At 36.5% G+C, this 141,359-nt stretch overlaps 10 protein-coding genes and 1 pseudogene across 14 annotated transcripts; 4 read left to right on the top strand and 7 right to left on the bottom strand.

The window, feature by feature from the left end:
- The first annotated feature begins 5,514 nt into the window (after window positions 1-5,514).
- Window positions 5,515-11,006, top strand: LOC122295628 (E3 ubiquitin ligase BIG BROTHER-related-like). The gene is made up of 6 exons (XM_043104698.1): window positions 5,515-5,762; window positions 8,032-9,018; window positions 9,278-9,451; window positions 10,184-10,326; window positions 10,604-10,714; window positions 10,824-11,006. Exons 1-6 carry the CDS (start codon window positions 5,643-5,645, stop codon window positions 10,900-10,902), a joined length of 1,614 nt encoding a protein of 537 aa, XP_042960632.1. The 5' UTR covers window positions 5,515-5,642; the 3' UTR covers window positions 10,903-11,006.
- Window positions 11,007-11,198: 192 nt separating this feature from the next.
- LOC122295629 lies at window positions 11,199-14,252 on the bottom strand. Its single transcript, XM_043104699.1, has 5 exons — window positions 13,719-14,252; window positions 12,350-13,165; window positions 12,164-12,243; window positions 11,970-12,041; window positions 11,199-11,663 (listed from the first exon to the last, which is right to left on the bottom strand). The coding sequence occupies exons 1-5, from the start codon at window positions 14,046-14,048 to the stop codon at window positions 11,369-11,371; spliced, it is 1,593 nt and encodes a 530-aa protein (XP_042960633.1). The 5' UTR covers window positions 14,049-14,252; the 3' UTR covers window positions 11,199-11,368.
- A 2,148-nt stretch (window positions 14,253-16,400) lies between these two features.
- Window positions 16,401-17,811, bottom strand: LOC122295626 (probable E3 ubiquitin-protein ligase RHY1A). Its single transcript, XM_043104695.1, has 3 exons — window positions 17,158-17,811; window positions 16,939-17,054; window positions 16,401-16,805 (listed from the first exon to the last, which is right to left on the bottom strand). Exons 1-3 carry the CDS (start codon window positions 17,326-17,328, stop codon window positions 16,517-16,519), a joined length of 576 nt encoding a protein of 191 aa, XP_042960629.1. The 5' UTR covers window positions 17,329-17,811; the 3' UTR covers window positions 16,401-16,516.
- Window positions 17,812-19,479: 1,668 nt separating this feature from the next.
- Window positions 19,480-20,555, bottom strand: LOC122295627. Of its 2 annotated transcripts, none has more exons than XM_043104697.1 (3): window positions 20,181-20,555; window positions 19,957-20,072; window positions 19,480-19,867 (listed from the first exon to the last, which is right to left on the bottom strand). In XM_043104697.1, exons 1-3 carry the CDS (start codon window positions 20,262-20,264, stop codon window positions 19,699-19,701), a joined length of 369 nt encoding a protein of 122 aa, XP_042960631.1. In that variant the 5' UTR covers window positions 20,265-20,555; the 3' UTR covers window positions 19,480-19,698. The 2 variants fall into 2 exon arrangements, with proteins under 2 accessions (XP_042960631.1, XP_042960630.1); XM_043104696.1 differs by having other exon boundaries at window positions 20,185-20,548.
- Window positions 20,556-27,801: 7,246 nt separating this feature from the next.
- LOC122297056 lies at window positions 27,802-28,284 on the top strand. Its single transcript, XM_043106846.1, has one exon. The coding sequence runs from the start codon at window positions 27,802-27,804 to the stop codon at window positions 28,282-28,284; it is 483 nt and encodes a 160-aa protein (XP_042962780.1).
- Window positions 28,285-31,526: 3,242 nt separating this feature from the next.
- Window positions 31,527-32,012, top strand: LOC122297055. The gene has a single exon (XM_043106845.1). It carries the CDS (start codon window positions 31,527-31,529, stop codon window positions 32,010-32,012), a length of 486 nt encoding a protein of 161 aa, XP_042962779.1.
- A 1,603-nt stretch (window positions 32,013-33,615) lies between these two features.
- On the bottom strand, window positions 33,616-37,186 carry LOC122297491. 2 transcript variants are annotated; one of them, XM_043107562.1, is made up of 8 exons: window positions 36,548-37,186; window positions 36,260-36,409; window positions 35,985-36,140; window positions 35,795-35,881; window positions 35,274-35,384; window positions 34,874-35,137; window positions 34,403-34,749; window positions 33,616-34,254 (listed from the first exon to the last, which is right to left on the bottom strand). In XM_043107562.1, exons 1-8 carry the CDS (start codon window positions 37,083-37,085, stop codon window positions 33,646-33,648), a joined length of 2,262 nt encoding a protein of 753 aa, XP_042963496.1. In that variant the 5' UTR covers window positions 37,086-37,186; the 3' UTR covers window positions 33,616-33,645. The 2 variants fall into 2 exon arrangements, with proteins under 2 accessions (XP_042963496.1, XP_042963495.1); XM_043107561.1 differs by having other exon boundaries at window positions 35,795-35,899; window positions 36,548-37,185.
- Window positions 37,187-42,707: 5,521 nt separating this feature from the next.
- On the bottom strand, window positions 42,708-88,664 carry LOC122297489. Of its 3 annotated transcripts, none has more exons than XM_043107559.1 (8): window positions 87,828-88,664; window positions 87,543-87,692; window positions 45,094-45,255; window positions 44,883-44,975; window positions 44,702-44,809; window positions 44,263-44,526; window positions 43,814-44,160; window positions 42,708-43,648 (listed from the first exon to the last, which is right to left on the bottom strand). In XM_043107559.1, the coding sequence occupies exons 1-8, from the start codon at window positions 88,501-88,503 to the stop codon at window positions 43,040-43,042; spliced, it is 2,409 nt and encodes an 802-aa protein (XP_042963493.1). In that variant the 5' UTR covers window positions 88,504-88,664; the 3' UTR covers window positions 42,708-43,039. The 3 variants fall into 3 exon arrangements, with proteins under 3 accessions (XP_042963493.1, XP_042963491.1, XP_042963492.1); XM_043107557.1 differs by lacking the exons at window positions 42,708-43,648; window positions 43,814-44,160; window positions 44,263-44,526; ... (1 more) ...; window positions 44,883-44,975; window positions 45,094-45,255 and adding exons at window positions 84,637-85,407; window positions 85,561-85,907; window positions 86,045-86,317; ... (1 more) ...; window positions 87,017-87,109; window positions 87,221-87,382 and having other exon boundaries at window positions 87,828-88,662; XM_043107558.1 differs by lacking the exons at window positions 42,708-43,648; window positions 43,814-44,160; window positions 44,263-44,526; ... (1 more) ...; window positions 44,883-44,975; window positions 45,094-45,255 and adding exons at window positions 84,637-85,407; window positions 85,561-85,907; window positions 86,045-86,317; ... (1 more) ...; window positions 87,017-87,109; window positions 87,221-87,382 and having other exon boundaries at window positions 87,828-88,661.
- LOC122297492 lies at window positions 63,991-64,395 on the top strand (annotated as a pseudogene).
- Window positions 88,665-92,825: 4,161 nt separating the features above from the next.
- LOC122297054 (ATP-dependent DNA helicase PIF1-like) lies at window positions 92,826-94,163 on the bottom strand. Its single transcript, XM_043106843.1, has one exon. The coding sequence runs from the start codon at window positions 94,161-94,163 to the stop codon at window positions 92,826-92,828; it is 1,338 nt and encodes a 445-aa protein (XP_042962777.1).
- A 24-nt stretch (window positions 94,164-94,187) lies between these two features.
- On the bottom strand, window positions 94,188-96,689 carry LOC122297053. Its single transcript, XM_043106842.1, has 2 exons — window positions 96,236-96,689; window positions 94,188-95,521 (listed from the first exon to the last, which is right to left on the bottom strand). The coding sequence occupies exons 1-2, from the start codon at window positions 96,687-96,689 to the stop codon at window positions 94,188-94,190; spliced, it is 1,788 nt and encodes a 595-aa protein (XP_042962776.1).
- Window positions 96,690-141,359: the final 44,670 nt, after the last annotated feature.

The following is a 141,359-nucleotide window of genomic DNA, read 5'->3' as shown; positions in this document are numbered from 1 at the left end:
GAAAAGAGTTTCAATCCCAAAAATAGCTGAAAGTGTGGCTCTGAATTCGGTCACACATTTTGGGAAGGTGGGAGATGTAAAAGGCATATGCGTGCTGCTGCACATAAGTTACATTCAACTTTGCAGTCTCACCATTTTGGTGGTCGTTATTACCGAAAAGGATCACCCTATCAGGCTATTTCAAAGCAATCTTTTCCCAGCTGTGGAAGACTGAATCGGATTCCTCTTTCTCACCTTTTCTAAGCTGATATTTCTCACAACTTGAGTCCTATAAAGGCAAAGATAAAGCCAGACGTGTGGATGGGAGAGCTTCCGACGCTCATTCCACAAGGTAATGGAAGTTGACCACTCATCTCTACGACAAATGTTTAAAAAAGAAAACAAAAAGTTGCTTATTCGTAACTAGATTTGATGGTTAGCATGCACCCCTATGCGTGTAGTTTCAAACAAAATGTAATCGTATCTCTTTTGCTTTGAATGCGATACTAAAAGGGTCCATCAAGACAACAATCTCGTCTTAAAGAATTTAACACGACTCCACAACTACACTTTCAAAACTTTTGTTCTGCAAGAGTTATGTTACAGTTACAAAAAGATTTTATAAAAGCAAAACTACAAATAAAAATAATTTTACAATCTGATATACCATATCAAGTCACGTCAATTTGTAAATTTATTTTTATAAAATCACTTTGTGGTTAAAATATTTTTCATTCTGCAAACTCTTCTCAAAGAAAAAAGATGGATATTCCTTTATTCATCTAAAATCTTTCTTTCTTTACCTCTCAAATTGATCCCTTGTACTCTCACTTTCATTCACAACAAGAACGTAGTTTAAGATTGACAAAATTTAGGATATCTCACAACTCTTGTCAAGAATAACAATGTTTTGATAACAATATGAATGAGTGTTCCTGTTTAATGAGATTAGACCTTCTCATTTCCTAACGATTAAAAATGTCCATTCTGCAAAGCAAACGGACTTTGAAAAAGATAAGAGAGCCGGGTCACATACAAAACAGAGGATGCATGACACTTCCTCATATGAGAATGAAAGCAACCCATTTAACCAAGTCGTGCACTACATGGGATTTGCTGTGCATTAGATGAATTTTAGAGACGAAACAACTTAGTGATGCGTTAATTAAACTGAGCATAAGAAAAATGTGAATGGAAAAGTTTCGACCCTCTATCAAGTAGCTTGAATTATGATATTGATCAGTAGTCTTTTCAAACTATAAAATCGGATGTATTGATTCCATAATATGCTTCATCATGGCGGATTACCGGTAGAATAACTATCTGTTAATTTTCCAGCAATTATTTTACTCCGATTGTTTATTCTCTAATCTTCTTTTGCTATTACTTGCTCATAAATCAAAATTCATGCCCTTTTCCACGATGGAGTTGATTGTTCTGGTTTAAGGGCCAAAATCACATTCAAAGATTTTACTTAAGCTAATATATATATATATATATATATATATTTTATGGATGCGTGGTTCAATCCTAAGCCTACTTGGGAACTGACATGAAGCGTATTTGGAGCTTTTGCCTGAAAACCTGCATTATATTTATGGCTGTGGATCTACTTTGTACACAAAAAGGACGGTCAGAAGAAGAAGCAATTACTGATACAAGGTTCGTGAACAGTGAAAGAAGAAGAAGAAGAGCAGCAATCAACACAAAGGGTACTTGATTTATTGCAATAGATACTACAGCATAGCGAAAAACACGATCCCTTCTCTTCTCCACCAAATTACAGTCCAGTTGTTCACTTAATACACATAATTATGAAAAGATTAAGATCTCTATTTAGCCATAGCATCACAAGAACATCCTTGCTAGCTTTGGTAAACTAAACTAGTTATTCCCATCAGGACTAACAAGCTGAAATAACAAAGCATAGGCATAACGTCTGGGCTATAATTCTAGTCACACGATTTTATAAGGTTACATACAAACTTCTAGCCTTTTTAATTAGTGGCGGTGGCGATGATCATGAGGAGGGTCATGTGGTTTGTGCGGGTCACGAGGACCTGGTGGAGGGGCGTGAGGACCAGGAGGAGGTGGTTCATGATGAGGCGGCCCTGGAGGTGGTGCAGGCTGATGCGGTGGTCCTTGGTGTGGCGGCCCGGGGTGTGGGTGATGAGGGTCGTGTGGTGGTGGAGGGTTGTGCATCTTCTTGCTTCTTCTTCTTCGAGGCTAGAATGCTTTTTTCTTGGTGCTCCAAAGTGAGTGAGAACTCCAGAAGGTGAGCGAGCTTATATAACAAGGGTTCTACCCAAATGTCGACACAATCTCTACATAGTAGGCTGAGGAGTAATACCAAATTGTGTGGTGGTGAATATCCTATCCATTTGAATACGGCCTTGAAATCCGTAACCGATGCAGATGAAAAGATAAATGAGAAAGTGACGTTTTTGCAGAGTCCCATTCCTCATTGGCTTGGTGGGGAAGCTCTTGTCTCGGCTCTATTATTGCTTCCAAGTTCCAAAGTGCTGCAGTCCTTCGGCTCTATACGTTCAATATGGCACGTTGCATTATAGAGTTGAACTGTCCAAGAAGATGGAGCAGGCTGGAGGAAGATGCTAACCAATTAATGGACCTCTTGTATTTAATCACACCCTGAGCTCAGCCCAATTAGAATTACTTCATCATTGTCTTCATTGCCCCTAAAGGCCCAAGCTAAAGCTCTAAAACCACTTTGGGAATACAATCTCCTTTAAGTTTTGCCAATTTAAGATGTAAATGCGTTTAACTCCTGACATGGTATATGTAAGTCACTAATGGAGCCATGCATCTAATGTGATGAACATATATATAAACAAGTAAAAACCCCTTGCTTTTTTCTTTTATCTTAACCGCGTACGAAGAGAGAAAGGACGCGGAGTCGTACGTGGCAGGATAACTTCCAACTTGAACATGACTACTTCAACAATTGCAAGTTAGGTATGATACTTTCACAGATGCAGGAGAAGTAACTTGGGACTAAGCTTGCCCCCCGCAGGAGGCAAATTGAGAGTGAAAGGAAGGAGGATAAGTGGCTCGGCGTATAGGAATGAAAACAGATCATGTCTAGTACAGTGATCAAGAATTGAAGTGCATGTAGTTTGTACATGCCTTGCCTCTGTAATCCCCCTTGAATTCTTGATATTCTTGCCATGATATTCCTTTGTAAGTAGGATGATTAAAGTCTCATGCTTTCTAGCTGGAAACTGGCTCTGATACCGTTTGTAATATGTTATAAAGAAAGTCCTGGCCGTGAGTACATATGAATTTACACTCTAAAATGACCATTTAATGATATGATTAGAATAACCTGAAATGATTATAAAGGCCAAAACTTCTTCCTTGGGAATATGTGATATTCAATATGGGATATAAAGAGCAAATCAAACATCTGTTAGGAATACATGTATTGTTGATCTTATTTCTCAGAGGTAAAGTTTGCTGTTAGACTTTGGAGACTATAGATTGAAGTAGCAAATAAGCAATAGGCCTCCAAGACCAAGGAAAAACTTACTGTGAAGTCTATCGATCAACTTTTGAGTACAAATACACACACATATTCACCACAAAGGTGAGACACAAGCTTGTTGTATGAAGGTACAAAGTGCATACTAGTAAAAACTATAACTATAGCTTATATTCCTGGCTAGCTAGCTAGCTCTTACACCATACAATATCAAACATGTATGCTTCCAGCCGACACGATCAAGGGTGGGGGTGATGAGGCGGATGTGGTTTGTGTGGCTCAGGAGGTCCTGGGGGAGGCGCATGAGGACCTGGAGGAGGAGGATGACCATGTGGAGGAGGAGGTTCAGGATGTGGTGGACCTGGGGGTGGTCCCGGGGGTGGTGGTGGGTGGTGGTGAGGGTCTGGTGGTGGAGGGTTATGCATAATGAGCTTATTTAGCTTCCTCTTGTGAAACTTGTAGATGTCAGTGTATAGGTAGCTTGTGGAATTTATATTTACAAAGTAAAGTGGCTTAATCTCACAACTACAAGTCAGACCCATGTTTGGTTTTGGTAGGTGTACATCATCCAGCTAGCTACCATGAATCCATGGACTTCTCTAGATGATGTTTTCACATTCACCAGAAATAAATCAATTACTGTCAATTTCAACTTCTAATTCTACATGAAAGGTGAATGGCTTGGACAGGTGTATACATATGGTTGATCGGTCTCAATCTGTATTTTGGTCTGCTATGGGTATTTTGAAAGCAATTTAATAGATGCATGACTTTTATTTGTCCACATAGTAAATGCTGCAATGCATTATCTCTGTACCAACAATTACAAAACCGGCTATTATCTTTTTGTGTTTTTACAGCTCAATCCTCTAGGGGCAAGCAACACAGAAAAAGATGTTTTAGTTCTTATTTCATTCACCTCACCACAAACAATCATTAAAATCACTAGTGATTTTTGGTTTCTTATTATCACCATTTCTTCAATTTATTTGTGGTGTGAAATCTCTCTTTTAATTGTAATAATGTTGCTGTAATATAATCTATAGTCATCGCTTATTAAAATTGAAAAATAGATTGTAAGTGTATCATTATTCTCTGTTCAATTTGAGTAGAACTAATTTATCAACCGACTTAATCTCTACTTGAAATATGATATAATAACATCTTATTCATTAAAACATTTTTGCGTGAAGATTTACGGCCAGTTTGGATGCCCAACTTATTTTAATTTATCTTATTTAATTATTACAACTTTTTTAAATTCTAACATAAAATATAATAAACAATTCAATTTTTTTAAATCTTAAAATAATATTAATATTAAAAAATAATATTTTAATAATACTTTATTCAACTTTCAACACCCACCCATGAGTGAGAGAGTCTCCCACAAAAACAAGATTGATAAACAATGAGAGAGTATCTAGAAAGTGAAATTCCAAAAAAGCATTATATGATAGAATAATGATGGTTAAAGTTTGAAGATTTGTAAGTATTCCTTTTTTATTAACAGTTTACTTGAAGTAGAGAATATTACCAGGAGAAAAAAAAATAATTAATTTATAAATTATTTATTGAAATTATAAATATATTATTAAATAATAAAAATTGTTTTTATTTAATTTTTCAATAATTATAATTGATCTGTTAAATATATAGAATAATTTATGGAGAAAAATTCATGATTCGTTCATTAAATTAAAACTATAAATGACATATATTTATCTAATTTTTTTATTTTTAATTTTTTTTATATATAGTCATGTTTGTGTATTTTTATACACTTGTAAAGATATAATTTACTAAAATAAATATTTTATTTAAAAAAATAACAAAATTAATTATATTTATAAAATATAGAAAAATGACTTAACTAATTTTTTAATTTTTAAAGGCGTTTTACGAAAATAAGCAAAAGATGAGAAAAGAATAAAGAAAACAAAAACAGGAAAAGTGAAAGGACAAAAAAGGAGGAGTGAGAAGAGTCTGTGTCTTCGCAAGTCGTGTCTTTATGTCTTAACCTTAATTAAAAATTTAAAATATTGAATTGGAATTTGAAAGCGAGGCTCTGAGTTGTTGTGCCTCTGTATGTGCTTCCTCTTTCCATTATCATCGTCCTTAATCGTCTTCCCCACCTCTCTCTCTCTCTCTCTCTCTCTCTCAAATGGGTTCTAGCAGTAGTCGACTGGGCTCACGCCCTTCTCGGGCCCGAGTAAATCGCACCAACCGCTCCAGGGTCTTCTCTCTCATCTGCGGTGGCTCCACTTCTCGCTCTACCCATCAGGTACCATTCACTCCCATCATTTTTAACAAAAGCTTTAATCTTCTACTTCTATTAACCAAACCCATTTCCTATTGATCCTTATTGATGATCAATTTTGAACCTGAGAATTCAAGTCTATGACTCTTGTATGATTTGGGATTGAGTTCCGTTCCCGTCATCATCAATATCAAGGAAAGGTGTTTTCGTTTCCTTGAAATTGATAGGCATACTACGGTTTTTTCCCCCTTTTCCATTCGAACTGTGAATTTTGCAATCCTAAGTGTTGACGTTTGGGGGATTTGGTCTTGACCCGTTGATGCGGAATATCGGTTCCTTTTCCAGTAATTATCGCTGCGGGGGTGGTTTGTTTTTGGGGGGGGGGGGGGGGGGGGGGGGGAGGGTGTTCGGTTTTTTATTATTTCCTTATTAAAATGAAAATGGGGTTATCTTGGAGTTATGTTCTGAGCTTTGTTTCTTACGTATCAAAAAATGTATTCATAAATGTGTTTTTTATTGGGTTTGCGGTGATGGTTGTGATAGATGTTAAATATGTGATGTTCTGATGATGATTCTTATAGTTGTTAATTATGTGATATTGGGGTCTTAAGCATCTGGAAAGTATTGGGTCATTCATTCGATGGCTTCTCTTGCATAAAGTTTGGTTCTTGCAATTTCTTAGTTTCACCATACGGTCATGCTATGTCCATATAAAGAAAAACCATTAAATGAAGGATTTAGGGTCTTGAATATAGAGTTAGTTTTACTGAATTGGACTAGATCACTTATTAAAAACAAGAACCAGCAGTTCAAGACCATCATTCTTGGGAATTCGGCATCTAGTAGTATCAAATGGTAATTGGTACATGTTTTTTGTAAACCACCCCAAAAATGAATCTCAGGATAGTTACTATTAAAACCTATTTGGAGAAAGGTTTTGAAGTTTGGATGGTAACTGAGGCATGTAATTATTAGGAAGAAGATTCGTTTCCTTGTAACCCTTCTTCAATATGCTTCTGAAGACTCTTTTCTTATAATTTGTCCTCTTATTTTTCTTTCTTCTATCAGGGAGGTGATGAAGCTTGTTAGTTGGATGTGGCCTTGAAGTAGTCAAGAGTGAGATGATTTACAGTGCATTAAGAGAGGGAATAATTAGAAAAGAAAAAAAAAATCTCATTCTCTTATATTTGAGTCTTTGACCCAAAAAACCAATATTTTTAGAAGAAGTGAAGTATCATGAGAAAATAATAAATACAAACCGAAGTTGTTGATTTAATTTTGGATTTCCTTTACCCATTTTTTTCTACCTTTTGTTTCATTAAATTTTCTTATATGGTAACTGATTACAGAATGCCCTTGCATAGAAGGAACCTGGTAGAGGACTTCTATAAAGTAAATATGAGAGTCTATTTTTTAAGTAATAAGAAACTTTCTTGCATCAAGTTTCCATTATTATCTTAATTTTCGTTTACCTATTCAAACAAAAAAAAATTCCATTATTATCTATAAGGAGTTTCCTTTATCATTTCCAAATGCTGCTGGGATACATATTTTCCATTTTATAGCTGAATAGTTTTGTAATTTGGAAGGAACCATCTGCGTGGGTAGAGCTGAAGTGCACCCATGAGGATGTAGTGGGGTGGCGGTGTTTTAGTACTTAAATGCAATATGCCATTTTGTCTAGATCACCTGCAATTTTCAGTATTTTAAACGTCTTCTTTTAGAGGCTCTGGCTGATATATCATTCTTGGATGTGGTTATCTTGTTGGTAATTTACATGTTTACTTATAATAATAAAAAATCTTGTTGGTAATTTTGTGTCCTCTTGCAGATTTATGTCCTTAAAATGTACCCATGGTTTTTTATTGAAGCTTTCCAACAGTTTTGCTTGTAGATGTAGTTTGGGACCATTGCCTCACCATTTTAATATAAACGTGAAATGGTTTTTGGTCTAGTTGGTGTTGATTAAAGTGTGATTTTCATATTATAATAGCGCAACTGAACCTCGCCAGTTTTTATACACAAGAGAGCTGGAAGAAAAGTGAAAGCAAACAGTTATCCCAGTCTTTGAGTTATCAAGGAAGTGATATGACAAATTTTATTTAGTCCCTATCTCACAAGAAGAATCAAGTGATAAAAAATTATTCTTAATTAAAAAAAATATTCGATGTATTATACAATTATTTTAACATTCAAACTACATTCATTCTGTTCAATTTTCTTGTGAATAAGTTTTGCTCTTCAAAAATTAAGATGATGAAGCAACTAATAGACAAGCATTTTTCTACTGCAGATGGAAGATTGCGCGGTTGAATCCCTTGTGAATTCTGCAGAACATTCAAATCCAGTCATCAATGTAGGTCAGAACATCATAGAGGAAACCTCTCTTGTTACTGGGGCAGGAAGGCTCTCCTACTCAATTACTGAAACTGGTGCCTTATCTGGAAGCAGCATTGAGAATCCTTCAGTTGAAGATGGTTCAATAAATGTTGAAACAAGTAACCATGGGAAGTGCTTGTCTGAAAGTAAGGAGCTAGTTCCTCCTCATCTGGTAAGTGCTGATCATAGTCATGATGAGTCTTGTAGGTATAGTAGTACTACAGCTAGTACGTCGTTTAAAGAGCAACAATCTTCAGATCCAGTTTCTGTTAATGTTTCCACTAACAAGGATGCAGACAATGGTATTGATAATTCAGTGGACAAGGAAGTACCTCAGATATGTCCCAAGGCTCATCCTAGCAGCTCAAGTCCTCAAGAGCTAGGAGATTCAAGCTTTAATGGAGTGTCTGTTGATAATCACATTAGTGAAGTAACTGCCTTCGAAAACTCCGACCCTGATTCTGTTCCTCATGATTCCAACTCACCTATGACATTTGGATCGCTGGGAGATGAATCTTTTCAGGAGGCAATACCTTCAGGTTTAGGATTTCTTGTTTCCAATAGGGAACAAGGCTGGGGAGACGGAGGTGTACTTCAAGTTGATGTGGTGACTATCTCTTCTAGTGTTGTTTCAAGTCGCAATGCTGATGAAAGTAACCGAGAGGTCAGAAGGAATAGTAGAAGACTGTTTTGGGATGCTTTTTCAAGACGTAGTTCTAGAAGGCATAGTGATTCTCCTTCTATTCTTCTTTCAACAGATGATTCTCATGATTTAGGATCTCATGATAGATGGCTCCTTGATTTGAGTAGTGACTTTTTTGATGGAGTTGGAGATGATCGTGGACATCTGGGCAGTAGAATTCACAGCTTGAATGAACAGCGACGGCATTCAAGATCTGAGGTGATTCTCAGAGTATCTTGATTATATTATACTTTGGTAACCTTTACATATCAAGCTGCATTTTTGACGTATATAAATAAAATTTCAACCTGCATTTGTGACTTTATTTGTGTCTTGTCTCCATATCTTTGAAAATCTGGCAAAGACTTTGTCTATGTGGTGGTTGCATTGGGGTGACTGAAGTGATGATATATAGTGCTTTTAAATTTTACTTTAAGCTCTATGGATAATCTTTATGAACTGCTCCTGCATGCTACAGATCTTGGAAAGAGTTCGTGGCAGCCTTGATGACAATGGGAGGCAAAATACAGCTTGTCCATCAGGTCTCCACCCTGATGGTATGTGCTCTTGTGAGTCATTTTTGATGAGCGAAGAATCTAGTACCCGTGCAAGTATATCACGCATAGTCATGCTTGCCGAGGCTTTATTTGAGGTAATTTTCTTTTCTGCTGGCATCTTTTGGTAGAGGGCTGTTTTGGGATTTCTTGTCGGTGTCTTTTGTTCTTTATTCCAATATATAAACTGGGGAAAGTTAAGGGTTCTATATTTCACAATGCTTCATATAGCTTTTTAAACACTTAAAAGCTAATTTTTGGAAAAACTTCTATCTTGATCCAATGTTTCTGTTGGGTAATGCTATGGCCATTATGTGGAGACGTTGGAAGATCTATCAAGTTAAAGGTGAGGTTTGATTCATTGATGGTCGAACTTAACGTTAGGTTTGATCCTTCCCCATTTTATTAACTTCCTATTAGTTTTTCTATTGTTTTTCATTTGATACCGATGTCATTCTGTTTTTTGTTTGATTATGGGTGGCTATACTCCTGTTTTAACCATAACTTATTTTTTGTTGGAATGCCAACCACAATTAACTTATCTTGTGATCCACAATTAACTTTTTCTTGTTACATGGCTATTCAATTAAAATCATTTCTATGTACTTGCCAATGATCCATCTGGCCTTGTGCCAAGCAGCATCTCTTTTCTCCATAATGGGTGAAGAGTGACGTCATGGGATCAATCCTGTGTGGGTGTGTGAGTTTTACATACCCATAAAAAAAATTATCTATTCGTTTTGCCATTGGAGCATTGGATGTTGATCACATCTGTAGAACTCTAGCAATTAACTTGGTAACTTAGTTTTATTTTAATGTATGATTTGCAGGTATTGGATGAAATCCATCGCCAACCTGTGTCACTTTCCCTATCTATGGTCTCACTCCCGGCACCTGAATCAGTCGTCAACTCTTTCCCTCTCAAGAGTCACAAAAAGGTTGAAGCCTCTGGGGCCAGTGAAGATGTAGAACAGTATGTCTCTTTTATCAGTTTTGGTTAGATATAAATGCTTAAGTAGAGTACTTATCAAAATAACTAAATAAATGCTTGTGTAGATAAATTAAATGAACCATCATGTGCATTGCTTGTGCACGCATGAGAGTGCTTGTGTCTTTGTGTGTCCATATGTTTGTAATGATTCATATAAAGCGTTTGCCCCTATTATACTGCTTTATCATAAGGGTGCTTATTTATTGTACGTGTTTGTGGTTGATATTTCAGTTATTAATGATACTAATTAAATTGGTAGGTGTTACATTTGCCTTGCTGAGTACGAGGAAGGGGACAAAATCCGAGTTCTTCCCTGTCATCATGAGTATCATATGTCTTGCGTTGATAAATGGCTAAAAGAGATACACGGGTATTGTAATTGATCATGTCTTATTGTCCTTTATTCGTATAATAATCACTTCTATTTTTTTTTTCCCTGATGCCCTTTCTTCCACCTTCTCCTTATTGTTGTTCTGCAGGGTATGTCCACTGTGTAGAGGAGATGTTCGTGAGGTCGCAGAAGCATCTGTATCTCATTCAGAAATCCCTTCCCTTTGATAGAATTGTACATATCTTGTAAATAGTGATGAACACTCCCCACTCATGAAATGTGTATTCACACGGTTCCTTATAAAATTGACATGTATCAGAATTTCCTGTTATTTTTCCATTTCTTGAGGCATCTTGTCCTCGTGATTTTTGGTTTTGTAGAACTTTATGAATCTATGATATATGTGATCAATGGGATCAATCCATTCTAAAACTCTAGTAGCTAGCTGTGGAGACCACCCACCGCCCACGGAAAAAGTAACCAAGTTGGTGACGTAACGTCTTCAAACAATATCCCTAAAGACTTACGGCACAAAGCATTTAAATTTCCTTGAAAAAATTTCATGGGGTTCATACACCAACAAATTCTTAGAAGACAAATATGCAAGTTAACGACGGAAAAGGGTACAAGTTTCCCTATAGCACGATGGAAACGGTACTCTCAAGAAAGAGAGAACTAATGTAAAGCTTTCATCTAATCCAGCAAAGAAGAGCCATGCCTTGGAGTCCAGAAGGGATTTTGGTCTTGAAAGAAGGGATTGGTTTGATGGAGGCCCTTGCTCCCATTTCTACCACTAGGGAATGAATTGTCATGAGGAGCAAAGAGATTTGGATGACAGTTCTCATCATCTTCAAATGTTGTCCATCGCATTGAGTTGCCATGTTTCTCTCTGGAGGCGTTTCTCATATTTTCCATCTCTCCAACATGATCTTTGAATTCTTTCTTCACCACATCCAATACTACATCACCGTAACGGTCACACCATGGTCTTCAGCAGACGAAACCATCCAAAACAGAAAGAAACAAGAAAGAATTTTAGAGAGTGAGATGGGGAGTATGTAACCCTATGATCTTATGCATGATAATTATCTGAGTTTGATTTAAGTCTTGCAGCTTCCACTTTTTATTAGAATAGGAAAATTAATACACTCTTTGTCCTCATTGGTCTTACAGTCCGATTAATTAATTTACTCTTGAGTTAGGTTTATAGCATCTTTGGTTAGCTGTCTTAGCAACATGAATAAGAACATTTTTCAGAGTCATATGGATGGTGAGAACAGAGAAGTTGCCTTACTTAGGAAAGAAACTTTTCAGTTCGGACTTGTCCACAGGAAGCTTGGTCGAAATTGCTTCAATTTGATCATTCCTGATAAAGTCACAAGAGATGAGAAAGTCAGCATATTTTTAAGACAAACTTTCATAAGTATCAACTTTGAAGTCAGCTTGCAAACGCAAGCACACAGAAACGGCCCCAAAAGAAATGCTTACGAGAATTGGAGGTTGGGGTTTGTGGTGCAAAGCTCTGTCTGGATTCTTGTTAGCTCCTTCTTTATCTTGTCTCCTAAAACCTTTACATAACAAAATGAACCAAATACAATGTCAGGAAAAAAACTTTTAATTTATTCCAACTACACAACACAAAAATAAATGGATCTTGAAACATTAACTTTTGACCTTATCTATGAAGAAATCAGACGGAGAACCATCCGAATGCAACTTCTTTTTTATCAGCTTGGTGTCCGGACCCTCCCCGATAGGGCTTGCAACAAGCCGGCCAGACTCCAAATAAGCCTCACTGTCTAATCTTCCATTGAGAGACAGAGGAGTTGTCTCTTCCTCTGAGTCACTTTTCTTCCATTTCTTGAACTTTTCAAACCCCCATTGTTTTTTTGCAGATTTTGTAGCTCTCTCCTCATAACCAGCATCATTATGATCACCACCACTCCCATGTCCTTCTATCTGCTCTCTCTGAAACAGAGTTTTAAAAGGTTTCCTCTTCGCGGACTCCACTGGCAAGCTTTCAGGCATTAGAATCGACCTTGTTTCGCTTTCTTTATGCTGAAAATGGCTATCCCCAAATGGGTTTTCTTTGGAATGCCGCATTTCATTCTTAGAAGAGGCAGGGGAAGAGAATTTTGAGTCCGCCGAGCCTAAATGTGCTGCTGTCAAGTCAAATACGCTCTTCTCTTCTTTGCTCTTTCCGGGTTTATAGAAGCTGAACACTGAGGCAACTCCTTTGATCTGCTTCACTGTTGACCCGTGCTTCAATTTATTCTTAGAATTCGAATTCTCTTTGTTTAGCAAGCATTTCTCATCCTTTAAGTCAATAACAGACCACTTTTCTTCTGAGCTCTCTTTTGGGTCCGTTGGTCCCGCAGCAATTACATCTCTAGCCTCGATTTCAGCTCCTTGAACTGCCAGTCTCTGCAACAACGGCCTCTTTGAAGCGTGATATTCCTCTGAGGAAATGCACTTCCCATAAAGAAGTTCCTGGAAGAAAAAAAATAAAGGACAGAGAAGTTTACATCTTCAATTTACTCTAGAAAACAAAATTTCAAGGCTAAACAACCCCTTTGGTTTCAGGGAAAACCCATGAAAAGAAAAACTACAACTCTTTGAAATCGTAGGCTGAATAGTAAAAGATGAAACACAATTTGGGAAATGTTCTGCATTCCGTAGCCTTGCAGTCTCCTTTCATTTATATAGACCAAGTGTACAACGTATATTACAGAGAGTATAAATGGACAGAATCAAAATTATACAAATATAAAAACAAGGATCATTGCATGACATGCTGCATAAATCACGAGTCAAGCTTCCATACATAGACAAGTTATCCGTTGGACATAATCTGTTCTTGTGAGGATTGATTGTCTTTGATTACAGTATCCTTAATAAATAGGAAGCCTGGTAGTTGAGTTATGCCCAGAAAGAGTATAAATAAGCCAACTAAGCTCCTAAAACATGCAATTCGAGATTAAAAAAAAAAAAAAATCGTTTTCCATTTATCTCAGTAATCGGAACTGATGGTTAACAAACTTACCTGCAAGAACAGCAATTTATCTCTTAATACGACCGGCTGCTCATGTTCCACGGGAGAAGCGATGAGGGTCTCGAGCAAGTGGGTCCGAAAAGCGGAAACCTCAGTCTCAGCCAAAATCCCTTCCCTGTGAAGACCCATCAGGTTCATCATCTGGTGGAAAGAATCTTGCTGCCACTTAAGATTATCCGACTGCAGCTTGGAGAGCTTGCGATCAGAAGCCGGCAAGCGCTGCAACCTCTTCTTGAGGCCGAGTGGCAAGATGGTCTTGCACAGAGAGGTGATTGAGTCATGGAGAGTGGAGTAGTACGTCGGCGTGTAGGAGTAAACCATTTTTGTGTGCGAGCTTTTTACTGTGTCAAACAAAGACTGGAGATTTTTAGCTGGGAATTGAATTCCTTTGTGATTTTCTTTTTCTTTTGGATTTTCTTTTTTGTGTGTCGATTTTGGGGTATTTGTATTTGGAAGAAGATGGAGGATTTTCTTCGTCTCTGTGTTGTTTAGTGTAAGTGTGTGCTTGGGGGGGTATCGGTTTCAGATTTTGAATTTGGGTTGGTCTTAACGGTCACAAGAAACTAGCCGTTGCGGGGGAGGATGAGCAAGTTCAACAGGCTCAAACAAGGTGGGGGGTGTGGTCACAATCATTGAAGGCTGCATATGATACGGCGTCGTTTTATGCCCATTCAATGAAATTGGGATTGCCACCCATATGTGGATTGAGAATTAGCTTCAGATGTTAGGCAAAGCCACTTTTAGCTAAGTTTTGGCCTAACTCCTCCACACTCGGTTACTTTTCTATAAGATCCCTTATAATTATTAGAAAAGTTAAAACATAGATGTAGGCCGGCTTTCACATCAGCAACATGTTTAGCGTGTTAGTTAGTTCGTTTGTAAATAGATTTTTTCTGTTTAAGATTAATAATGTTACGTATAATTGTGGAGTGTGTAAGTATTGTGCAGTCATTTTAAAAAAAAAATTAGATCCATTATTAAAAAAAAATTTCTTTTCATGTAGAACTCTTGTTTATTCACTTTTTTAAAGTGAATATACGTTATTTACACACTTACGATTGTAAATATTATTTCTCTTTTAAAATACCTTTGTGCTAAATTTGTTATTGTTACTGTAATTTTGCTGAAATTTTCTTGTACCTATCATGTTTTGGCAACCATACAATTAATTAAACATTAATTGACAAATAAAGGCAAATTGTCAAAGATGGTTTCAAACTTCCACTTCAATACCTATTACCCATAGACAAAAGACAAAACAATATGCGTGGAGGTCAAGCAGATCACCAATAATATTATGCCATTTTTTTTTTCCTTAACCTCTACTTTTTCTGTGCTTTCAAGGACAAACGCACAGATATTGGTAACCCCAGTTCCACTAATAATCATCTTTCCAATATTTTATATAGGGTTGTTCCATGTTAATTCTAAGTGCCAAAAAATGACATTCCACTGTCACATAAGTTATGTGAAATATTAATGCAGGTCGTAAAAAAAGATGTAGTCCTTGTAGATGCAGCAACCCTGCAGTTGCTGCAGTTGGATGACACTATCATCCTCATGCAAATTGATTAATGCATGACAAGATAATTTACTTAAATATTTCTTCAACATGCCACCAGAATAGCATTATGCATATTGGCCCACTTTACAGGCAAACGTGGTGCATTATTTGAGCTGCAACTTTTCAAGTGGGGTCAAAAGAATAATGGATGCTGACAGCGATCTCTGGTTCAGTCAGAATCACTTGCTTGCTCGATGCTTCTACAAGGAATGAATCAACTAATATTAGCCTTCCACAGCTATATATTATCTCTTTATCTCTTCTAACATTCATATATATTATTTGTCAGTTGTCCAGCATTAATCAATGATACAATGGACAGCATTCATATATACTTCGAATTTCACATTATCAAAACTATAATTTATTTATAATAAAGTTAAAATATTTTGTTGATGAATGATCTGAATTTGATCAGTACGGCCACTCGAGGCTTTCATATTCAATGAATTGAGACCTTTATATATATATTTTGTCCCTGGATATAATAACTTGAAGCTGCTGCATGCATGTGATGTCATTTTGGAGTCACTGCTTCTCAATTACTTGGCACTGAATATATATTTATGTGTCTATATATACATACATACATACATATATATATATATATATATATATGGTCGATGCAGACATATAAATCTCGAAGATCAGTCACATAAACTTACAAAACAAGACGAGCAAAGCAAGGCCATGCAATTTCTTGCGGTTAGCCCAAGTCTGTCACTTCTGTTCAGCAATCTGCATCCCTTTCTAGCTATTGTTTTTATCACAATCTTAAGAGATAATAATGACAACTTCTGGCTTTCCTTGCCAAGGAAGAACCAAATTTGTATCATGACAAAAACAACTTTGGTTGTTTCGTCCAAAAATTTCCTATATTCTGTCAATAAACAATTAACAAATTAGAGCCTAAAAAACCAGTAATTCAGGATAGTAGAAGCCTTGTTGGTTTTCTCATTAAAAATGCCAAAAGCATGATCGATCTAATCAAACTTCTGGTGCAAGAGAATGACCTTTAGGGATGTTGAAAGTACTTTAACAAATCCAAATTCATCTATTCAAACCCAACTCTAGGGATGTTTTGAAGATCAATTAATAGATGAGACGCATGATCATGAATCTTTAGGGATTGATGTTGAACATCAACAAATATACAAGCAATAATCACATAAATGTTCACACTCATGGGTTACAATCAAATGAAAAAGGTACTAATATTTACAAGTTACTGAGAGGAGGTTATCCCCATTCTGCAACATGGGCAATGGGCATTGTTCTCTAGCCATGGCACCAAACATTTCTCATGAAACCGATGAGCACAAGGCAGGTGCACCAGGTTCTCAACGCCTTTCAACTCTTCTAGGCAAACAGCACACTCGTCTTGGTCCGAAACCTTCCACCTCAACTTGGCCCAACTGAACCTCCTTGACCTACCCTTCTTGAACCCAAACATCTCTGTATTCAACTCCCCTAGTACTAAAGATCTGCCCTCAATACACCTTAAGCTCTCTGTGCTGTATCCCAAGATCGATCACAAAAAATAGAAAATGAAAATAAAACATTAACTTCGATTAAATATCGGGGTTGAGGATTCTGGAATCAAGAGCTAATTAATTAGTTTACAGAAAGACCATATATAAAAGCTACCTTTTGGTTTTTGATTTTCTTTGTGTTCTCAACCTTTCATCTAATCTTTCCTTGGCTTCTCTGGCTACTTCTGCTAGATTTTCATCCCGGTATACATGGTTCAATAAACTTCTGTTCTGTTTAAAAAAAAAAAAAAAAGAATTCCAAAACATGAGTAAATAAGAATTCTCACCTGAAAAAAAAGTGAAAGATTTGAGAGAGAAAGAGTGCTACATGTACCTGTGAAGAGGTAGAGGTATGCTGGGGTTCATGATTGCTTCTGTACAAGCAAAATGAGGACCTTCTTGTCCCGCAGAGTGCTGCCACAGTACTAGGTGAATCTGAGCAAGCTCCACTCTGATGGAACCGTCTCCTTCGAGCACATTCAACTCCAGGAAGCATTCCAGCCATTGAGAACAACCCCAAAGAATTCAAAAGATCAGGAAAACAGAAAGATGTTGTGCTAGTGAGAATTCATATGTTCTAATAATATTTGCCTGCCTCCACCCATATAAAAAGAAATCTTAAAGCACCTGTTTGATTGAAAACCGCCTGTTAATTCGATTGTCCCGGCAATATATCTAGCTAGGCGGAGGAAATTCTCAGTTACAGTGCAAAATCATTGAAAGATGATGGCAGACAAAAACGGGTCCATGCCATTGATAGCTATTACCTACACGGTTCCTCAATCTTTATCTCCTTCAAATTTCAATATATCTCTCTCTAAAATATATAGTTTCATGGGTTGGGTTCAAAGTGGGAAAAGGATTTAACAGGAATAGGAAGGAGAGGGTTTAGAGGGAAGCTGTAAAAGCAATTTCACCAGTCTGCCACCAACCTCTGTTATTCCCCAAATGACCACAGAACCTGCTAGCGCTTAGGAACAAGAGTGAGCCACGTGACCTGACTAACCTGTAACCCCTCGTCTTCATGCATATATGTTGTCGCCCTTTTTTTTTTTTCGTTTTTTCTTTTTTGTTTTTTTGCTGGTTTTGCAAACGAAAAACGAAACGACAAACGCTAAGATCTGTGGCTAGAGATCGATTGATCATCTGCTTCTTATATATATGTATATATGTATATATGTATATGTATATGTATTTATGTATGTATATGTTTACTGTGAGTAGTAAATTAGAAACAATAAAAATAAATAATATAATATAATATGAGAAAAAAAATGAATAAAATGGTGCAATTGGATCCCAAACCTATGAATTATTATACATAACCTTAAAGCTTTTAGCTTTTGGATTACAGAGTATAATTTGCAATATCATCTCAGCAGAAAATGACAATACTAATTAATGCTATACTACCGACTTAATTTATAGAACGGTAGTCCTTGCATCCTTTATTCGTTATGGTTGATCTTTCTAGTTGTTCATATATGTCCAGAAAGCCCCACCATGATAGAAATGTTTTGTTTTATTTCTGTATATATCTAGCTAATTAAGAAACTAAGGGTTGTGAAAATTAAGTACTGATGAGTTGGCAATGTCACAGTTCATTGCAGTATCTTACCTCATAAGAAGTGGAGTGGACATTGATGCTGAATGATGTGATGATCGGGTCGAGACAAAGGTTTTGGGAGGACTCAAATGGTTGAGTGCTGTGTATGATATCTATTTATTTATCGTTTTCTTTTCCTTGAGATTGACTGGCAAAATTATCTGTGTCTGGTAAAAGAGAAAGTGGACAAAACCTGAGTTGCTGGAGCTCAAGTCAGGTTTATGCAGGGTGGCTTGCGTATAATTATTTCCATGAATGAATTGGCTAAGCATTTCTAGAATCAAATGTGGTCTACTGAAATTTCAACCTACTGAGTTTGAATTTTGTGTCCCTCCCCACTGCTGGAGCTCACTTCACCTTTATGCAGAGAAGCTAGTTTTGCTTCATCACTGTTCACTGATTCAGAAAGTAACTGACAATATATAATATAACTCGGGCGATCGCCACCAGCTTCTGCTACAATTTCTGAGACAAATCACGTTAATCTTACATATGATACAACCCATTTTTTACCTCTTTCTTTCTAGTTTCTACACGTCCTGCTGCAAAGGACTGGACAATTTATATATAGGACTGGACAATTCAGAAAGTAACTGACAATATATAATACATGTTCTGCAACTTCCGAATCACGATTCCTTCTAGGCTCTTAAACCTTTTTAATTCTGAAATTGAATCTACCACAAGCTTGGTCCAGTTCAAGATCATTCCCAGAATTACTCTCTTCTAGTTCTTTACCAAATTCATGTTCAAGATTCCTAACCACCTTCACCCTCCAAAAAAGGGAAGGTGTTGAAACTCATCAGCATGTTTCTATTTGGCTTGGAGTAGAATCAATTTTTTTCTCAAAGAATTGCTCGTGGTTGATGATTATTGAAGATTGTGATCGATGTCTTATACAGCTACTAGTTGCAGAACTAAATATAAAAAACTGTAGGATTTCATTTGATATTTTGAGCTAAAGATCAGGGTTTCAAATTCCAATAAGATTCAACAATATATAGAATTAATTCATACAATAATAACAGAAGCTAAAGACCAATTTTCCCATTTTCAAATTCAAGCCCACAAGAGCACTGTGTATTATATTGGATCTTCAACAAAAATAGTTGGGTTTTCCGAGATCAAACATCACAACAATGTTGAGAGCAATAGTTCTCTGCTCTCTAGCCATATATATATACAAATTAAGAAGGAACAAAGGATTAATATGAGACTATATCTATTTCGGTATTTCCATTCCTTAACAAGCCCAATGAGCATAGCAATCTAGCCATGGCAAACAAGCATCTCACATGAGGCCCAAGGCTTCCAGCTCAGCTTAACCCAACTGAACCTCTCTGAGCCGCTCTGTTTTGACCTCAACGCCTCTATGTGCGACTTTCCAAGGACCATGGATCTGCCCTCCACATACCTCGTGCAGTCTTTGTTGTTACTCCTACATCCAATTATGGGAAACCCACATAAATAATCAAGAGAATTGAATCTGTAGATGGAGACTGGAACCACAGAGAGGGATATCCTTACCTTTTGGTTTCTGAGGATCTATTTACTCCCAACCTCTCATCCAACCTCTCTTTGGCTTCTCTTGCTGCTCCCCCCAAATCCTCATCCTTGTATGCTTGGTCAAATACACTTCTCCTCTGTTATTTTATTCAAATTTAAACAGTTTCAGCTACATAAAGAGAGGTAGAAAGAAAAATGAATTTTCTGTGGAAGATTTAAGAGTGAAAGAGAGATCAGAAGGGTACCCACCAAAGAAGGGGTAGTATAGGTTTGATGCTTTTCATGGCTGCTTGTGTATAAACTGAGAGGTGGCCGCCTTGTGCCTCCATGGACCCGTCTCCTTCGGGCGGATTCCACTCCGGGAAGCATTCCGGCCATATTGCTGTGCCTCCAAACGAGAAAGATGATAAATTGAAGGACAGTTGGGTTGAACACCAGCTATAGAAGAAGAAAACTGGTTGAACAATCTTTGAACATTGCAAGTTTCTTAAGGTTTTTATATTATATCATGTTTTCAAGGATCAAAAGTGAAAAGTCAGAAAAAACAAAAGAAGAAAAGAAAAGAAGAGGAAGGAGGCAAGGAAGCTTCAACGAAACTCACCAACGGCCAACCTATATTCCAATTGGCCAGACGCTTGCCTAACCCACATCATCGTCATTGACAATGTTCTTCCTCTCTTTTTATTTTTTATTTTTTTATTTTACTCCTTTTTGGAAAAGGTATATTATTATTATTTAGAAGGAAATAAAAAATTGTTTGAGTTAATCGAACTTAGGTGCAGCTTGGTATAAGAAGAATTGTATCTCTATCTTATCTTATTTTATTTTATTTTATCTTATCTCATTTTATTATTATAATATTTTAAAAATTTCATATAAAATATAATAAACAATTCAATTTTTTCAAATCTTAAAATAATAATAATATTAAAAAATAATATTTTAACAATATTTTATTAAACTTTCAACTCAACTAATCTCATTTCAACTCATTATCCAAACAATACCTAATTCATTGTTTGAACATTATGCTTTTCAATATCCATATACACTTAGTTTATATTATATAGAGAAGTCAACAAAAAATTTTTATAAAAATAAATTTACAAATTGATATGGTTTTATGTGATATAATAAATTTATTTTACAATAAAAATAATTTTTCAATCTGATATATCATATCAAAACAAGTCAGTTTATAAATTTATTTTTATAAAATCTTTTTATAATTAAAATATTTATTTTATATCTTAACACATATTTTTGTGACTTTGTCTATGGAATATAAGTATTAATAAATGTTTATTCTTCTTTTTCTCCTTGTCACATGAAACTTCTTTAAATCTTATAAGAAAGCTCACTAAATTGCTTGTCCTGTTAAAGATTTCTTCTATTCAGTAATCTTACACCACATATATATTAAAAAAAAAAAGATAAAAAAAAAATAAAAATAGGTGTGTAGTATAGTGTTGTATAAAATTTTTCATTATTAAAACTCAAAATTCTATATGTATATACTAATTTAGAAAATTTCTAAAAAAATACGGAAAATCAAGAATCGTGCAACAAAGAGCATGGGAGATCCACTTCTTTTGACGTTAAAATACCCATCTCAACCTTTGCTAATCATTCCATCTCAACTTGGATCTCAATCATCTTAAATTCAGAAAAGGGCCTTAAAATATCCCAAGAAGACATCCATTCCTTACAAATCTTTATTGTCCTATCCATGGACAATATCTGACTCTTTAGAAACTAAATCACTCATGGATCTCTTTGTCCCTCCATTATATGGTTTTTAGCATATGTCACTAAGAAATTCAAAGATCATCTTTTAGCCTGGACTACAAGATCCAAGTAACAGGAACTTGATTGCCAGCCCCCTCCAACAGGAGTGTTCTCACTCTCTTTTGATGTAGCTGTCAGATAACAGAAAAGTATCATCGTAGCACAATACAGATCAGATCAGGGCACCTCAATTTTCACACAAATAGAGTTTATCCAAAATACAAATTCCAATGTTAGTGAAGCATCAGTAGCTCTAATGGCCATAGAAGAGGGAGCAAATAGAAATTTAAAGAAAATCATCATTGAAGGCGACTCAGCACAAATAATTCTAGCCATAACTAGACCTAAAGCTGCAATAGACTGGGCTATGCAAACAACCGCCAGAGACATCCATTATCTACTAAACAATTTTGATAAGTGGACTACAAAAAAAATTCATCGATCTCAAAGTCGATGTGTGCATAATTTTGCGCAATGATTAGCTTCCAACCAAGTGTTTGGAAGCATTCCCTTTCACCATACTCTTTCATGTGTATTAGATTTTTCAAGTGGAAAAGACCCCCCTCTATTGTATAATCACTACTTCTATACTCTGGACTTTACGTTTTATCAAATTGCTTTAAAAAAAAAAAATAGATGGCTTGGAAGAGGAAGGTGGAAAAGGCGGTTGTGACATTTGAACACAATGGATCTAAGAGGCCCATTTATCACAGTAAAAGAGTTGAGCCTCAGTCCATTATAAAAAGTGGATCATCCTCTTTTTCCAAGAAAAGCCCAGTTAAATGTGACAGAGTTAAAATCCAAAAGAAGTTCTGGATACGATTCTCCCGCTAAATTAATGGATTGCCACCTTTCTTCCAAAATGAAGCCCTATTAAATCCAAATATATTCATCTCATTGGCATTTGGGTGGGGCTAAATATATAATTAGCTAAATATTTAACTAAAATCTCTTATTCCTAAGCGAAAATGAATATGAGCTACAATATTTATTTCTCTCAATTTAGCAATGCCTTATAGCAATGAGCTATAGCAAAATGACTCTCATTATTATTGTAAAAATTTTTATGTACAGTCACTTTTGTTTATTTTTTATGCATTCCATTAATGTAATTGGATGCGTCATATTTTTTAATATAAAATAACTGTTTTGACTAATCATATCAGTAAAATGTGCAAACAATATGTAAAAGTGACTGTATATAATATAACTACTTTTTATTTAAAAAAATAGCTAATTCAATGTGAGATCATGCAAAATAAAAAAGTGAACTCTTCAACTAAAGTTAGAGTAATGCCTACATGCAATATGTAAATTTCACACATTTGATTTGCAATTCACATAGCAAGACTTGATTTGTTAAAAAAATTAAAAAATTAAAATTAAAATCTCTAGCAAATCAAGTATTGCCATGTTAATGATTTGTGGGTAATTGTTTGGAAAAGAAAAAGAAAAAGAAAAAGATAAATCTAGGATCCACATGAAAAAATTATTTTTTGAATGATGGACTCTATTTTTTTTCAAAAGGAATGTGCAGGACTTGCAATTCCTAAAATTGTATCTAGCATTACTCATTTTATATAAATCTCATATTTGTCTTTTTTTTTTAAAGGGAAATAGTTTAACCACAAAAAAGATTCTATAAAAATAAACCTACAAATTGACATAGTTTGATGTAATATGTTAGATTATAAAATTTCTTTTATTATAAAATAGATGTAATATATCATATAAAATTGTGTCATATATATATATATTTATTTTTATAAATTTCTTTTATAGATATAACAGTTCTCTTCTTTTAAGAAGTGTGGAAACTTGCATAATCTTACTAAAGACTGTTTTGAGTCCTTTTCATATAAGTTAACCAATAGTCTATTTCTCATTTAAAAAAACCAATAACTATTTAAAGTATGCAACGGGAACTGAAGAAATTAAAATAAAAACAAACATTACAAAGATGTATAAAAGATGAAAATATCCCTCAAGATTAGGGCTGTACAGGAACCGATCCTGTCGACCACCACTGACGTCAACCGACTGCCACCGCACGGAACCGGTTGAAACCGATAGGGAACTGGTTGGCCGTCGGTATTATTTATGTAAAACCGTAGTCGGTTGGTTCAGAGGCGATTCACCCCTCCTAAAAACCGTTGAATCGGCCGATTACTTATATTTATATATTTTTTTAAATATACTTATCTAAAACGGCGTTGTTTTACTCATTTAAGTGAAACGTTGCCGTTTAAAGCCTGTGTATTAAAAACATCACTTAATGAAACGGCGCCGTTTGGTCTAAGCCAAGCCAAACGGCGCCGTTTCATTCTAGGGTTAAGGGGTCCCCTTTTGCTTTTAGACTCTCTCGACCCTCACTTTCAATTCTTCTTCCATTTCCAGGCTTCCAACCGCCTCACCCTCACCCTCACCCTCACAGTCATTGAACTGCCCGACTGACTCTCACGGTCTCACTCTCCAGCGACGAGCGGCGCACCTCATAGACAAATTTCGTTCCTCACAGAGTGCACTGCCGCACCTCACTGGCTCGCCGCTCACCCCCACGGCAAGATTACCTTTTATTGTCTATTTTAATTTCAGTTTTTCTATTTTATATTTTGTAGTCCAGTTTAACAGAGTATTTTAGTTTCTATTTATTATAACTACTCATTATAATTTGTGTTTATATAAAATTATAATTCTAACATTTTAATTTGCACTGGATAGTGGACGGTTTGACATTCTTTTTAATTTATTATCATATTATTTAACACATTTTTTGTCTAAATAATTAATTGTGTATTGTGTATGGACACTGGATAGGGATATTGAAGTTTTGAATCCACGTAGTAGCACTGTGAAGCCTAATCTGAGACTTATTGAATCTGAATTCACTGTGAGTATTCTGTATTCCCGTTAGATTAAAATCAAATGGTTTGGTTGTAAATTAAATTTTTAATATTGTGGAATGTGGCATTTGCTGAATTAATATAATGTGGATTGTGGAATGTGGTATTTGAAAATTTGTTGTTTTGAATCTGTGAGCCAGTGAGGTTGATGACTGATGAGTGATCCAAAATATAGATTAGAGTCTTAGACTTGTTATGTTTGCCATGTTGCAAACTAGCTGCTGTGTAATTGACAAATTGTGTTGATTTTTTTTTTTTTTTTTGGTTTGTTTTAATTGTTGTGTAATGAGTCATGACGTGATGTATATGATTTTTCACATGGTAGATGGATTCTTTGTTAAGTCCAATTGATCTTGATTCGAACTCCCAAACAATTAATTTGGAAGAGATCCAAATACCAAGACTCCCAAGTGGCCATAATAGTAGTAATTGTCCACTTCCTAAGAAACGGAAGGGAAAAGATTCGTCAATTGTTTGGGACCATTTTACAAAAGTTGAGGGTTGTGCGGTAGATGATCCTAAGGCCAAGTGTAATTATTGTGGCAAATTATATGCTTGCCACTCTAAGAGGAACGAAACTTCAATCATGCAAAACCATCTACCTTCATGTCCCAAGAATCCTTATAAACGTGGGCCATTGGATAAATACCAAAAAACATTGGTAGGTGAGGCAACTTCGGAGGGGGTTGGAGAGAGTGAGAGTGTCTTAAGGAATCTTGTTACCCACAAATATAGTGAAGAGGCTGTGAGGTTGGCACTTGCGGAGATAGTAATTATTGATGAATTACCATTTAGAATTGTTGAAGGGCAATGATATATTGAATCGAGGGGATACTATTGAAAAATATATTGAATCGTGTCTTCTTCATTGGGGTATTGATAAGATATTTACTGTTACTGTTGATAATACTAGCTCAAATGATACTGCAATTTCATATTTGAGGCATTTTTTGATGGGTAATGTGTTGGAGGAAAGTATATGCACATGAGATGTTGTGCTCATATTCTAAACCTTGTCGTGAATGAGGGTCTTAAGGAGTGTAATGACGCCATTACAATAGTTAGAAATGCAGTTAGATATGTGCGCTCCTCCCCTACAAGGTTAGAGAAGTTTAAGAGATGTGCAGAAAAGGAGAAAATTGATAGTAAAAAAATGTTGTCCCTTGATGTGCAAACCCGATGGAATTCAACTTACATAATGTTGGAGGCGATTGAAAAATTTGAGAAGGCTTTCAGGCGGATGGAGAGTGAGGATCACAATTTTCTCTCTTACTTTAAGGATGAAAACATTGGGCCTCCTAGAGCTGAGGAGTGGGAGACAGTGCGGGTATTTGTAAAATTTTTGAAGATGTTTTATGATGCCACTTGTAGATTTTCTGGGTCTTTGTATGTCACGGCAAACACCAATTTTTTGGAGATTTGTATACTTCAAAAAGAGTTGGTTAGGCTGAGTGAAAGTGATAATAATTGTTTGATGAATATGGCCGTGAGCATGAGAATTAAATATGATAAATATTGGGGTTCATTGGATAGGATGAACTTGATGTTGTTGATTGCAGTTGTGCTTGATCCACGTAGTAAGTTGGGGCTTCTTACTTTCCACCTGAAAAAAATTTATGATGAGTGTCGGGCTGAAGAGTTGGTGTTGAATGTGAGACAGTTATTATCAGATTTGTATGCAAAGTATAATGATGTTTTCGGTTCTAGCTCGGTTAACTTGACTGAACATGTTCCCCCTCTGCCATCTACATCCACCAAAGTTGGTGAAGACAATCATGAGTCACAATTTTTTTACGAGTGGTTGCTAGCATCGAGTGCCTCTGGATCTACATCTGCCAAAACAGAGATTGACCGGTATTTTTCAGATGGTTGTGAGGCATTCACCCAATCTTTTGACTTGTTGAACTTGTGGAAAGTTAATGAGCCTAATTATCCTATTCTTGCGAGGATTACACGAGACTTATTGCCCATGCATGTTTTCACGGTTGCATCAGAATCAGCATTTAATACGGGAGGTCGTGTACTTTGTACTTTTCGGAGTTCATTAGCTTCGAGAACTATTGAGTCACTTATTTGTACTCAAAATTGGTTGCGACATCCATCAACCCCAATTGATATTCGAGAGGCCATAGATAATGTTGAAAGCTTTGTGGTAGAATCTGGTAATGTTTTTCTCATTCAATTTAGTAGTTACATATTCATTTACTTTTATAATTTAATTTAAATTCTTTTTCATTATCCTAATTTATTAATATTGATTAATTGATGTTTTTCTATATAGAGTTAGGAGCATCGTGCATCACAACTATTGATGACTGAAGAATCGAATACTGCATTGGACATCTATTTGGAATCTTGAAGACTTGAAGAATGAAGATTTCTATCTTATTTTAAGACAATTTGGAATCTATATTTGGAACAATTGTTTCTTATTTGTTTAAGACAATTTGGTTTTTTTTTGTAATGTGTATTAAACATTTAGTGGAGTTTTTTATTTATTTGCTTTTAGTTAAGTAGTAATTAGTATATAAGTAGTATTAGTAGTTAGTTATTAGTTACTAGTAGTATAAATGACATTAAAATAAAAATGAAATTGAATATTTAAATTTAATTTTAAAATTTCAGCAAATAAAAGCCCACAAATGTTGATGATCTTAATTACTGAATTGAGCTCAAAAAGAGGATGACTTGGGCTTTAAAAAGGCCCAAAAGGAATGACCCAAACCGTATAGAACCGACCAAGCGACTGTGAACCGGCCGGCAAGCGGTCCGGCCGGTTTTACCCCCCTTACACGGTCAGTTTCTATGCCTTTACAAGGTTGGCCGGTCAGTTGCGGTTTCTCTACTAAACCGAACCGTATAGTCGGTTTTTCGCCCCTACTCAAGATATCGTGTGATCGATCAAAAGATTATATAAAATCCGAGAGGTATGAAAAGACGCTCCCATACACCACACGTCTCCTCTCCACAATCCTAGCCCTCTTTGAGTAACTGAAATCAAACACAAACACCTCCCGATCCCTCTCCGCTCCATCCGCGACTCCTTTTTCCTCATTGACACACACACTATCTCTCCCTAATTTCCTTCCTCTCTCTGTCTCTCTCTCTCTCTCTATATATACAAATTCAAACACAGCACAGACCTCCACAATACAAACCAACGTCTCGGCTAGCCATGGATCCTCCTCAGGACGATGATCACCACCAACACAACAATTCCTCACCGGCCTCTTTCAAACAAAAGTTCAAGTCCTCCCTCTTCTGCTTTCCCAAGAACCCCCACCACCAAGTTCACCATCGCGGCGAAACCGTCACGAGCAGCGTCGACAAGAAGCCGAGGCTCGTCCGGTGCAACTCATTGCGGACAAAGTCCAGGACGGAGGGATATTCATCTGATCATCACGACATAAACGAGCTCAAACACCGGTGCAAGAACTTCATATTGCGAATGGGCTCAGGTCGAAAACACGACAGGCGCCACTCCGCCGACTTCAAGTACGATGCCTTCAGCTACGCCCTAAACTTCGAGGAAGAAGACCCCCGTTCCGAAGACTTCCCGTACAGAGACTTCTCCGCCAGGTTGCCCCGCACTCCTCCTTCCACCGATGTATATAATATTGAATCTATCGATCATCAAGGACGGACGGCATGTAGTTAGTTAGTTAGTTAGTTAAAACTTAATAATATTTAGAAAAAAAAAGGTAATTAGTTTTGTTGTTTTGTTTAATTCATGAATTATTAATTCATTTGGTTAATGCATGTATGCATGCATGCATGGTGTTGTTTATATGAATCAAAGCGGCGGTTAGGGTTAGTTTTGGAGAAGATTGTAACTGTACATACGTACGTGGGGGGATTCAGAACATTATAATCATGTTTTAGTGTCGATTCAGAACAAGCCTACAACATTAACGTTATAATTATAATCACGTGTTAAGATACAAAATATATTTTATATCTTAACACATGCTTTTGTGACTTTGTCTATGGAATATAAGTATTAATAAATGTTTATTCTTCTTTTTCTCCTTGTCACATGAAACTTCTTTAAATCTTATAAGAAAGCTCACTAAATTACTTGTCTTGTTAAAGATTTCTTCTACTCAGTAACCTTACACCACATATATATTAAAAAAAAAGATAAAAAAATAAAAGTAAGTGTGTAGTATAGTGCTGTATAGAATTTTTCATTATTAAAACTCAAAATTCTATATGTATATACTAATTTAGAAAATTTCTGAAAAAATACAGAAAATCAGGAACTATGCAACAGATAGCATGGGAGATCCACTCCTTTTGACTTAAAATACCCATCTCAACCTTTGCCAACCATCACATCTCAAGCTGGATCTCAATCATCTTAAATCCAGAAAAGGACCTTAAAATATCCAAGGAAGACATCCACATCTTTCAAATCTTTGATATCCTAGCCATGGACAATATCTGGCTCTTTAGAAACCAATTCACTCATAGATCTCTCTGTCCCTCCATTACATAGTTTTTAGCAAATGTTGCTTAGAAATTCAAAGATCATCTTTTAGCCTGGAGTACAAGATCCAAGCAACAGGAACTTGATTGGCAGCCCCCTCTAATATGAATATTCTCACTCTCTTTTGATGTAGCTATCAGACAACAAAAAATAATCATTGCAGCAATATGCAAATCAGATTAGGGCACCCCAGTTTTCACACAAACAAAGTTTGTCCAAAATACAAATTCCAATATTCGTGAAGCATCAGCAACTCTACTAGCCATAGAAGATGGAGCAAATAGAAATCTAAAAAAAATCATCATTGAAGGCGACTCAACACAAGTAATTCTAGTCATAATCAGGTCAAAAGCTGCAATAGACTGGGCTATGCAGACAACCACCAGAGACATCAATTATCTACTAAGCGATTTTGATTAGTGGACTGCAAAAAAGATTCATCGATCCCAAAATTGGTGTGCGCATAATTTAGGGCAATGGGCAACTTTCAACAAGTGTTTACGTTTTATCAACATTGCAAAAAATACAAACAAAAAAAAAAAAAAAAGATGGCTTGGAAGAGGAAGGTGGAAGAGACGATTGTGACATTTAGTGTTTGGGTGTTGAAGTCTCTTCAACACTTCTCAACACTTCTCACTACTATTCATTACTTTATTATTACTTTTCACCTACTTTTTTTACTATTCATTACTTTTTACCTACTTTTTATTACTATTCATTACTTTATTATTACTTTTCACCTACTTTTTATTACTATTCACAACTCTCCTCAACACTTCTCAACACCCAAACCCACCAGTTCAAGGGATCTAAGAGGCCCATTTATCACGGTAAAAGAGCTGAGACTCAGCCCATTATAAAAAGTGGATCATCCTCTTTTTCCAAAAAAGCCCAGTTAAATGTGACGGATTTAAAATCCAAAAGAAGTTCTAGATACGATTCTCACACTAAATTAATGGATTACCACCTTTCTTCCAAAATGAAGCCCTATTAAATCCAAATGTATTCATCTCATTGGCATTTGGGTTGGGCTAAATATATAATTAGCTAAATGTTTAACTAAAGCTCTCTTATTCCTAAGCGAAAATGAATATGAGCTACACTTTATTTCTCTAAATTTAGCAATGCTTTATAGCTATAGCAAAATGACTCATTATTTTTGCAAAAATTTTATGTACAACCACTTTTATTTACTCTTTATGTATTCTATTAATGTAATAGACTTCGTCATTTTTTTTAATATAAAATAACTTTTTTGACTAGTCACATCAGTAAAATATATAAAGAGTATGCAAAAGTGACTGTATGTAGCACAACTATTTTTTTTTTTTAAAAAATAGCTAATTCAATGTCATGAGCTCATGCAAAATAAAAAAGTAAACTCTTCAACTAAAGTTAAAGTAATGCCTACATGCAATATGTAAATTTTGCGCACTTGATTTGCAATTCACATAGCAAGACTTGATTTGTTAAAAAAAAAAAAAAAAAAAAAACTTAAAATTAAAATCTCTAGCAAATCAAGTATTGCCATGTTAACCAAAGGGAGGATGTGCCTTGTGGGTAATTGTTTGGAAAAAAATAAAAAAGAAAAAAAAAAGATAAATATGAGATCTACATAAAAAAATTATTTTTTGAATGGTGGCCGGACCATATTTTTTTTCAAAAGGAATGTGCATGACTTGCAATTTCTAGAACTGTATTTAGTATTACTCATTTTATATAAGTCTCATATTCGTCTATTTTTTTAAAAAAGAGAAATAGCTTAACCACAAAAAAATTTCATAAAAATAAACCTACAAATTGACATATTTTAATATAATACATTATATTATAAAATTTCTTTTATTATAAAATTGATATAACATATAAAACCGTATCATTTATATATATATATATATTTACTTTTATGAATTTTTTTTTTATAAATATAATAGTTCTCTTTTTTAAAAGATCTTACCTAAAGGCTGTTTGAACTTTTTCATATTAGTTAACCAATAGTCTATTTTCTCAATAATAATAATAATAATAATAATAATAATAATAATAATTAGTTAACCAATAAGTATTTAAAGTACGCAACGGGAACTGAAGATAAAAAGACGGAAATATCCCTGAAGATACCGTGTGATCGATTAAAAGATTAAATAAAATCCGAGAGGCATGAAAACACGCTCCCATACACCACACGTCTCCTCTCCGCAATCCTAGCCCCCTTTGTAACTGAAATCAAACACAAACACCTCCTCCCTCTCCGCTCCATCCGCGACTCCTTTTTCCTCTTTGACACACACTCTATCTCTCTCTAATTTCCTTCCTCTCTCTGTCTCTCTGTCTCTCTCTCTCTCTCTATATATATACAAATTCAAACCCAGCACAGACCTCCACAATACAAACCAACGTCTCGGCTAGCCATGGATCCTCCTCAGGACGATGATCACCACCAACACAACAATTCCTCACCGGCCTCTTTCAAACAAAAGTTGATCAAGTCCTCCCTCTTCTGCGTTCCCAAGAACCCCCACCACCAAGTTCACCATCGCGGCGAAACCGTCACGAGCACCGTCGACAAGAAGCCGAGGCTCGTCCGGAGCAACTCATTGCGGACAAAGTCCAGGCCGGAGGGATATTCAGTTGATCATCACGACATAAACGAGCTCAAACACCGGTGCAAGAACTTCATCTCGCGAATGGGCTCAGGTCCAAAACACGACAGGCGCCACTCCGCCGACTTCAAGTACGATGCCTTCAGCTACGCCCTAAACTTCGAGGAAGAAGACCCCCGTTCCGAAGACTTCCCGTACAGAGACTTCTCCGCCAGGTTGCCCCGCACTCCTCCTTCCACCGATGTATATAATATTGAATCTATTGATCATCAAGGACGGACGGCATGTAGTTAGTTAGTTAAAACTTAATAATATTTAGAAAAAAAATGTAATTAGTTTCGTTGTTTTGTTTAATTCATGAATTATTAATTCATTTGGTTAATGGATGTATGCATGGTGTTGTTTATATGAATCAATGCGGCGGTTAGGGTTAGTTTTGGAGGAGATTGTAACTGTACATACGTACGTGGGGGGATTCAGAACATTATAATCATGTTTTAGTGTCGATTCAGAACAAGCCTACAACATTAACGTTATTGTTTTTTTAAGAAACTGAATATATGCGGTTCATAATGTTGTAGGCTTGTAGTATTGCAAAACCTTATATATATTGAGTGGCAACTTCATTTTATTAATTTTTTTTTAATTTAAATTTTAAATTTTTTTTATCATTTTTAATAGTTAACAGATCAGCACGTAATATAACTTGTCAGTATAATATAGCATTTTTCTAATATTAATGCATAAGAAATCTTAATGGGATACCTTATGCATGCATGCACGCGCAAATATATATATATATATATAGAGAGAGAGAGAGAGAGAGAGAGAGAGAGAGAGAGAGAGAGAGAGAGAGAGAGAGAGAGAGAGAGAGAGAGAGATGTTATGATCTGCTTAATTTTGAAAAGACGGGAAGATATTGCGGGATGTCCCACATTCGACTCCATATTTTTGTACTTCATGGCGAGTTTAAAGTTATTTGCTATATGTTCGATCGTTAGACTAATTCAAATATTCAAGTTAGCCTTACTACCTATCTTAATTACCTCGAAATCAACGATGGGAAAGAATATTGGAACTATATATATTTATAGCATTGATAAACAGTACAAACTTAATTCTTTGGTAACCATTCAAAAGTACTATATACACATGCGAATTAGTTTAAACAACAGTATCTCTGATTGCTTGATCGAATTAGATTGTATAGTTTTGAAGAGAGATAAACATGATATCATGTGAACCCTACGTTATTTCACATGCATCGTCCATATATATATATGATTTTCGGATAGCACGTAAACACCACACAAATATTTGGAGAAGGTTTTTTAGCTAGAAAAAGATCTCATAAAAATAAATTTATCAATTGACGTGATTTTATGTATATTGTAAATTTACTTTTATAGCAAAGTAGATATAATGTATTATATAAAATTATATCAGTTTGTGAGTTTATTTTATGTAATATCTTTATGTAGGTACCACTTGTCGAATATTTAATGATGTTTATCTCATTTTGCATCGATTCAATATGGTAATTAAGTTATTGTGTATCATGATGCCCAATGATGAAATTCCCAAAACTGATCATCAAAGATATGGAATTTACTTAAAGAAAAAAAAAAAAACATACAAGAAGAATATAAAATAGGAACTTGATGATGAGAACCGGCAAGATCACCATCTTTCATCGATGGTAAAAACCGTCTAGGTTACATTGCATGAAACAGGAAGAGAAAGAGAATTACAATACAACATAAATTAATCATTCCTAATTCATACGGACATTAATATATATGGCAAACAAATTATATATATATTTTTTTCAAACACGTACACAACAACAGGATAACTTAATTCGATAAAAAAAAAAAAAATCGAAAAAGAGGAAAGATATGGAAGATCAAGTCGATATAATTATAATTTAGAGAACCACCTTGTAGCTACGTTGTGGCACTTTCTTAAAGGTGGTCCATATAAGATCAAAATAGAGTGGAAACTGTGCTACGGCAAAAAAAGTTATAGGCAGGCATGTCACTGTATACACTGGAAATGCCGCATATTTTAACTTATCCTTTAGCACAAAGAAATGTCCAGCGCAGAATGAAAGCAATATTGATGCTATGGAGACGAACAGCGATGTTAAACCCACCAAGAGCTTCCTCGGCAAGTCTCTCCCAAAGTCTCTCTCTTGGTACCTTGATGTTAAAATGGAAAGGAACATTATCAACGAAGTGACAGAGAAGGAGAGCGCAACGAGTGATGAGATGGCGAATACGTCAAATGCCGGTTGGTTTTCGAGCGTCGGGGTGCCACTATCCTGCTTGATGCCTCCGGGGAATGTGGAAGCCGTCGAGAAGGCAACAGTTGCAATGAGTGCAGCAACGACAGAGCAGGATTCAGAGGTGTTGGTTAGCCACTCACCACCGTTGTTTACTAGTTCCTGATGGGTTTCGGTGAACATGTCCTTCGCTGTTTTGCCCGCCTTGTTGCAACGGGGGAAGAAATGGGGTGGCATGGAATCCTTGACAAACTGCTTCAACCCAAGCATTCAGTATATATAAGCATATATCAATATAAATATGTCTAAAAAGAAAAGAAAAAAAAAATAGTACTAAATGACGATTAATACGGCATGCAGGTAATTCTTTCAAAGCTGATCTCTCGTAGTACGTACGTACCTCATACCACTTGATTTCCCATTGCATTTGTAAGGCAGCCCCGGGAATGAGCCAAGGCTTATAGTCTCCAAGCTTTGCCGCGAGATGCAAGGCACTGTTCCCGTCTTTATCCACTTTCCGGAACACGCTGTCAACCAGGATATTTCTTTTATGCAAGTATCTATACACATGTGGTTGCCTGTTCTCCACTGCCAACAGCACTATATTCTTCTTGTCCACATTCATGTCGTGTATGGCAACTGGAAAGAGTTCTAGAATTTTATCCACGATTTCAGTGACACCATTTTTAGCTGCAATTAATATGGCAGACTCCTTCTTTGGCGGCTCATGAATTTTTTTGTCCGTCACTGCATATATGCCATGCACCAACGTCATACGCACATATATACCAAGTCATGAGTGCTTCACGTAATTAATCTGAAAGAACTAGGAATTAATTAGGATCGATAAGCTGGGATTATAGATATATACTTTCTCCACCCATATTGTCAAAGACGACTTGGCCCCCAGCTTCTTGATCAACATTATAAGGCTTTGTATCCTGTTGATAATCATCTTCATGTTTGGTCGATGTCGTATAACTTAGCTTTGCTGCAGCAAATACATTCGGGTCCGCCCCGCCGGCTGGGTAACTATCCTCGTATGTTTTGGTGTGTATTAGAATTTCGTTCATGACTTGAACGGACCATGTGTGCTTTTGTTTCTTATCATGCATCTTTCTTATCGTGTTAGATCCTAATTACCATTAACATACAAAATAAACAAATGTCATATATATATATATATTAGAAACAAATGCCAACAGGGTAATTAATTAATTTGCGAATTAAACTAATTATATATATTAACTATCGGCTGCTAGCATACATACCTAGTCCAAGGATGATCAGCATTGCCTTGGATGCAAACTTGACAAATTCAAAACAGGTGTCATAATTAGCTGGAAATAACCGATCTCGTTCCCGAGTTCCATGATGATGATCTGTAGCTTAAGCAATATTTATGCACCAATACTTAGGAATATATAAGACTAGGGCTTGGGATCAAGCTCTCCGAACCCGGCCGGGACAAAATAAGCACATCAAGTACTCAGCTCTATAGTATTTATTGTTGTCCGTATAAATATTTTAAAAATCATCAAATGAGTAACAAAATGTGTCGGATAACAACTTAATATATATGAGTTATCTTTTATGAAAAATAATCTTTACAAACTCTAAATAGATAAGTCTCGTAAAAATCTTTATAAAAAAAGGGCTCTACTTGAAAAAAAAAAAAAAAAAGTGAAAAAAAGGCTTTAAAGGTTTTATTGGTCAATTGATCAGCTTAATCATAAATTGCTTTCAAACACATATATAATTTGATAGATAGTATATATCCAATGTTGCTTACTTGCATTACTACCATGGGCTATAATTGACTGATTTGTTGCGTTCTCTGGATCTGATGGCTTTGATCTATCCTTTGTTCTAGGAACAACTGGGGAGAGGGAGAGAGCTGGGATCATTCAGACATGATATTCTCGTCACAATATTGCGATGTTTGAATGCAAAGTAAAAATTAAAATACTCGTTTAACATACCAACATGAGCCATATTCCAGAACAATCGAAAGAAGTTGATGCACGTCCTGTAGTTCTCTGGATAATTCGGATTCTTTTCCTCTTTACGACTCTTTATTATTGCCGGTGGCCTCTGATCATCTTCATGTTCATGCGTCAGCTCATCAACAAATATGCCTTCAAATTAAACAATAATAGGATTACACGCATGCACATATATCAGAAGATCAGTACGTGACGTTTATTTATAATAATAATGATGGAGGGATATTAGATATGTATGGATAGATAATTACTGTGATAGATGAGTTTGTAAAATCGTCCAAGGTGGCTACCGCTTCTGAAAGCAGAAGGCTTGGTGGCTAGCAGATGGAGAGGGAAGAATCCTTGCTCGTTCACACTGTCAACCAGCTTCGGATACAAGTGAACTATTTGAAATGCCAAATCTGTACGTACGTACATGATCACATAATATATATATATATATGTGTGTGTGTGTGTGCGTGTGTAGTTCAAAATGATCAAACATATATACATGTTAGTTACTATATAATAGATATAGTAATTAATTCGTATTCACTCACCAAAATACTCGCCATTAATGGCACAGTGAAGAATGGTGTCACCATCCTCCCTCTTGGCATATTTGTAGCCAATTTTGGCGCCCTGCTTGTTATCCTGATGAATGGTGTCACCATCCTCTGGCCTCTTGGCCTGCTTCCTATCCTGATCAACGCAGATTTTGTGGAGACAAAGGAAGGCTTCCTTTTTACCGTAGAGGGCAGCCAAGAAAAAAGGAGTCTCTCCTTCACAATTACGCTCACCCACCAATAACGGATCAACTTGTGCTATGAGCTTACACATGGGCAGGTTCCCCATTGCTGCAGCAGTATGCAGAGGGGTATTATCTCGCTCGTTTTTAGTTTTAACAGCCTCCTTGGCATGATTTATACGAGTAGACTGCATTAAATGTATAAGATCTGCGACTATTTCTTCTTGGCCATCGGAGACAGCTATGTGTAATGCTGTGTCCCCTGACCTCGTGATCTTGAGGTTGTGAGCATACTGTAATTCTTTCCGATACTTCTCCACAACTTTTTTCCATTCGGACTTCATCGCCATTCTGAACAACTCGCTCTTGAGATGCTCCAAATGCTCAGATTTATGTGATTCGTCCGGAGTACTAGCAGTAGTACTACTACTCTTTTGATCACTCGTTTCATGCTGATAAATTTTCTTGGAATCCATTAATTTTCTAGATAGTAATCAGCTCCTCATTATAGTCTATATATAATGATATGTATATATATATACATGACATCCTGATGATCATCTGGGATAGGCCCCAAAAGATCGATCACAGCTTGGACCTCAAGCGAAGAATATTGTTCCATGCACGGCACAGCTTGCAGTATGAATCATACCACTATTCAAGATTTTATTCTTTTAACAGTAGAAGTACTATGGTACGTTGTCAATCTCGATCAGTAGTTCAGAAGCTAGGATCGAACAAAATGATCGAGAAGAAGATCATGTAATAAATATTCTAAAAGAGAAAGCTCTACAACATTAAAGCCGAAGGTACTACGTACTACTGCCAGTGGTTTTTTTTATTAATCAAGTTTGTATATATATATTATATATATATAATATATATATATAAGGAGTAGTTCAAGTTATATCAGAAGTTCCTTTCCACTATCAATGAGAACAGTAGTAGAAGGTAAAATAGCTATGGAATGCGACCAATCACACTATTGGTTGCTGCATGCCCATTGCGCTATAGAATTAATAAATTGATTTTGAGACTGATTAATTTTTTTAAATCACCATCCTTTATGAGAATTTAGGATAAGTGCTATGTCGTAAGAGATGTGAGAGATTTGCCCGTCTAAGGATGATCATTGAATGGCTGAAATTACAATAAGATCAGAATCACCTTCAATTGTGACATCTGAAAACTGTAAGTGCTTTGTCATATTAATAGCAAGTTTAGCTGGGAGTGCTTCTGCTACTAATGGGATTGTTGAGCCAATTTTCTCTACCCATATTTCTATTGCATTCCCTTTTGAGTTGCGACTTACCGCAGAAGTCCATGAAGATGAATTCGTGATTGCTCCATCGAAGGAAATGCTAGTGGTTATTTATATTTATTGTTTCTTTAACCTACTTTACATGTTCTTAATTAACCGGCCTTTCTTTGGGGGCCGGGTGGGAGTCCTTATAATCGTTTTTTTTTTTCCTGGTATATAATATTATATGTTCCTGAAAAGGAATTGAATATTCTACCCGAATTTGGTAGTACTACATTAATTCTGATCAACAATGTGTATTTATAATGACCTGTACTCATGCACGCATAAGATTGGTTAGGAAATCTGAAGTACTATAGATCATTGACTAGATAAAAATATATATGAATATATATTGGTACTATATATAGGTTCTGCATAGGCAAGCAGGCTATAATCTATATATATACTTTGAAAAAACCTCCAGAATGTTTGGCCGCTAGTGGTACTGTGTTCTTTAATTGTAACACGTAATCTGTAAAGCAAAAGTGAGATAAAGCTAATCAGATCAAAGCAAAAGTAAAATGAAAAGAGTGTAATTAAAGAGATGCTCTCGGCAATATGTAAGCGTACAAATCTTGATCATGTTAATCTGGTGAAAAAAGATGACAGAAAAATAAAATAAAATAAGAAATTTAATCACACGATATCGAAATTTACTTGATTAAGCAATAATGTACCTATATCAATGGAGCTCATGTAAATGATTTTATTATCTGGAAAAATGACAAAACATACTTTAGGGGCGAAATATACTATTGTAGATGATCATACTGTTCATAACAAACACATATAGGATTGTAATGTAGAAATCCCAATTTCATAATTAATAGGTTATTCGCTCGAGTAAACTCTCTGCCTAAACTTTTCTTGAGTCACAGACAGGGTCAAAAAGTTTTTCCGGGATTGTTGCCCCCATATACATCCACGTATCAGCCTAAGCGTAATTGAAACTCCACAAAAAATCTTGATGAAACCTTTTCAGGTCAAGTCATCAAATTAGGCCATCATAAGAATAAATCAAGCTCAATAAACCCAATAGTTAAAACCCCAAAATGTAATATTGTTATGTTCTGATAAAGTAATATATACACTACAAGAAAAAAATTATTTGTGACAAGTTATTTGATTATTTGATGTGAGAATGTACTGATTTTGATAAAAAGTTGTTATTTTCAGCATAAAATATAGATAGCTAAATATAAGTATTTTTCTTGCAGTGATAGTCATGTACTTAAGACTAGAAGTCTGCAAGTTAATCCATATTGCCATGATCTGCCACACATTTTTTTTTTCCCAAATAAAAAGGATAGGAGTGGTTAATTGGAGTTGGCTTTCTTATTTGGGTACGATTATAGTAACACTCTATCAAGCAAACACGAGGGCTTATGATTTTTATGGGCCTAGACAATAGAGAGCCGCACACACTCCCTCAAGCCAAGTTTGGGCCATAGTTTATACCTTAATCTTATTAGAAATTTCAATAAACCTTTAGGCGGTTTTAAAACCAATTATCTAAGATAAATCTATATTCAAATTTGATGCAGGGGATCCAAGTCAGATAATGCTGAACTATTAGATTGCACATTAATGGCGTTGAACTACCTCAGAAGGCATATCAGCACAAGTACAGTAGGAAATAGTAATTTTTCATTAATTTGGGATTGTTTTGAGTATGTATCGATATTTGGGCCATAACTTTGGCTATGTGTATCAGATTCGCATATATAACTCCAATTCGAAAAACTCTTTTTGGTGTGCATGCCATGGCTACTAAGTTACTTTGGTATCCATCATTTTCGAGTCCAAAATCAGTTGCTTTCCCCTTCAAACCTCCAATTTTAAATATTTTTCACCTTTTATGGTAACATTTTGTTTCAAATTTCCTCTTTATTTATGTATTTATTGAGAATTTTCTATTTTTGGTAAAATTTTGATATTTTTGAATTTACAGCCATTCCAATCTGGCTTGTGGGTTTGGTTAGAGAATTCTTGAGTTTTGATAATTTTCAATTGCGTACAGATTTCTTTTTTCTATATTTTGGGCGAATCTCTTGTCTTATTTGCTTTGATTATCTTTTGAAACTAGCTGTTAGGATGAATTTTAATTCTATCCAGCATCAAAATTCGAATCTAAAACTCAATAAAAACCACTTCAAATACTTAATCCAAAAACATTAAAGGACCAATACGGGTCCATGAGATGGTAATATGTCACATGAAATCTAGGAAGCCTAATGTCTGTTTGTGGGCTTGATTCATATTGGTTCAAGGCTTGTTTGCACTAACATTAAGTCTCTTTCCTCTCCTGAGCTCATCTCAATTTATCTCAAACTAATCATTAATAGAACTTACTACTTTTTTAATTTTTTATAAAAAAATTAAAACATATATTTACCTATTTTATATCATACATTCAAACACAACTCAATAGATTCGTAAAATCTACTCAAACATCTTAACTCACTATTATTTATAGATCAACTTAGATCATCTGAAATTACCTCAGCACCCAAACGCAACCAATATTATTAAGTCTCTTTCGTTTGTTGTGCCAATATTGTTACCAAGCCTTGTAATCCATCATTGAAAAGTTTGATCTATAAGCAATTTTTTCTTTCCTTCTCGATCTTGGAGGTATGCCATCTAAGAAAATAACCAATGCCTTTCTCTCATTTCCCATGTATCGATCATGTCTCACCTGTAATCACAATTATATATAATTTTAAAATGTACAAGTTTTGCATACTCTCTAATTTGATAAAAAGAGACATTAAAAAATGATAGCATAGCCACGGGCCCAAAACGATAAAGAACTACACATGAGAGAGTCCAAGAGTTGAGTTTTCTTAAAGGAAAAATATAGTTGCAAGCACAATTATGCACTAATCTGTGTATCAATATAATGTGATCGGTTAAAAAATAGATCTTACTGAAAACAATGTTAATTTAAATTTTAAGTATGAATAAATCAGTATTGGTATACAGATTAATACGCAACTGTACTTATATGTAACAAAACTCTTAATTGAACAAAAATTTTATATATAGTCATTTTTATATATTCCTTTATACATTCGTGATATTATTGAGAAATGGCATAGTCCCACTGCCACATGCATGTTTTTGAACGCCACATCTAGCCAATTTGAGCCTAGGGTTAATTGGGCAGAAGGGCACCGCCACCTGCTACCTCGTTTTGCCCAAACCCATATATATATACATATTACAAAATAATTTTTTAATAAAAAGATGTCATTTTATCTTACCCTTTGTTTTTAAATAAAATTGTCATTTTATCTTACATTTTGTTTTTAAATAAAATGAGGCGGTTTCTTACTAGATTTTATTTAAAGGGTAATGATACACTTATCACCCTTTTACCATTATTTTATCACTTATATATAGTGTATTTATTTTTTTATCATTTTCTTTTAAGTATTTTTTTAACATCCTTAGCCATTAAGAAAAAATTTTAAAAATATATAATTTTAGTGATAGTCACTTGCTTAATCATTAAGTAAAAAAAATTTTTAAAAAATAAAAAATAAAAAAAAGTGGTAAAAAAGTGGTAAGGCTATCATTATTCTTATTTAAAACCTCTCCCCCTCCTCACCACAACACCCCCCCCGCCCACTTTCTCTTCCGGCGGGGGGCATCGTTCTCTTTCTTTCCCTCTCTCTTTTCTCTCTGTCACCAATGCCATCGCTGGTCACTCACCTCATCCCTAGTCTCTCCTACTCTATCCTTGTTATTGTAGTAACTTGCCCCCACTCAATCCAGATATCTCTCTATTTCTCAATGAGTGATCAGTGCGTTGGTGGGCTGCTAGACGTGGCAATATCGTTGGTGGTGGGTGTTAAATCTTTAATCAAGAAGATGAAAAACTTTGTGTGTATTGAATTATCTAAAAACAGAGTACAATATAATATGTGCTCTTATATACAAGCCAATTGAGCAGGAAAAAATAATTTTAAAACTAAGTGAACTAACAAAACTTAGTCCGTAAGTGGACTAACCAGATTTAACTAATGCCACTTCTAATAGTGGGAGAACGCGGGCCGGGGGGGGGGGGGGGGGGGGGGGGGGGGGATTAAGAGACCGAGGGCCAAACTTTCCTATGGGCGGGAGCAACGATGCTCGTTAGACTTTCAAATATTCAAGCCTTACTAGTTATCTTAATTACCTTGAAATCAACGATGGTAAAGAATGGAATTATATATATAGCATTGATAAATACCAGCTTCTTTGGTAACTTTTCAAAAGTACTATATATATACATGCGAATTAGTCTTAAACGGCAGTATCTCCAATTGCTTGATCGAATTAGATCGTATATATAGTTTTGAAGATCAGAGATAAACGTGATATCATGTGAACCCTACGTTAATATAATTCACATTGTCCATATACGTTAAGATTTTCGGATAGCACATAAACCCCAAACAAATATTTAGAAAAATGTTTTAGCTAGAAAAAGATCTCACAAGAATAAAGTTATAAACTCACGTTACTTTTATAGCAAAGTAAATCTAATGTATTATACGAAATCACGTCAATTCAATTCGTATAGGTAGCACTTGTCAAATATTAAATGATGTTTATCTCTTTTTGCATTGATACAATATGGTAATTAAGTTATCATGTATCATGATGCAGCCCAATGATGAAATTCCCAAAACTGATCATCAAAGATATGAAATTAATTACTTAAAGAAGAAAAAATAAAATACAAGAAGAATATATAGGAACTTGATGATGATGAGAACTGGCTAGATCACCATCTTAATTTCATGAATGGTAAAAACCGTCTAGGCCGGATACATTGCATGAAACAGGAACAGACACAGAATTAAAATACAACATAAATATTTAATCATTCCTTCATACGGATAATATGCATGGCAAACAAATTATTTAGTTGTCAAACACGTACACAACAAGAGGATAACTAAATTAGATACAAAAGAAAAAGAAAAAGGAAGATCAAGTCGATATAATTATTTAGAGAACCACCTTGTAGCTACGTTGCGGAACTTTCTTAAAGGTGGCCCATAAAAGATCAAAATAGAGTGGAAACTGTGCTACGGCAAAAAACGTTACAGGCAGGCACGTCACTGCATACACTGGAAATGCCGCATATTTTAAATTATCCTTTAGCACAAAGAAATGTCCAGCACAGAATGAAGCCAACATTGAAGCTATGGAGACGAACAGCGATGTCAAACCCACCAAGAGCTTCCTCGGCAAGTCACTCCCAAAATCTATCTCTTGGTACCTTGATGTTAAAATGGAAAGGAACATTATCACGGAAGTGACTGAGAAGCAAAGCGCAACGAGTGATGAGATAGCGAATACGTCAAATGCAGGTTGGTTTTCGAGCGTCGGGGTGCCAGTATCCTGCTTGACGCCTCCGGGGACTGTGGAAGCAGTGGCAAAGGCAACAGTGGCAATGAGTGCAGCAACGACAGAGCAGGATTCAGACGTGTTGGTTAGCCACTCACCACCGTTTTTTACTAGTTCCTGATGGGTTTCGGTGAACATGTCCTTTGCTGTCTTGCCCGCCTTGTTGCAACGGGGGAAGAAATGGGTTGGCATGGATTCCTTGACAAACTGCATTAACCCAAGCATCCAGTATATATAAGCATATATCAATATTATATATCTAAAAGGAAAAGAAATAGAAAAATAGTAAATACTAAATATTGAAGATGAATTAATAGGGTATGCATGCAGGTATACGTAATTCTTTCAGCTGATGATCTCTCTCGTACGTACCTCATACCACTTGATTTCCCATTGCATTTGTAAGGCAGCCCCGGGAATGAGCCAAGGCTTATAGTCTCCAAGCTTTGCCGCAAGATGCAAGGCACTGTTCCCGTCTTTATCCACTTTCCGGAACACGCTATCAACCAGGATATTTCTTTTATGCAAGTATCTATACACATGTGGTTGCCTGTTCTCCACTGCCAACAGCACTATATTCTTCTTGTCCACATTCATGTCGTGTATGGCAACAGGAAAGAGTTCTAGGATTTTATCCACGATTTCAGTGACACCATTTTTAGCTGCAATTAATATGGGAGACTCCATCTTCGGCGGCTCATGAATTTTTTTGTCCTTCACTGCATGCCATGCACTAACGTCATTATACGCACGTATATACCAAGTACTCATGAGTGCAGCATGTAATTAATTATAAGCTGGGATTATATATAGATATATACTTTCTCCACCCATATTGTCAAAGCCGACTTGGCCGCCAGCTTCTTGATCAACATTGTAAGGCTTTGTATCCTGTTGATCATCATCTTCATGTTTGGTCGATGTCGATGTCGTTGGCTTTGCTGCAGCAAATACATTCGGGTCCGCCCCGCCGGCTGTGTAACAATCCTCGTATGTTTTGGTATGTTTTAGAAGTTCGTTCATGACTTGAACGGCCCATGTGTGCTTTTCTTTCTTATCACGTATCTTTCTTATCATGTTAGATCCTAATTATCATAAACATACAAAATAAACAAATGCCAAAAATATATTAGAAACAAATGCCATATCTATATATATAATTAATAATGCGGCAGAGCCAACAGGGTACGTAATTAATTAATTTCCGAATTAAACTAATTATATATATTAATTATAACTGCCAGCTACTAGCATACATACCTAGTCCAAGGATGACCATCATTGCCTTGGATGCAAACTTGACAAATTCAAAGCAGGTGTCATAATTAGCTGGAAATAACCGATGTCCTTCCCGAGTTCCACGATGATCTGTACGTAGCTTAAGCATTTATGCCCCAGTACTTAGGCATTTATGCACCAGTTCTCGTACAAAGTTGCTTACCTGCATTATTACTACCATGGGCTATAGTTGACTGATAATTTGTTCCGTTCTCTGCATCTGATGGCTTTGATCCATCCTTTGTTCTGGGAACAACTGGGGGGAGGGGGAGGGGGAGAGGGATCATCATTCAGACAATATGATATTCTTGTCACAATATTGTGATGTTTAATTTGAAGGCAAAATAAAAAATAAAAATACTCGTTTCACATACCAACATGAGCCATTTTCCAGAACAATCGAAAGAAGTTGATGCATGTCCTGTAGTTCTCTGGATAATTCGGATTCTTTTCCTCTTTACGACTCTTTATGATTGCCGGTGGCGTCTGATCATCATCGTATTCATGTTCATGCGTCAGCTCATCAACAAATATGCCTTCAAATTTAACAACAATAGTATTACACGCATGCACGGTAATTGTTATGCTCTATAGACGTACGTACGTACGGTTACCGATAAAGAATATCTACTAATTAATATATATCAGAAGATCAGTACGTAACGTTTATTTATAATAATAATGATGGAGGGATATTGGATATGTATGGATAGATGCTTACTGTGATAGATGAGTTTGTAAAATCGTCCAAGGTGGCTACCGCTTCTGAAAGCGGAAGGCTTGGTGGCTAGCAGATGGAGAGGGAAGAATCCTTGCTCGTTCACCATGTCAACCAGCCCCGGATACAAGTGAACTATTTGAAATGCCAAATCTGTACGTACGTACATGATCACATAAAATACATACATACATACATACATACATACATACATATATATATATATATGTAGTTCAAAATGATCAAACATATATACATGTTAATTTAATTACTATATAATAGATATAGTAATTAATTAATTAGTATTCACTCACCAAAATACTCGCCATTAATTGCACAGTGAAGAATGTTGTCACCATCCTCCCTCTTGGCATATTTGTAGCCAATTTTGGCGCCCTGCTTGCTATCTTGATGAATGGTGTCACCATCCTCCCTCCTGACCTGCTTCCTATCCTGATCAACGCAGATTTTGTGGAGATAAAGGAAGGCTTCCTTTTTACCGTGGAAGGCAGCCAAGAAAAAAGGAGTCTCTCCTTCACAATTACGTTCACCCACCAATGATGGATCAACTTGTGCTATGAGCTTACACATGTGCAGGTTCCCCATTGCTGCAGCAGTATGGAGAGGGGTATTATCTCGCTCGTTTTTTGTTTTAACAGCCTCCTTGGCATGATTTTTAGGAGTAGACTGCATTACATCTATAAGATCTGCGACTATTTCTTCTTGGCCATCGGAGACAGCTATGTGTAATGCTGTGTCCCCTGACCTCGTGATCTTGAGATTGTGGGCAGACTCTAATTCTTTCGTATACTTCTCCACAACTTTTTTCCATTCGGACCTCATCGCCATTCTGAACAACTCGCTCTTGATCTGCTCCAAATGCTCAGATTTATTTGATTCGTCCGGAGTAGCAGTACTACTGCTACTCTTTTGATCACTCGTTTCAAGCTGATCAATTTTTTTGGAATCCATTAATTTTCTAGATAGTGATCAGTTCCTCATTATAATCTATATATAATGATATGTATATATATATATATACAGATCCTGATGATCATCTGGCCTGGATAGGCCCCAAAAGATCACTTGGACCTCAAGCGAAGAATATTTTTCCATGCACGTCACAGCTTGCAGTATTATGAATCATACCCCATATATATTATATATAATATGCTTGCTTTTTACACCACTATTCAAGATTTTATTCTAATTTTAACAGTAGAAGTACCATGGTGGTCGATCTCGATCAGTAGTTCAGAAGCTAGGATCGAACGAAACGATCGAGAAGAAGATCATGTAATAAATATTCTAAAAGTGAAAGCTCTACAACATTAAAGCCAAAGGTACTACTACTGCTAGTGGTAATTTATATTTATTCTTTCTTTAACCTACTTTACATGCTCTTAATTAACCCTTTCTTGCCGTGAAGCTTTAATGTGATGAATTGAATTTCAGGAATGTACAACTGGAGGGTGATGCTTTATCTGTTGTGAAAGCTGTTAATAGTCCAGAAGTGAGTTGGGAGTGGCATGGTCAATTGATTGAAGATTTTAAAGATGTCTTGAAGAACAGAAGGAGCTGGACAGTTTTGCATGTTAATAGAATTTTAAATAGTGTTGCACATAGCCTTGCAAAAATTGCTTTAATTGTAAATGAAGAGAGAGTAGTCTGCATGGAGGACCATCCTCAGGAGATTCTTAATTAGTGTGTAAACTTTGTTAAGCTGTGTAAATCAGTTAATACATGAACACAACATACAGGTTTTACTTCAAAAAAAAATTAACCCTTCCTTTGGGGGGTGGGGGTCCTTATAATAATATTTTCTTTTCTGGTATATATATAATATATATGTTCCTGAAAAGGAATTGAATATTCTATACCAATTTGGCAGTACATTAATTCTGATCAACAATATATAATTTTGATCAACAAATAAACTTTTAAAAATACAACATCTTAATATATATTTCAGATTTTTAACGATAATGTTTCATGAAATAATATTCATCTATTATTATTTTTATAATTAAATATTTAGAATTTATTTGCTTCATATAAACTATCAAGTGATCTTTGAGATCTTTCATTCTAGTATGTAAGCTAGTTTACTAAGTTTCATATAAACTCTAGATATTTTCGTGTGACACCCTGACTCCCACATATGGAAGTGTGGAAATCATGACGTCGGGATGATGACAATACGGGTCACGCATCCCAACGATAAGTGCCAAGTGTGTGTATATACAAAAAGTGTACAGCAAAATATTAATGCAGCGGATAAATTAAATAAGTCAACTAAGTACCAGAATTTTAAATATAAGTTTACCAAAATAAAAGTAGTACAGAAAAGAATTATATAATTATCCTGCAAAATATAACATAAAGGGGAAAATACAAAAATGAGTGGGAAAATAAATCTGAATACACGAGTGCAATCTCAGGTCACTCCTCTAGCGGAGCCAGAGCCAAAGCCTCAGGCTCGACGTCCTCATCTGCATCAAAGTCTATGGTTCCATAAAACAAAACTGCAGGGTATCGAATATCGTGAGATTGTGAATATCAGTAAGTAATCACCTAAACAAACCAAGAGATAAAAATATATTAATACATCCAACAAACATGTGTGCACATGACGAAACACGTATGTGACCCAAAACTCTCATTTGACCCAAAACATGCCATGAATAATATTTACAATTTTTTCAAAAAATGACCCAAACATAAACCAACCATTTTCCCAAAAAATAGTGCTCGTATCTATTAAATCATAAACCGCTATTTTCTCAAAAAATGGTCCAACATAATCATTTATTGGACATTGTAGGGGAGAATTGCAGGCGTGACTCTACCACCATCCCTACTGCGTGCACCGTAGGCGAGAATCACAGTCGGGACTCTATCACCGTCCCTGCTTACCACCATCCCTACACCTCATTTTTCTTCTCTTTCATTCATTTTCAAACATACCCAAAAATCCTCTCTCACATGAAAACCCATTTTTCATTTACAACACATGAATATGCATGCAATAATGCAATGAAAATCATGACACCAAACACAACATAAAATCACCCAAGCGTAATTCATTTCAATAAATAATCCCATCCACCAATCCAACCCGACCCCCATACTCCTCGGATTCAAAGTTCGGCACAACCAACTAGACTGCAAAAAATATGTTAGTACAAACATATATTCAAATCTCATAAAGTTCTTTAAAAAATTACTTACAGTGATGAATATAATTTTTGAAGGATCAAGGAGGCGCAAAAGGTGGCGGCACAACAACATAATAGTATTTTTCAAACTTTGCTTGTGAGTCTCAAAATGCTAAATTTTGAACGGGGACAAACAAAAACTTAGGCTGGCTAGGGAAGGGTTTAAAGATCTTGGTGAAGCTAGTGGTGGTGGTCGTTGGCCGTGGGTGGCAGCATGAGCGGCAGTTGAAGGCCAAAAAGTTCAAATCGAAAATGGAGTTAGAGAGGTTTCAACGATGGCAAATTAGAACGGAGGAATGGTGGGCTAGGTAGATGGGAGGTCGCTGGTGATGTGGTGAGAAAATGGTGGCCAATGGTGGCGGCACGACGGTGCGCGAGCTCAAGGAAGCTGCGTCTTCCAGCCGTGCTTGAAGGAAATTGGCGGCGCAGGAGGGGCTGAAACTGGAGGGGTGAGGTTGCCAGTTGGTGGGAAAGGAGATGAGAGTGACAGCGAAGGCAATGGGCGACGCAAAAACACCCAACCCGAATGGGTTTCACACGGCCAACAGAGAGAGAGAGAGAGAGAGAGAGAGAGAGAGAGAGAGAGAGAGAGAGAGAGAGAGAGAGAGAGAGAGAGAGAGAGAGAGAGAGAGAGAGAGAGTGGGGAAGGAAGGCAGGGGTGGGGGAGGTCACAGAAGAGTGGTGGAGCTGGTGGGCTGGGTGGTGACGCCTGACGGTGGCGCACGGCAGGGCTGGGTGGAGGAGAAGAAAATGCACGGTGAGGGAAAGAGAAAGATGCTGCATGGGAGGGCAAGGGGGGAGAAAAAGAAAGAAGAAAAGAAAAAAGAAGAAAAAGAGAAAATAGAAAAAGAAAAAGGAAATGAAAGGAAGGAGATCCAGTCTTTTCAACTCGGGGTCTCAAAACTGATCATACAAAAAGGATTTCAAAATAGTAATTTAAATAAAATAATTTAAACGCAGTAACTGAATGTAACTAAATAAAATAAAATAAAAAAATCCAACAATAAAAAAAAATAATTTAGAATAAATAGCAATTTAAATAATGAACAATATTTAATAATAAGAAACACATTAAATTCAATTTCACTGCTGGAAGTTGTAAAATAATACCACATAAATAATCTAAAATTTAAAATAAGAAAGTCCATAATCTTAATAAATGAAATGATTATTTAAGTAAAATTACACGTAAATACAAGGTATCACATTTCGTTTCATATTAAGCATATAATACTATAATACAGACTTTAAATAAGTTTTTTTCATGCTCAATGAAGTCTAGATGATAAAACCTATCAACTATTTTCCATATAGATCACCAACCTTAAATTATTTTTGTTGTATTTTTACTTTAGATTCTATATTAAGAAACCTAATATTGTATAATAAAAAATTTTAAAATTCATATTAATAAGTTTATTATTTCTCATAAACTTAGTTTTAATTTAATTTTGGTGAGACCGCACTCTGAAAATAAATAATATATAGAAATTATACAAAATTATGAGATTATAGTTAGGAAAAAAATTGGAGAGACATTTTTAAGTGAATTGAAATTTTATAAAATTTTGTAAAGTATATAGAGATTATAAATTTTTTTGGGGGTTATTTTCTATATTCATAAAATTAGGATTAAAAATTATAGTATATTTTGATTTTTCAAAAAAAAAATTTGGGTTTTTTTTTTTTTTGGGGGCCTCTCTTGGATACATGTAGGTCCCACTGCCTCTACTCATCACGCATACGATAATTGGTTAGGAAATCTGAAGTACTAGATCATGACTAGTTAAAAGCTGAAGTAGGAATATATAATGGAACTATATACAGGTTCTGCATGGGCCAGCAGGCTATATATATTATATACTTTGAAAAAGTCTTCAGAATTGTAACACGCAATCTGTAAAGAAAAAGTGAGATAAACCTAATCAGATCAAAGCAAAAGTAAAATGAAAACAGTGTAATTAAAGAGATGCTCTCGGCAACATGTATACATACAAATATTGATGAAAGTTAATCTTGTGAAAACGATGACAAAAAAATAAAATACATAAGAAATTTAATCACACGATATCAAAATTTGCTTGATTAAGCAATAATGTACCTATATCAATAGAGCTCGTATATGTAAATGATTTTATTATCTTGAAAAATGATAAAATACACTTTAGAGGCGAAATACATGACTGTTCTAGACAATCATACATATCATAACAAACACATATATAGGATTGTAATGTAGAAATCCTAATTTCATAATTATTAGGTTATTCGCTCGAGTAAACTCTCTGCCTGAGCTTTTCTCTAGTTACAGACCTGTGAAAAAGTTTTTCTGGGGTCGTTGGCCCCATACATCCACGCATCAGCCTAAGCATAATTGAAACTCCATAAAAGAATCATGACGAAACCTTTTTGGGTCGGGTCATCAAATCAGGCCATCATAAGATTAAATCAAACTCCATAAACCCAACAGTTAAAACCCCAAAAGGTAATAATGTTATGTTCTGATAAACTAATATATACACTACAAGAAAATAAATTATTTGTGATGAGTTATTTGTAATAAAAACGATTATTTGCGGCGAGAATGTACTCATTTTGATAGAAAGTTGTCATTTTTGGCATAAAATATAACTAGCTAAATATAAGTGTTGTTCTTGTAGTGATAGTCATGTACTTAAAACTAGAAGTTTGTAAGTTAATCCATATTGCCATGATCTGTCACACATCCTTTTTTTTTTTTTTCAAATAAAAAGCGTAGGAGTGGTTAATTGGAGTTAGCTTTCTTATTTGGGTATGATTATAGTAGCACTCTATCAAGCGAACATGAAGGCTTGTGACTTTTATGGGGCCTAGACAATAAAAAGCTGCAACGCTCCCTCAGATCAAGTTTGAGTCATAATTTAGACCTTAATCTTATTATAAATTTCAATAAATATTTAGGTGGTTAAAACCAATTATCTAAGATAAATCTATATTAAAGTCTCCTCTCTAGACTAGTTTTTCTAACTTGACCAGAGGTGGTGTTGTTGGGGCTTTTCTGTGAGTGGTTTTGTTTGAGTCCTCGTCTTTGGGAGGGGGGGGGGGAGTAAAGAAATAATGGATGGGTTGAAGGATCTTTAGGGTCAACTTCGGTTGATGGAGGAAGAGGAAGTCATTATTGATATTCCTGCAGGGAAGAATGTTGAAATTCAACAGAAAGGTGATAAGAGTTTGATTGGTACAGTTTGTTTGGATAGATATGTGGGTAAGGAAGTTATCTCAAACACAATGACAAAGATCTGGAGGGTTAGTAGCTAGGAGGGTAGTGTTTAAGGAGGTGAGTCAAAATGTTTTCATTATCACTTTTGCAATGCAGGCTGATAAGCAACGGATTATTGAGGGCAAGCCATGGCTGTTTGATAACAGTTTGTTTGTTATCCTCCCTTACGATGGATCTTTACAGTTTGAGAAGATCAAGTTTGAATATGAAGTTTTTTGGATCCAAATCCATAATTTGCCATTAGATTATATGAATAGGGAGTGTGCCATGCATATTAGAGGTACGATGGGTCGAGTTTTAGAAGTGGATGTAGCGAAAGATGGTATTAGATGGGGGAAGTCCCTGATAGTGAAGGTGGAAGTTCCATTATAGAAAGCAATTGGAGGGAGATCTCTTAATGTGAAGGGGAAGCAATTATGGGTGTATGTCAAATATGAAAAGCCCTCAAAAATCTGTTTTAACTATGGGTGGTTAGTTCATAGGGAGAGTGGCTATGAAAAAGAACATGAAGTGAAGGACAATGTTGCAAACCAGCAAAATCAGTTTGGCTCTTGACTACGTGCTAACAAGGTTTATAGACAAATATCTAATGTTTTTCCCATGGCAGAGGAAAAAGGCTCTGTTGGGTCTGATAAACATGGTGAGGAGGAAGGATTGGTGGGAAGTATTGATTACGGTGGGCCGGTGAAGGAAGTTGATCAGTGGCAGCGGAGAAACAGGGAAGAGGAAAGAGCTATTTGCATGGCAGAAATTTCAGGTCTATTAGTTTCGATAAGGAACTAACAGATTTTAAGCAGGGGATGAGGGGAACTTTTACAAATGGAGGGATAAAAGGGATACCAGATACATTCACTACAAAAAAAGGCTAAATTGGCGGCGTTTATAAGCACGGCGTTTGTTTATGCGCCAGTAGATATATAAATTTTCCGGCGAAGAATTTTTCCGCCAGTAAATTATTGAACTTCCTGGTGTTTAAATTTTTACGTCGGTAATAATTTATGGCGTTGGCGGCGTATATAACAACGCCGCTAATATAGTAATGATGTGCCGGGACATTAATGGCGTTGGCGGCGTTTATATTGTTACACTGGTAATAATATTTTTTTTTGTTGGCGTTTAAACAAATGCCAATAATTTATTAATTATACACCGTTATATTAACCGTGTTTGTCAGCGTTTCTAATATACCGGCGGTAATAACATATAAAATCAGCGGCGTTTCACAAAATGCCGACAATTGATAGAGTTTACGCCGACAAAGTATTGAGTTTTTCAACGTTTATATCGTTTAAATAAATGCTGGCCATTGGTTAATTTTACGCCGGCGTTTATATTGTTACGCCGGAAATAATTATATACATTGGCGGCGCTTATAAAATGTCAAAATTTGATCAATGAAACGCCGGTAAAACTATTATAGATTTATTGGTAATAAAATAAATAAAATAAAATAAAATAACTTATTTAAATGATACGAAAATACACCCAAAAATTGTGCAAGTCTCGTACAATATTTCTTTTGAAAACAATAGAGTCTATTATTTAAAATTTAATCTTTTAATATGGATCTTATATTTATTCTTTTTTTAAAAAAAGTGTGTGGTGCTTACAAACTTTATGATAAGATATGTTAAACATCATACTAAGATTCACAACTTCCAACAAGAGTAGTAAAAATAATGCATAATCCAACACTTCTCCTTTAATTTCATAATTCATCCTAATTCCAACTTAACAAAACATAGCAAACGTCGATATATGGCATAACCATAAATATAGTCTCAATTAAGGAAAGTTCTGAATACCACCAAAACAAAGCAAATGTCGATATATTGCAAATACCATAAATATAGTCTCAATTATAGTCTCACTTATAATCCCGACCCTCAATCATCGTCCTCTTCATTCTCTTCCTCTTCTTTATCTTCCTCTTGATCTTCTTCCTCTTTAGAATTTTCCTCTTCTTCATCTTTCTCTTCCTCTTCATTCTCTTTTCGATTTTGTCCTGAAGCCTGAATATAAATTCAAATGAGGGTCCAAAAATTTCAATAGAAGGTTGATTTATATCAACTAAACATATGTGGGGTGCTCACCTGTGCATGCACGAATGTGTTTACTAAGTTCCGTAATTCAGCTAATTCGTTACGCATTTTCTCAAACTCTTCCTTTGATACACCATCTTCTTGGTTTGAAGTCGGTAGTGAATGTTGACAAGTTTGCTTTGTAGGGGTTGGCCCAAAATCCAAACCACGCACACGTCCAGGCCGTTCTGGTCCCATGACTTTTGAATAAACATCATCTGATGCCCAAGTCATGGTTCCTCCAGACCCCATGTCTATAGAATTCGTGTCCTGTGTTAACAGTTCCTCCATCTCAACCTGTAATAGATAATAAAAAATACACATTATTCTTCATTTATAAATCCTTTAAAATTAAAAAAGTTATAAATTTGAAAATAAACATACCACTTTCTTCCTCGTGTCATCATTGTAGTGTGTGCCATCCTTTTTCTTATGGGTCTTGACAAACAACTGGGCTCGACTTGGCATTGCCCCAGTTGATTTTTTCTACGTCCAATATTTTAGATTAAACACATATATCGAAAACAAAGAACTAACAAATATTCAACAATAAATAAATATTAAATAAATAAATACCATATCATGGGCATATCTTACTAAACTTTTTGATCCTCTGCTATGAACAACCACTTGCTTCTTACGACACTCCTTGTTTTTATTACATTTGGACTGCAACATGTAAAATATTATGAGAATTATAATTAAAATAACTAGTTGGTTGACTTTATAAATCTATAATAGAAATACACGCATTGTTACCATATATTCTGGATCAAACCAGAGATTGGCCAACTCTGCTAGTTGCTTTAAGTCCACCATATCGGGACTTGCCCTTGCCACAACTTGTGCTGCAGATGTGTCTTTTTCATTAAGTAGCTTTTTCTTCAATTCATGCTTATAGTCTTTCCATTTCTTTCCCAAGTCCTTTAGTATCCATTTTTTGAATACATCCAATTTGTCATCAGGAACTTTAAACTTGCCCTATAGTCAAAATAAATTTACACAAGTGAGTAACTAGCTTTCTAACAAAATTTTCAAAATATACCTATTTAAATAATAATATTTAAATATGAAAAATCATATATACCTTTATAAGACCCCACGCTTCCTCCTTTATGGTTTTAGGTACTGACCTCCAATCTTTGTAAATTATCGGAACCAACTTATTACTTCTCGCTCTCAGACCACCAAACCTTACCACCTTTGAGTCTTGCTTTTTGATGGGCTGACCAAGATTGTTGAGCTCCATTTCAATTCTCTCCCCTTCTGGAAGATGCCAAATGTCATGAATAGAGTGCAATAATCTCTTTACTCGATCTCCATTACTATCTGCAAAAATAGATTTAGTTACAGTGTTAGTATTTCGTAAATCTGCAGTCATTGTGAAATAAATAATAAGTAAGAAAAACAAAAACATACCGACGATGATGAGAAAGCGATCTCCATTGTCAGAACACATCGACATTTTCTGCTTCCGAACTAGGTGCTATTGGTACAGATGTGCATGGCTCGGTCTCTCTGCTCATCTCCATGTGTGTGGATAGTTGGCCTCCCATTTGGCTCGATGTAGAAGGTTGGGTCCCTTGCTGGTAAGATGGTGATGGTTGGGAAGGACAATCTATAGAAGGTTGGGTCCCTTGCTGTGAAGATAATGATGGTTCTATAGGAGGTTGGGTCCCTTGCTGTGAAGATAATGATGGTTGGGAAGGACACTCTATAGAAGGTGGTGACTCCACCATCCTATCAACGGAAAGGGGTGGCCCATCGACAGAGGGTAATGAATGGGCTGCCCTATCAGATTGTGGCTCACTATGGACAGCTTGTAGTCTTGTAGATTGTCTTCGCAACTGTGGTATGGACATCTTTGCCTTCTTTTTTGGACCCATTGTACCTATACAAAAACAAATTTACATATATGCAAATCAATAGAAATAATAATATTTAGAGCATGATATGAGAGACTTATGTGATAAGAGATATCATGTTAAATAGTCTAAAATTATATATTTCTTACTCAACACTATTGGGGAGTTTCGATCGTCATTCCATCTATATCATTTCGTGTCCACACAACATCGTCAATACCGGGTTCAATAGCTTCATGGTTGGAAGTGTTAATACAATATTCGTTGACTAAATATTCATCCTCATCATCGTCAGTCACTTCCTCTTCACCAGTGTCATACACGTCTCTTGGTTTTGTCTTAACAACCACAACCCAATTTGGGCATCTTTCATCTGCCACATAAAATACTTGAGATACTTGGGAAGATAAAACAAACGGATCATCAGTTATCCGACTACCAGTGTGTACTAAATGAGAAAAATTTACAAGAGTAAAGCCAAACTCGTCCACCTTCAAACCTCTACCCCAAGCAAAGTCTGCCCAATCACATTTGAATAACACATATCGGGACCCATCATAATACATAACCTCAATTATGCGTGTTAATTGGCCATACCAAGCAGGGCCATCTTGATCAGTACATACACTAACACCACAATTCTGAGTTTTCTTCCCATTTTCATAATTCCTAGTGCGAAATTTTGTGCCATTAATGACAAATCGCTTAAATTCTTTGGCAACTTGCATGGGACCTTTAGAATGCATTACGACTTTATGGCCCAATTCACTTCTTCCATTGTCATCCATTTTCATTACCTGAAAGGTTGGATTATTAGCATTGATTAAAATGATGAAAAAAAGCTACAGAGGCATAATAAAATTGGTCTTAGGTGTAATCCTTACATAGTCTTGGAACCAATTACAAAATTGGTCTTCGTGCCTCTTCTGTAATTCATCATTCGATAAATGATTCCCATCAACTGTATTCCGTATTATTTCTAAGTGCATCCTATATATGTTCACGACATCACAAATGTATGTTATAATTACACAAATATAAATGAAACATAATTTGATTCGTACGTATTAAGCATTGCAACTTACATGCGGAATGGAGTGAAATCATCAGAGTTGAAGAGAATATAGCGATGTGCTTGGGTCCACGATGTAAAATCGAGTCGAACGTCAATTACTTTCCCTTTAGAATCATCTAGGTTTCTAGACGGTCTATTGAAAACCGTTTGAGCGGATTCTAAATAACGAGAACAAAATGTCAATAATTCCTCCAACAAATACCCTTCAGCAATGGAACCTTCTGGTGCAGCTTTATTACGCACATGAAACTTAAGTCGGTGTAGGTACCTGCCACATAAATCATTAGATGACTTTTACTATTTTTTTTTTTAAATCTCATTCAACTGATATTTATGTGTTTTTAATTCAATAACTATAGCATACCTTTCAACGGGATACATCCATCGATAATGAACAGGTCCTCCAAGCTTACATTCTGCAACTAAATGTACGGTTAAGTGCACCATAACCGTGAAAAATGATGGCAGAAATATCATTTCTAATTGGCACAATATGTAAGGTATTCTAGATTCCAATCGGTCCAAATCTTCAAGCCGCAATGTTTTGGAACAAATTCCCCTGAAGAATCCAGATAGCTCGATTAATGGTTCTATTACCTTCTTAGGTAATGACCCACGTAATGCAATTGGCAGGAGTTGTTGCATCAGTATGTGGCAATCATGACTCTTCATGCCCACTATAGTACGGTGTTGAAGCTTGACACAACGTGAAACATTTGAAGAATAACCGTCTGGTACTTTTACATTTTGTATAACCTTCAACAAGCCTTCTTTCTCTTTGTTACTCATTGTGAAAATAGCTGGAGGCAAATATGTCTTCTCTGCAGCTGTTATAACCGGTTGAAGTTGTGATCTCAAACCCATCTCTTGTAAGTCAAGGCGTGCCTTTATGCCATCATTTGATTTTGTATCAATATTCAACAGTGTGCCGACAATGTTATCCACCACATTTTTTTCTATGTGCATCACATCAAGATTATGACGTAATAAATTATCTTTCTAGTAAGGCAAACTAAAGAAAATACTACGTTTCTTCCATGAGTGTTCCTTAACATTAGTCGACCCCACAACTCTTTTTCTTTTACGATCTGTTCTATCATTGCAATTTAAATCATCTAACTGTTCTAAAATTTCATCAGGTGTTGGCATAGTAGTTGAAGGATCAATTTCTCGTGTCCCATCAAATGTTTTTGCCATCATTCTCCACCTATGATCACTTGGCAAGAATCGTCTATGCCCCATATAGGAAAACTTTTTTCCATGTTTCAGCCATCTAGATCGTGTGTTACCCATACAACAAGGACATGCTAAACGACCTTTCGTACTCCACCCAGACAAATCACCATACGCAGGAAAATCATTTATCGTCCACATTAAAACCGCCCGCATTGTGAAGATCTCTTTGGAGCAAACATCATAGGTTGGTGCTCCAACCTCCCATAATTCCTTTAATTCTGATATTAGAGGCTCTAAGTATACATCTATATTCATTGAAGGTGATGATGGTCCCGGTATAATCAACGATAGCATGAAACTTGATCGTTTCATGCACATCCAAGGAGGTAAATTGTAAGGTACCAACATAACCGGCCAAGTACTATAGGAAATGCTCATGTTTCCAAAAGGATTAAAGCCATCTGCAGATAAACCAAGCCTAACATTGCGGGGGTCAAAGGCAAAATCATCATGTTGTGAATCAAACGTCTTCCAAGCCATTGCATCTGCTAGATGCCTTAGTACCCCATCATTACTGCGGCCTATAGCATGCCATTTCATTTGTGAAGAAGTCTTCGATGACATAAAAAGCCTTTGCAACCTTGTCTTTAACGGAAACCACCGTAATATTTTGGCTGGACTTCTTTTACCTTTTCTAGACCTATCATCCATAGACTTTTTTTGCTTCCATTTTGACGCTCTGCATACCACGCATGTTTCCAGATTCTCATTGTCCTTCCAAAATAACATACAACCATTGGGACATACTAAGATCTTCTCGTATCCAAGACCTAACTCATTCATGTACTTCTTCACCTCGTACGTATTTTTAGGAAATGATGCTCCTGGTGGGAGCAACTCATTCACAAATTCAAGTAGTTCTGTGAATATGCTATTACTCAATCCACCCAAACACTTCATATTCCAGAGACGTACAATAGCACTAAACTTAGTATGTTTTGTGCACCCTTCATATAATGGTTCATCAGCATCTTTCAACATATTGTAAAATTTATTAACTCTTTCGCTAGAACCTTGTCAATTTTCATTTTGCACTCCAGCCTCTCCAGCATCCACACCTATTTCAGGCCCACCCTTCACTATTTCAAGATCAAACATGGGGAAAACATCATGTAACATGGTTGTCATCCCACTAGAGCCTTCATTTATTTGCTCATTATTATTTTGGGCATCAGTAGCATGGTAAGATGCCTCCCCTATTCTCTCCCCATGAGCATGCCAAATGGTGTAACCTTGAGAAATTCCATAGCTAATCAAATGATCATATACCATGTTGGGCATGAACATCTTATGTAATCCACATTTTCTACATGGGCAACAAATCGGCGAATCTGTATCACAATTCTCGCATGCAAACTTCAAAAAGTCATTGACACCATCGACATACTCTTGTGTATGTCGAGGTTTTTTCATCCAACTTCTATCCATAGCTTAACTATATAATAAATATGAAAACAAAATAGAATCAAAATGCAAGATCATCAATAATTTTAAACTTCGATTATAAATAGAATAAATTATAATACATGTTGAGATACGGATTGGGAGATGGTTTAATTAAACGATGGTGATGGTTTAAAGGCCTATAATAATTTCCTTCTAGAAGTAAGGTGTACTACATGGAGCCGACAACAAACAAATTAACAAGCACCAAAAGTTAACAATTTGAGAGACAAAGATTTCTCCCTCAACATGTATTAATGTTCTACTGTATTAAGACAAGAATATTATAAACATAATTTCTTTGGATTTTTCAGTTGCTTTCTTTGGATTTGGAGTCTCTAATTAATCAAGGCATGGTGGGCTTATCACATAAGCAGAAATTAATAGAGGAAGCTCTTATTCACTCATATGAAATTGCACTTGGTGGTGGGCGTTTTATATCTATGGTATTGCAAATGATGTTAAATCTATAAATCTCATTAAAGTGACAAACTTTCATCTTTACAATTCCAACATGAGCAAATGTTATTCATGTTGAAATTCGAATAAATTTAAAAAAAAAATCAACATTTTATTAAAAAATTGTGTAAAAAGTTGTATATATTTGTGACATTGTGTATCAGTAACTAATACAGTAGAGAATGTAATCCCAGTAAGATGCTTTCTCTCCTCTGCTCCCCAAACCCTCACATAAATAACCTTATAAGATGGTTAATCTTATGGTTGGCACTGGAGCAGTGTCTGTATGTAAACTCTGTTATTACCATTAGCAATGAAATAAGTCCCATTTTACAAAGTGCCTTGTGGAACCCCCCATCTCCAGAAATCAGACATTTTTTACAACTACACAACAAAGACAACAACTCATGTCCCAAAGAAAGCAGATTCATGAAACAAATACGAAAATCTAAAACTTAGAATATAGACATTATTGCTTTGTGCCCAATTGTGCTACGTCCTTGATCTAATCGCCAAAGCTAAAAAAAAGCCATTAAAGATTAAACCATTAGCATTAACACAGGAAGACAGGCCGCCCCGACAACCATTAGCTCTTACTCATTCTATTCCTCTGTTTTCATGGAAACCAAACAAAAGAAAATCTACCAAACATACTTAAATAACTATATCAGTGATAATAGTTTGTAGCTAGGGAACTTGTAAATAAAATGGGAAACCATCAACTGTGTTGAGAAACCATCAACTTCTAAATAAAATGGGACTAAATTTGGTACTGACCTGTACGTATATGGCGCCCTCTGCTACAGCCTTTGTATTACCGTGTACCGTGGCTTTCGATATTACTAATATGGAGTGCTCTGTTTTGAGCCTACAAAACAGAGCCTGTCTTCTATCAATCGATGGACACTGTGACAGAGAAATTGCACTTGGTTTGAGCGGGTTTCCGTGTGGGGATGTTGTTCTGTGGAGGATAAGATGTGATCAGGCCGGGCGATGTGAAGGGACGCTCTGTTGAGCCGTTGCTCTGTCAGAACGTAATGCACGAGAGAATTGTACGTGTGGCGGCAACCCTAGCCATGTTAATTATGGGGAAGATCAAACGGCAAGATATTCCAGCGCTAGTGGTGGAAAAAAATAATAATAATACATGCAATAAATTAAATACCCGACATGGCTATAAATAATTATTGAGAAAATACTTTGATCATTGGAATGTGACGTTTATGGGTGCAGATCCTTGAAGATTTAAGTATGCGTGAGATAATTAACTATGGAATGTTAAATCTATTTAAGAATCTCTTTATTTTCTATAAGTAGAGCTTAGTTGACTTTATTATAAGGATTTATTTCCTGTCATTAGTTATTGGCTTAATTTAGTTTTAGACAAATAAATGGTTCTAGTAAATTTGAGTGAATTATATTTCATATATTAAGGTTTAGTGGTCAAGTTGTTTCAAGGTCTGTTTCAATCGAACTACATTTTATTATTTAAAACTAGGAGTTAAGAGTTTCTTTAAGGTCTAGTGATCAAGTTCTATATATTTGTTGTCGAAGATCTTAAGCAATTTCTTAATCATTCGATTTTCAAGCATTAGCCTTGTACAAGCATTTTCATAAGTGATATAGTATTAGTATAGTGATTTATATAATAATTTATATATAGACTTAAATTATATTACTAATAGTATTAGAGTACGTATTAGTATAAGACCATAAAGTATAAATTGTAATTAATATACATTATATACTAATGTATATTAGTATTACTAATGTACTAATATAGTCATTAAAATGAATATATTGAGAATTTATTAATTAAGCAATAAAATGTTATTAATATATATATTATATTTGCTGTCGAAGATCTTAAGAAATTTCTTGATCATTCGATCTACAAGCGTTAGCCTTGTACTCTGGCTAGGCTGCCACAATTTGATTGGCATTATAGTATCGTGTTGAAAAGTTTGTGTTGGTAGTATGTTTATATCATTAATAGTTTAGTATTACTATATCACTATAATTAATAGTATCATAGTGATATAGTATTAGCACTACAAAGAATATGGCTTTTTGTATCGATTTTTTATATGTGGCAAAGAATTGGATGCAAATGTGTAGTAATTGCTTCGAGTTCTGGATGGATGCACATTAACAGCATGAGATTTCTAAAACCACATGAGATGTTTTCGCTCGACCCTCGCTCAACAGGGCGCTCGAGCGAACTCAAACAGAATTGAATGCTCGACCCTCGCTCGACATGGCGCTCGAGCGAACTCAGACAGAGTTGAACGCTCGACACTCGCTCGACACTGCACTCGAGCGAACTCAGACAGAGTTGAACGTTCAACACTGCGCTCGAGCTAACTTAGGCAGATTGGAATGCTCGACTTTCGCTCGAGCGAACTCAAGCAGAATGTCTAATATAAGCATAAAGTATATTACTTATAATGGTATTAGATTGTTAGTATAAGGCCATAAAGTATAAATTGTAATTAATATACATTATATACTAATTAATATACATTAGTAACTAATATAATTATCAAGAAGAATATATTGAAAATTTATTAAACGATAAAATGTTATTAATATATATGTTATATTTAAAGCATATGATTAAATAAATATTCATGTTTAAGATTATAATAAATTAATAATTGTCTTATATATATTTTTTATATTAACATAAAATTATAATAACATTATCTTTTATATAACATAATTATATATATTATATAATATAATTTATAAAAAATATTATATTAACATTTCAATTATACATAAGATTGGAATATTTAGATCAAAGAGTAATAAGCAAGCATAATATTATAAGTTGGCGCCTTCAGCCCACCTCAAATATTCGTACATACCCACACATATAATTTCCCTCAAAATATGGTCAAAACAAAAACTAAGTTGGCGCCCTAAACGTTCCTCCCACGGCTTACACACTGCAGACGTTCCTCTTTCCAGCTTATAAGTACATCTTATTCCTTCTTTTTGCTTCTAGGGCTTCAGAGTATCAACCAACAATTTTACCATCACCACACACACGCCGTCAACCAAGGAGATGCAGCCCAATGTAGCCGAGTCCTCTCCTGCACAACGGAAGTCCCTCCAACCAACGCCACCACCTTCCGCACTTGGAAAGATGCATCGGAAGCCACAGAGATGCCAATTCAAGAACCAGCAACCACCTGCATATAAGTACCGAACCAGCCTCTGTTTTAAGCAAGAAGAACAGAGCATTATTCTCCAAACCGAGGGCCATGTCTTGCTGCAGTTGGGCCATGTGTTTCTGCATATAAGCATAAAAAATCTTCTTTGTTATTCTCATGGCATTGTTTCTGTGTATGCTTTCTCTATTTCAAAAGCTATGGAACATTTTTTAAAAATTTAACCGTTTTAACTTACAGAGAGCAATGAGTATTACTCCATCCATGGCACATCAAGTGATACAGGTACCAGGTTGCCATATTTCTATTAGTCTATGCATCTTGATCTAGTTCTAGATAGCGAGTTCATTTCCATCAACACTTTTTTTTTTTTAAAAGATATATTTTTTTTTTCCCGTTTGGACCTAGATTCACTGCTAACAAATGTCTCCGTAGTGACTTTTCAGGTTCTTAGATCTGGGATATATTACAAATATGTGGTGGCTCCATATAAGGCTGGTGCATGGTTGGCATATCTGTGCAGACTTGAAGCTGAAAAGGGTGGTATCATTTCTGTGATTACAAAATATAGTGATCTAATAGCATATGGTTTCCAAGCTGTAAGAACTACCCATAACTTTTTTGACATTATGCAGATGGAGGTCTACTGCGCGCTTCCTGAAAACATTAGTGAATATGGTGTTTTAAGCAATGTGCACAGATTGGTAAGGGTTTGAAGAAGTAGTTTACACAGAAGCCAAGATGTAGAATGAAGAGGGGCTTATTACCGAGCTTTACATTCCTAGGAAATGCATATTTACAAACAGGTTGATTACTTCAAAGGACCATGCTTCCGTTCAGATCAACGTCGGGCATTTGGATGAGAATGGCGTGTACAATGGCCATTTCTCCACCTTTGTTCTCTGTGGATTTGTTCGAGCTCAGGGAGATGTTGACAGTGGGCTTGATCGCCTTTGGCAGAAAAAGAAAGTTGAAGTTCGTCAACAGTAGAGTAATGGAGAGAGAATCTAGTTCATTATCGTGTTTGAAATTCTATTCTTAGGTCGATGCAATGTGGTCTAAGGATTTTGACTCCTTTCATTAGTTTTATGAATATTGAAATTACTTTATGATCTTTCACGTGTGGCTGTTTGAATTGTGGATATGGCATAAAATCTAATATACCTTTTACAAAAAAAAAAAAAAAAGCAATGTGCACATTGTACTAATTTTTAAATACCGTTAATTAATGCAATGCGGCTGTAACGTATTCGTAATGGCGTTTATATTGATGTCGTTAATTTAAAAAATATGTCGGCAATGAATTAGTGGCAGCGTTTAAAAACTTCATGGTGGCGTTTAGATAAACGTCGTTAATAAATTCAATATGCTGCCAATGTACTATTAGTGACATTTAAATAAATGCCACTAATTTATATGATGCATTGGCAACGTAATGGGGCGGCGTTTAAATAAATGCCGTTAATAAATTTGCCAAATTACTAGTAGCGGCATTTATCGTAACGCTGCTATTTTAAAAAAGTGGTGGTGATCATATAAACGCCGTTAACAAATTTAATGTGCCACCGCCAATGTACTATTAGTGGCATTTAAATAAATGCCAGTAATTTATATGATGCGTTGGCAACGTAATAGGGCGGCGTTTAAATAAATGCCGTTAATAAATTCGCCAAATTACTAGTAGCGGCATTTATCGTAACGCTACTATTTTAAAAAGTGGTGGCAGTCATATAAACGCTGTTAACAAATTCAATGTGCCGCCGCTAATGTACTATTAGTGGCATTTAAATAAATGCCACCAAAGTTGCATGCTGCGTCGGTAATGTAGTAGCAGCGGCGTTTAAGGTAACGCCGCTAGTATATGCTAGGGATGGCAACGATAAATTGGCGGCGTTTCCAGAAACGCTGTTAATGTGGGTATTGTGGTGGCGTTTCAAAAAATGACGCTAAATTGATACAAACGCCACTAATGGGATTTACAAATACTGGTGTTTGCGCAAACGCCGAAACAATGAAAATAGCGACCCTCCAGTACCGGCGAACGGTTATGCCGTTAGAAAAACACATCGAATTAAGTAGCGGCGTTTTTTGGGATAGTTGCCGGCATATAACCAACGTTGCCAATTTAGCCTTTTTTTGTAGTGATTAGCTCAATCTCCGGGATCAAAATTTCAAAATCCTTTCTTTTTAAATAAGGAGGAAGGGGAGAGTATGAGGGTTCTTGATTCTTTTAGTTTGGGCCAAGATGGGCCCTGTGTTGAGATGAGGCCTTTTAAAGATTATGGGGCTGTCAAGAGGTCCAGTGAGGGTTTAAATTTTGTCGAAGGATACCCTTAAGGAGAACCTACCAAAATGCTTAAAGGGCTTAGAAAACTTACCTGAAACAGAAACTTTGAAGAAGATGTCTCATGTGCAGGGGAGTGGAAAGTGGAAGAAATGTGCTCGAAATCAAGGCACGTCAACTTCTTTGCATGGCAGTGTTTTGGGTGGTAAAATACTCTTAGATGATATTGGAGAGCCTGGGTCTGTTCTTGTTAGTGTGAAGAAAGCTTGTGTGGCTACTCATGAGGGAGGTGATGATGTACAAATGGGATTGGCGGTGGCTGATATTCAACCTTGCTAGGAATTATGAAAATCTTAAGTTAGAATTGTCGTGGATTTGGGAACTCTTGAACAGTTCAAAGCCTTTGCTTATTAGTGAAGGAAAAGATGCCCAATGTAGTGTTTTTAATGGAAACTAAACCATTTGGTAATCGTGCTAGGAATTTTAAGAAGAATTAAGTTGGAGAGTGTTTAGTGGTGGATGTTGTGGGTAGGAGTGGGGGGTTGATGATGCTCTGGAAGTAGGATTTACAAGTTGAGCTTGTAAACTATTCTCATACACACATTAATGTCTTAGTTAATGATGCTGGTCGTGGCTTCATGTGGCTACTAATTGGGCTTTATAGGCATCCAGATGTAAATCAGAGGAAAGATGCATGGGCCCTTCTCAAGTCTTTTAAACCTGTTGATATGAGGTGGTGTATTTTAGGAGATTTTAATGAAGTACAAGCGAATGATGGGAAAGTGGGTGGCAGGCCTAGGAGTGAAAAACAGATGGAGATGTTTGGAGGGGTTATGGAAGAAGGGTATCTATTTGATTTGAGATGGAATGGTGATAAATTCACATCGTGTAATCAGCATGGATATGACTCTTTCATGAAGGAGGGATTGGACAGAGCTGTGGCCAATGCTGAGTGGATGAGTATCTATCTTGAATATCGTGTGGATTCTTTAATAGCTATATGTTTTGATCACAGACCAATTCTGGTTTTTTGTAAAGTTGAAAGGAGGAGTGGAAATTTTTGACAGGATAAATTTAAATATGAGGCAAACTGGTCAGAGGAGGGATATGGTTCAGTGATAGAAGTTGAGTGGAATAAGGAAGCTGCGGTTATGACTGATTTGGTAAGGATTCAAAAGCAGTTGGAACTATGCAGAAAGGGCTTTAAAAAATGGAGTAAGAACTTTGTGAATGACAAGACTCTGGCTATAAGAGAAAAGACAAAGATCTTAAATAAACTACAACATGATGATGATCCAAAGAAGATGGATGAGCTGAAGCAAATAGATTGTGATCTCAAATTTTTGTTGGAACAAGAGGATATCTGATTGAAACAAAGAGTTAAACGTCATTGGCTAGAAAAGGGAGACCGTAATACTAAGTTTTATCATGCTTGTGTAAATCATAGAAGGAAGAAGAACTTTATAAAAAAAAAACATTGTTTTTTTTCGATGGAAACAGACTTCATTGAATTCATTCAACAAACCGAAGTTACAAATGTGACTTATCAATACAGGAAAATCCAGACTATAAGCCAACCTACGCATCTGCTCTGGAGTATCCCCGCACACATAGTGGCGGACATTGTCTTAACTTCTAAATCTCTCCTACGCGAGAGAGAGAAAGAGCGCGCTCTGTATAAACAAAGCGGAAAGGCCCCATCCATCCTCTCAAAGAGGTGGAATACGGGACACTGCTGCTATGGACACCAAGTCCAATAGCCTATTTCTATATTACTAATAACTGAAGAGCAAAGACTACAATACAACATACACAAAAACAAAAACAAAACAAACCACAAGCACCGACGTGAGCCCCGACAGCACACCTACTGCAAGCATCGGCGGTACGAGCCCAGAAAAACAGTGCGAGCACCCAGCTCACGCACGGACAGCAACCTCCACCATGGAGGCTGGCCGTACGATCACCAGCCGTAACATCGCCCGCCACTCTCGACCAAACTCTTGCTTCAGGTTGGGTCCGATGTAGCAGCTCATCACCGGTCAAAATATAAAGAGAAAATTACTAAAAAAAGACGCTTCCAAGGCACGGAACAAAATACATGCTAATGGCCTACGATCTGCAGTTGTCAGTCATGATGGGCATTTCCCAAACAATTGGCTGTTTGTCTAGCCCATGCCGCAGCTGTCACTATCTGCCTGTCCGGCTCATTTCCTGCACATAATCCGATAGCGTGTTCGCCTCAATCCTCCATGGCCCCACTATCTGCCCGTCAAAGCCTGTTTGAGCTCAGAAAAGCCACGTGAAGTTTCGCCATGGACTATAACTTGTTGACCCGTCGTTGTCCACCTGTTTGAGCTCTCCCTCAGTCTGTGTTTTTGAAGATGAAACCAGAGCTCGGCCATGAAGCATGACCCCGTTCTTGTTAGTCAGCAAGTTTTCTAAGAGACCGACCATGACAACGAACACCAGTAGCCCGTTACGTCCCCATAACCGCAACCCCTAAGCCTTATTGACAAACGGCAAAACCAAACACAACAACATAAAACTAGAACAGACCAACAGAAGGACTAGAAAAAACCAAAACAAACCAAATAAAAACCGACGTACACAAACAACCTAAAAACACTAATAACCAGTAAAATGCATTGAAAAGAAAGTGGGTCTTGATCGGCTGTCTTCATGTTGTCCAGCCCACGCCTCAAAATAATTACGCCCATCCCTATCTGTCCCCCGAAAACGCCGTGAGAAGCTTCACCCCATGACAGAACCCCATCCATGCATACCTCTGTTTTCTTGGCCAACAAACAGAGCATTCCCAAAAACACTCCTTCTTGGCCAACACAGAGCCGTCCATGCACGTCTGTGTGCATCCACCTCCTCCGTTTTGGGATCTCGTCCGCTGAAAGCGTTTCCGCAGGAACGCTACCATGCATTCCGTCCAGATTGGACCCACCATAGTTTGAGCATTTCAAGCATGCATCTGAGAGCGCCACCACCACATCAAGACCGACTCTGAGACCCTCCACCTCCATCGTGTAGGACCACCACACCCAGCTGCTTGTTTTTGTTTGGTGCAAGACTCAGAATCAGCCAACTAAGCCATGACCCTCCACCTCCATCGTGCAAGACCACCTCCCCCAACTGTGTGTTTATGTTTGGTGAAAGACTCGAAATCCAACGAATCCAAGACTCCCCTCCTCCATCGTGCAGGACCACCACGTCCAGTTGAGTTGTTTATAAGGTGAAAGGCTCGGATCAGTACATGGTGATCGGGCTGTTAAGCCTCCATACCCACAGCCAACGAACCCTTATTTACACACACAGCAAAAATAAACAACCCAAGTAGGAAGCTTGGGAAAATAGGAAAAAAGCAAAAGAGGAGGGAGGGAGGAAGGAGCTGAGGCTCCCGCCTCCCTCAGTTTGGTTGCTCTGTTGTGTGTTCTAGAGAGAAGTTGGAGCTTCTCTCTCTTCGAGTTTTGAATTTACTAAATCCTGCTATCTCACCCTTGCATTAAAAAAAAAAAAAAAAAAAACATTGTTGATGCTAAAGGTAATATGTTGTCTGAGAAGGATGAAATCATGGGAGGATTCTGGAACCATTTCTTAGATGTTTATCAGTCTTCATATCCAACGGCAGATAGTATTGAGATGTGCTTAAAGGGCGTTGAAAGAAAGGTGATTGAAGATATGAGGAAGGGTTCGGATAAGGAATTCTCAAAAGAGGAAGTGGATGCAGCTTTGCAAGAAATGTCACCATTTAAATCACCTGGGCTTGATGGTTTTGGTGCAAGCTTCTACCAAGATCATTAGGAAACTGTTGGGGAGGCTGATGTTGGTCAAGCAGTGTTGAATTTTTTGAGGGAGGGTGTAAAGCCACAGTTTTTAAATCACACAAACATTGCTCTTATTCCCAAGGTAGAATCTCCTCAGTCTATTCATAATTTCAGGCCAACTAGCTTGTATAATGTTTTATACAAACTGATTTACAAAGTATTGGCTAATAGAATGAAGCAAGTTTTAGAAAAGGTTATTTCTTGGAATCAAAGTATCTTTATTCCTGGTAGGTTGATTACAAATAACATTATGATTGCGTATGAATTACTCCATAACATGAAATCGAGGCAAAGGGGCAGAGAGGGTAACAATGTGATTAAGTTGGATATGTCAAAGGCTTATAATAGAGTCTAATGAGACTTTTTGGAAGCTATGCTGGTGAAGCTTGGCTTTGGTATGAGATGGACAAAATTTAATTATGAAGTGTGTTCGATCTGTAAGTTACTTAGTTATAGTGAATAAGAGTCCAGGTGATACTATTCTGCCTTTTAGGGGTTTGAGGCAAGGTGATCCATAATCACTTTATTTGTTCCTAATATGTGTTGAGAGTCTTAGTTCTTTATTGAAACAAGTAGAGATAAATGGAGACATAAGAGGGGTAGCAGTGACAAGGGGAGGAATGAGGACCAGTCACCTATTTTTTGCCGACGATTGTGTTATTTTTTGCATAGCAAAGATGGAAGAATGATACAATGTTAACAATATTCTCTTTAATTATGAAAGGGCATCAGGTCAGACTCTTAATATGCAGAAGACATCCCTTTCTTTCAGTTCTAATACAAAGGCAGCAACTAGGGCCTTCATTTCTCAACAACTTGATGGTGTGCAATGCAACATATATGATAAATATTTAGGCTTACCCACGGTGCTAGGAAAGTGAAAGTTTAATACTTTTAGAGGTTTAAAGAAGAAGATATGGAAAAGAGTCAATTGTTGGAAGACTGCTCTTATCTCAACGGCAGGTAAGGAAATCCTTATTAAGAGTGTTTACAAGCCATTCAGGTCTATACTATGAGTGTGTTTAAGCTACCTAAAAAATTATACAAGTAGATTGAAGCCATGTTGGCTCGGTATTGGTAGAGTCATAAAAAGTCATATAGAGGAATTCATTGGAAAAGTTGGGCTAAGCTGGGTATGGTAAAGTCTAAGGGTGGATTGGAGTTTAGGGATCTTGAGAGTTTCAATAGAGCTTTGGATCCTGGTTCCTTGGTGGCTCAATTTTTTAAGAAAACGTATTTCAAGTAGACACAATCTTTAGAAGCAAAGTTGGGAAACTGTCCTTCTCTTATATGGAGAAGTTTATGGTCAATGTTGGACTTGTTGAAGGAGGGGCTTGTGTACAGAGTGGGGAATGAGAAAAGCATATAGATTTGGAAGGATAAATGGATTCCATGTCCTCTTACCTATACAATTCATTCTTTAATTAACATGTTGGATGTTGAAGCAAGAGTGGCTGAGTTAATTGATGATGATAGAAGGATATGGTAGAGTGAGGTGGTAGAAGTTGCTTTAATAAAGAGGAAGCTCATAGAATTTGCAATATCTCCATTAGTTCTAGACATGTTGAAGATAAGTTGATATGGTGCAAATCTGATAAGGGAGTTTATTCTGTGAAGAGTGCTTACTTTGTGAATTTGTTGTAAAAAAAGGCAAACAATGGGGAATCCTCGAGTCTGGATAGGGAGGATGAACAATGGAAGGTAATGTGGCAAATGGAAGTCCCGGGGAAGTGAAACGTACAGTTAACATAGAAAGCTCTCAATAGTATTCTGCCTACTAGAGTCCATTTATACCAGAGGAGGATTGTTGAAAATAGCACGTGTCCAATCTATTGCACTGAGGAAGAGACCATTGTTCATGCTCTTTGGAGCTTCCCTGCTTCTTCAGATTTTTGGATTGAAGAGGTGAGTCTTGTTAAGAAATGGTAGGTGGGGTTATGGACTTTGTGCAGCTATGGTCTGATCTGTCATTTAGGTTGCCAACAGATAAGTTGGAATTGGTTGCTTTTGTTTTTCACAAGATCTAGATCAAGTGAAATGCTTTTGTTTTTTATGATAAATTTAAAAGTCCATTTGCAATTATGAAGTTAGCAGTTGATGATGTTGATGAATTCAAATTAGTTCAAAGGAAGAGACATATATGTGTTGAGAGGGAAGCTACTGCAGTGGCGAGTCACAGTTGGAAGAAACCAAAAAGTCCTTATTTCAAAGCAAACTTTGATACTGCTTTTGATAAGGATAGTGAGAGGATGGTTATTGGTATTGTAATAAGGGATAGTAATGGAGATGTGTTGGCTACTTTAACTGCACCTAGAGACAAGGTTGGTTCAGTCTATCTTGTTGAATGCTATACTTTGAATAGAGCCTTAAGGCTGTGTGAGGAGCTGAGATTGCATCAGGTTATTTTTTAAGGGGATGCTAAGTCTGTAGTGGATGCTACTAATTCTGTGATTGAAGATAATTCATGGAGGGACCAAGTGAATGAAGACATAAAGTTTATGTTATCTGCTCATAGTTCATGGACCACTGCTTTTACTTATCGAGGTAGTAATGGAGTTGCTCATGCTCTAGCCAAAGTTGCTGTAAAGACTGATGTAGAAGCTGTTTGGTTAGAGGAGGGGCCTAGGAGATTGAATCACTTATTGTGAAAGAAAAATTTTGTATTGGTTGATTTTGTAATGAAGATGTTATCATTTTCCTTTTAAAAAAGAAGAAGATAAATCTATATTCAAATTCGCATCTAAAAGTTATTAAAAACCACTTCAAAGACGTAATCCAACAAACATTAAAGGACCAATACAGGTCTGGGATGGTGATATGTCACATGACATGTGATATCCTTCATTTCCTTGTGTTTTTAGGTATTTATTTTATTAATTATTCTTATTGGTTCTTTTATTTTAAATTGGTTATTATTATTATTACTATTATTATAGTATTTTATCGTTATCACTGCTTAAGTTGTGTAATTTATTTTTTCTTCTTATTAATTATTTCTTATTATTTATTGGTTCTTTATTTCAAATTATTTTTATTGTTGGTTTTACTATTTTATTTTACTAAGTTGCTGTGTTTTTAAGTTAAATAATTGTTTTAATCCTCACAGTTAGATCAGATTGAAGACCTCAAGATGAAGGGCCTGAATTAAAACCGAAGTCCCTTTCTCTTTTTCCCTATTTCCTTTCTTTCTCTCTCTCCTTCCTCTCCTTCAGCTCGCTCAACCCCCCTCACCGATTCTCTTCTCCTCCAGCCTAGCCACTGTGCACCACTGGCAGGGCCACCAACCACCACCTCACGCCTGCGACCTTCCCCACGCCAGTCTCCTCCCCTCGCGAGCCTCCCTATTTCTCTATAGCCCAGCCCAAAACCCACGGGTTCTTCAACACAGTGCCACCGTCCGCCATCCCCTGGCCACTGTACCACCACCAACAACATCCCTTTCCACTAGCAACGTCCCCTAGCTACCCTTATGTCCCATTGTATCACCTAGCCACCGCACGCCCTCTCACTCTCCCACAGTCTCTCTCCGTTTGTTTGGCCCCCATCCTCCACCCACATCCGCTGTCACAAGCTTCCCCTAACCACCATCGGCCTCACCTAGCCACCCATAGCCTTGATCTACCCTCACACACGCCCATCTCTCTCGGGCTCTCTCTCATGCATGGCTTTGATCTCCACCGTGTGCTGCCGTTGCCAGCCTCCAGTCCCACCGAGCACCACCACAACGTCACCATGACCACCTCCTTCCTCCTCCCCTTGACCCGAAGCCCCTAGCTTCCCCCTCCATTTTTCTAGCTTTGAGACCCACGACTAGCCCATTGGAAAGCACTACTCCGCCACTTTTGGCGTCACCCATGGCCTTGCACACACTTGATCTTCTAGATTTTCCTTTTTGTTGTTTTTAGTAATTTTTCAAAGAATTTTCTTAAGATTTAAATATATTTTTACACTAACATGTTTCTGCAGTCTGATTAGTTGTGATGGGCTTTGGGTCCATGAAATGTTGGAATTGTTAATTAGGATTGTTGTCGGATGTGAACCTTGGGTCGAATTGGAGGATGAGATTACGATTGTAGTGGTTTGTGAATTGTGCACTTAGGATTGTTATCGATGTATTTTTATTTGATGTGTGTTATGTCATGTCATTCAATATACTAATTTCATGCATTTCCATGTGTCATGATTGAAAACTGGGTTTTCGTGTTAAGAAAGAATTTTTGGATGCATGCGTATTTCAACCTCAAGTCGAGATGGGCATTATCTTGGTGGAGCTCCTCTGGTAACTCGGGAGCGTATAAAACTGAGTGACGTCCATTGGGTTGTCACCGGGCGACAACGGGATCGGACAAGATGATAACGCTCTCGTATCGACTCTGTGACCCCTCTGCTGGTGGGGGGCTAAAGGATGCTTGGTCACGAATCCGCTGGGCGCAAAGTTGGGCATCGCTTGTTATAAGGTACACGCACAGTTGTTACCCTTGGTGTGACGAAGGGAGTCAGGGTGTGTGGATGGTCCATAAGGGAGACCATAGTGCATGAGTAAGAAATGTTCATGTTTAGGCCATTTTTTGAGAAAATTTGAGATTTTAAGAACATAAGGGCTTAGGAACAACCCACCTATTTATAGGAGATAAACAACCCGCTAATAACCATTAGACAAGTTAGAAAGTAGGGATATTGCACAATACACAAACACACAGTTGATTAAAATTGAAAAAAGAAAAAGACGTCCCCACCATCTACCCACGAACCCGTACCCCTTCGGGCCTTCCCCACTAAAACCCCTTCCCTTTCCCCACTTCACAGCTCCGTGAACAACGACATAGAAAGGTTTGGTTGCCGAGCAAAATGAGAAATGCGAATTACGTTCTTCTGAATATTCAATATTTGACCATCTCCCATTTCTTTTCGTATTTCTCATCTACCAAACAGAAAATAAATATTTAAATATTTTCATTTACAGTGGTTATGGATCACTGTTGAAGCATAGTGCTTTAAGGCAGTCATAGATCTTGTTTAGTTTATCTCACTTTGGTTTGGATGAGGAAGGGGACATCAGAGGCTGTGAGTTTTCCTTTGGGGGTCGAGCTCCGTCTGTGGCTGCTTGGGGCCTTGAGCTCTGTCCTACACTTGGCTGAGTTGCTGTCGGGGATGAGTGTGGGGTTGAGATCTCAGTTACGAGTTGGGATGGAGTGAAAGATGAATACTGTGACGAATTAATCAGGCGTAGGCAAGTCTACAATATGAAAAATAGAAAGCTAACTTGGAGGCCCGCTATTGGAAGGCTGTTTATTTAGTAATAACAGCTCGACCGGCTTCCAGGTTTTCTCTTTTAAGAAATGGATGTGATTTGGGCCAAAATGGGTTTTGGCGTGTGTTGGAAACGTGTCATTTTTTAGGAAAATGATGGTTTTGTTTTGCATGTTTCATCATGTGGATGCATAGACGTTAGTTACATTAACATGTTTTTATCTCTTGGATTGTTTGGTTGATTACTTACTGAGATTTATAATCCCATTGTAGTATTCCAACCCCACAGTTCCGTTTTATGGAATCGTAAATTTTGATGTAGAGGATGACGTTGAGCTTGAGGGATCGGCTCCGCCGAAGGAGTGACTTGTGGTCGCTTGTTGATCATGGGATTTGTTTCTCCTTTTTGGTTATGTAGTTTGGGCTTTTTACTTTATTTTGCTGGATAACTGTGTAACTTTTTTAAGGATATTTTACTGTCGTGGTTCTGTTTTTAAGATTATGGTGTTTAGTTGACTATTTTATTTCTCCGCAACGATTATTACTGTACACTTAATTGCATGTTCACACACTAAGCACTTGTCGATTGGGGTGCGTGAGCCGTGTTGTTATCATCTCGGTGTGATGATTCTCGTTAAATCACATGCGGGAGTCAGGGGTGCCACAGGTGGTATCAGAGCAAAGTCAGGGATGGTGGTAAGTAGAGATGGTGGTAGAATCCTATCTGATGATTCTTGAGAACTCTCACGTGTGAGCAGTGGCGAAATGTGGCTCTCCGTCCAGGAACTGTAGGGATGGTGGTAGAGTTCTGCCTATGATTCCTGCCTACAGTGCTCTGATAAATACCTCATGTTGCCACCAAAGGCTATGGCAAGTCACAGATGGTATCAAAGAGGTTTGGCTTTGGGAAAAATCACATGTCCCGTAGGTGCAATGCCATAAAATTTTAAAGCTTTCATTTGAATTTATTATAGTTTGTTCTATTTCGTTCTATTTCATTCTATTTTGTTTTGTTCTGAATAGTGTTGTGTTGTGCCATGCCGTTCCGTGTTGTGTTGTTGCATATCACTGATATGATCTCCAATACCAGTACTTTGCAAGTCTGCAATCTGTTTGATAAACAGGAGAGTGGTCTGACTTTAGTGCTAGAAGTACATAACAAAAGGTGCTTGGGAAAATAGACATCCATTCTGGTGTGGCCATAGCTCTATCAAGCTTTTCCTTTGTGAATTGTAAATCTGGCCCGTTATTAGACCAGGTAAATTGTGGACCTTTTGTGACTAATTCATGTAGAGAGTAGTGATTAATTACCTCACGAAAATTCTCCATTTGCTTGTAAGGCCTTAAGGCAGCTCCCATTTTTTCACTTTGACATGTTATTTCATTAAAATCTCCTATGCATATCCATGGAATGGAAGTAGCTTCTTTGATTGCCTTCAATAAATTCCAACTGCTATCTCTTTTTGAGGTTTCAGGATGGCCATAAAATCATCTCATCATCCATTGTTGTTGACTTCTTTTTTCCTTCACCACAACACTAATATGGCATCTTGTAAAATTATGTACCTACACATCAAATTCCGGGTTCCATAATAAAGCAAGTCCACCATTACTTCCTTAATTGACTCTCCACTATTAAACATCCTTCAAACTTTAGTTTCACTCTTATTGCCTCCATCTTCTTTTTATTGCATTTGGTTTCCATTAAGAAAACCATATTTGGGCACTTGTCCTTAATCAACATGTTAATGACCCTAATTGTTCAAGGGTTCTCAAGCCCTCGACAGCTCCAACTAAGTAGACTCATTTGGATTAGCAGGGCTGGTTTCCAGCCTCTACCATTTCAATTAAATCCTCATCTACCAACACCAAATTGGTCTTCCCTTTCTTCCTCGCTGATAGCTTGTGTACTGCCTTTCTCTTTGTAACACTAACAAGCAAGTTCTCAAGGTCACCAGTCTCATGTATATCTGTGAAGCTCCCAATTTCCGTTTGGGATTGGACGGACATTTGAAGCGTCGAGACATGCAACACAAGGTTACCTGCCTCCGTTCATGACATATAAGATGCAATGTTCCTAACATGCATCTAACATTATACAATATTCGCAGCGGATAAATTATTTCTTTAGCAATACTATGCATCAAATTGAAAATATCTCAAATGCTTAAAACATACTTGATATATAAAGACCCATTGAACAACTAAGATCATAACACTAATTCAAAATGATTATGATCCAAAAAGTACTGGAGATTCAACTCCATCGTACAAGTAGTAATTTACGTTAACTACTATATTAGCATTGACGTCGCATCGTCGCTCAGTCAACTGTGTCTAGTTGGTCAGCTCCTGATTCTCCTTCAGGTCCTGTAACAAGATCTACCATTTGGGGGGAATGATAGTTGGGACTACCACAGTGAGATTTGATTACAAATCTCAGCAAGTTAACAAAAAACTTCCACACAGGCTAATGATGCACGGATGACAGTAAAAGCATAAAAGCATAATCAAATTCATAAGTAATTAAAGCATAACTTGGCATACAACATAGCATAATTGACATAACTTAAATTGAAACATGAACTGAACTTGACTTGACATGAACTTGATCTGAAACTTGACTTATCATGAACTTGTTTTGAAACTTGACTTAACATGAAAAATACATACTCCACAGTTGTTGTGGCCCCATGTATTCTACGTGTAAATACATACTCCACAGTTATTGTGGCCCCTGTATTTTACACAAACTTGACTTAACATGAAAAATACATATTCTACAGTTGTTGTGGCCCCATGTATTTTACGTGTAAATGCATACTCCACAGTTGTTATGGCCCCATGTATTATACGGAAACTTATTCTTTAACTGCTTAAATACATACTCCACAGTTGTTGTGGCCCCATGTATTCTACGTGTTACAATTGCTGTGTCTCACGTAGTGTATGCGTCACAATTGCTGTGACCCCATACATAAGTAATCAAGATGAAACGTGACTGGAATATGAAAGGACTGAAGCCCTGACGTAACATAACGTGACTTGAACATAACTTGAAATACATGATCAACTTGAGATAGAAACATTTCGTAACATGGCATAACATATAATAGACAATATATTTAACATGACATACTTGCAACAGTGAATATTACATGACTTGACATACATGTAATAGATGGCATACTTAGCATGACGTACATATAATGTATAGTAATACATAACAGAATATATTATGTAACAGATAAAAATTGATGACAGAATAAATTCTATATAATAGACAATTACGTGATAACTTGGCATGGCATGACATATATGATAACACACATACATACACTGTAGTTCCTTTACTTAGCACACATACACAGTAGACTGCTAGTAAGTTAAAAGCTAACTTACCTCGATCTCCGCGTTTCTTATAAAACCTCAAGCGCGATCACGAGGAACTGTAATTAGTGATTCTAAAAGTTAGCACTAAATCACTAATAACTTGAAATATGAAAAATACTAACTTAAAGAGCAAAATTTCTATTTTACTCTCTACATGTAGGAAAATGACCGTTTTACCCATAACTTAAGGATTTTGCATACTAACTCCATAAGTCACCAAAATTTACATGCTTCATGTAAATTTTATCCTCAACTCAAATATCAATTTATAGAATTTAAAACTAATCACAACTATTAAAACTCCATAGGGCCGAAATTCCCATATGCTATTTCCATTGATTTTTGTTTCCAACTTGTTTTGATCAACCTTTTGATCTATGACTTATAAATATGTGATCTTTAAACCAAACCATCACATGGTTTAAAAAGATGACCTAAAACATATAAAAGCTTCTAATTCAAGATCACATGGTTAAAAATTAACCAAAACATAAATTTAGCCAAAAACATCCACACTTTGGCTTATTTGAATATCTCTTTGCATAAAATTTCATATCTTTGAAACTAACATCAAATATCTTCAAAATAATAATATAACATGTATATAAGATGTTTATGATCCTCCAATAAAATTATCAAAGTCATTGGAATAGGTTTAGACCACCAAAGAGTTAAACTTTCTCAAAACAGAAACTGTTTTTCCTCTTCCAGTTTCTAAGTTTCTAAATCTGAGAAAATCTTTCATCAAAACCTTAAATCATGCCAAAATCCTCAACCAATAATCATATACACATGTTAACAATACTCCATAAAAATTTCGGACCAATATCTATCCATTAGCTTGGTCAAAAACTCTAAACTATAACATATTCTCCAGTTTATCTCCCAGAATGACCTTTCTATAGTTTACATAATATTTGACTGACCAAATGATCTTCAAATGGAGCAAATAAGATATCCACATAAACTAGACTAAAAAAGGAACAACTTATATGAAGGAGACTTTATGATAAAACATTTACAAAAGCTTCAAAATGGGCGTGAAAAATAACTCCTAAAAGCTGTCCGAGAGAGAGTGTTTGATATTCTTTTAATAGAAAGTGTAAATGAAGATATTTTCGTGGGTGATGGCTGGAGATACTTATGGATGAGATATGGAAGAGATGAGACTAAAGTGAGAGTTAAGTGTAGGACTCTCTTACCCGAAGTGAGAGTTAAGTATAGAACTCTCTTACCCGAAGTGAGAGTGGAGTGTAGGACTCTCTTACCTAATAATATCTACAAAAATCAACTCAAGATATTTTTACCCAATAATATCCACGAAATTAGCTTAAAATATTTTTATCTAATAATATCCACAAAATTGAACAAACATTTCGTCCGAAAATATGAAAAAGTGTTATTGCGCCATAAGACCTTAAATAACCCTTCGAGTCTAATGGCACAAACCATAATACATTTAGACACTTCTAACTATCTCCAATAATCAAAAACACACTTCTGATACTATAATGAGTAATAACACTAACTATGTAGTTAGACTAAAACCTATATGATTAATGGATTCGTGAAGGCTTATAGAGTCTTCACGAGATTCCTAAAGTCAATAGAAATTTCACAATTGAATTTCTAGCGGGCTGTTACAATCTCCCCTCCTAAAAAAAAGATTTCGTCCTCGAAATCGAAGCAAGTAAGAAATAACAATTTAATGAAAAGGTGTTGCTTACCAACCTGCTGTCTATCCCATATATATTTGCCTTTGAGATTATGTCATTCCTTAACTCTCTTACTTTAATCAATAATTATATTATACTTCTTTCCACAAGGTTGGCCAAGTTATATCGACATACTCTCCAAACCTAAAACTTCAAGTAAATAATCTTCCGAAACTCTTTTTTAGAAAAACATAGGCGATATACTTTAAGTGTTCTTGTAAATACCAAAGTTAGTAGAGAATTCATCAAAATTAAGCCGTTAACCTCTCTCTCTCTCTCTCTCTCTCTCTCTCTCTCTCTCTCTTTAACAAAATTGGTGGCACTCTGTTTTAGACCAGACAACTCTGATCCGCATGATTTTTATAGGTCTTCTGTAGTTGTCAGGCGCCGCATAGCTATGACACTACTTTGCTCTTCTGTAGTTGTCAGGTGCCGCAGCTATGATACTACATTACTCTCCTGTAGTTGTTAGGCGCTGCATAGCTATGACACTACTTTGTTCTTCTGTAGTTGTCAGGCACCACAGCTATGATACTACATTGCTCTTGTCTCTTGTACAGAAATGCTTCACGAGAGATGATTCGTCATAATTTTCTCTATAAAAAAATTATTCAGTTCATCTTCTTTCGCATCTCATCTTCTTCACTTTTCTGAAATTAGTCTGCATTCTTACTCTGCAATCTCTTTCTGCTTACTCACTTTGCAATGGCTCAGCAATCTTCTCATTACCAAAACATGAGGTATTCTGTACCTCGTTCACCAGTTGTTTATGCTTCTTCCGTAGGTGCTATAATGCAATTCAATAATGATCTGACTAATAAGTCAGATAATGAACTTATCTATGAGCTTGTGAGTCTCGGTACCCGATACTCATCAGCCATTGTCGCATATTCTCAGCGACTGCAATCCAGGACTGGTGGGGTCGACAAACTCCACGAGAATATTGCTATCCTTCAAAGGCTTCTTATAGAATCTAACATAAAGATAGAAACACTAAAGCGAGAGAACAGAGATTTAAAATCTTTGCTTTACTCTTCTTTTCGAGTGGCTACTCCTTTAGATAGAAAAGGCATGCAGATTTTTGAAGAGTAAGAGCGTTTAAAGATTGAGGCAAAGAGTCTCAAATTTCTGTAATTTTGCTTTATGATAATAAAATAATACTTCATAAATATTCATATTTGTGTTTCTCTCTTCCAGTTTATCTCCCAGAATGACTTTTTTATAGTTTACATAATATTTGACTGATCAAATGATCTTCAAATGGGGCAAATAAGATATCCACGTAAACTAGACTAAAAAAGAAACAACTTATATGAAGGAGACTTTATGATAAAACACTTACAAAAACTTCAAAATGGGCGTGAAAAATAACTCCTAAAAGCTGTCCGAGAGAGAGTGTTTGATATTCTTTTAATAGAAAGTGTAAATGAAGATATTTTCGTGGGTGATGGCTGGATATACTTATGGATGAGATATGGAAGAGATGAGGCTGAAGTGAGAGTTAAGTGTAGGACTCTCTTACCCGAAGTGAGAGTTAAGTATAAAACTCTCTTACCCGAAGTGAGAGTGGAGTGTAGGACTCTCTTACCTAATAATATCTACAAAAATCAACTCAAGATATTTTTACCCAATAATATCCATGAAATTAGCTTAAAATATTTTTATCCAATAATATCCACAAAATTGAACAGACGTTTCGTCCGAAAATATGAAAAAGTGTTATTGCGCCATAAGACCTTAAATAACCCTTCGAGTCTAATGGCACAAACCATAATACATTTAGACACTTCTAACTATCTCCAATAATCAAAAACACACTTCTGATACTATAATGAGTAATAACACTAACTATGTAGTTAGACTAAAACCTATATGATTAATAGATTCGTGAAAGCTTATAGAATCTTCACGAGATTCCTAAAATCAATAGAAATTCCACAATTGAATTTCTAGTGGGCTGTTACAATATCCTTCTTCATGATAGAAGGTTTTTCATGATCTAATAGTCTATCCTTACATGCCCTTCTCTTCCAAGTTCTAGCCTAATTTTGCATACGGACATTCATATCAATCTCCTGCAGAACATTGGCCTCCCCTCTGTCATGGTTTCGTGACTTTGGTGCCTATGTTCTTGTGACCCCATCTACTTTAGTAGGCACTTGATTTGCTTTCAATCCTCCAATGGTATCTGATTTCCCTCCTAGATAATTAATTTCCACATACTTATCTACAGGCTCAAAGATATGGTCTCCTAGTCTTTGTCCTTTGTGCCTACTAGGTGTCCCCACTACTTTTGAAAAAGCCTCAAAACAAGTATTTAAATCAATACCTGTTGGTTGGTCCGAGAGTCTTGCTCCTCTCAAAAGTGGGGTCTCCCCATGAGGAGCTGCTTGATGTGTTGTCATTCCCTGGTTTTCCGCTATCTCTTCAAGGCTATTTGTCTTCTTGTCCTTTTGATTCTTTGACTTGTCCACGTCATCATCTTCTTCCTGATCATGTGCTGAACTATTTTCTGGTATGTCCTCAGTCTAACCTCTACCTCCCTTCAGGTCCTTTGTTGTCTCCTTTTGATTTGGAACTCGTAGCCATACCCCATATTAAGCCTCTTCCTTCCCATGCATAGATCTCATAGGCATTGGTTTCTTATACCCATCAACTCCATGTTTAATGATTCCACAATTGAAGCATAAAGAAGGCAATTTTCTTACACCCATCAACTCCATGTTTAATGATTCCACAATTGAAGCATAAAGAAGGCAATCTTTCATATTGAAAGGGTAACCACACTCTGTTGCCATTAAATGAACTCATGACTCCACGCATTAGAGGTTAGTGATGTTGATAGAAATTTTAATGTGAAGATAAGGCCCCCATCCAATCCCTTCTTCATCTACATTAACTTCCAGAACTTCACCCACCAGTTTCCCTGTCTATTCACCAACTTTTCTAGTCATACCACCCAGAGGAATATTGTGGACCTGAACCCATATTGGTTCATGTTCAAATGCTATTTCCTTAGGTGTTACTAAACCATTGTAATCCTTTAAGCATAGCATGTGACGGTCTTGCTTAACCCTCTCCATGTCAGTTGCATTTTTGAACTCAATGAGGAAAAGATTTTCTCCTACTCCTTTGAATTGTATTTGTCCTCGCAACTTCCATATATTTCCCATAGATGCTTTGAAAGCTTCACTGTTGATCACTTTGTCTGCCACTATGAACCCAAGCAGGCACATGCTACCTCGTCTGAAAGCCACTTCTTTCGTAGAGATATCAAATTGAATATCCGTTTGTTCAAGCTGAGTCAACTTGAGTGTGCCCCATTTCTCTAATATTGAATCTTCCATTTCCATCCAACCTAGTTTACCAGTGTGAGAACCTTCCAATTTGCCTTGCTTCTCGTAACCACCTTTCGACTCAAACACTTCAATATTGCAGTAAATTACACAAACAGAAAGAAGTAACAAGGAAGAAGAAAACTATACTAACGCCCATCAATTCCAAGAACTAGGAGACTAGCCTTGCCGAGAGCAAGATGGACCTCCTCAGTTCCAAGAACCAGGAGACTTTTTTCTCATTGCTTTAAATCACCATATACAGTACAAAAGTTGATGCATACTAATTGTTGTGGAAATGGCATATATAGTTCCACATGCATGTTTTTGAATGCCACATCCAGCCAACGTGAGACTAGGGTTAATTGGGCGGTGGGGCACCACCACCCACCACCTCTTTTTGCCCAAACCCATATATATGCATAATAAAAAAATAATTTTTTAATAAAAAAGATGTCATTTTATCTTACCTTTTTTTAAAAAAAATAAAATTGTCATTTTATCTTACTTTTTGTTTTTAAATGGAATGACACGGTTTCTTACTAGATTTTATTTAAAACCTCTCCCCCTCCCCCCCCCCCACCGGCGCGGGGGGCACCGTTCTCTTTCTTTCCCTCTCTATTTTCTCTTTATCACCATTTGCCATCGCTGGTCTCTCACCTCATCCCCAGTCTGTCAGACTCTCTCCTTATTATCATCGCAACTTGCCCCCACTCAATCCAGATATCTCTTATCTATTTCTCAATGAGTTAATGCGTTGGTGGGCTGCTAGACGTGGCATCGTGGGTGGTGGGAGAATGACCTCAGAGTCCAATTCGGCCCCACAGGGCAAGGGCCAAACTTTCCCATGGGCAAGGCCAACGATGCTCGTTAGACTTTCAAATATTCAAGCCTTACTAGCAATCATAATTACCTCGAATCAACGATGGAAAGAATGGAACTATATATATAGCATTGATAAACATCAACTACTTTGGTAGCCTTTCAAAAGTACTATATATACATGCAAATTAGTCTTACAAAGCAGTATCTCTGATTGCTTGATCGAATGAGATTGTATAGTTTTGAAGATCAGAGATAAACACAATATCATGTGAACCCTGTGTTATAATTCACATTGTCGATATATAAGATTTTTGGATAGCACATAGACCTCACACAAATATTTTGAGATCGAAATGTTTTAGATAGAAAAAGATTTTACAAAAATAAACTTACAAACTAACGTGATTTTATGTAAATTGTAAAGTTATTTTTATAGTAAAGTAGATATAATGAATCATATAAAATCAAGTCAATTTGTGTAGGTAGCACCTGTCAAATATTTAATGATGTTAATTTATCCCTTTTTGCATTGATACAATATGGTAATTAAGTTATCAGGTATCATGATGCCCGATGATGAAATTCCCAAAACTGATCATCAAAGATATGGAATTAATTACTTAAAGAAGACAAAATACAAGAAGACAATATAGGAACTTGATGATCGATGATCATGAGAACTGGCTAGATCACCATCTTTCATCAATGGTAAAAACCGTACATTGCATGAAACAGGAACAGAAAGAGAATTACTACAATACAACATAAATTAATTTTTCCTTCATACGGATAATATGGCAAACATATTATATTTTTGTCAAACACGTACACAACAAGAGGATAAGTTAATTCGAAAAAAAAATCGAAAAAAAAGGGAAAATATGGAAGATCAAGTCGATCGATATAATTATTTAGAGAACCACCTTGTAGCTACGTTGTGGCACATTCTTAAAGGTGGCCCATATAAGATCAAAATAGAGTGGAAACTGTGCTACGGCAAAAAACGTTACAGGCAGGCATGTCACTGCATACACTGGAAACGCCGCATATTTTAACTTATCCTTTAGCACAAAGAAGTGTCCAGCGCAGAATGAAACCAACATTGAAGCTATGGAGACGAACAGCGATGTTAAACCCACCAAGAGCTTCCTCGGCAAGTCTCTTCCAAAATCTCTCTCTTGGTACCTTGATGTTAAAATGGAAAGGAACATTATCACCGAAGTGACAGAGAAGCAAAGCGCAACAAGTGATGAGATAGCGAATATGTCAAATGCCGGTTGGTTTTCGAGCGTCGGGGTGCCACTATCCTGCTTGACGCCTCCGGGGACTGTGGAAGCCGTCGCAAAGGCAACGGTGGCAATGAGTGCAGCAACGACAGAGCAGGATTCAGACGTGTTGGTTAGCCACTCACCACCGGTTTTAACTAGGTTCTGATGGGTTTCGGTGAATATGTCCTTTGCTGTCTTGCCCGCCTTGTTGCAACGGGGGAAGAAATGGATTGGCATGGAATCCTTGACAAACTGCATCAACCCAAGCAACCGGTATATAATCGCATATCAATATATATCTAAAAAGAAGAGAAAAAGAAAATTAGTAAATATTGAAGATTAATTAATAGGGCATCCATGCAGGTATACGTAATTATTTCAGCTGTTGATCTCTCTCGTACGTACCTCATACCACTTGATTTCCCATTGCATTTGTAAGGCAGCCCCGGGAATGAGCCAAGGCTTATAGTCTCCAAGCTTTGCCGCAAGATGCAAGGCACTGTTCCCATCTTTATCCACTTTCCGGAACACGCTGTCAACCAGGATATTTCTTTTATGCAAGTATCTATACACATGCGGTTGCCTGTTCTGCACTGCCAACAGCACTATATTCTTCTTGTCCACATTCATGTCGTGTATGGCAACTGGAAAGAGTTCTAGGATTTTATCCACGATTTCAGTGACACCATTTTTAGCTGCAATTAATATGGGAGACTCCTTCTTTGGCGGCTCATGAATGTTTTTGTCCTTCACTGCATGCAGCCATGCACCAACGTCATACGCACGTATATACCAAGTACTCATGAGTGCATCATGATGTAATTAATTAATCTGAAAGAACTAGGAATTAATTAGGATCGATAAGCTGCATGGGATTATAGATATATACTTTGATCTCCACCCATATTGTCAAAGACGACTTGGCCGCCTGCTTCTTGGTCAACATTATAAGGCTTTGTATCCTGTTGATCATCATCTTCATGTTTGGTCGATGTCGATGTCGATGTCGTTGGCTTTGCTGCAGCAAATACATTCGGATCTGCCCCGCCGGCTGTGTAACAATCCTCGTATGTTTTGGTATGTTTTAGAAGTTCGTTCATGACTTGAACGGCCCATATGTGCTTTTCTTTCTTATCACGTATCTTTCTTATCGAGTTAGATCCTAATTATCATTAACATACAAAATAAACAAATGCCATATATATATTAGAAACAAATGCCAGCAGGGTACGTAATTAATTAATCTGCGAATTAAACTAATTATATATATTAACTACCAGCTGCTAGCTGCATACATACCTAGTCCAAGGATGACCATCATTGCCTTGGATGCAAACTTGACAAATTCAAAGCAGGTGTCATAATTAGCTGGAAATAACCGATACCGCCGTTCCCGAGTTCCATGCAGATGATCTGTAGCTTAACCATCATGCACCAGTACTTAGGAATATATAAGACTAGGGCTTGGGATCAAGCTCTCCGAACCCGGCCGGAACAAAATAGGCACATCAATTACTTACTATTTATTGTTTTCCGTACAAATATTTTGAAAATCTTAAAATCTTTAAATGAGTAATATACTAATATATACTAGCTGTCTGTTATGACAAATGAATGGTATAACTCTAAATAGACAAGTCTCGTATAAGTTTTTATAAAAAAAAATTCTCCGCTTTAAAAAAGTATAAAAAAGTATTCTTTATTAGTAGGACCTATTTTTTTAACAAAGGATTTAGACTAGATTTGTTTACTTAGAACCTTTTATTATATAAAAAGTACTGTCATAGTAGTGCTTTAAATGTTTTATTGGTCAATTGATTAGCTTATGATAAATTGCTTTCAAACACATATGTTTAATTACCTGCATTATTACTACCACGGGCTATATTTGACTGATAATTTGTTCCGTTCTCTGCATCTGGTGGCTTTGATCCATCCTTTGTTCTAGGAACAACTGGGGGGAGGGGGAGAGGGATCATCATTCAGACAAAATGATATTCTTGTCACAATATTGTGATGTTTAATTTGAATGCAAAATAAAAATAAAAATACTCGTTTCACATACCAACATGAGCCATTTTCCAGAACAATCGAAAGAAGTTGATGCATGTTCTGTAGTTCTCTGGATAATTCGGATTCTTTTCCTCTTTACGACTCTTTATTATTGCCGATGGCCTCTGATCATCATCGTATTCATATTCATGCGACAGCTCATCAACAAATATGCCTTCAAATTAAACAACAATAGTATTACACGCATGCACGTTATGATCTATAGACGTACGTACGTACGGTTACCGATAAAGAATATCTACTAATTAATATATATCAGAAGATCAGTAACGTTTATTTATAATAATAATGATGGAGGGATATTGGATACTTACTGTGATAGATGAGTTTGTCGCATCGTCCAAAGTGGCTACCGCTTCTGAAAGCAGAAGGCTTGGTGGCTAGCAGATGGAGAGGGAAGAATCCTTGCTCGTTCACACTGTCAACCAGCTCCGGATACAAGTGAACTATTTGAAATGCCAAATCTGTACGTACGTACATGATCACATAAAATATATATTTATATATATGTAGTTCAAAATGATCAAACATATATATATACATGTTAATTTAATTACTATATAATAGATATAGTAATTAATTAATTAGTATTCACTCACCAAAATACTCGCCATTAATGGCACAGTGAAGAATGGTGTCACCATCCTCCCTCTTGGCATATTTGTAGCCAATTTTGGCTTCCTGCTTGCTATCCTGATGACTGGTGTCAACATCCTCCCTCTTGGCCTGCTTGCTATCCTGATCATCGCAGATCATTTTGTGGAGATAAAGGAAGGCTTCCTTTTTACCGTGGAGGGCAGCCAAGAAAAAGGGAGTCTCTCCTTCACAATTACGTTCACCCACCAATGATGGATCAACTTGTGCTATGCGCTTACACATAGGCAGGCTCCCCATTGCTGCAGCAGTATGGAGAGGGGTATTATCTCGCTCGTTTTTAGTTTTAACAGCCTCCTGGGCATGATTTTTACCAGGAGACTGCAGTACATACATAAGATCTTCGACTATTTCTTCTTGGCCATCGGAGACAGCTATGTGTAATGCTGTGTCCCCTGACCTCGTGATCTTGAGATTGTGAGCAGACTCTAATTCGTTCCTATACTTCTCCACAACTTTTTTCCATTCGGCCTTCATCGCCATTCTGAACAACTCGCTCTTGATCTGCTCCAAATCATGCCTAGATTTATTTGATTCGTCCGGAGTAGGAGTAATAGTAGTAGTACTACTACTACTGTCTTGGTCACTCGTTTCATGCTGATCAACTATTTTGGAATCCATCAATTTTCAAGATAATGATCAGCTCCTCCTACTACGTACGTGCAATTAACGCTTATAATCTATATATAATGATATGTATCAATATATACATACATACATCCTGATGATCATCTGGGATAGGCATCAAAAGATCACTTGGGCCTCAAGCGAAGAATGTTCCATGCACGTCACTGCTTGCAGTATATATGAATCAATACCCATATATATATATATATATATATATTATATATAATATGCTTGCTTTTTACAGCACTATTCAAGATTTTATTCTTTTAAGAGTAGAAATACTACGGTGGTCGATCTCGTTCAGTATTTCAGAAGCTAGGATCGAACGGAACGATCGAGAAGAAGATCATGTAATAAATATTCTAAAAGAGAAAGCTCTACAACATTAAAGCCAAAGGTACTACTACTGCATGTGGTTAATTATTCTTTCAGCTTTAACCTACTTTACGTGCACTTAATTAAACCTTTTTTTTGGGGTGTGGGGGTCCTTATAATCGTTTCTTTTCTGGTATATATGTTCCTGAAAAGGAAATATTCTACTTTGGTAGTACATTAACTCTGATCAACAACATATAATTATGACCTGTAGTACTCATGCACACATAAGATTGGTTAGGGAATCTGAAGTACTAGATCATTGACTAGATAAAAGTATGAATATATATTGGTACTATAGGTTCTGGGCCAGCAGGTTATATATATATATATACACACTTTGAAAAAAGCTTCAGAATGTTCGGCTGCTAGCGGTACTGTGTTCTTTAATTGTAACACGCAACCTGTAAAGCAAAAGTGAGATAAAGCTAACCAGACAAAAGCAAAAGTAAAATGAAAACAGTATCATTATTAAAGAGGTCGATGCTATCGGTAATATACGTATATATATATACTAGGTGGGAAAACACGTTTATCTAATTTTATAAAATGATTATTTGTAAAAAATAATATATATTTTATAAAAATTATTGATGTCACTTAATAATTTAAGGCATATTGGAGAAAATAAAAAAATTAGTTCAAAGTATCATATAATCCAATACATGTTTATAACATCTATAATTTTAGCAAATATATATACGAAAAATTTAATAAAAGTCTAACACAAACGGTAGTTCAAAATATGTGTCGTTTGATATTTATATTATAATTCATCAATTTATGTAATCCTATAGACAATCAATAGAGATAACATTGAAATTCTTATTTTGCTGTTGGTTGAGTCGATCAGGGACAACATAAAGTTAAAACATAATCTTTTTATAAAATTTGTGGTATAATATTTTCTATATATAGCATATATATAAATCATAAAATATATTTTGAAATTGTTGGCCGAATTTACTCTTTCTTGATTAGTTCAAGGATCACGGCCTTTGTCACGTGCCTATCATAGCAAGCCCACGTATGGAATATGACTTAGCGGAAGTTACGTCCTACTATCATGGAAAAAAAACACTTTGATTAAACACACTTATATTATATATTATATGAGATTTTTAAATTTGAAATACTCAATAATCTAAATTAATGGAACGTATAATACACGTATATTATACTTAGGGATTCACGTCTTATGCACCTAATACACGTGTATATATTAAGGAGAAAGAGAAAAATATAATAGCTAATCTTTAATTACTTATTATTATATAAACTATTAAGTATTATAATTATTGAGATTAATAAATCATATAACAACATTGAATGCTATCTCTCTCAATATTTATGTCTTCATTTTATGTGCCAAACCGTTAAAATAAACGGTGTTAACTTTAACGGAAAAACAAGAAAAAACCGTTAAAACAAGATTTTTCCGTTTCATACACACTTTTTATATATAGAAGATATACTACTTGAGGACTAACGTGCGATGCATTTTTCCTTCGTTATAGTACTGTTAACTATTTAGTTAAGTTCTAAAAATTTGTCAACAAAAATATTACACAGATATAAACAGCAAAATGAGTTATGGATTTATTTATTTATTTTATCTAGGTGTCATTCAAGCTCAGGTCCATATTGGACAGGACTGATAGAGATAACATTAAAGTTTTTGTATCTTTGTTAGTTGAATATTTCTGGGTCTAGAGCAAGTTGAATCATCTATTAATTTTCTGAAGCTTCTGATGCCATTTTTTGTATAAATGGTAAATGTTCCTGTGTAGTAAATATTTAGTGAGATTAGATAATTAATAAATGTAAAAATAATTTATATATAATTTTATTTGAAAATTTTGTGAAAAAAGAATAAAGTTACCTATCCAGTATGATTCATGAAATCAATGGCTGAATGACTCAATGCTTGTTCTGCAAGTTCACCGAACATAACAGCTGCTAATTTTCCTGTCCCGTCGTCAACTTCAACATATGCTCGACAACTATAAATAATAAAAGTATTATTTTTTGTTAGTATTGGTAAAATTAATATGTGAATAATTTTGAAATGAATTGTTAATTATTGAAGTTAAAAAAATGTGTACCGTGGTTCAGCAACACTTTGATGTTTGCAGTGATAACAGAGAAAGCTTTCATTATGGTCATGCCCAGTTCCTTTGTTACAATTGATGCATGACATATAGAAGAAGATTTGGCGCAAATTTATGATATTTATCTTTGCCTTGATCCAGAATTTTGCTTTCTATATTATATTAAGAATAATATTTTGTTTAATGAGAAGGAATATAAATATAAATATGATGTTAAGAAAAATAATTTACCTCTATTGGTTGTAAACATTTTAGTAATGCAGCAACTTCATAATTTTTTGTTATTTGTCGAATACCAACTGACGATAAAGATGTAGATGGGTATTTTAATGATTTTGCAATTATGACTTCAAGTCTTGAATCATTGATTGCAATCCTTAAAAAAGAAAAAAAGAAATTATAATTGGAACATTTTTAATAGATATGTTAATAAAAAATATTGTAATTAATATGAATTACCATCTTTGCAGCAGTTTTGCGTCAGGGATAAGAGGATTGATTGTAAATGCACTTGTTGGTCGAGATGAAAGAGATAGTCCTGTTTCATCAATATAAATAATTGTTAGTTAAAAAATGTAAGATTTAAAATAAGAATTAAGAATTTGAATTATTAGAATTACCATTATAAGAACGAACTTTGAGCTTTGTTGCAAGTAGAATTGGTTTTGTTTCGATTATTTCAGAAATTTTTTTGCATTCATCTTGAACAAAACGACCCCACATAGTCAACAAGATAGGATTGAAGTTACATGATATGAAAGGAGAAAATTAAAAAGAATTTAAAAAATAAAGATTATAAAAAAATTTTAAAAAATTAAAAAGGGGAAAAAAAATTTACCTTTGATCTATAACATAGATTTCTTGAAGAGTAGCTGGTCCATTTGTTAATGTTATTTCTTTTGCAGGTTTGATGTGAAAAGCAACTGCTAAGAGATCTGATTAAAAATATTGAAATTATTAGCTGTTTAGGAAAAAAAATTAAAAAATGATAATAATTGACTTATTTCTGCAATTGAATCCTTATAAGCATCCAACTCGTTAATGGGAATGAGGTTGTACTTTGGTAGTTCTACTTGTTGTTCATTTTCTGGAATGTCTTCGATGATTGTTTTTGCATTTATAATTCATTGGTATTGATGCGACTCAGTTTTATATTTAGGATCCAGTGGTTTGACATATGCGTTTATAATATAGTAGGATCGAAACATCTGGAGAGAGTCTTCTCTTGAATCAACATCATTTCCGAACATTGTTGCTTGCAGACGATTTCCCTATATTATATAAGAAAGTATAGGTTGTTAGTTTTTATAATAAGTAAGGAATTTGTTTTTAAAAAAAAGTAAAAAAATTTTACAAGTAAATATAATTACATAGAATATATAAGATATGTTATATAAAGTATATATATGAGTATATTTGTAGAATAAATTGTAAGTAGAGAAAAAAATATTGTACCTGTTCATCTACCAACATTAAATTTTAGTATTTTACTCATGAGTGTTGCCCAATTCATTTGGGGGATTTTTCAACCACGAGCATTTTAATTTTTCAGTTCCTTGTCTTTGGAGTAATATCTTTAATTGATGTGTAAGTAATCCGCATTTTGAAAACTGATAAGCCAAAAAGAAATGAAGTCTATAAACATAAAAGGAAAGAAATGAAATTAATTAAACTGTAAAATAAAAACTAATAGAAACTTATATGTATTAATTAGTTAACAAGAATAAATTAATAGAATATTGAAAATATAAAAAAAAATTATAGGAAATTTTTAATTTATTTATAGCAGTTAAAATTAAATATAAAAAAAAAAAATTTACCTGTATAACATCAGTCAGAGGAGGCCAATGTTAATAAGTCTGTGTAGACAATATTTTTTGTGCAGTTTTTTTCTGGTTCATCAGTTGAGATTGGTCGAATTAGAATCTTGATTGCAGAAATAGTCTTAGCTCTTGATAAAGCTACATATAATTGTCCATGTGAGAAAACTGGATGCGGCAAGTATATCCCAACAAAATCTAATGTCTGTCCTTCTGACTTGTTTATACTCATTGCAAAGCTTAGTTTAACAGGGAATTGAGTTCGTTTGAATGGGAAACCACTGTTTTCATCAGGATTTGGTAAAAATAGAATTCTCGGAATAAAAACATTTTTGCCACTGTGATGACCAACTGCAATTTCTGCATGAATAACTTTACGATCAAAATTGCGACAGATTAGTCGTGTTCCATTACATAGTTCTTCTGAAGGATTGATGTTTCTCAATAACATGATTGGACAGTTTTGTTTCAACAATAATTCATGTGGAGGAAGTCCATTTGGTGTTAAAGCATGTAAGAAATCTTCCATGACTGCTTGTTCAGATGCGTCGATTGTTTCATCAAAACTGTAATATTGTTTTAACTCTCCAGGAAATCTCTGAATTAGCAAAGTGTTTATTTCATCAACATAACTGTTTTTTGGTGTCAATATAGCTCGATTCATCATGCTTGAAATATTTGCTGAATAATCAGAAATATTATGAAAAACAGTATCCACCGAATGATTCAAAAAAGTAGCATCATTTTCATATGGAATTAACATGACTGCAGGAATTCTGACGTATTCATTAATTGTGATTGGTGGTAACCCATTCCCTAAATCCAATATGTATTTTGAGAAGTCTGGATCTAATCTTGCACGCATATTTTCAGTTAAACGAATTTTTGTCAATTTTGGCCATAGGTAGGAAGAAACTAAGCTGGCATCAATCTGTTGTTGTCTTGTTCCTTTTGGGACCACAGGTAGAATCTGACGAAAGTCTCCACCAAATACAATAATTTTTTCACTAAAAGATAATTCTGAATCATTAATGTCTTTTAGCATTTTATCCAATGCTTCTATAGATTCTTTTCTTGATATAGGAGCTTCATCCCATATGATTAACTTTACTTTTTGTAGTAATCTTGCAAGTCCACTTTGTTTGCTGACACTACATGTGAGATTTTTATTGGTATCTAGTGGAATTTTGAATCTTGAATGTGCAGTTCGACCTCCAGGTAAGATTGATGTAGCTACACCAGATGAAGCAGTTGCAAGAGCAATTAATTGCTTTGTTCTTATTGTAGCAAGGAGTGCTTTGTATAAAAATATTTTTCCTGTACCACCAGGACCATCAATAAAGAACATCGCAAGTTCATTTGACAAAACTTTTTATAAGATAGAATTATAAGCATTTTGTTGTTCGCAATTAAGCAGTGTTGATGCATGAAGATCTTCTTCTGGAATTGGAACAGCTAATTCATCATCAATTTCTCTAAACAAAAACTCATCTTGATCAAAATCAATGTTTTGGTCGATAAGATGGAACGAATTGATGTTTCTACCCATTGATTCAAATATTGTGGAGATGAAGCGTAAAGTTTCAGTTCTAACAGTTGATGAAGAACTTTCAAGTAATTGAAAATCAGCAGACATATCTTGTTCAAAGCGTTCCCAAAGATCTCTTGGATTTGTAGGATTACAGTAAACCAAAATTGTTGCAAATAGTCTTCTTAAACTGAAAGGCATTTGGTAAAGAGAGGCTTCGTATAAGCATTCTTCTAAACTGTCATCTCTCTGTAATAAACCATACATAGTTGCAGCTTCACGAAATGTGGGGGCCAAGATACCATTGACAGTTTTGAGATGATCAAATGATAAAGGACCTCTTATATGATTTAATAACATCTGCAGATAATACCTTTCTCCTTCAAAAGGATTTGCTGTAACAATTCGACCTATCACAACTTGTTTTTTCCGAATAGTCCACATTTTATATTGTTGGCTCCAAACATAAAATTCAGGAAATTCTTTATACAACAATTTTTTGGCATTCTGATCAACTTGATTTGTTGCAAAAAATTCAGTCAGCATTGATTTTGCTGAAAAGTTAGAGTTTATCACATTTGTTAAGTTTTCATGTGCACGGAAAGTAACCTGGTGTTGATTTTCAAGATGTAAATGTAAGCTATAGACTGCTAGATGAACCTCATTGATAATAAAGCCAAATATTCTCCACATAGCCTCTGGTGGAGCAATCCATCGAACTGATTGAAATCTCTCAATTTCATCAATTTGTTGAGTGCTTTGTTCAGAAACCAGATTGAAGGCAACACGATCATGGCCTTTATAAATGTATTTGTAGAGATACTTGACAGCTTTTATTGTAGAACATATCTCAACATTAATATGACAGTCAAACATTGCAAGTAAATAAGGGTTATATGGAAAAACCCAACGATTATCTAAATCATGTCCTCTGATTTTGGCTGTTCTTCCATTGTTGCAGCGTTTGTATATTGGGAAGCAATCATTTCCAACAACAGTGTTTGGGACAAACTGTTTTGGGTAATTATTTTTGCAACAACCATTTTTTTTCATACATACATTTGTTGGATTTAGAACTCTACATGGGTCATGCATCATATGCTTAACAACAGCTGTATAGAGATGTAAGTTGTTGTCTTTGTCAGGTAATTCAGCAGATACGATCTCATCAAAAGATTCTGGTACATATAATTTCTAATCTTGACGCAATATAATCAGGAAATGGACATGTGGAAGTCCTCTTTTTTGGTGCTCAATAACATAAACATATGCTAAGATTTTTTCAAATATTTCTCGTTTGAATAGTTCGTACTTCAGATCCTCTAATTTTGCTCTAAAAATTCGAGCAATTAAGTCAGGTCGATTTTGGGTTTCTTCATGTGGTAACAATTGAGTTGAGATCTCTTTCCAGTTTGGATTGCATGTCATTGTCAAAAAAATATCTGGTTTGCCATATCGTTGAACTAAAGCCATTGCTTCTAAATATCTTTTTTGCATATCTCTTGGGCTTCCAATAAAAGATGAAGGCAAAATTATACATTTGCCAATTCTTGAAGCGTTTGTTTCTCCAAGATTGATGCTATCAACAATGCCTTGATATAATTCAGATCGAATATGTTGTTGATTGCAACGAAAATAATCTAACCTTGAAGTCTCTATCTTGATATACATGTCAACAACAAATTGTTGAAGAAGTCGGCCAGAGATTAGAAGGATAGATTTCAGATTTTCTCTAATTTGTAACTTGTAACAGTAATATTCACGGCAAGAAACAATGGGATCTTTTCTCCTTTTCTTTAAAACTACAAAAGTAATAAAAAATTATTTAGAAAAATACATACCAAATATATTAATAATAAGTTGTATAAAAAAGATAGCATAGAAAATTTAACCTTGTTGTTCTCTTCTGAGTAATTCTTCTGCTGATGTTGATTGATGAGGATCAATTAATTGAGTTGTGCAGTTATTGGCAGATACAGATGCAGTTCTTTTGTTAATTCTTTGTATGCCTTGGTGCCATCCAATATCTCTGAGAGGAATCAGTAGAGGATATTGAAGCGGATCATAGCATCCAAAATAATATTGAACTAAATGACTCCCGCCAATATGGTTAAATACGAAAATATCACGAGGTGTTAAATGTTCTGAATCATCATTTTCAACCCAAATAGCTGCAACTTCTGATGATGTTGGGGCATTAAACACCCGTTGATCTAAACCAGGATCTGATTTTATACAGATTTTTTGATATTCTAAATTTGGTAAATCACCAATAGATCGAAAAAATGTTGAATATGGATTTACACGAAGGAGATCCATAAGTTGGGCAATAATAGAAGGATCCATTCTGATTGAGTCAACAATGCAATTCTCGAATTCATGTTCAATGTCATAAAAATATAGCTGCAAATTAGAAGGTTGACCATATGAAGGAATCAAATCAGGGAGATAGTGATAAATTTGACCTTGAGCTCGAAATGTATATATTCCTCTGTTTCTTCGACATAAATTTCTGTCAAATTTAACTCCAAAAGATGTGAAAGCAAATTTGTTGTTGTACGTTCGAACATATGTCTGAAATTGTGTAGATTCAGCAGTATTTGAAACAAACAAATTATAGAGTTGATCTGGAACATCATTTGTAACCAAAGAGATTAATCCATTAGCACAGCAGAAATTGTTTGTTTCATGAAAGAATCTTTTCGCTTTACAATGCTTACAATGTGGCATATTTGGTAAATAATTTGCTTCAACTGGAACATTTTGTAATATTTGTCTATGTACAACATTATGACGACGTAATGTGCCTATTGAGTTGGGGTAAAGGAAAAACAAATATAAGAAATTTCATTAGAAATAATTAAATAATTTTTTTTCAATCAATATTTTAAATATAAATAACAATAAAATATAATGTTATTAAAGAATTCATTTTATTTTTAGTTCTTACCAAAAGTACATGTTCGCAGATTTTTTTGAGGACTTGATTGTGATTGATCAACAAGAAGAGCCTATTTTAGAGAAAAAATAATTATTGAAAGAGAGTAAATAAATAAAATATATGATGAGAAAAAAGAAAAGTTACTAAACCTGTTGGACCATAAGTTGTTCAGAAAGTTGACTTGTCTCTGTTGGTGCATTTGTTGACTTTCCTTTCAACAAATTTACAGAATAACTTGAGCCAGCAGAAGAACTGTATGAAATATTTAATTGTGTAGATTCTTTTAAATTTTTACCAAGGAGATGAACATTTGGACATATGTTAGACTCTTCTGAGGAGGTCATTCCAAGAATGTTAAAATTACAGCGAGAAATTCTGAACCTCTTTCCATGGCATTGTTGAATATTAGAATTTTCAATATCAATAGGTTCGAGATGATCATCTAATGTATCATCGATTGATATAATCATTTGATCAATATCAGATGGCATTGAATCTTGAAAATCAAGCATATTTCTTTTCGAAACTTGTTTCTGAGAATGTCTTTTCGTTGTTCTTTGCTGCAATTGATCTTTTTTGTTTTGTAGAAGATCTTTATATGACATTTTTTTTTTGTTGATTGTTTTTGAAGCAGAATTTTATTTAATTATTTCCTGAAATAAAGATTTTGGAATTAAATAATAAAATTTTATCATTCGATATGTTAATAAAGTAAATTATAAGTTCAAAATTTTAGATTGACATAAAATAAAAAGTACATAAAGGAATAATTATAATCTAATGTAAAATATTTAAACAAATTTAATTTTCTCAAAAAGTTTATTGACTGCAACAAAAAAGAACATATAATAAATATATTTATTTATATTATATACTTTATTGAATAAAACATTACGTGCTAAATAAAGATATAGTTTTAAGCATGGATTGAATAAATGAAATAATTTGTAATATAGAAGGGAAAAAAATACTTACAGTTGTGATGACCCGCTTTCGAGTGTATTTTCGCTGAAATAATTGTTTTTATTTTAATTAATATATTAGTTATTTATTTTAGTTTATTTGCGTTTTAAAATTGTTTTTAATTTAATTGATGTTGTATTTTATTTCTTTTAGTTGTTTTGTGGGTTTTAATCTCTTTTTGACGGTTTAGTTTTGTTTTCCGGAATGAGGATTGGACCTCATCTTTTCCCTACATCTCTTTTCCTTTTTCTCTTCTTTTTCCTTTTTCTTTTTTCTTTTTCCTTCTTTCTTTTTCCTTTCTTTTTCTTTTTTCTTTCTTTTCTTTTTTTTTCTTTCTTCCCACTCGAGCACCCCCCCCGGTTTCTCTCTCTTCTCTCTCCCTCACGTCGGAACACTTCTCAGCCCAGACCCACCGCCGCCGGCCACCGTGCGGCACACCACCCCCACCAAAACCTTCACCTCCCTCCGGCGCACCACCCCACCGATTTCCACCCCCATCCGGCTGGCCGTTTGGCCGGAAAAGCTCTCCAAAGGCTGCACGGATTTTGCCCCGATCCGCCGCCGTCGCTCCACCTCCGGCCACCATTTCTTCACCACTTCATCACCGGTCTCTTGCCGTCCTAACCCACCTATTTCCGGCCTCCAACGACCACCGGAACAGCTCCTACGAGCTAGCTTTCCTTTTTGGGAAATCCGGCCTATTTCCGGCTATTCCGCCGCCACCCACGGCCAACCACCACTTCCAATAGCTTCACAACCATCCCTAGACCATTCCCTATCAATCCCAAGCCCTAGTTTGTCCCCGTTCAAAAGTGGGTTTTTCACAACCCACGGCCACAGTGAATTTTCACTGTGACGTTGCTTTTTCGCCGCAGTTTGCAACGCCTCGTGTTTTCTAAAATTGCCATATAGCGCTGTAAGTATTTTCTAAATCCTATTTTCAGATTTAAATATATATTGCTCTTTCAATTAATTTATCTGCTGGTTGGTTGATTCCGGACTGAGTCCGAGGAGTTCGGGGGTCAGATGGATGGAGGACGGAGTTGCTTGTTTTATTGATTTATGTTGTTGGATTATTTTATTATGCATTGATATGGCATTACATGGTGCATGCACGAGTGTTTTTGTTTATGTGTGAAAAGCCTGTGTATTGGCGTAAGTGGTCTTACGGGTGCGTGTGTATCACGACCCCAAGCCTGGATGGGGTATTATCCCGGTGGAGCTCCTCTGGTCACTCGGGAGCGGAATAAACTGAGTGATGTCCCCTGAGTTGTCGCTAGACGACGGGAGCGGGGGCTAGGGGTTGCTTGGCTACGAACTCGCCGGGCGCGGAACCGGGCATCGCTCTACGCACCGACTCCGTGGCCCTTCGCTGGTGAGGGCTAGAGGATGCTTGGCTACGAACGTGCGGGGCACGGAACTGGGCATCGCTTGTTAGGTGTCACATGCGTGGTGGTACTCTGCGGTGTGGCACTGGAGCCAGGGTATGCGGATGACCCCTAGGGGAGGTCATGGTGCATACGGATAAAATGTGACTTTTGGCGTGTTTTTCGGAAAGGATGTGTTTTTGGGCCAAATGGGTTTTTGGCGTGTGTGGAAAACTGTGTCTTTGGGTTTTGTGTATTGGGCATGTTTCATGCATATTGTTTGAGTTCTATATGTGTTTTTATCTGGTAGTGTTTGGGTTTTACTTACCTGCGGTACCATTTTTGGTTCCGTAGCTTTTGGTGCAGAGTTGGAGGACGAAGAGAAGGAGGCTGAGCCCGAGGATGCGGCCCCGCCGGGTTGCTGATGCTATGCTTTATATTTGTTTAAAACTGTATTTGTGTTTTTGTAATATTTTATCTATGTACGTTTTAAACAGTTTGTATTACGTTAAGAAAAATTCTGGTACTTAGTTATGACTTTCGTTATCCGCTGCGTGTTCTTTCGTGCACATTTGTTGCCTTTGCACACACTTGGCACCCGTCGATGGGATGGTGATCCGGGTTGTCACCATCCGGACGTCTCGATTTTCCCGTGTTCGGGCGTGGGGATTTGGGGGCTCACAGGTGGTATCAGAGCGGTTTGGCTCTGGGTAAAACCACATGTCCCGTAGGCAGTACCAGAATGCTTTTTAAAGTTGTGTTTTAAAAATTATGTTAAGTACAGTTGTTTTATTTGTTTTATTTGTTTGAGCTTGTTTGTTTGTTTGTATTTATTTAGTTATGTTTTTGCAAGCTGGTTTCTTTTGTTTCTTGCTGTGTGGTGTTGGTTTTGTTTTTGTTGGTTTTATGATGGTTTTATTTGTTTTCTTAAAGGAGGGTCAAGTGTGGTGTTGTGGCAGGAGCATGGGGAGACCAAGGAAATCTACCCAAGAACCACGGGACAATACCTCCAGGGATGACTCCCTAGCCGAAGCAATATAGCAGATGACAGAATTTATGCAGCAGAGTGCGAGGACTCAACAGACAGGGCCTTGGCCACAACAAGGACCTTGGCCGCAACAAGGGGGTCCTTGGCCATCATCAAGAGGGCCTTGTCCACCATCAGGAGGGCCTTATCCACCGTCAGGAGAGCCTTGTCCGCAACAAGGAGGGTATTGGCCACAACCAGGAGGTCCTTGGCCATATCAGGGAGGGCCTTGGATGTATCCAGGAGGGTCCAGTAGCATGGTGCAAGCCGGATGCACCTATGAGCGCTTCCTGGCGCATAGGACTCCACACTTCACTGGAAATGAGGATCCACTTCAGGCTGGAAAATGGATCAAAGATCTGGAGAAAACTTTTGAGGTGTGTGGATGCACTGAGGCACAGCAAGTACTCTACGCCAACTATCTCTTGCAAGGTACCGCTTCTGATTGGTGGGATACCAAGAGGGTGTTGTTGGAATCTGAACTGGGATCTTTCGCTGCGGTAACCTGGCAGCGTTTCAAGAAGGAGTTCAATGACCGCTTCTTTCTCGCATCGGTAAGGAAGCAAAAGGCAAGAGAGTTCTCCAATCTGGTCCAAGGGGGCGCGACAGTGGAACAATACGCCCGGAGGTTCATAGAACTTGAGCGATTTGCTCCTCACCTTGTCGCCACAGAGGAGATGCGAGCAGATCGTTTTCAGGAGGGGCTACGCCATGACATACGCCGTATGGTGGTCAGCCATCGGATATCCACTTTTCAGGAATTAGTGGATGTGGCTACCCTTGTGGAGCGGGAAAATAATATGAGTGTGGGTTCCCCTCCAGGGCATAAGAGGCGGAGTTTTTCTGGTGAAGGAAGTAGCTCGGGTTCGCCCCAGAAGTTTGTTCAGCGGCCCGGAACTCGACCTCAAACGTCCTCAGGTGTTCGTATGGGAGGACGGGTGCCTATTTGTGGAGCTTGTAATAGAGCTCATGAGGGCGAGTGTCGGATGAGTAGCGGACCCCAGTGTTACCGGTGCGGCCAAGTGAGACATATTGCTCGGGATTGCTCCGTCAGAGTTCAAGAAAACCGTGGAGGTAGCCCGAGGATGCGGCTCTGCCGGGTTGCTGATGCTATGCTTTATATTTGTTTAAAACTGTATTTGTGTTTTTGTAATATTTTATCTATGTACGTTTTAAACAGTTTGTATTACGTTAAGAAAAATTTTGGTACTTAGTTATGACTTTCGTTATCCGCTGCGTGTTCTTTCGTGCACATTTGTTGCCTTTGCACACACTTGGCACCCGTCGATGGGATGGTGACCCGGGTTGTCACCATCCGGACGTCTCGATTTCTCCGTGTTCGGGCGTGGGGATTTGGGGGCATCACAACAGTTTTTTTAGCTAGCAGGATATTTGTTGACATCAGATCTTTTAATTGAAAATGTACTCCCTATTTATTAAAAAAAAATGTATGTTATTTTTAAGAAGAAATATTTTTTTTTTAATTTTTAAAGAGATGAAAATGTTTTAATTTGTTGCAATTAATTTTGATTAGAGATATTATAAGAATTATTTGTAAACACAAAAATAATACAATTGATAAACGAAATTGCAAGAACTTGATGTTTAGTTGATATATAATAGTAAGAATAGTCATTTGTTATTATAATATCAAATTTAAAACATTAATAACATTCAAATGTTTTTTTAAGAATTTATTTTGAAATTTTTAATTAATGAATTATATAAAAGAAGTGATAAAAATTTATACTATATAATAAGTTTATATTTATTTTAATTTTTTTATTTATACATTTATTTTAAATGGTTAAATTTAATTAAAATAAAATCTAAACAGTTTAAATCAAAAAGAACATAAAATTAGGATGTTTTATTTTACAAATATTTACAGTTAAACAATTTGTGATGACCCGCTTTTAAGTGTATTTTCGCTGAAATAATTGTTTTTATTTTAATTAATATATCAGATATTTTATTTTATTTTAATTGCGTTTTTTAAAGTCGGTTTTTTTAATTTATTTTAATTTATTTGAGGTTGTGTTTTATTTCTTTTAGTTGTTTTTGTGGTTTTAATCTTTTTGGCGGTTTGTTTCTTTTTCCCGGAGTGAGGAATGGACCTCATTTCTTTTCACATCTTTTTTTTCTTTTTCTCTTTTTCCTTTTTTCTTTTTCCCTTCTTTTCTTTTTTCTTCTTTTTCTTTTTTTCTCTTTCTTTTCTCTCTCCTCTCTCCCCGACTCGGACCCCCCCCGTGCACTCTCTCTCTTCTCTCTCTCTCCCTCACGCCGGCGTCAACCTTCCCCAGCCCCTACCGCCGCCGTCCGGCCACCGTTCGGCCTCCCACCGGTCCCATTCTCTTCCTCTCCTTCCGGTCTACCTTCCCTCCAAAACCCACCCCCAACCGGCCGGCCATTTAGCCGGAAAAAGCTCAACAAAGGCGCACGGATTTTGCTCCGATCCGCCGCCGTCGCTCCACCTCCGGCCACCATTTCTTCACCACTTCATCACCGGTCCCTTGCCGTCCTAACCCACCCATTTCCGGCCTCCATCGACCACCGGAGCAGCTCCCACAAGCTTGTTTTCCGATTTGCCATTTTCGGCCATTTCCGGCCATTCCGCCGCCACCCACGGCCGTCCGTCACTTCCAATAGCTTCACAACCACCTCTAGACCATTCCCTATCAATCCCGTGTCCTAGTTTGTCCCCGTTCAAAAGTGGGTTTTTCGGACCCACGGCCACAGTGAAATTTCACTGTGACGTTGCTGTTTTTCCGCCGTTTGCAACGCCTCGTGTTTTCTAAATTTGCCGTATAGCGCTGTAAGTATTTTCCAAACCCTATTTTCAGATTTTAATATATATTGCTCATTCAATTATTTACTGTTGTTGGTTGTTGATTCCGGACTGAGTCCGAGGAGTTTCGGGGGTCGGATGGATGGAGGACGGAGTTACTTGTTTTATTGATTTATATTGTTGGATTATTTTAATATGCATTGATTTGGCATTTCATGGTGCATGCACGTGTGTTTGTGGGATTGTGTGAAAGGCCTGTGTATTGGCGTGACTGGTTTTACGGGTGCGTGTGTATCACGAGCCCAAGCCGGGATGGGTTATTATCTCGGTGGAGCTCCTCTGGTCACTCGGGAGCGGAATAAACTGAGTGATGTCCCTGAGTTATCGAGAGAGATGACGGGAGCGGGACTAGGGGATGCTTGGCTACGAACGTGCCGGGCATGGAACCGGGCATCGCCCTACTCACCGACTCCGTGGCCCTTCGCTGGCGAGGGCTAGAGGATGCTTGGCTACGCACGCGCGGGGCGCGGAACTGGGCATCGCTTGTTAGGTGTCACATGCGTGGTGGTACTCTGCGGTGTGACACTGGAGCCAGGGTGTGCGGATGACTCCTAGGGGAGGTCATGGTGCATACGGTTAAAATTGGATAATGGTTTATGAGGCCAAATGTGACTTTTGGCGTGGGCCAGATGGACTTCTGGTGAGATATTGGGCCGGATGGACTTCCGGCGAGATATTGGGCCAAATGTGACTTTTGGCATGTTTTTCGGAAAGGATATGTTTTTGGGTCAAATGGGTTTTTGGCGTGTGTGGAAAACTGGTGATTTTGGGCTTTGTGCATTGGGCATGTTTCATGCATCTTGTTTGAGTTATATGTGTTTTTATCTGGTAGTGTTTGGAGTTTTACTTACCTGCGGAACCATTTGTGGTTCCGTAGCTTTTGGTGCAGGAGTTGAGGATGAGGAGGAAGAGGCTGAGCCCGAGGATGCGGCTCCGCCGGATTGCTGATGCTATCTTTTTATTTGTTTAAAACTGTATTTGTGTTTTGTAATATTTTATCTACGTACGTTTTAAACAGCTTGTATTACGTTAAGAAAAATTCTGGTACTTAGTTATGACTTTCTTTATCCGCTGCGAGTTTCTCTGTACACATCTGTTGCCTTGCACACACTCGGCACCCGACGATGGGATGGTGACCCGGGTTGTCACCATCCGGACGTCTCAATTTCCCCGTGTTCGGGCGTGGGGATTTTGGGGGCGTCACACAATTGGTCATAAATTTTTTTTTTGAATTTATAGCTATAAATTTTATAGCTTGATAAATTCAAATTTACATAGAAATCAATGTCTAAATATGGTATTATTTTTAAAATCACTATGTTCTATAGTGATTTTGAGATTAAAATTTGATGCAAACACCATTATTTAGATTGAAATCTATATTAAAATTTTTATTGACCATATGTTAATTAATAAATATTTGCAAAAAATAACATTTATATAATAAGTGTCATGAAATATATTTAAAGAAATGAAACTGTTGTTAAAAAAATAAAATATTGAAGTATCGATGGATAAATAAAATGCAAATATTGTAAAAGAACAAGAAAAATTAAGACATTTATAATTGTGTAATTAACATGTAAGAATAAATTGAGATTTGTATATAATATATAGAATGATTTTAGATAAAAGAAAGATATAGTAATATGTAGTAAATTTTTTATTTTTTAAAAAATTTCATAGCATTTGTTTATTAAAAAATAAAAGTTAAAAAATGATAAACAGATTTTTGCAATATTTTAGCAAAAGGTAAAATAAAAAATATTTAAGATTAAATATGTATTATTAAATATATATTTATAGAAAAAATAAATATTTAATGTATTATTTCGAAATTTCTTGTCAAAAGATTATAATGTGATTTGAATTTTGATTTCTTTATTAACAAGAAAGGCCCTATTTTTGACAACAAATAACACATTAGATTTTTTTTTTTTAATTTTGAAGAAATATGTACAATTAAATATGTAATAGAACAAAAAATAAATGTTTAATATTCACAAAACAAATTAACACTTACAAATTTCTTACCAAATGATTATAATGTCATTTGAATTTTGATTGTCTTGTTGATAAGATAGCCCCTATTTTTGACAACAAATAATATATTAGAATTTGTTTAATAAGAATATATTTCTTTAAAGATGAAAAATAATGTAAAATTCATTTATACAAATGAAATCACCAAAACAAAATAGTTTAATAATTTTAGATACATCAATTAGAAACATTGAATCAATTTGATTTTTTGAAATATTTTTCATTTTCTTTTATTTTATTTATTTCTATTTATTATTTATATTTATTCATATTTCTTATTTCTATATATTTATATATATATATAAATATATTATAAGATTTATATATTATATATTTGTATATTAAATAATATATATTATATAAAATGAGAATTCCAATAGTATATTTGTTGCCAATATAATATATTATTAGATGAATTTTAATCCTTTTGATGACAAAATAGCCACTATTTTTAACAACAAAAAATACAAGAAATTAAAAAAAAAAAAAGACGTTATTAGTTAAAAGAAGCATAAAATTAAAGCATATAAATTTTTTTAATTGTTATATTTTTAGATATAAAAAAATTTAGTCATTATTTTTATTGTTATGTTTTTATATATTTTTTCTTCATTGAAATTGTTTTTTCACCAAATATAACATATCTTTAAAAATTTGAACAATTTATTCTTAAGTTGAATAAATTTTGTTTTAGTTTATTTTTTTTACAGCAATATATTTTTTTTTTCTAAATAATTTTGTTGGTTGTTGAAGTGTTTTTTTAATAAATATGTATATTTTAATTTGTTTTGTTCCTTTTTTTTTTGTGTACACAAATAAAATGATAAGTTGTCATTTACTGGTATGAATTTTTTATATATTTTAAAATCTATTTTTCTTAAGTTACATGTAAAATTTTTACTCTATTTTATATTACTCAATATGATTGACCATCTTTAAGCTAATCAATGTTAATACTTATATAAATTGACCATATTGACTATTTTTATGGATTATTGACATATATAAAAATGAAATGTTATGTTGTTATTTATTATTCAATTTTATATGTATATTAAATTATATTTGTATTTTTAGCTACATCTACAATTTTTTTTCCTTTATATTACTCAATATTATTGTTTTATTATGTGTAAGACTTTTAGATTGAGTTTATTCATGTTTCAAAGATTTTTTGAATATTGAAATAAATGGCTACTCTAATAATTGATTACATCTGTGTTGAAACAAATAAAAAGTAAAATATAAAGAAGACAAAAATAGTACAACAATTGAAAATGGAAAGCATGAGTAGATTTAGTCACCCATCCTATAAGTAAATTTACTTTTATAAATTTAGTTCATATTTAGTTTTATAACTATTCTTTTAAAAAGTTAAAAGAATAAGGAAAAATAATTTTACTTAATAGTAAAATGTACAAAATGAAAGAAAGTAAATATGAAATCAATCTTATACTAATGTATAGGTGGTGCAAATGATGAGGAAAAAAAACTAGAATCTAATAAAAAAAAATAGACAAATTTGAGAGAATAACAGAAAAGTAATATTATAAAAGTATTAAAATTAAATTTCCCATAAATTATCTTTAATTTAGAAAAATATGACATTTTCTAAATTTTTTTTGGAGAATTTAACTTCTATTTTTTTTAAAACCTCTAAGATTTCATTGCTTATTCTTTATTTATTTTACTCTATTATTTTTTTATTATTAATTTTTTACCTCTATTTATAAATTTAAGAACTCAATATTTTTTCTTATTTTTTAAATTGTTACTTTAGTGAATATTTTAAACAAAAAATTAGATATGATAAATTTTTTATATTTTCATAATTATTTAAAATATATTTAAAATTATAATAAATATGAGTATAATAAAAACTGTAGATAATTCGAAGTAAATAAATATAATAAAAAGCTTAAATGATTAGAAGGAAATATTAATATGAAAATAATATTTAAAATTAATCTTATACTAAGAAAAAAGTAATTTTATAAGGGCATTCACATTAAAATTCCCATAAACTTGTTTATAATTTAGTTAAAAATGAGATTTTCTAAATTGTTTTTTCGAATTTTACTTAGTTTTTAAAAATCTATAACATTTGATTTGCTATTGTTTATCTAATCTATTAAAATAATATTTTTCTATTTTTTTTATTGTCTTAGTTTGTTTATCTAATCTATTAAAATAATATTTTTCCATTTTTTTTATTGTCTTAGTTTGTTTATCTAATCTATTAAAATAATATTTTTCCATTTTTTTTATTATTATCTTAGTTGTATTTAGAATTTTAACAACCCAATCTATTTTTGTATGTTTTGAAATGTTACTTTATTGAATATTTTAAACAAAAAATTCAATCATTTTTATTGGGTATGACAATACTTTTATAATTAAATTTTTTATTTTTCCATAATTATTTAAACTATTTTTAAAATTATTATTTAAAAAGATAATAAATATGATTATGATAAAAAGTGTAGATAATTGGAAGTAAATAAATATAATAAAAAGTTTACATGATTAGAAAAAAATATGAATAAAAAAATAATATTCAAAATTAAGTTTATACTAATATATAAGCTGTGTAAGTGATGGAGAAAAAAACAAAAATCTAGCAAAAACCAAAATAGACAAGTTTGAAAAAATAATAAAAAACTGATGTTATAAAGTCATTCACATTAACTTTCCCATGAAATTATTTATAATTTAGTTAAAAATGATAATTTCAAAAAATTTTCTCCAAATTTTACTCAATTTTCAAAAACCTCCAATATGTCAATCTTTATGATTTATTTATTATATTAAAATAATATTTTTGTATTTTTTTTAGTGAATATTCTCTAGTGAATATTTTAAACAAAAATTTAAATAATTTTTTTGTGAGTATGATAATATTTATATAATTAAATTTTTTATATTTCCATAACTATTTAAATTATTTTTAAAATCATTATATAAATTTATATTAAATATGAGTAAGATTAAAAGTGTAGATAATTGAAAGTAAATAAATATAATATAAAGTTTAAATGATTATAAATATATTTATATAATATAACTATAAATATATAAATATTTATATATATATAATTGAAAGGTCCGTATAGCTAGATATATATATATGTAAATAGATATATATAGAAATATAGATATAAATATATAAGTAAATAATTCGGAAATAAACAAATCATAAGAGGGCAAAAAAGTAATTTGACCCTAACCCTAGGAAGCCCTATATAAGCATCTCTAAACCTAACCCTCACATTTCTGCCACCCCTCTTTTCCTCTCTCTCTCTCTCTCTCTCTCTCTCTCTCTCTCTCTCTCTCTCTCTCTCTCTCTCTCGGGCCCTTCTCGTTTCATCTTGCATTGCCTCTCTCTCTCACAGCTTTCATCTTCTTGTTTGATTTATATTTGTATTTTGTTCTTCTTTTAATGTTTTGCAGTTTCGTTTGCAGCACTTATCTATTCTGTTTATTTGGGTTTTTTCTTTTATTTTTTATATTTTGTGCGTTTAGATCTAGATTGTTCTTTAGAGTATAATTTAAAAAAAGTTTTTTTTTTAAAAAACTTTTAAATATGAACTGTTTATTTGATATATTTTTTGTTGTTTTTTCTTACTTTCAGATGAACATTGTTTTTTACGGTTTTTCATTTTTTTTGTTTTTCCTTTTAGATCTGAACATATTTGTTTTTATTTGATTTTTTTTTTTGTCGTGTTTTGTTCTTGTTTTTGTCTCGTTTTATCTTGTTCTTATTGTCTCCGATTTTGTTGTTTGAAGTTTGAAATTTTTAGATCTGTACAACAACTACGGTCATGACATCTACGGCTGTTGCCCCCCCCCCCTCTCTCTCTCTCTCTCTCTCTCTCTCTCTCTCTCTCTCTCTCTCTCTCTCTCTCTCTCTCTCTCTCTCTCTCTCTCTCTCTCTCTCTCTCTCTCTCTCTCTCTCTCTCTCTCTCTCTCAGCTTTCATGTTCTTATTTGACTTATGTTTGTATTTTCTTCTTCTTTTAATATTTTGCAATTTTGTTCGCAGCACTCATCTTTACAGTATAAATTAAATTTTTTTTTTAACATTTAGATCTGTACAACAGATTTGTTCATGTTTTTACGGTTTTTCAATTTTTTTGTTTTTCCTCTTAGATTTGAACAGATTTGTTTTTGTTTTATTTTCTTTGTCCTTTTTTGTTCTTGTTTTTGTCTCTTATCTTATCTTGTTCTTATTGTTTCCAATTTTGTTGTTTGAAGTTTGATTTTCAGATCCGCTGGCTATGGCCGCGCGTAGCAGGCCACGACCACCGCTGAAGGTGTGATATTTTTCCGTTTTTTGGTTTTTTGGTTTTTTTTTTAAATTTTTTTATTTGATCGAAATTTTCGGTTTGTTATTTGGATCTGTTGTTTTTTGTTGAAGGAAGATTTTGTTTTTCCTGATGGATATTTCTGGGTTTCTCGGTTGAATCTATTGTTTGTTGGGTGTCCCTCACATCGCCGTTCACATCCGCTGCAAATGGCCACTCGTGGGAGCGCACGGCCACGTCGGAATGTGAAATTTTTTTCATTTGTGCATTTTTTTGGTGTATTGATGTATATTATCACTATACATATACTTTACATGTAAAGCGAAATTTTTCAATCCGATAGTTTTTTTTTTTCAAAAATTTAGGATCTGGGTTTTGTTTTTTTTACTAACTGCGGTTTTGTTTTCCTATTCTCAGCACACAACAACAAACCAGAAGATGAAATTTCAGAAGATTGAATTTGTATACGATGCGTTAAATTTTTTTGTTCGGTCTACTCTCTGTAAAATAAAGATGTAAATATGCAAACATAGTTTTTATCTTTCCATTTTTTTTTTTTTTTGCTGCAATACATATACATATCATCTAATTACATAATGTAACAAATTCATTCATTCATACAATACAGTTAATTTTTACAATATACTGAGGAAAATAATAAAAACGTACCTACAATTCAAATTCACTTGCTGATAGAGTGTAGAACGCAGTAGAGAGCCACAATGAAATGAAAGAAATTTCAATATTTAAATTGCAGTTCAATTCAGTTTATCAGATGAAGAGATCAGAATTAACCGTAAAAAGACAATAACACCAAGCCGGCAAAGCAATCGACACTGAGGACAACGAAGCAAACAATAAAAATAAGGGCAAAATCGGGAAAAAAAATCTGTCGGTGAGAAGTCAAAAAGACAAAAACATCTGTCGGTGGAATACAACTAAAACGTAAACTACCATAATTGCCAAATAAAGTGAAGGGTAAAATGGGAAAAAAATGTTGGAAGGAAAAAAAAAAAGGGAAAAAAAAGATTTACTGTTCCTAACACTGTACATCGCGGATTCGCGCTTATATTGTCACTATAGATATATATCTCCATAATAATAAACGTCTATCCCGCTTCTACAGAAATGAGCAGTAAATTTATACATTTCTTTTTTTCTTTCGTATTTATTGTATAGTTACTTTTTTAACCTTTTTTTTTTCCTTTGTGTCCGTTTATATAAGGATGTTTTGGTCTTTAGTGAGGTTGTGTCAGTGATATTTTTTCAGAAGAATTTCAGACCACACAAATCTTTCATTCTCAACTTCGTATTTCTCCCAAGTTCTCTCTCTAAACTCAGACCCATCCTCTATTCTCTCTCTCTCTATCTCGCGACTCTCGATTTCTCTTCATCTTGCTGAAACCCAAAGCACCAAGACTGTGAAATTTTAGAATTTTTGAGATTTGCTTGGTCGGCTGCTAATGGGAGGGGTAGAGATAGGCTTCTGGAGAGATTTTAGAGGTTCATGGTCTATATATTATATGAGATTCGGTGCTCAAGCCCTCTAATAAACATAGACACAGGTCTCTGATGTCGTTCCTCATCGCTTTTTATTATTATTTGCAGTCCAGATCTGTAATAGAATCCTTACATTAGTAAAGGAAATTTTTACCCATTATGCACAGATCTGTGATAGAATCCTCAGCACCAACGAGCTCTGCAAACCTCTACCTCCACCCTTTTTGAAGCACCAAATTTCACAGTAGAATCTCAAGACCCAAGTGGGAATCAATGCAAGCGAAAGTTGAGGAAAGTTGGCATTAGAAGAAGAATCAAAAGATGACCCAAAGTTCTGCTTTTTCTCCTACCCACAAAAAAACATAGATCTGAGACCCACGAAGACGACCCCTCTACTAATTTCATTTTGGTGTTGGTTTCTATCTTCTTCACCTCCTCTGATTTTTTTTTCTTCCATTCACGTCCTCTAATTTATTTGCTTTTGAGTCCCACGGGGTGACAAAGTGCAGTGCACAATGGCGTCGTGACAAGCGGCGACTGAAGCAAGTGAGGGAGGTCAGCAGCCACGAAGACTGTAATACGAAACAGGGAGATGAGAGAGAGACCGAGGGAAAGCGAGACATGGGAGGAGCGAGAAAAGAAACCGACCGGCGAGGAACAACGATGGCTGCAGCTTGTTGCATACAACGGAAACAGAAATTGAGGAAGAGAGAGAGGCGTGGAGCTGCTGGTTTGTTTGCCATAATGACTCAATGTCTTTTTATTTAAGTTAAAACTACAAGCATGAGGCAAGGGATGGGTAAAAGTTTTTGGTTAGCTGTCTAACCCCTTTGACTATCAGGCAGCTTGGGCCTGAGATTTTGAAGAGGATATCATTGTTTTTTTTTTGTTGAATTAAATAAAAAAAAATAGATTCTTTTGATAATTTGACTTTTTACATGAGATTTGGATTTCAGAGTGAATATTAAATAATCTAGCATAAATGTACATGATTCAACTCATGGTTATTTTGAGTAACAAGAATTTTAATTAGATATATTTGATGTAAATAGGTGCGGTGTTTATTGTTTGCTTAGTCATCACATGGAGGTGAGTATTAATGCTTTTAGGCTATGCTTTAGATAATAGCTTTCTTTTCTCCTCGTCAGTGATGTTCTATTCTTTCTAAAATAATTGAGAGATCCTGTTTCTTGTTCTTGGCTTATCATTTGTAGTTTTTGAAGTTCAGCAATTATTTTTCTCGTGTTAGCAATGATTCTTGTAGATCTCATCGTAATTTTCTTTCTTTATACTTGGTTTTTAACTTTGAAATGGTGATGTTAATTATTGCTTAATTAATTTGTTGTTTTCCTTTTACTTCGCTTACAAGATTACACGGTTTCTCATTACGATGGATTTGAGGTGGAAAATCCCTCTCTTACCTGCTGTTGAGCAGTGCATAGCGGTGTTGCTGATTGCTGAACGTGTCAGTGGTGCTAGCGTCGCAGACGATAGACTTACAAACGCTGTACAACGTGTAGGGATGGGATCCGTATGCCTACGCATTCGAGGCGGATGAGGAAGAGGTGAGTTTGGATTTTAGGAATCTGGGCATGGAGGATGACCCCACTTGTGGGCCCATCATTGACGATATTGCCATCAAAAAGCTCTTCACTTTCGATAGACCCAAAGATATCCCTTTTTTTGCCTCTCTCTCGTCTTTGGCAAGACAAAAGTCAAAAATCTAAACTTAAAAGCTAAAGCTGGATGGTGGTTGGAATAATTTTCAGATCCCATTTTTATCTAAATATATTTTTTAAATTTATTAGTTTGTCTTCATATTTTCTTCTCCTTGCTTGACTCCCTCTTTATTTTTAATAGTTGGTGGATCCAACAGAGAATCGTTATAAAGATAGCAGCAATAATATAAATATTAATCTAATATAATTGTTCAAAAAATAAATTTTATTAAAAATAATATTAATTTAAATTTTAAATATAAATAAATTAATATTAATATATTAATATGACTATCCTTAAAAATAGTAAAACCCTTAAATTTTCTTTTTAGCTAGTCTTAGCTGTGGGAGCTGGAAAAGATGATACCAAAGACAATGGATTTATATTCTGAATCATCACCTAATAAATTTGACTATAAACAGTATTTTAATTTTCTTGATGGTGGGCCAAATACAAAGAAAATGACGAGCAACTTCCTATCTCAATTGCTTTAAAGTGAATTGCAGTTCATGCATAATAATATATCAATTGCTTTCAAGTGAGTTATTGTTACAAACAGCCTCTGCGTAATTAGTCAAAGAAGGCGGCCACAAAATTCTTTAGCAATAATTTATAAATTATAGGATTTCTTTTATAAACTTGACAATCAAAAAAAAAAATCATAATGTGGACCACTTCTTGAGATAAGTCAATCAATCATTCAATTATTATTACTATTACTATTATTATTATTATTATCCAAAGACAATGGATTTGATGTGTCTACGATTAATGGCGGCAGTCCTATTCTTTGTCCTCTTTATAATTATTTAGTTCTCTTAGGACCAATTTGTCAAAAGTTAAATCGTCTATGTCAATGGTCTGATCATTAGGAAAAGTAGTTGAAATTAACAGTGCCGAATCAACTTTAGTTTCACTCGAAATCGGAACTTAAAATATGAGAAATCAATCGGCAAGAGCCAAAAATGACAAATTAGGAAAAAAGTAGACATAATTAAGAATAAAAAATTTTAAAAAAATCGCCTAACCACTATAATGAATTGATACCTTGGTTGTCGTTAACCTTGATTCAACTCATGGTTTTTTTGAATAACAAGAATTTTAATTAGATATGTTTGATGTAAATAGGTGCGGTGTTTATTGTTTGCTTAATCATCACATGTAGGTGAGTATTAATTCTTTTAGGCTATGCTTTAGATAATAGCTTTCTTTTCTCCTCGTCAGTGATTTTCTATTATTTCTAAAATAATTGAGAGATTTTGTTTCTTGTTCTTGGCTTGTCATTTGTAGTTTTTGGAGTTCAGCAATTATTTTTCTCATGTTAGCAATGATTCTTGTAGATCTCATTGTAATTTTCTTCCTTTATACTTGGTTTTTAACTTCGAAATGGTGATGTTAATTATTGCTTAATTAATTTGTTGTTTTCCTTTTACTTTGCTTACAAGATTACACGGTTTGTCATTACGATGGATTTGAGGCAGAAAATCCCTCTCTTACCTGCTGTTGAGCGGTGCATAGCGGTGTTGCTGATTGCTGAACGTGTCGGTGGTGCTGGCATCGCAGACGATAGACTTACAAACGCTGTACAACGTGCAGGGATGGGACCCATACGCCTAAGCATTCGAGGCAGATGAGGAAGAGGTGAGTCTGGTTTTTAGGAATCTGGGCATGGAGGATGACCCCGCTTGTGGGCCCATCATTGACGATATTGCCATCAAAAAGCTCTTCACTTTTGATAGACCCAAAGATATCCCTTTCTTTGCCTCTCTCTCATCTTTGGCAAGACAAAAGTCAAAAATCTAAACTTTCTAAAGCTGGATGGTGGTTGGAATAATTTTCAGATTTCATTTTTATCTAAATATATTTTTTAAATTTATTAGTTTGTTTTCATATTTTCTTCTCCTTGCTTGACTCGCTCTTTATTTTTAATAGTTGGTGGATCCAACAGAGAATCGTTATAAAGATAGCAGCAATAATATATATTAATCTAATATAATTGGTCAAAAAATAAATTTTATTAAAAATAATATTAATTTAAATTTTAAAGATAAATAAATTAATATTAATATATTAATATGACTATCCTTAAAAATAGTAAAACTCTTAAATTTTTTTTTTAGGTAGTGTTAGCTGTGGGAGCTGGAAAAGATGATACCAAAGACAATGGATTTATATCCTAAATCATCACCTAATAAATTTGACTATAAACAGTCCTTTAATTTTCTTAATGGTGGGTCAAATACAAAGAAAATGACAAGCAACTTCCTATCTCAATTGCTTTAAAGTGAATTGCAGTTCATGCATAATAATATATCAATTGCTTTCAAGCGAGTTATTGTTAAAAACAGCCTCTGCGTAATTAGTCAAAGAAGGCGGCCACAAAATTCTTCAGCAATAATTTATAAATTATAGGATTTCTTTTATAAACTTGACAATCAAAAAAAAAAATTCATAATGTGGACCACTTCTTGAGATAAGTCAATCAATCATTCAATTATTATTACTATTACTATTATTATTATTATTATCCAAAAACAATGGATTTGATGTGTCTACGATTAATGGTGGCAGTCCAATTTCTTGTCCTCTTTATAATTATTTAGTTCCCTTAGGACCAATTTGTCAAAAGTTAAATCGTCTATGTCAATGGTCTGATTATTAGGAAAGGTAGTTGAAATTAACAGTGCCGAATCAACTTCAGTTTCACTCGAAATCAGAACTTAAAATATGGAAAATTAGTCGACAAGAGCAGAAAACAACGACAATTTAGGGAAAAAGTAGACATGATTAAGAATAAAAAATTTAAAAAAAATGGCCTAACCACTATAATGAGTTGATACCTTGGTTGTCGTTAACCTTGATTCCACTACTATTACTACATCACTCCTAATCATCCCCCACCACCATTAATTAATTAATTAATTTTCAAGTTTTCAACTATCAAGGATAATAGTCTACTGCACATGCATGCTAGCTAGCTACCTAGCAACATCCATCTGTGATGCATATATGTATGAGTTTCTTAATTCCTACAGTGAGTTTAATTAATTGGTCTACCTATTGCCAATGCCAAGCAAGCAGCTCGCTCAGTACTTAGTGTGAAGAAGAAAATTAAAAAAATAAAAGATAAAATTGCATGTGCACCCGCATATATATATATATATATAATTTTAAATATAAATCCATCATTCAATATGCTACATATCATCTTTTTTTTTTAATTTTTTAATTTTTTATTAAATATTTAGTATATGAATAATAAATAAAAAAATTAAATTAATTTAAAAAAATAAATCTAAAAAAATTTAAAAAAGAATTTAAAAAATAAAAATATCAAATATGTGGTGTACGAGACTCATCGTATGATCACCGATACAAAAGAATGTTGAAATCAAATGTTGAAGGGATCAAGAGTGGATGCAGACATTGAGACAGAGGAGGGATACAAAAATAGTTGGGGGGACCTACACCTTGAAATTTGCGATCAACGATTATTTTGAAAATGATATATATGATATAATATTATCCCACAAAAAAAAAAAATAATCCGTGATGATCTATCGATCGATCGTTTTGTTTTGATCTTATCATCATCATATATAGCTAATAACATCATTAATTACAGCTAGCTAGCTGCTACCTTATCAACATGCTGTTTTTTTTAATACTTATTTCGTTTCCATTGGATAGACAACACCTATATATATATAATTATCCTTTGAATGATTGATTAATGAACGGGTAGCGTAATGTATTAAATATGATGTTATATCATGTTGATGGTGTTGCGAGTAGAGTAGTTAATCTAGGGATCTAACGGGTCGAAGACAGACTTAGTCGAGCATCCAAACAAGTCGTAATTCACCAAAAAGTAAAACCGAAAACTGCTTTAAGGACACCTGGTTTTCATTTGGTGGAGAGAATCTACTTCTCAGCACAAATGCATTGCATGTGGGTTTTCCTTGTGTGTATTGTCACGTACATAAACCTCCCACATTCCTCTCACGAAATAAAAATGTTCTCCATTGACCCACCCCGACTCCTATCATTTCGCTCATCACCTTCTCTTTCCTCTCACTTATTTTCTCTACTTTTTTTTACCCTATCTCATAGAATTTGCATGTGGGTTTCCGTTTTTGTTGATAAAGCTCTGTACGAAGAGATTTTGGCCGTAGTCTTCTTTGGTTTTCTCTTTTTTGCTCTGTTTGGAGGGTTTTCTGATGGAAAACGGTGCGAATTTGACCTCCCGATATTTTTTCAGCTGTACCAATGTCTAACATCTTCGGTTTCAGTGGTAAACTCTCGATTGCCTTAGAAAAACATAAATAATATACTTTAAGTGTTCTTCTAAATAACATACTTAATAAAGAATTCATCAAAATTAAGTCGTTAACCTCTCTCTCTCTCTCTCTCTCTCTCTCTCTCTCTCTCTCTCTCTCTCTCTCTCTCTCTCTCTCACTCTCTCAACAAAGACGGTAACCCTCTATTTTAGACCAGACAACTCTGATTCGTAAGATTCTTACAGGTCTTCTGTAGCTGTCAAGCACCGCAGCTATGATACTACATTGCTCTTCTGTAGCTGTCAGGCGCCGCAGAACTATGATGCTACATCTCTTATCTCTTGTAGAGAGACGCTTCACGAAAGATGTTGTGAAGCAATAGAGAGATCATCTTCTTTTGCATCTCATCTTCTTCACTTTTCTAAATTTAGTCTGCATTCTTACTCTGCAATCTCTTTCTGCATTCTCACTCTGCAATGGCTCAGCAATCTTCTCATAACCAATATATGAGGTATTCTGCACCTCGTTCATCAGTTGTTTCTGCTTCTACCGTAGGTGCTATAATGCAATATAATAATGATCTGACTAATAAGTCAGATGATGAAATTATGTACGAGATTGTGAGTCTCGGTACCCGATTGTGATGACCCGCTTTTAAGTGTATTTTCGCTGAAATAATTGTTTTTATTTTAATTAATATATCAGATATTTTATTTTATTTTAATTGCGTTTTTAAAGTCGGTTTTTAATTTATTTTAATTTATTTGAGGTTGTGTTTTATTTCTTTTAGTTGTTTTTGTGGTTTTAATCTTTTTGGCGGTTTGTTTCTTTTTCCCGGAGTGAGGACTGGACCTCATTTCTTTTCACATCTTTTTTCTTTTTCTCTTTTTCCTTTTTTCTTTTTCCCTTCTTTTCTTTTTTCTTCTTTTTCTTTTTTCTCTTTCTTTTCTCTCTCCTCTCTCCCGCTCGACCCGGTCACCCCCCCCGTGCTCTCTCTCTCTTCTCTCTCTCTCCCTACGCCGGCGTCACCTTCCCTAAGCCCTACCGCCGCCGTCCGGCCACCGTTCGGCCTCCCACCGGTCCCATTCTCTTCCTCTCCTTCCGGTCTACCTTCCCTCCAAAACCCACCCCCAACCGGCCGGCCATTTGGCCGGAAAAAGCTTCCAAAGGGCGCACGGATTTTGCTCCGATCCGCCGCCGTCGCTTCACCTCCGGCCACCATTTCTTCACCACTTCATCATCGACTCCTTGCCGTCCTAACCCACCTATTTCCGGCCTCCAACGACCACCGGAACAGCTCCTACGAGCTTAGTTTCCGTTTTGGGTAATCCGGCCATTTCCGGCCATTCCGCCGCCACCCACGGCCGTCCGTCACTTCCAATAGCTTCACAACCATCCCTAGACCATTCCCTATCAATTTCGTGACCTAGTTTGTCCCCGTTCAAAAGTGGGTTTTTCGGACCCACGGCCACAGTGAATTTTCACTGTGACGTTGCTGTTTTTCCGCCGTTTGCAACGCCTCGTGTTTTCTAAAATTGCCGTATAGCGCTGTAAGTATTTTCCAAACCCTATTTTCAGATTTAAATGTATATTGCTCATTCAATTTATTTATTATCTGTTGTTGGTTGTTGATTCCGGACTGAGTCCGAGGAGTTTCGGGGGTCGGATGGATGGAGGATGGAGTTGCTTGATTATTTGATTTATGTGATTGGATCATTTTAATATGCTTTGTTATGGCATTACATGATGCATGCACGTGTGTTGTGGGTTTATGAGAAAAGCCTGTGTTGTGGCGTGAGTGTGTTGCGGGTGCGTGTGTATCACGAGCCCAAGCCGGGATGGGTTATTATCTCGGTGGAGCTCCTCTGGTCACTCGGGAGCGGAATAAACTGAGTGATGTCCCCTGAGTTATCGAAAGCGATAATGGGAGCGGGACTAGGGGTGCTTGGCTACGAACGCGCCGGGCGCGGAACCGGGCATCGGCCTACTCACCGACTCCGTGGCCCTTCGCTGGCGAGGGCTAGAGGATGCTTGGCTACGCACGCGCGGGGCGCGGAACTGGGCATCGCTCGTTGGGTGTCACATGCGTGGCGGTACTCTGCGGTGTGACACTGGAGCCAGGGTGTGCGGATGACCCCTAGGGGAGGTCATGGTGCATACGGTTAAAATTGGATAATGGTTTGAGATGTCATATGTGTCTTTTGGCGTGCGTGGAAAACTTGTGTTTTACGGGTTTGTGCATTGGGCATGTTTCATGCATCTTGTTTGAGTTATATGTGTTTTTATCTGGTAGTGTTTGGGTTTTACTTACCTGCGGTACCATTCGTGGTTCCGTAGCTTTTGGTGCAGGAGATGAGGTTGAGGAGGAAGAGGCTGAGCCCGAGGACGCGGCTCCGCCGGGTTGCTGATGTTATCTTTTTATTTGTTTAAAACTGTATTTGTGGTATATGTAATATATTATCTATGTACGTTTTAAACAGCTTGTATTATGTTAAGAAAAATTCTGGTACTTAGTTATGACTATCTTATCCGCTGCGTGTTCCTTTGTACACTTTTGCTGCCTTGCACACACTCGGCACCCGTCGTTGGGGTGGTGACCCGGGTTGTCACCATCCGGACGTCTCAATTTCCCCCTGTTCGGGCGTGGGGATTTTGGGGGCGTCACAGGTGGTATCAGAGCGGTTTGGCTCTGGGTAAAACCACAAGTCCCGTAGGTAGTACCAGAATGTTTTTAAAGTTGTGTTTTAAAATTATGTTAAGTATAGTTGGTTTATTTGTTTTATTTGTTTATGTTTGTTTGCTTGTTTTATTTAGTTATGTTTTGGCATGCTGGTTCCTTTTATTTCTCGCTGCGTGGTGCTGTTTTTGTTTTGTTGGTTTTATGATGGTTTTATTTGTTTTCTTAAAGGAGGGTCAAGAGTGGTATTGGGACAGAATTATGGGGAGACCAGGTAGACCAAGGAAAAATACTCAGGAACCGCAAGACAATACATCCAGGGATGACTCCATAGCCGAAGCAATTCGGCAGATGACGGAGTTCATGCAACAGAATATTAGGCCACAACAGGCAGGGCCTTGGCCACCACAAGGACCTTGGCCACCACAAGGGGGTCCTTGGCCACCATCAGGAGGGCCTTATCCACCATCAGGAGGGCCCTATCCACCGTCAGGAGAGCCTTGTCCGCCACAGGGAATGTATTGGCCACAACCAGGAGGTCCCTGGCCATATCAGGGAGGGCCTTGGATGTATCAAGGAGGGTCCAGTAGCACGGTGCAAGCTGGGTGCACCTATGAGCGCTTCTTGGCGCATAGGACTCCACACTTCAATGGGAATGAGGATCCACTTCAGGCTGGGAAATGGATCAAAGATTTGGAGAAGACTTTTGAGGTGAGTGGGTGCACTGAAGCACAACAAGTACTCTATGCTAGCTACCTCTTACAAGGTATCGCTTCTGATTGGTGGGATACCAGGAGGGTGATGTTGGAAGCTGAACTGGGATCTTTCGCTGCGGTGACCTGGCAGCGTTTCAAGAAGGAGTTCAATGACCCCTTCTTTCCCGCATCGGTAAGGAAGCAAAAGGCAAGAGAATTCTCTAATCTGGTCCAAGGGGGCGCAACAGTGGAACAATACGCCCGGAGGTTCATAGAACTGGAGCGGTTTGCTCCTCATCTTGTTGCCACAGAGGAGCTGCGAGCTGAGCGTTTTCAGGAGGGACTACGCCCTGATATACGCCGTTTGGTGGTCAGCCATCGGATATCCACTTTTCAGGAGTTAGTGGATGTGGCCACCCTTATAGAGCGGGAAAATAATCTGTGTATGGGATCCCCTTCAGGGCAAAAGAGGCGGAGTTTTTCTGGTGAAGGAAGCAGCTCGGGTTCGCCTCAGAAGTTTGTTCAGCGGACTGGAACCCGATCTCAAGCATCCTCCAGTGTTCGCATGGGAGGACGTATGCCTGTTTGTGGGGTTTGTAATAGAGCTCATGAGGGCGAGTGTCGCACGAGTAGCGGACCCCAGTGTTATCGGTGCGGTCAAGTGGGACATATAGTTCGGGATTGCCCCGTCAGAGCTCAAGGAAGCCGTGGAGGTAGACACGGTGGAAGAACCAACCCGAGACAAGCAGTGCAAGCCCGGGTTTATGCTGTCACGCCCGGAGAGGTGGACGATGAGGCACCAGCGACCCATGATGCTGGAGTAATCACAGGTATGGATTAATTTAATCTTTTAAGTTGGATTTATTTTTGGTATATTTGGTTTCTTCGTTGTTTTTTTTGGATTTCATGGGTTGTGTGTTTGGTTCAGGAAGAGTCCGTTTGTATGAGTTTTATGCTTGTACTTTGTTTGATTCTGGTGCTTCACGATCGTTTGTGTCTTCCACATTTGCTCGGGTGTGTAATTTGGTCACGGAACCGTTGCCGAAGGCTATGGTAGTGGCGCTGCCCGACGGCGAGATGGTGTGGTGTTCCAAGGTTGCTTTGGGATGCCCGTTAAATTTTGAGGGAAGATTTTTGGATGCCGATCTGGTGGTATTCAAGCTGTTGGGTTTTGATATCATCCTCGGGATGGATTGGCTATACCGATATTCTGCGACTATTAATTGCAGAAGTCGGACAATTAGCTTTCAGCTTCCGGATGGTGATTGTCTGGAATTTGCGGGGAGTAGATTAAAAGAAAAGCCGATGATTATATCGGCGATACAGGCAAGAAGAGAGATTGCATGGGGAGCGGATGCATTCTTGGTTCAGATGGTGTCCACGCCGTCTGAGAAGAAGTCCTTGGCAGACATTCCAGTTGTGGAAGAGTTCCCCGATGTGTTTGTGGATGACTTGCCCGGACTACCCCCCGTGCGAGAGATGGAGTTTGTTATAGACTTGGAACCTGGAGCGGCTCCTGTGCATAAGGCTCCTTACCGCATGGCACCGGCTGAATTGAAAGAGTTGAAGACTCAGTTGCAAGAATTAGTAGAGAAGGGGTTTATTCAGCCTAGTACGTCGCCGTGGGGTGCTCCAGTTTTATTTGTTAAAAAGAAAGATGGAACCCTTCGTATGTGCATTGACTATAGGGAGTTGAACAAGGTGACCATCAAAAATAAATACCCTCTCCCGCGGATTGATGACTTGTTTGACCAACTTCAAGGAGCAGCGGTGTTCTCTAAAATTGATCTGAGGTCAGGATACTACCAGCTGAGAATCAGAGAGCAGGATGTGCCGAAAACTGCCTTCAGGTCGAGGTATGGACACTATGAATTTAAGGTGATGCCGTTTGGGCTAGCTAATGCTCCTGCCGCTTTCATGGATTTAATGAATCGGGTGTTCCAACCTTATCTGGATTCCTTCGTGGTAGTATTTATTGATGATATACTGATTTATTCCCGAGATATTGAAGAGCATGTGTATCATCTTAGTCTGGTACTTGAGAAATTGAGAGAGCACCAGTTGTACGCCAAGCTCAGCAAGTGTGAGTTCTGGTTGGAAGAAGTTAAATTTCTTGGGCATGTAATTTCCCAGGGTGGAGTGGCAGTTGATCCCGGTAAGGTAGAAGCCATTTTGTCATGGCCACGCCCAACTACAGTACGCGAGATCAGGAGTTTCTTGGGGCTCGCCGGTTACTACCGAAGGTTTGTAGAAGGTTTTGCTCGCTTATCCGGACCTCTCACAGCTTTGACTCGGAAGAATACAGAATTTGTTTGGTCAGAGAAATGTGAGAGAAGCTTCCAGGAATTGAAGAACAGGCTGACGACGGCACCAGTGTTAGCACTCCCAGAACCGCATAAGCCGTTTGTAGTCTTCAGCGATGCGTCTAAGTTCGGTTTGGGTTGTGTCCTTATGCAGGAAGGACGGGTTGTAGCCTATGCATCTCGTCAGCTTAAGGACCATGAGAAGAATTATCCGACGCATGATCTAGAGTTGGCTGCGATTGTTTTTGCACTCAAGATCTGGCGGCATTTCTTGTATGGGGAAGCTTGTGAGGTATTTACTGATCATAAGAGCTTGAAGCATTTGTTTTCCCAGAAAAATTTGAATATGAGGCAGAGGCGTTGGTTAGAGCTAATCAGTGACTATCAGTGTGAGATCAAGTACCACCCGGGGAAGGCTAACATAGTTGCTGATGCTTTGAGCCGGAAGTCTCATTTGGAGGATGAAGCCGAACCGTCAGAAATGGATTCGTTACTTTATGGGATGAGAAGGCTCCTTATAGAGAGTTCGCAGCAAGTAGAGATTTTGTCTTCGGTTCTGGACATTCGGGTAACCGATTTTGAAGAATTGAAAGTTCTCCAAAGAAAGGATCCGAAGCTGCTGAACATCAGGAAAAGAGTCCGAAAATCTCGAGGGCCGTTGCACTATAGCATGGATAGTGATGGGGTACTTCGGTTCCGAGATCGCAGAGTGATCCCGAAGGACGCAGATTTCAAGGAACGAATCATGGCGGAAGCTCATGCGGCCCCGTATTCAGTTCATCCCAGCAGTACAAAGATGTATCGAGACTTGAAGAAAAATTACTGGTGGGATGGAATGAAGAAGGACGTTGCCTTATATGTGGAGAAATGCCACACGTGTCGCCAGGTAAAGGCCGAGCATCAGAGACCTGCAGGTATGCTCCAACCCCTCCCTATTCCTGAGTGGAAGTGGGATGACATCACGATGGATTTCGTAGTGGGTTTGCCGAGAACACCTAGTGGGAAGAATTCTGTTTGGGTGATTGTGGACCGGTTAACGAAGAGTGCTCATTTTCTGCCTGTTAACAACACCGACTCTTTGGGTAAGTTGACCCGTTTGTATGTCAAAGAGATAGTTCGGCTACATGGCATACCAAAGACTATAGTGTCGGATCGAGACCCGAGGTTCACATCGCAGTTCTGGAAGAGTTTGCAGGCAGCTTTGGGTACTAAGTTGAAGTTCAGCACTGCTTATCACCCGCAGACAGACGGCCAGTCAGAGCGCACCATACAGACCTTGGAAGACATGTTGCGAGCATGTGCCCTGGAATTCCAAGGGAGTTGGGAAAATCATTTGCCGCTCATTGAGTTTGCCTACAATAACAGCTACCATGCGACCATTCAGATGGCTCCCTATGAAGCTCTTTATGGGAGAAAGTGTAGGTCGCCCTTGTGTTGGGATGAAGTTGGGGAGAGTAGGGTAATTGGACCCGAAATAATTCAGGAAATGCAAAGCCAAGTCCGGATCATCAGAGAAAAAATGGCGGCAGCTCAGAGTCGCCAGAAAAGCTACGCTGATACCAGGAGGAGAGAATTGTCATTTGAAATTGGTGATTGGGTTTATCTTAAAGTCTCTCCCATGAGAGGTGTTAAGCGTTTTGGTAAGAAAAGGAAACTAGATCCGAGGTACGTCGGCCCTTTTCAGATTCTGGAGAGGGTAGGGTCCGTCGCCTATAGAGTTGCTTTGCCGGATTATTTTGGGGATGTTCATGATGTCTTCCACGTATCATCCCTGAAGAAGAGCTTTGGGCAGCAAGAGCCGCGTTTCGTTGACCCAGCAGGTATTCAGTTGCAACCGGATCTCACTTACGAGGTTGTTCCGTCGCAGATTTTGGATTGGAAGGAGCAACAATTGAGGTCCAAAACGATACCGTTGGTTAAAGTGGCTTGGGGAGATCCGTTAGCTCAAGACTTCTCTTGGGAGCGAGCAGCGGACATGAGGGAGCAGTACCCGTATTTGTTTGAATGATGAAGGTATGTAATTTTAATCTTGGTCTCAGTTGGTTCATGTGCGTTTGTGTGGCTTGGTTTAAGTTGGTGGTGATCTTGCAATTTCGAGGACGAAATTGTTTTTAAGGAGGGGAGGATGTGATGACCCGCTTTTAAGTGTATTTTCGCTGAAATAATTGTTTTTATTTTAATTAATATATCAGATATTTTATTTTATTTTAATTGCGTTTTTAAAGTCGGTTTTTAATTTATTTTAATTTATTTGAGGTTGTGTTTTATTTCTTTTAGTTGTTTTTGTGGTTTTAATCTTTTTGGCGGTTTGTTTCTTTTTCCCGGAGTGAGGACTGGACCTCATTTCTTTTCACATCTTTTTTCTTTTTCTCTTTTTCCTTTTTTCTTTTTCCCTTCTTTTCTTTTTTCTTCTTTTTCTTTTTTCTCTTTCTTTTCTCTCTCCTCTCTCCCGCTCGACCCGGTCACCCCCCCCCGTGCTCTCTCTCTCTTCTCTCTCTCTCCCTACGCCGGCGTCACCTTCCCTAAGCCCTACCGCCGCCGTCCGGCCACCGTTCGGCCTCCCACCGGTCCCATTCTCTTCCTCTCCTTCCGGTCTACCTTCCCTCCAAAACCCACCCCCAACCGGCCGGCCATTTGGCCGGAAAAAGCTTCCAAAGGGCGCACGGATTTTGCTCCGATCCGCCGCCGTCGCTTCACCTCCGGCCACCATTTCTTCACCACTTCATCATCGACTCCTTGCCGTCCTAACCCACCTATTTCCGGCCTCCAACGACCACCGGAACAGCTCCTACGAGCTTAGTTTCCGTTTTGGGTAATCCGGCCATTTCCGGCCATTCCGCCGCCACCCACGGCCGTCCGTCACTTCCAATAGCTTCACAACCATCCCTAGACCATTCCCTATCAATTTCGTGACCTAGTTTGTCCCCGTTCAAAAGTGGGTTTTTCGGACCCACGGCCACAGTGAATTTTCACTGTGACGTTGCTGTTTTTCCGCCGTTTGCAACGCCTCGTGTTTTCTAAAATTGCCGTATAGCGCTGTAAGTATTTTCCAAACCCTATTTTCAGATTTAAATGTATATTGCTCATTCAATTTATTTATTATCTGTTGTTGGTTGTTGATTCCGGACTGAGTCCGAGGAGTTTCGGGGGTCGGATGGATGGAGGATGGAGTTGCTTGATTATTTGATTTATGTGATTGGATCATTTTAATATGCTTTGTTATGGCATTACATGATGCATGCACGTGTGTTGTGGGTTTATGAGAAAAGCCTGTGTTGTGGCGTGAGTGTGTTGCGGGTGCGTGTGTATCACGAGCCCAAGCCGGGATGGGTTATTATCTCGGTGGAGCTCCTCTGGTCACTCGGGAGCGGAATAAACTGAGTGATGTCCCCTGAGTTATCGAAAGCGATAATGGGAGCGGGACTAGGGGGTGCTTGGCTACGAACGCGCCGGGCGCGGAACCGGGCATCGGCCTACTCACCGACTCCGTGGCCCTTCGCTGGCGAGGGCTAGAGGATGCTTGGCTACGCACGCGCGGGGCGCGGAACTGGGCATCGCTCGTTGGGTGTCACATGCGTGGCGGTACTCTGCGGTGTGACACTGGAGCCAGGGTGTGCGGATGACCCCTAGGGGAGGTCATGGTGCATACGGTTAAAATTGGATAATGGTTTGAGATGTCATATGTGTCTTTTGGCGTGCGTGGAAAACTTGTGTTTTACGGGTTTGTGCATTGGGCATGTTTCATGCATCTTGTTTGAGTTATATGTGTTTTTATCTGGTAGTGTTTGGGTTTTACTTACCTGCGGTACCATTCATGGTTCCGTAGCTTTTGGTGCAGGAGATGAGGTTGAGGAGGAAGAGGCTGAGCCCGAGGACGCGGCTCCGCCGGGTTGCTGATGTTATCTTTTTATTTGTTTAAAACTGTATTTGTGGTATATGTAATATTTTATCTATGTACGTTTTAAACAGCTTGTATTATGTTAAGAAAAATTCTGGTACTTAGTTATGACTATCTTATCCGCTGCGTGTTCCTCTGTACACTTTTGCTGCCTTGCACACACTCGGCACCCGTCGTTGGGGTGGTGACCCGGGTTGTCACCATCCGGACGTCTCAATTTCCCCCTGTTCGGGCGTGGGGATTTTGGGGGCGTCACACCGATACTCATCAACCATTGTCGCATTTTCTCAGCGACTATAATCCAAGATTGGTGGGGTTAACAAACTCAACGAGAATATTTCTATCCTTCAAGGGCTTCTTCTAGAGTCCAACATGAAGATAGAAGCACTAAAGCAAGAGAACAGAAATTTAAAATCCTTGCTTAAATCTTCTTTTCGATTGCCTACTCCTTTAGATATGAGGGGCATGCAAATTTTTGAAGAGTAAGAACGTTTAAAAAATAAGACGAAGAGTCTCAAATTTCTGTAATTTTGTTTCGAGATAATAAAATAATACTTTACAAATATTCATATTTGTGTTTCTATCTTCTGTTAGGTCTTCTATGTGTTCCATTTTATTTCTGCTTTAATAATGCACACTTTCTTACAAAACCGTAATATGAATCTGAAATACTAATTATATTTAAGATATGATATTTTAGATCTAATAATTTCATTCATCTCCCCCATGAATGTTCTCTAAATCCCAATTGGAGCTTCTCGTTTTACAAATTTTTTAGTTACAGTTCATTTGTAAAATCTTTGCTTGTTATTTGGAAAAATTTCAGTGGATTAAGATATCAACAATCATGACAGTGTTGCTTTGACGCCCCCAAATTCCCTTTGGGATCGGACGGACATTTGAAGCGTCGAGACATGCAACACAAGGTTACCTGCCCCCGTTCATGATATATAAGATGCAATGTTCCTAACATGCATCTAACAATATACAATATTCGCAGCGGATAAATTTTTCTTTAACAATACTATGCACCAAATTGAAAATATCTCAAATGCTTAAAACATACTTCATACATAAAAATCCATTGAACAGCTAAAATCACAACACTAGTCCAAAATGGTTATGATCTAAAAAGTACTAGAGATGCAACTCCATCGTACAAGTAGTAATTTACGTTAACTACTATATTAACATTGATGTTGCACCGTCGCTTAGTCAACTGTGTCTAGTTGGTCAGCTCCTGATCCTCCTTCAAGTCCTGTAACAAGATCTACCGTTTGGGAAGAATGGTAGTTGGGACTACCACAATGAAATTTGATTACAAATCTCAGTAAGTTAACAAAAACTTCTACACAGGCTAAAAATACATGGATGACAGTAAAAGCATGAATGTATAATCAAATTCATAAGTAATTAAAGCATAATTTGACGTACAACATAGCATAATTGACATAACTTAAATTGAAACGTGAACTGAACTTGACTCGACATGAACTTGATCTGAAACTTGTTTTAACATGAACTTGTTCTGAAACTTGACTTAACATGAAAAATACATACTCCACAGTTGTTGTGGCCCCATGTATTCTACGTGTAAATACATACTCCACAGTTATTGTGACCCCATGTATTCTATACATCACAATGCAGTTAAATACATACTCCACAGTTGTTGTGGCCCCATGTATTCCACGTGTAAATACATACTCCACAGTTGTTGTGGCCTAATATATTCTACACGTCACAATGCAGTTAAATACATACTCTACAGTTGTTGTGGCCCCATGTATTCTACATGTCACAATTGCTCTGTCTCATGTAGTGTATGCGTCACAATTGCTATGATCCCATACTTCGTGTGCCACAGTTGTTGTGGACCCCACGAAACTGAATGTAACTCAATATGAAACGTGATTGGAATACCAAATGACTGAAACTCTGACGTAACATAACGTGACTTGAACATAACTTGAAATACATGACCAACTTGAGATAAAAACATTTCGTAACATGACATAACATATAATAGACAACGTATTTAACATGACATACTTGTAACAGTGAATATTACATGACTTGACATACATGTAATAGATGATATACTTAGCATGATGTACTTGTAATGTACAGCAATACATGACAGAATATATTATGTAACAGATAAAAATTGATGACAGAATAAATTCTGTATAACAGACAATTACATGATAACTTGGCATGACATGACATATATGATAACACACATTTACAATAGACTGCTAGTAAGTTAGAAGCTAACTTACCTCAATCTTCGTGTTTCTTATAAAACCTGAAGCTCGATCACGAGGAACTGTAATTAGTGATTCTAAAAGTTAGCACTAAATTACTAATAATTTGAAATATGTAAAATACTAAATTAAAGAGTAAAAATTTCCATTTTACTCTCTACATGTAGGAAAATGACCGTTTTACCCATAACTTAAGGATTATGCATACTAACTCCAAAAGTCACCAAAATTTACATGTCTCATGTAAATTTTATCCTCAACTCAAATATCAATTTAGAAAAATTTAAAACTAATCACAACTATTAAAACTCCATAGGGCCGAAATTCCCATATGCTATTTCCATTGATTTTTGTTTCTAACTTGTTTTGATTAACCTTTTGATTTATGACTTATAAAGATGTGATCTTCAAACCAAACCATCACATGGTTTAAAAAGATGTCCTAAAACATATATAAGTTTCTAATTCAAGATCACATGGTTAAACATTAACCAAAACATAAATTGAGCCAATAACATCCACACTTTGGCCTATCCGAATATCTCTTTGCATAAAATTTCATATCTTTGAAACTAACATCAAATATCTTCAAAATAATAATATAACATGTATATAAGATGCTTAGGATCCTCCAATAAAATTATCAAAGTTATTGGAATAGGTTTAGACCACCAAAGAGTTAAACTTTCTCAAAGCAGAAACTGTTTTTCCTCTTCCAGTTTCTAAATTTCTAAATCTAAGAAAAGCTTTCATCAAAACCTTTAATCATGCAAAAATCCTCAACCAATAATCATATACACATGTTAACAATACTCCATAAAAATTTCGGACCAATATCTATCCATTAACTTGGTCAAAAACTTCAAACTATAACATATTCTCCAGTTTATCTCCCAGAATGACCTTTCTATAGTTTACACAATATTTGACTGACCAAATGATCTTTAAATTGGACAAATAAGATCACTTATATGAAGGAGACTTTATGATAAAATACTTAAAAAAGCTTTGAAATAAGTGTGCAAATGAACTCTTAAAAACTGTCCGAGAGAGAGTGTTTGGTATTCTTTTAATGGAAAGTGTGATGCCCCCAAATCCCCACGCACGGACAAGGGGAAATCGAGACGTCCGGATGGTGACATCACGGGTCACCACCCTAACGACGTGTGCCAAGTGTGTGCAAAGACAACAAAGTGCACAAGAATAACGCAGCGAAAGAAAGTCAAAAACTAAGTACCAGAATTTTACTTAATGTAATACAAGCTGTTTAAAACATACATAAATAAAATATTACAAAAACCACAAATACAGATTTAAAACAAATATAAAACACAGCATCAACAACCCGGCGGAGCCGCATCCTCGGGCTCAGCCTCCTCCTCCTCGTCCTCGAACTCTGCACCAAAAGCTACGGAACCAAAAATTGGTTCCGTAGGTAAGTATAACCCAAACACTACCAGATAAAAACACATATAATCCAAACAACATGAATGCAAGAACAACCAAAACACATGCCCCGCAAAACACATTTTTTTTTTACCACGCCAAATGGCCCAAAAACCCAAATGGCCCATAAAAAACAGTACCATAAAACCAAACCTCGCCATTATCCCAGATAATGGCCCAAACCACCATTTTCCCAGAAAATGGATCAAATGCCTCAAAATCACAACTCGCCATTTTCCCAGAAAATGGCCCATAACCGAAAACCATAACAACAATCCGCTCCGTATGCACCATGATCTCCCCTAGGGATCATCTGCACACCCTGGCTCAGTGCCACACCGCAGAAAACGGCTACGCGTGTGACACCTAAACGAGCGATGCCCAGACTCGCGCCCAGCGCGTACCGGGCCAGGCCATCCTCTAGCCCTCGCTAGCGAAGGGCCACGGAGTCGGTGAATAGAGCGATGCCTAGACTCACGCTCAGCGCGTACCGGGCTAGACCCATCCTCTAGTTCCGCTCCCATCATCGCCCAGCGACAACTCAGGGGACGTCACTCAGTATTAACCACTCCCGAGTGACCAGAGGAGTTCCGATTACGCATACACCATGATCTCCCCTAGGGATCATCCGTATACATGGCTTTGTACCACACCGCAGGTAACGACTGCGCATGTGGCACCTACACGAAAGATGCCCAGACTCGCGCCCAGCGCGTACCGGGCCGGGCCATCCTCTAGTCCCCGCCACTAGAAGGACCACGGAGTCGACACGACATCGTTACCATATTGTGCAATCCGGTCGTCGCCCTGCGACAACCCAGGGGATGTCACTCAGTATTATCTGCTCCCGAGTGACCAGAGGAGCTCCACCATGATAATAACCCATCCCGGCTTGTGCTCGTGAGACACACGCACCCAACAGCCAAAAACGCCGATAAACATGATTTACTCAAATAAAATAAAATGCACATGTATGCAATATGCAACGCACGCAAATAAAATGCAACGCACGCCTCACGGCACAACCAAATCAACCAAACAAAGCACTCCGTCCTCAATCCATCCGACCCCTGAAACTCTTCGGACTCAGTCCGGAATCAACAACCAACAACAATTAAATAAATGAATGAGCAATATATATTTAAATCTGAAAATAGGGTTTGGAAAATACTTACAGCGCTATATGGCAATTTTAGAAAACACGCGGCGTTGCAAACGGCGCCGGAAAAGCAATGTCACAGTGAAAATTCACTGTGGCCGTGGGTTGTGAAAAACCCACTTTTGAACGGGGAAAAACTAGGACACGAAATTGATAGGGAATGGTCTAGGGATGGTTGTGAAGCTATTGGAAGTGATGAACGGCCGTGGGTGGCAGCGGAATCGCCGGAAAATGGCCAAAAAACCCAAATCAGAAACTAAGCTCGTAGGAGCTGTTCCGGTGGTCGTTGGAGGCCGGAAATGGGTGGGTTAGGACAGCAAGGAGTCGGTGATGAAGTGGTGATGAAGTGGTGGCAGGAGGTGGAGCGACGGCGGCGGATCGGAGCAAAATCCGTGCGCCCTTCTTGGAGCTTTTCCGGCCAAACGGCCGGCCGGTTAGGGGTGGCCTTCGGAGCGGTGGTGCGCCGGAGGGAGGGGAAGAGAATGAGACCGGTGGGGGGCCGAACGGTGGCCGGACGGCACTGGGTTGGGCTGAAGAGGTGTTCGGCTGTGAGGGAGAGGGAAGAGAGAGAGAGCCGATCGGGGGAGGGGGGGTTCGAACGCGGGAGAGAGAAAAGAAAAAGAAGAAAAAAAGAAAAAGAAGGGAAAAAGGAAAGAAGAAGAAAAAAGAAAAAGGAAAAAGAAAAAGAAAGAAAAAAAAAAAGAGATGTAGGGAAAAGAGGAGATCTAATCCTCATTCTGGGAAGCAAAACTAAACCGCCCAAAAAAAGATTAAAAACCACAAAACAACTAAAAGAAATAAAACACAACCTCAAATAAATTAAAAACAAATTTTAAAAAATGCAAATAAATTAAAATAAATAACTAATATATTAATTAAAATAAAAACAACCATTTCAGCAAAAATACCCTAAAAAACGGGTCATCACAGAAAGTGTAAATGAAGATAATTTCGTGGGGGGGTGGCTAGAGATACTTATGGATGGGATATGGAAGAGATGAGGCTAGAGTGAGAGTTGAGTGTAGGTCTCTCTTACTTAGAGTGAGAGTTAAGTGTAAGACTCTCTTACCCGATAATATCTACAAAAATCATTTCAAGATATTTTTTACCTAATAATATCCACGAAATTAGCTTAAGATATTTTTATCCAATAATATCTACAAAATTAACTTAAGATATTTTTATCCAATAATATCCATAATTTTGAACCGACGTTTCGTCCGAAAATATGAAAAAGTGTTATTTCGCCATAAGACCTTAAATGACCCTCCGAGTCTAATGACATAAACCATAATACATTTTGACACTTCTAACTATCTCTAATAATCAAAAAAATATTTCTGATACCATAGTAAATAATAACACTAATTATGTAGTTAGACTAAAACATATACGATTAATGGATTCGTGAAAACTTATGGAGTCTTCACGAGGTTCTTAAAACTAATAGAAATTTCACAATTGAATTTCTAATGGGCTGTTACAATCTCCCCTCCTAAAAAAAAGATTTCGTCCTCGAAATTGAAGTAAGTAAGAAATAACAAGTTAAGGAATAGGTGTTGCTTACCAACCTGTTGTCTATTCCATGTATATCTACTTTTGAGATTATGTCATTTTTTTAACTCTCTTACTTTAACCAACAATTATATTATACTTCTTTCCACAAGATTGGCCAAGTTGTATCGACATACTCTCCAAACCTAAACTTCAAGTAAATAATTTTTCGAAACTCTTCTCTAGAAAAACATAGGTAATATTCTTTAAGTGTTCTTGTAAATACCATAGTTAGTAGAGAATTCATCAAAACTTAAACCGTTAACCTTTAACAAAAGCGGTGGCCCTCTGTTTTAGACCAGATAACTCTGATCCGCATGATTTTTATAGGTCTTCTGTAGCTGTCAGGCGCCGTATAGCTATGACACTACTTGCTCTTCTGTAGTTATTAGGCGCCGCAGCTATGATACTACATTACTCTTTTGTAACTGTCAGGCGCTGCAGCTATTATACTACATTGCTCTTGTCTCTTGTAGAGAAATGCTTCACAAAAGATGATTCGTCATAATTTTCTCTATAAAAGAATTATTCAGTTCATCTTCTTTCGCATCTCATCTTCTTCACTTTTTTGAAATTAGTCTGCATTCTTACTCTGCAATCTCTTTCTGCTTTCTCACTTTGCAATGGCTCAGCAATCTTCTCATTACCAATATATGAGGTATTCTGCACCTCGTTCACCAGTTGTTTCTGCTTCTTCTGTAGGTGCTATAATGCAATCCAATAATGATATGATTAATAAGTCAGATAATGAAATTATCTACGAGCTTGTGAGTCTCGGTACCCGATACTCATCAACCCTTGTCGCATATTCTCAGCGACTACAATCTAGGACTGGTGGGGTTGATAAACTCCACGAGAATATTTCTATCCTTCAGCGGCTTTTTATGGAGTCCAACATGAAGATAGAAGCACTAAAGCGAGATAACAGAGATTTAAAATCTTTCCTTAACTATTCTTTTTGAGTGGCTACTCCTTTAGATAGGAAAGCCATGCAGATTTTTGAAAAGCAAGAGCGTTTAAAGATTGAGGCAAAGAGTTTCAAATTTCTGTAATTTTGCTTTGTGATAATAAAATAATACTTCACAAATATTCATATTTGTGTTTCTATCTTCTAGTAGATGTTTTATGTGCTCCATTTTATTTCTTTTAGGAATTTTCATATATATGACATGATCCAATGACTCATATAAATATGCATTTAATCATGCATATCCAAACTCTCGTTAATCTTCAAGTTAATAAAAACCTCAAGGAGTTCTACTGGTCTAGGACTAACTTACTTCTTTATAATCGCAACAATCAGTCCTCTTCCTAGGTAGTACTTTGATAACTTACCAGTTAATAACTTAAACTTGAGACTTTCTCTCTTATGATTGTCATAACTCTTCTATCCATCATGAGTTATCAATTATTCTAACTCTAAATGATTTGTTCCTAATGTTCACATAAATCCTCAAGACCAAGATTTTACTCCCTATATAATAGTCTCCAAAAGAAGATCGATCTATGTATCCATAAAGATAGTGTTTTGCCAGAAATCATTTACTGGCGGCGTGGTAATACTATTATCATAAATGAATCCTACAAAGGTTAAAACTTCTCCTAATCAAATTACTCTTCCAAACACAATTTCTATCGTATTCTCAGAATCAAAACAATTCTCCAAATATATGGAATACCATTTATCAATCCTAAATATCCTTTCTCATATTACTAAAAGGTATTCTATATCTACATTGGTATGAACAATAATACTTCTAATGAAAATTGTTACTCTTACCACTAGGGTAACAATTCAGCTTCCAAGCTGAATTCTCAAGCACTACCACAATTAATATAAACAATGACTCGTTTGAATCAAACAATGTACAATTTACCAACTCCAATGACTTGACCTACTCCAAAATAACAATAATGCAATACTACCATCAATTGCAATCAGATCAACCTTAACTATGTTTAACCACACATAGGTCCTAATAAAATACTAATGACTGTTTAACCACACATAGGTCCTAGTAAAATACTAATGACGATACCAGCTCCTGCAGTTCCTAGGGTGCCAGCATCTACGTTTCTCTGAGTGACGGCATACACTTTAATGGGTATGTGCACTTGCCGTAGTTGTTGATGTCTAAGCACGTTGGTTAGCAAACTTACTACCTCAGCTAATCCTTCATCCATAGGGAAATTATGATCCTCTTGATTGTTATTTCCCTTTGGATTCCGGGGTATTCTACCACGAGTCATGTGTCCCTTCTTAAAACACACAAGTACACGTATTAAAACCACATACTACCTTTCATACCTTTAAGAAATCCAAGTCTAATGACGACTAAAATTTTAAGCCTAATATTTGGTGCATTTCTTAAGGACATGTGGATTTACTTCCCAGAGACGTATTGCTTTGATACCACCCTTTGACGCCCCCAAATTCCGTTTGGGATCGGACGGACATTTGAAGCATCAAGACATGTAACACAAGGTTACCTGCCCCCGTTCATGACATATAAGATGCAATGTTCCTAACATGCATCTAACAATATGCAATATTCGCAGCGGATAAATTTTTTCTTTAGCAATACTATGCACCAAATTGAAAATATCTCAAATGCTTAAAACATACTTCATACATAAAAATCCATTGAACAACTAAGATTACAACACTAGTCCAAAATGGTTATGATCCAAAAAGTACTAAAGATGCAACTCCATCGTACAAGTAGTAATTTACATTAACTACTATATTAACATTGATGTTGCACTGTCGCTTAGTCAACTGTGTCTAATTGGTCAGCTCCTGATTCTTCTTCAGGTCCTGTAACAAGATCTACCATTCGGGAGGAATGGTAGTTGGGACTACCATAGTGAGATTTGATTACAAATCTCATTAAGTTAACAAAAACTTCCACACAGGCTAATAATGCATGGATGACAGTAAAAGCATGAATGTATAATCAAATTCATAAGTAATTAAAGTATAACTTGACGTACAATATAGCATAATTGACATAACTTAAATTGAAACGTGAACTGAACTTGACTTGACATGAACTTGATCTGAAACTTGTTTTAACATGAACTTGTTCTGAAACTTGACTTAACATGAAAAATACATACTCCACAGTTGTTGTGACCCCATATATTCTACGTGTAAATACATACTCCACAGTTATTGTGGCCCCATGTATTCTACACATCACAATGCAGTTAAATACATACTCTACAATTGTTGTGGCCTCATGTATTCTACGTGTAAATACATACTCCACAGTTGTTGTGGCCTCATGTATTCTACACGTCACAATGCAGTTAAATACATACTCCACAGTTGTTGTGGCCCCATGTATTCTACGCGTCACAATGCAGTTAAATACATACTCCACAGTTGTTGTGGCCTCATATATTCTACGTGTCATAATTGTTGTGTCTCACGTAGTGTATGCATCACAATTGCTGTGACCTCATACTTCGTGTGCCACAGTTGTTGTGGACCCCACGAAACTGAATGTAACTCAAGATGAAACGTGATTGGAATACGAAAGGACATAAGCCCTAACGTAACATAACGTGAGTTGAACATAACTTGAAATACATGACCAACTTGAGATAAAAACATTTCGTAACATGACATAACATATAATAGACAACGTATTTAACATGACATATTTGCAATAATGAATATTACATGATTTGACATACATGTAATAGATGGCATACTTAGCATGATGTACTTGTAATGTACAGCAATACATGACAGAATATATTATGTAACAGATAAAAACTGATGACAGAATAAACTCTGTATAACAGACAATTACGTGATAACTTGGCATGGCATGACATATATGATAACACACATACATACACTGTAGTTCTTTTACTTAGCACAAATACATAATAGACTGTTAGTAAGTTAAAAGCTAACTTACCTCGATCTCCGTGTTTCTTATAAAACCTCAAGCGCGATCACGAGGAACTGTAATTAGTGATTCTAAAAGTTAGTACTAAATCACTAATAATTTGAAATATATAAAATACTAATTTAAAAAGTAAAAATTTCTATTTTACTCTCTACATATAGGAAAATGACCGTTTTACCCATAACTTAAGGATTATGCATACTAACTCCAAAAGTCACCAAAATTGTGACACCCCCAAATCCCCACGCCCGAACACGGGGAAATCGAGACGTCCGGATGGTGACAACCCGGGTCACCATCCCCTCGACGGGTGCCAAGTGTGTGCAAGGCAACAGATGTGTACAGAGAAACACGCAGCGGATAACGAAAGTCATAACTAAGTACCAGAATTTCTCTTAACGTATTACACGCTGTTTAAAACGTACATAGATAAAATATTACAAAACACAAATACAATTTTAAACAAATATAAAAGATAGCATCAGCAACCCGGCGGAGCCGCATCCTCGGGCTCAGTCTCCTCCTCTTCGTCCTCTAACTCTGCACCAAAAGCTACGGAACCACGAATGGTACCGCAGGTAAGTAAAACCCAAACACTACCAGATAAAAATACATAAAACTCAAACAAGATGCATGAACCATGCCCAATGCACAAAGCCCATAAAACCCAAGTTTTCCACACACGCCAAAAACCCATTTGGCCCAAAAGCATATCCTTTCTGAAAAACACGCCAAAAGTCACATTTGGCCGCCAAAAGTCCATTTGGCCCAATATCTCGCCAGAAGTCCATCCGGCCCAATATCTCGCCAGAAGTCCATCTGGCCCACGCCAAAAGTCCCATTTGGCCTCATAAACCATTATCCAATTTTAACCGTATGCACCATGACCTCCCCTAGGGGTCATCCGCACACCCTGGCTCCAGTGTCACACCGTAGAGTACCACCACGCATGTGACACCTAACGAGCGATGCCCAGTTCCGCGTCTCCCGCGCGTGCGTAGCCAAGCATCCTCTAGCCCTCGCCAGCGAAGGGCCACGGAGTCGGTGAGTAGGGCGATGCCCGGTTCCACGCCCGGCGCGTTCGTAGCCAAGCATCCCCTAGCCCCGCTCCCGTCATCTCTCTCGACAACTCAGGGGACATCACTCAGTTTATTACGCTCCCGAGTGACCAGAGGAGCTCCACCGAGATAATAATCCATCCCGGCTTGGGCTCGTGATACACACGCACCCGCAATACTACTCACGCCAATACACAGGCTTTTCACGTAAAACCACAAACACACGTGCATGCACCATGTAATGCCATAACAATGCATAATAAAATAATCCAACAAACATAAATCACATAAACAGGCAACTCCGTCCTCCATCCATCCGACCCCCGAAACTCCTCGGACTCAGTCCGGAATCAATAACCAAGAACAGTAAATAATTGAATGAGCAATATATATTAAAATCTGAAAATAGGGTTTGGAAAATACTTACAGCGCTATACGGCAATTTTAGAAAACAAGCGGCGTTGCAAACAGCGGAAAAACAGCAACGTCACAGTGAAAATTCACTGTGGCCGTGGGTTTGAAAAACCCACTTTTGAGCGGGGACAAACTAGGACACGAGATTGATAGGGTATGGTCTAGGGATGGTTGTGAAGCTATTGGAAGTGACGAACGGCCGTGGGTGGCGGCGGAATGGCCGGAAATGGCCGGATTACCCAAAACGGAAACTAAGCTCGTAGGAGCTGTTCCGGTGGTCGTTGGAGTCCGGAAATGGGTGGGTTAGGACGGCAAGGGACCGGTGATGAAGTGGTGAAGAAATGGTGGCCGGAGGTGGAGCGGCGGCGGCGGATCGGAGGAAAAACCGTGGAGGCTTTGGAGGGCTTTTCCGGCCAAACGGCCGGCCGGTTGGGGGTGAGTTTGGGTGGGGTGGTGCACCGGAGGGAGAGGAAGAGAATGGGACCGGTGGGAGGCCGAACGGTGGCCGGACGGCGGCGGTAGGGTAGAGAGAAGGTGACGTCGGCGTGAGGGAGAGGGAGGAGAGAGAGAGAGAGCACGGGGGGGGGTTCGGTCGAGCGGGAAGCAGAAAGAAAAAAAGAAAAAGAAGAAAAAGAAAAAGAAAGGAAAAAAGAAAAGAAGGGAAAAAGAAAAAAGGAAAAAGAGGAAAAAAGGAAAAAGATGTGAAAAGAAATGAGGTCCAATCCTCATTCCGGGAAACGAAACAAACCACCGAAAAAGATTAAAACCACACAACAACTAAAAGAAATAAAACACAACCTCAAATAAATTAAAAACCAATTTAAAACACAATAATTTAAAATAAATAAACCAATATATTAATTAAATTAAAAACAACCCTTCAGTGAAAATACACGTAAAAGCGGGTCATCACAAAAATTTACATGCTTCATGTAAATTTTATCCTCAACTCAAATATCAATTTAGAAAAATTTAAAACTAATCACAACTATTAAAACTCCATAGGGCCGAAATTCTCATATGCTATTTCCATTGATTTTTGTTTCTAATTTGTTTTGATTAACCTTTTGATTTATGACTTATAGAGATGTGATCTTCAAACCAAACCATCACATGGTTTAAAAAGATGTCCTAAAACATATATAAGTTTCTAATTCAAGATCACATAGTTAAACATTAACCAAAACATAAATTGAGCCAATAATATCCACACTTTGGCCTATCTGAATATCTCTTTGCATAAAATTTCATATATTTGAAACTAACATCAAATATTTTCAACATAATAATATAACATGTATATAAGATGCTTAGGATCCTCCAATAAAATTATCAAAGTCATTGGAATAGGTTTAGACCACCATAGAGTTAAACTTTCTCAAAACAGAAACTGTTTTTCCTCTTCCAGTTTCTAAATTTCTAAATCTAAGAAAATCTTTCATCAAAACCTTTAATCATGCAAAAATCCTCAACCAATAATCATATACACATGTTAACAATACTCCATAAAAATTTCGGACCAATATCTATCCATTAGTTTGGTCAAAAACTCCAAACTATAATATATTCTTCAGTTTATCTCTCAGAATGACCTTTCTATAGTTTACACAATATTTGACTAACTAAATGATCTTTAAATAGGACAAATAAGATATCCACATAAACTAGACTCAAAAAGGAACAACTTATATGAAGGAGACTTTATGATAAAACACTTACAAAAGCTTTGAAATGGGTGTGCAAATGAATTCCTAAAAACTATCCGAGAGAGAGTGTTTGATATTCTTTTAATGGAAAGTGCAAATGAAGATAATTTCATGGGGGTGACTGGAGATACTTATGGATGAGATATGAAAGAGATGATGCTAGAATGAGAGTTGAGTGTAGGTCTCTCTTACCTAGAGTGAGAGTTAAGTGTAGGACTCTCTTACCCGATAATATCTACAAAAATCATCTCAAGATATTTTTTACCTAATAATATCCACGAAATTAGCTTAAGATATTTTTATCCAATAATATCCACAAAATTAACTTAAGATATTTTTATCCAATAATATCTACAATTTTGAACCGATGTTTCGTCCGAAAATTTGAAAAAGTGTTATTGCGCCATAAGACCTTAAATGACCCTTCGAGTCTAATGGTATAAACCATAATACATTTTGACACTTCTAACTATCTCCAATAATTAAAAAAATACTTCTGATACCATAGTAAATAATAACACTAACTATGTAGTTAGACTAAAACTTATACGATTAATGGATTCGTGAAAACTTATGGAGTCTTCACGAGGTTCCTAAAGCTAATAGAAATTTCACAATTGAATTTCTAGCGGGCTGTTACAGTTGCTGCTCTCCTTCTAAACAGGTTGATTCACATGAATAACCTCAGTTGCTTCAGTATACTGAATGAGATGTATTTATTTCTTCTGTTCTTTATTTTAAGGCATTTCATAAGTTTGAATTTGACGATGTACGAAAACTTGCTGCTGAGCTTTGTGGTCACATTCACCACCAAGTATCAACAAGTATGCCCAACCTTGTTATTAGTCCATCTTATTTGGCTCATGCTTGAAACTGTTTGATTATTTGATTATGCTCCTGTTAGAAAAAAATTATAATTTCAGTA

Source organism: Carya illinoinensis, chromosome 15 (assembly GCF_018687715.1).
Source record: "Carya illinoinensis cultivar Pawnee chromosome 15, C.illinoinensisPawnee_v1, whole genome shotgun sequence".
NCBI lineage: Eukaryota > Viridiplantae > Streptophyta > Magnoliopsida > Fagales > Juglandaceae > Carya > Carya illinoinensis.
This window is presented reverse-complemented; position numbering and strand designations above follow the sequence as displayed.

What these genes read in the sequence shown, in the direction of transcription:
- LOC122297054 (XM_043106843.1), bottom strand. Translation starts at nt 94,163, where the DNA reads ATGTTCTTTATTGATGGTCCTGGTGGTACAGGAAAAATATTTTTATAC.
- LOC122297053 (XM_043106842.1), bottom strand. Translation starts at nt 96,689, where the DNA reads ATGGATCCTTCTATTATTGCCCAACTTATGGATCTCCTTCGTGTAAAT. An exon ending in ACTCAGAAGAGAACAACAAG is followed by an intron (nt 95,522 to 96,235) that starts GTTAAATTTTCT and finishes TATATGTACCAG; the next exon opens with AATCTTTTGATGAGATCGTA.
- LOC122295629 (XM_043104699.1), bottom strand. Translation starts at nt 14,048, where the DNA reads ATGGTTTACTCCTACACGCCGACGTACTACTCCACTCTCCATGACTCA. An exon ending in CTGATTTCTTCATAGATAAG is followed by an intron (nt 12,244 to 12,349) that starts GTCAAAAGTTAA and finishes TGTTATGTAAAG; the next exon opens with GTTTTAGGAGACAAGATAAA. An exon ending in CTGAAAAGTTTCTTTCCTAA is followed by an intron (nt 11,664 to 11,969) that starts GTAAGGCAACTT and finishes CGTCTGCTGAAG; the next exon opens with ACCATGGTGTGACCGTTACG.
- LOC122295626 (XM_043104695.1), bottom strand. Translation starts at nt 17,328, where the DNA reads ATGGCTGGAATGCTTCCTGGAGTTGAATGTGCTCGAAGGAGACGGTTC. An exon ending in ATACCTCTACCTCTTCACAG is followed by an intron (nt 17,055 to 17,157) that starts GTACATGTAGCA and finishes TTTTTTAAACAG; the next exon opens with AACAGAAGTTTATTGAACCA. An exon ending in AGAAAATCAAAAACCAAAAG is followed by an intron (nt 16,806 to 16,938) that starts GTAGCTTTTATA and finishes CTTGGGATACAG; the next exon opens with CACAGAGAGCTTAAGGTGTA.
- LOC122295628 (XM_043104698.1), top strand. Translation starts at nt 5,643, where the DNA reads ATGGGTTCTAGCAGTAGTCGACTGGGCTCACGCCCTTCTCGGGCCCGA. An exon ending in CTTCTCGCTCTACCCATCAG is followed by an intron (nt 5,763 to 8,031) that starts GTACCATTCACT and finishes TTTCTACTGCAG; the next exon opens with ATGGAAGATTGCGCGGTTGA. An exon ending in GCCAGTGAAGATGTAGAACA is followed by an intron (nt 10,327 to 10,603) that starts GTATGTCTCTTT and finishes TTAAATTGGTAG; the next exon opens with GTGTTACATTTGCCTTGCTG.
- LOC122297491 (XM_043107561.1), bottom strand. Translation starts at nt 37,085, where the DNA reads ATGGCGATGAAGTCCGAATGGAAAAAAGTTGTGGAGAAGTATCGGAAA. An exon ending in AGCCCATGGTAGTAATGCAA is followed by an intron (nt 35,385 to 35,794) that starts GTAAGCAACATT and finishes CTTAAGCTACAG; the next exon opens with ATCATCATCATGGAACTCGG. An exon ending in TGACAATATGGGTGGAGAAA is followed by an intron (nt 34,750 to 34,873) that starts GTATATATCTAT and finishes GCATATATGCAG; the next exon opens with TGACGGACAAAAAAATTCAT.
- LOC122295627 (XM_043104696.1), bottom strand. Translation starts at nt 20,313, where the DNA reads ATGGCCGGAATGCTTCCCGGAGTGGAATCCGCCCGAAGGAGACGGGTC. An exon ending in CCTATACTACCCCTTCTTTG is followed by an intron (nt 20,073 to 20,184) that starts GTGGGTACCCTT and finishes ATAAAATAACAG; the next exon opens with AGGAGAAGTGTATTTGACCA. An exon ending in AGATCCTCAGAAACCAAAAG is followed by an intron (nt 19,868 to 19,956) that starts GTAAGGATATCC and finishes AATTGGATGTAG; the next exon opens with GAGTAACAACAAAGACTGCA.
- LOC122297056 (XM_043106846.1), top strand. Translation starts at nt 27,802, where the DNA reads ATGGATCCTCCTCAGGACGATGATCACCACCAACACAACAATTCCTCA.
- LOC122297489 (XM_043107557.1), bottom strand. Translation starts at nt 88,503, where the DNA reads ATGGATTCCAAAATAGTTGATCAGCATGAAACGAGTGACCAAGACAGT. An exon ending in CGACAAACTCATCTATCACA is followed by an intron (nt 87,383 to 87,542) that starts GTAAGTATCCAA and finishes TTTAATTTGAAG; the next exon opens with GCATATTTGTTGATGAGCTG. An exon ending in CCGTGGTAGTAATAATGCAG is followed by an intron (nt 86,575 to 87,016) that starts GTAATTAAACAT and finishes ATGATGGTTAAG; the next exon opens with CTACAGATCATCTGCATGGA.
- LOC122297055 (XM_043106845.1), top strand. Translation starts at nt 31,527, where the DNA reads ATGGATCCTCCTCAGGACGATGATCACCACCAACACAACAATTCCTCA.